Below are 140,576 nucleotides of genomic sequence, written 5' to 3'. Positions count from 1 at the left end.
TCGCCAAGCGTCCGGTCAGTCCGTCGACCCGCTTGGACTTCATGCCAAATGTCCGGTCAGCCCGTCGACCCATTTGGACTTCGTGCCAGACATCCGGTCAGCCCGTCGACCTGTCTGGACTTCGCCTGCACACTCGGTCAGAGTATTAGATAACGACAAACCTAACTTAACTTAATTTGTCATTCATTAAAACTTGAGTTAGACCGTTAGTGCTAACCGCACCAACAATCTCCCCCTTTTTATGGAATGACAACCCGCTTAAGTTAGGAAAAATATATGCAAAAACCAAGTATGATTTTTGAGGTTAAGTTAGTTTTTGAGTTTGACATTTTGTTAAAATATATGCAAAAACCAAGCATGATTTTTGAGGTTTAAGTTAGTTTTTGAGTTTGACATTTTGTTGTTCTAACTTAACCACCTATCCCTCCCCCTTTGGCATTCATCAAATAAGGACATAGGTCAGGTAATCAATACAGAATTCAGACAAAGTAGAAATTGTAAGAAATGATGTCAAGTTAACTTGGGGGAGTTTAAATTTTAACACATAGTAATTTAGCTTTTCTTAACTTTGTGTAAAATAACTAAGTTTTGTAACATAGCTAATTTAGCAACACAATTTAGTATTTGTTACTTAGTAGAGAGGACATTATTTTTAAAGCAGAGAAAATAATTTTGGTGCTAAGTGTGAAAAATAAGTTGATTTAATCCTCCCCCTAAACCTGACATTTAAAATAAATTGAGGTAGAATTTTCTAAAGAGATTTTAAAGAGAAATAACACTTAAGGAGATTAAAAAAAAATAAACCTCCCCCTGAATTTGATACTCCTTTAATTTATTACTCTCCCTTAATTTATTAATCTTCCTTATTTTATTATCCCCCTTAATATAATACTAACGTTTGGGTGTGTTAAATTTTAAAGCCCTAACACATTTTTCTACCTAAGTATTCTAGGGGATTTAGTAACACATAATTATCTCTGTATCCTTGGTATAATTGTTTATTTGAGTTTGATTAATTAATAATTAATTTTAGATTCAAGTGCTTAACTTTAGTTTAAGGTTAAATAAGATAAGACTTTATTAATTCAATAACAGTTAACCATTATCAATAATTTATTGATTAGTTCTTTACTTGATTTAACAATTTAATACTTAGTGAAATAATTTAAATTTCGTATTAATTGATTGGGTTGGTCAATGAAAGTGTTAATTATAATTATTATTATTTTTTATTTACTTCCTTTTAAGCAGGATTAATTTAGTTTGAAGTTAGTATGAAGTTAAAGTTATTAAACACAGTTAAGTAAAGTTTAATTCAAGTCAATTTTAGTTCTCAACTAAAGTTAGACTTAAACAATTAAGTTATACATAATTAGGTTTAAAGTTTAAGTTAATGGAATTTAAGTTTTTAAGATAGGTGTCTAAGTTTTAAATAAATTTAAAAGAATTTATTACTATTATTATTATTATATATATATATGAAGGGATTTCTAACGAGATTTGTAAAACAGTGTTTAAAAAAAATTTAAAATAATCTTTATAATATGTTTCATGGCAATTAATATACGTTTGATTCAGTTTTCATTTTACATATAAATTAATATTAGTGTTTAATTTAAGTTTAAGTTTAAGTAAAAATTTTTTAAATTTCAATTTAAGTATAAATTTTCAGTTAAGTTAAATTAAGTTTAAAAAAAAATTTACGGTTAAAATAAAGTTTCAGATTAAAAATAAGTTTAAAGTCTAAATAATAATTTTTAAAGTGATAATAATCTAAAAAAATAATTTATAATGATTATATTTTTTTGGTTAACAAAATTTTATTAAAGTGAAAAATAATATTTACAAGAATTTTTAAAAATGATTTAAAGTTTTTTTTACATAATTTTTAAAATAGTTTTTAAAAGGATTTTTAAAATAGTTTTTAAAAGGATTTTTAAAATAGTTTTTTAAAAGGATTTTTAAAATAATTTTTAAAATGATTTTTTAAAATAATTTAAAAAGAATTTTGAAAGAATTTTTAAAATAATTTTAAAAGAGTTTTTAAAATAATTTTTGAAAGAAATTTTAAAATGATTTTTAAAATAATTTTTTTAAAAAATTTTAAAAGAGTTTTTAAAATAATTTTTAAAGAATTTTTTAAAGAATTTTTAAAATAATTTTTAAGTTAAAATAATTTTTAAAATGATTTTTAAAGGAGTTTTTAAATAATTTTTATAAGAATTTTTAAAATGAGTTTTAAAAATAATTTTTAAAAGACTTTTTAAAATAATTTTTCAAAGAGTTTTTAAAATAATTTTTGAAATAATTTTTAAAAGAATTTTTAAAAGAATTTTTAAAATGATTTTTAAAGGAGTTTTTAAATAATTTTTAAAAGAATTTTTAAATGATTTTAAAAGAATTTTAAAAATGATTTTTAAAAGAATTTTTAAAATGATTTTTAAGTTAAAATAATTTTGAAAAGAATTTTTAAAATGACTTTTAAAGGAGTTTTTAAATAATGTTTAAAAGAATTTTTAAAATGAGTTTTAAAAGTTTTAAAAATAATTTTTTAAAAATAATTTTTAGAAGAATTTTTTAAATGATTTTTAAGTTAAAAAAAAATAAAAATTTTAAGTTTAAAAGATTTAAGTTTAATAAATTTTTAAGTTTAAAAACATTTAGGTTTAATTTTTAAAATAAATTTTTGAGTTAAAAGAAATTAAGTTTAAAATAAATTTTTAAGTTAAAAAAAAGTTGAGTTAAAAGATTTAAGTTTATTTTTAAAATAAAATTTTAAGTTAAAAACATTTAAGTTTAATTTTTAAAATAAAATTTTAAGTTAAAAACATTTAAGTTTAATTTTTAAAATAAATTTTTAAGTTAAACGATTTAAGTTTACTTTTAAAATAAATTTTTAAGTTAAAAAAAAATTAAATTTATTTTTAAAATAAATTTTTAGTCAAAAAAATTTAAGTTTAATTTTTAAAATAAATTTTTAAGTTAAAAAAATTAAGTTTTAATTTTTAAAATAAATTTTTAAGTCAAGCAAATTTAAGTTTATTTTTAAAATAAATTTTTGAGTAAAAAAATTTAAGTTTAATAAATTTTTAAGTTAAAAGAAATTATGTTTAAAATAAATTTTTAAGTTAAACAAAATTTAAGTTTAATTTTTAAAATAAAAAAATTTTAGTTTAATTTTTAAAATAAAAAAAGTTAATGCGCAAGCGGAATAATACCACTTGTTGGGACCACTTGTTGGGACGGATGTGCCCGCTAGAGGGGGGGCGAATAGCGTCTCACCTCAAATCGATGGCTTCCTACGTATTCGTTAGTGCGCAAGCGGAATAATACAATACAAATTACGAATACGAAAGCTAAAGATAAAGAAAAGAACAAGCAAACCAATGCACGTCGATGTAACGTGGTTCGGAGATGATGCTCCTACTCCACGGCTGTCCGTAAGGTGGACGATCCCTCAATCTGTCGGTGGATTAGTCCCCGGAAACTCCAGCTAGCTCAAACCACTCCTTGTGGGTGGAGAAACCTCACCACAACTTCAACCAAGAACACTTGGACACAAGAGATCCTTGAGCACTTTGGTGACTACTAATTAGGCTTTAACCAAGTCTAATTTCGTCACCTTGGCCGGCCATCCCAAGCTCCTTCTTATAGAGCTTGGAACAAATCAGTAAGCTGATTTGCCCGTTACCAGCCGACTGGTCCTTGCACCAGTCGACTGGTGTCATCGCAACAGCTCTCTACAGTGCACCAATCGACTGCTACAGTCATCAGTCGACTGCTACAGTGTTGCTACAGTACTGCTACAAATACCCTAATTTTAGGATTTTACCTCGAGTACATTCACTCAGCACTCGTTTTCGCCCGACCAACCTAGACCTAGCCTTCTAGCCTCCTCCATCAGCCTTGCGTCCCTCGGATGTCTCCCCATCCTTCACGTCTTGCCTTCTGGAGCTTCCATCGGCCTTGTCATTGTTGTCGGGTCTTCCTTTGCCAAGAGGTTGCGCCTCCGGGACTTCATCAATTGTCAAGTCACACTTGGACTTACGTTGCCAAGACTACATGCTTGGACTTACACCGCCAAGACTCATCCTTGGACTTTCCTCCTTTGCCAAGATCACACTTGGACTTACGTTGCAAAGACTACATGCTTGGACTTACACCGCCAAGACTCACCCTTGGGCTTTCCTTGTTGTACATGTATCCTGCACACTCACAATGCATATCAAATACAACAATAAACCTAACTTAAACCTTTGCCCAAACATCAAAACCTAGGGCATCTAAATTGCTTCAACAATCTCCCCCTTTTTGATGTTTGGCAACCTGTTTAAGTTAGGGAAACATAAATGTAATACATATGCAAATCAACTCATGCATAAATAATGGAACCTAAATCCCTAGGCTCCCCCTTCACCTAAGCTCTCCCTTGAGCTAGGATTTCCCGCAAAGGTAAACTTCTCCCCCTTTGCCTAAACAATCGCTCCCCCTTCACCTATGTTCCCCCTCGAGCTAGGATTTCTTGCAAAGGTGTATAGGTTTTCCACTTAAACCTAAAATTCTCCCCCTTTGCCATACATCAAAAAGAGCTCCAACAATATCCCAATTGTTGAAAACATGTCATCCAAATTGACCCTAAACTCGTGTATTTATCTCTCATGGATCTCATACATTTAAACGAGTTGACACGGTCAAGAACAACGTTGAAAAACACGTTTAGGCTGGTATCAGTCGACTGCCCTAAGTGTCAGTCGACTGCCCCCTTCGACAGAACCTTACAGAAACATTCTGTAGTCGAAATCTACTGTTACCAGTCAACTGGTCTTGGCACCAGTCGACTGACCTCATAAAAATGAGCTTACAGAGACATTACCAGTCGACTGGTATCTGCACCAGTCGACTGGCACCCTATTTCTGAAAAAATCAACTTTTTCTGACCAACTTCAGAAATACACCAGAAATTCTACAGACCTCCAAAAAATCTCAAATTTTGTGGAGAGGTCTATTTTAACCTTATCTACTTGGGAAAAATATATATAAAAATATATTTATCACAGATCCTAAGATTGACACAAAATTCAAAACTAGCTAAATTGTTCAATTGAACCTTGACCTAAAGTCCTAGTTTTGGCTTCCTCTTGATGTATCTGTCCATACTAAACCACAATACTTTCCTAGCATGGGTTTATATGGCATCTATACATCAAAAACTAATTTTCATGCAATATGAACTCAATTCATATTTCCATGCATAAAACTTAACCCAATTGTGCCAACCAAGTATAGTAGAGACTCAAATCTATCTCTAATCCCTTTGGCACATCTTGGTTCACTTAAGATCATTTACCATATGTCCCAAAGACTCTTTGAGCTCCCCCTTGAGCTCTTAATCTTATCCACCTCCCTAGGTGACTCATTTACTATGACTAGGCCATTTTGGTGCACCTCAGGTGACACTTGGCCTATAAGACTCACCTTCTTAACCTTAGACGCCTTGTCTTTGATTAATTTCTTCTTGTCCTTAATCTTGGACACCTCATCCTTGCTATAGTTATATGCTACCTTAGCATATTCCTTCTTATTGGCCTTGGATGACTCTCCCTTGTCCTTGGTAACACCTCTCATACCAATGTCATGTGCTACCTTAACACTTGACCTCCTTTTGGTCTTGGAAAAATTTTTTATGTTTCCAAAGCGTAACTCCCCCTAAAAATATGGTCAAACTTCCATCATTGCACCAACAATGACTTGGAGTTCCTAAATAATTAGAAAAACCAGAACACGAAGTTTTGAGGTTCAAAATTCAATAATGAAACTAAACCTCAACCGAAACTTCACTTTGGTTTTTCTTAACCAATCCATACTTGTTTTCATCATGAAAACTTATGGAAACATTATTTAGGGTATTCTTTATCATGGAAAAATAGTTTTCTATGAAACTACTTCCTATTTTCAAAGATTGACACAAATTTGAAAACTCTTGAAAACTTCAATGTTTTCTCCTAATTTGTATCTAACTTTTCAATGATGATTACTATCAAAAGATAGTCTTCACCAAGGTTTTTCAAAAGTATTTTGAAATCATTTTCAAAACCAATATCCAACCACGTTCTTTGGGCTCAATGCACATGACTTGTACATTAGCTTTCCCAATGATTGAAAGACACATAACTATGTGTTTTGATGAACCTAAAACTCAACAAGATGCACTAGATCAACATCTTGAGTTTTGTTCACCATCTTAACATCTCACTTGTATCTAACGTGTATTAAAACACATACAAGTCACCTTATAGTTCTTTGTGAGATGTATATTTGGTCTTGCCCTAAACTAAGGGATCATGCATCTCTATCTAGGCATTGTAAAAATCATGATCATCCATCTAGGATGTCACTTGATATTATCCCTCTTGTTGGAACATTCACATACATAATAAATGTCTTTTGTCCTTAATTACAAGGAAATTGACATACTGCATGATGATTAATGACATACATCAAAATAAGCAATTTTCAAAAGCAAAGCATGTTATAGCTACATGATGTATGTATGACATGACATGGTATTTTTGTATTTTTCATAATAAAATGTGAATGTTAAATATGATGTCATGACATATGATGGGCAAACAATCATGGCAAGTTAGCATAAATAAAATTTACCTAGATTACCTATCTAAGTATTCTTAACCCTAGCTAACTCAAAATTTAACCCTAGATTGCCTAATTTTATCAAGAAAATGTCAACCCCCTACTTGACATTTCTTTAATTTCTTTCTAAATTTGTGTCATTTTAAGTTAAACAAATTCCTCAAAGTATGGCACATTTTACTCTTTCCAAGAGTAAATGAAATCAAATTAAAACTTAGATTCGCCTTTAACCTTCTAAGAAAATGTCAAAACTCCAACTTGACATTTCTTATCCTTTTCTAAATGTGTCAATTTAAATTAAGTTCAAAACCTCAAAGTTTGACACATTTTACTCTTCTAAAGAGTAAACATCTTACTTTAGGACCTAGATTTTCCTTTAATTACCCTAAGAAGATACCAAAACCCCAATTTGGTATTTCTTATGTTTTTCCACATTGTGCCAATTTAATTCAAACATAATTCCTTAAGATTTGGCACATGTTACTCTTTCCAAGAGTGACAATTTGGATTAAGGTTTGCATTTCCCTTAATTCCATAAGAAAATATCGAATTCCAAATTTGGCATTACTTTTGCTTCTCTCTAGTGTGTCAATTTAAATTATATTTAACTCCTCAAATTTTGACACATATATTACTCTTTCAAAGAGTAACCCTACAATCCTTTTCATTTTCAAAGGTTAACAATAATCTTGAAAATGCTCTCAAGTGTCAACTTTAACAAGTTTGGGTTAAATACCCTTCCAATTGGAGTTGACACTCTCTAAACCTATCTAGGGTGTAGAGAATATGCTCCTAGGAACCCACAACCTATTGGTGCTCTTTGGATGTTCTAGGTACTCACTAGGGATGACTTCCCTAGATACCTTCCTAAGGACCTTTCTAGGCTTTTTAGAAGCCTTGGTCACCTCTACTAGATCACTTCTAGGAATAACTTCCCTTGTAACCTTCTTTGTGACTTTATTAGGTGTTTTTGGAGCCTTAGTCACCTTTACTAGATCAACTTTAGGGATGACCTCCCTTGCTACCTTCTTTGTGACTTTGTTAGACTTCTTAGAAGTCTTAGTCATATTTGTCTTATCAAAAGTACTCTTAGGGATTCCTTCCCTAGTATCTTTGACTTGACCTCTACACCTAGGGTTGACCCCATAGTTATATGGAACCCTATGAAAAGAAGTCACATCCTCCTTGTCTTTAGGTTTGTATCCCAAACCCCTATCGTCATTGGATGACTCTTGTCTAACTTTTCCTAGGTTATGCTCATTTTGACCCCTAAGCATGTTTTCCATTCTTGCCAAGGTCCTTCCTAAATTATCAAGTCTTGTCCTCAAGACTTGATTTCACTCCATAAATCCCTAGATTTTGGGTTTTCATTTAATCTTTGAGCATTTCTATTTTTAGGCTTATATCTAAAATCCTTGGTGTTATTACCTAAGTTGTTATTTACCTTCCTAACCTTAGGTGTGGTAAATCTAGCATAAGGAGGAATATATTTATCCTTAAGGTTATCATGCCTCCTATTCTCATGATAAATAGCATTAAGATGATAAGAGTTATTTCTAGCATGCTTTTTATCATGTGTCAATGGAATGGATTCATTAAATGATACCTTGGTTTTTACCTTGGAAGCTCCCTTCTTCTCCCACTTCTTCAAGTGCGCCAATTTATTGAGCTCTCCTCTCCTTGGGCACTTTGTGTGGTAGTGACCCCACTCACCACATGTAAAGCACCTAATGTGCTTCTTCTCCTTCTTCTTCTTCCTACAACTCACATTAGTTTCTAAATTAACTTTAGTGAGTTTAGGGTTTACCTTCTTTACCTTCTTGAGCGAAGGACACCTACTTTTGTAGTGCCCCATCTTACCACACTCAAAACATTTGATGTGGTCCTTTATGCTCTTCTTGGTAGTTGAAGTAGAGGGTTGAGCTTCCAAGATCTCCTCTTCCTCGGATTTCTCTTCTTCCTCTTCACTTGAAGATGTGGACTCTTCCACTTCTTCATCTCTTGAGGATGTGGAAGATCTCTCCTCTTCCACCTCTTCCTTCTCTTTCTCTTCCTCCTCTTCCTTTTCCTCCTCGAATGTTGACCGCTTGTCAACATCGGATTGCTCCTTCTCTTCTTGGACCAATGAGCCATTTTCCTTGGGCTCTTCCACTCCTTGGATTTTTATAGGGTCTTCATGATAGGCAATGATCTTTTTCCAAAGATCACTTGCATTTGTGGTTTCACCTACACTCAACAAAATATTAGAAGGTAGTAAATTATGCAAAATTCTCGTTACCTCTTTGTCCGCCTCCGATTGCTCTCGTTGCTCTTCGGTCCAATGCCGAGGTCGGAGGCGTTTACCCTTCTTGTCCGTAGGAGCTTCAAATGGGTCACTCAAGACAACCCATTGGTTCCAATCCATTTGGAACCATGTCTCCAACCGCTTCCTCCAATAATTAAAGTCTTCTTTGTCGTACGGAGGTGGAATTCGGATATCCCATCCGAGCAGTCCTTTGGACTCCATCTTCTTCTTCCTCTAGCTTCTTGCTCTCTTGGCGGTTAGTCCGTAGAAGAGCGCCCTCGCTCTGATACCACTTGTTGGGACCGATGTGCCCGCTAGAGGGGGGGTGAATAGCGTCTCACCTCAAATCGATGGCTTCCTATGTATTCGTTAGTGCGCAAGCGGAATAATACAATACAAATTACGAATACGAAAGCTAAAGATAAAGAAAAGAACAAGTAAACCAATGCACGTCGATGTAACGTGGTTCGGAGATGATGCTCCTACTCCACGGCTGTCCGTAAGGTGGACGATCCCTCAATCCGTCGGTGGATTAGTCCCCGGAAACTCCGGCTAGCTCAAACCGCTCCTTGTGGGTGGAGAAACCTCATCACAACTTCAACCAAGAACACTTGGACACAAGAGATCCTTGAGCACTTTGGTGACTACTAATTAAGCTTTAACCAAGTCTAATTTCGTCACCTTGGTCGGCCATCCCAAGCTCCTTCTTATAGAGCTTGGAACAAATCAGTAAGCTGATTTGCCCGTTACCAGTCGACTGGTCCTTGCACCAGTCGACTGGTCCTTGCACCAGTCGACTGGTCCTTGCACTAGTCGACTGGTGCCATCGCAACGGCTCTCTACAGTGCACCAGTCGACTGCTACAGTCATCAGTCGACTGCTACAGTGCTGCTACAGAAACGCTACAGTACTACTACAGTAACACTACAGTACTGCTACAGTACCCTAATTTTAGGATTTTACCTCGAGTACATTCACTCAGCACTCGTTCTCGCCCGACCAACCTAGACCTAGCCTTCTAGCCTCCTCCATCAGCCTTGCGTCCCTCGGATGCCTCCCCATCCTTCACGTCTTGCCTTCTGGAGCTTCCATCGGCCTTGTCATTGTTGTCGGGTCTTCCTTTGCCAAGAGGTCGCGCCTCCGGGACTTCATCCATTGCCAAGTCACACTTGGACTTACGTTACCAAGACTACATGCTTGGACTTACACCGCCAAGACTCATCCTTGGACTTTCCTCCTTTGCCAAGATCACACTTGGACTTACGTTGCCAAGACTACATGCTTGGACTTACACCGCCAAGACTCACCCTTGGGCTTTCCTTGTTGTACATGTATCCTGCACACTCACAATGCATATCAAATACAACAATAAACTTAACTTAAACCTTTGCCCAAACATCAAAACCTAGGGCATCTAAATTGCTTCAACAAATTCCACTTAGCCAAATGCACCAGGTCGAAGTCATATCTTCCTAGACATACATATAATAAGCTTCCCTAACGTACTATTATCCAAAACTTCACCAGTACCATTTTTCAAGTTAAACTTAAACCCTTTTTAACTAGTCCTAATTACCTTGTCGGGTAGGTTGGTTAGGGTTACCCTACTGGGTAGGTTAATTTTGGAGTGCCAGCTATTCTGGAGCCTCCCCTGAATTAATGGCCGTTAATTTAATTTTTAGTTCTAGGTTTATATCTATTTCTTTTATAGTTATAGTTTACTTGGTGATAGTTTAAGTTTTGGTGAGTTCTAATACATTTAGATTTTAGATTTTTTTGTTTAGGTTTGTATTCTGGTTTTTGATTTGGTTTATTTGTCTTAACGTAATATATTTTTATCTTTAGGGATATAATATTGGTTAGGTCCTACTTGCGTGGTCAAACACGCTTTCGGAACCCAGGCTTTACTCGTAGGTTTGTATTGGGTTATCAATGATTTAAAAGTTTTATTTGAGTTTGACTTATATCCGAGTCCGGTTTTATTATAACATACTTTTTGATTATTTAGGATTAAGTCTAAATTTTTTGATCTGGTAGTAAATTTTTCTAACATATTTTTAAAATTATTAATTTCTAATTTTAATGATGAATTCTCCTCCTCAAGTGTTTGATCTTGAGTTGGTTTATTATTTACAATTTGTTCCTTGAGGATTTGATTTTCCTCAAGGAGCAATTTGTTTTCATTTTCTAATTTAACTAACTTATTATTTAAGCAAGAAATAATTTTAAAAAACTTTCGGTTTAAGGTTAGGAATACCTCTTCGGAACCTTCAGAAACGAGTACGAACTCGTGGCTCGATTCAGGTTCGGCCCCGTCTTCCGATTTGTCTTCCGACTCTGCTTCGCGGGCCATCAGCGCGAGGTGGCTCTGGTGCTTCTGATTCGTCCGACGAGGAGTCGTCCCACGTCGTTTTAAGAGTCTTCTTTTTGATCGGCTTCGGTTTGTCGATCTTCAGTCTTGGACACTCGTTCTTGTAGTGTCCCTTTTTGTTGCATCCGAAGCATGTTACGTTCCTCGAATCGGTTGGAGAACTGTTCTTTTGTAGATCCTTCTTGCTGAAGCTTCTCTTCCTCCCGGTGAACATCTTTCTTATCAGGTTCACCATGTGTTCTTCATCTTCAGAGCTCTGGTCAGAGTCTTCTTTCGGTTCGGGCTTGTTCTTTTTGGAGGAACCTGCATATAAAGCCACACCTTTCTCGGCTCCAGCATTAGTCTGCTCATGTAACTCCAATTCACAAAACAATTCATCTAATTTAAGTTTAGTTAAATTCTTGGAAATTTTGTAGGTATCCACGATGGATGCCTATAAACTATTGCGTGGAAACGCGTTTAGTGCATACCTGATTAGGTCTCTGTTGTCCATCTGGTGGCCTATCGCATGGAGTCCGTTGAGGATATCCTTGATCCTTATATGCAGTTGGCTCGCTGTTTCTCCTTCCTGTATTTTTATATTAAATATTTTATTTAATAATAAATCTCTTTTTGTTACCTTAGCGTCACTGGTTCCTTTGTGCAGTTCGATTAGCTTGTCCCACAGCTCTTTAGCGTTCTGGTGCGGTCCTACCCGGTTCAGTTCTTCCCTTGTTAGTCCGCATTGCAAAGTGTTGATTGCTTTGTTCTCCGTCGATGCCTTTTTCTTCATGTCCGGAGTCCACTGTTCCGGATCTAGTGGATTCCCGGAGTTGTCGACTGGAGATCTGTAGGTTTTTGTGACGGTTAGCCATTGGTCGAAGTACGTCTTGAGATACACCTCCATTCGCTTCTTCCAGTACGGGAAATCATCCCCGTTGAAAAGGGGAGGTCACACTGTGCTGAAGCCCTCGATCTGCGACATTTTAATCTGCACAAAAGAAAGCAAATAGAGAGGTTCCAAGACTTGGTCTTGGATTAGTAGTGCGGGAAGAATTAAATAAAAATAACTAAATTGGTGTTGCACCAATTTAGATTTAATTACGACAGAAGGAGATTTCCAAAAAGGTAATAGTACCAGTTTGGAATTATACGAAAAACTGAAAATCCGAAAGCAAGAAAGAAAATCTAAAAACAGATCACCCCCTTGTCTGATTTGTGATTGCACCAAATCAGAGCGGTACCTGCTCTGATACCACTTGTTGGATCGTGATCGTTCGATAGAGGGGGGTGAATATCGATTATAAAAATTTTGAAAAGAGTAAGCGCAGCGGAAAAGACAAAGTCAGAACAATGCTAACACAAGAACCAATTTTACTTTGTTTGAAGCCTTTGGCGACTCCTACTCCAAGGTCCGCACACAAGGGTGCTTTCGTTGGACAATCCACTAGCAATTCGAATATTCGATTACAAACAGTTAAGTACAGGAATGCTAGAAAAATAAATATCGACAATAAAAAGAAATCGAGCAGAGAAAGAAAACTTGTCGGAGATCACGGCGTTGCAGGAGCACAAGAGAGCAGTTCTTCAGTTCTGAGTTGTTGTTCTGAGCTCCGCCTTTGACCCTCCTTATATAGGAGGCTCGGGGTGCCCGGGATCCCTTCCGGGCGCCCTAGTGTGACGTAGCAGTCCCAACCAGCGATCTCCACATGTCGACACCGCGTCTTGGATAAAGTTTGCCTCCGGGCGCCCGGACCTCCTTTCTCCAGAAAGTCCTTCTCCTGCAAGACAAGGTTAGTCCGAAGCAAATATATAATGTGTATCCTGCAAAACAAAGTGGTAGCACAGTTTATAAGTTCAACATAAAGAGTATGACTTAGATTCTGTCTTTCCGAGACCGGAATCTAGTCACGATCTCGACTTAGATATCCGAAATGGATCTAAGCCGGATCGACGTCTAATGTTCCCTTCCCGGGAACGCGTCCTCAGAGTCACTCCCTTCTAGTGACTTACCTTTACTCACCTGTCAGACGTCCGATCAGCCCTTCGACCCGTCTGGACTTCTCGCCAGCTATCCGGTTAGCCCATCGACCTAGTTGGACTTCTCGCTAAGCGTCCGGTTAACCCGTCGACCCGCTTGGACTTTGTGCCAAATGTCCGGTCAGCCCGTCGACCCATTTGGACTTCGTGCCAAACATCCGGTCAGCCCGTCGACTTGTCTGGACTTCGCCTGCACACTCAGTCAGAGTGTTAGATAACAACAAACCTAACTTAACCTAATTTGTCATTCATCAAAACTTGAATTAGACTATTAGTGTTAACCGCATCAACATCATTTACCTATTCATCGGAAAAAAATAAATATTTTCTAATATTTTTCATTAATTCTTATAAATCTACTTCTCATCTGAATTAAATTAATACAATTCTTTTAGGTAAATGTCAAACAATTGCCACCAAATTAAACTACCAAATCGCATAGATTTATCTCTGTCTCGATTGTTTGTATCAAATCTTTTCAGCCCTTTGATAACAAATTGAATCAACACAAAATACCACACAGTAAACATCACACAACGCAACACAACAAAAGCAAAACAAAGACAGAGAAGAGGCACAAACAACAACTGAAGGAGAAGTAGATCAAACAAGATGCCAAGCTCAAATCCCCATGTCAAAAGCAAGCCTCCAAAACGCAGCAGCAACAGAGAACCGCCAAGCTGCCATGTCGAAAGCGTTAAGAACAGACAATACGTTTGATTTCGAAGAAGAAGAATAATTGTTTTTGGCAGAATTATTATTCTTTCTTAATTCTTATTAGTTTTATCCAACCAAAATTACTTGCTTCAAAACGTCTCTATATAATTAACTTTTAAAAAGGTATTTTAATTTCCGTCTCACCATCCCTCGACGAAGGAAGGGCTACTGCTTTGCTGCTTCTGCTGCTGGGGCGGTGGCTCGGTGGCGTAGGCTGCCGGCGGGTAGCCCTGTGGAGGAGGGTAGCCGGCCGGCGGATACCCTTGCTGAGGAGGAGGGTAGGCGTAGCCGCCGTACCCAGGCGGCGGATAGGCGTCATTGGCGGCGTGCCCTTCTGCCGGATATCCTATCACCAATTTTCATTCAGTCAAAACAACGAACACCGTTAGGACAGGTTCTCGAACCACCAAACAACTCATTGCCATCGTCACCTTGTGGCGGCGGGACGCCGACGGATGGTGGCTGCTGGTTGTAGTAGCTCATCCTCCTCTTCCTCGTCGTCGTCGCCGAGATAAGAAGAGAGCAACGACACTTGCTGTTTCTAGAGGGAAGATTCGCGCCTTTTTAATTAATGTCGCGGGAGAAGACGCCGCCGGCAGTGCGTCGAATCCAACGATGAAAACTGATTGAATCGGACGGTCAAGATGCATTGATGGGACTCGGACGGGAGAATCTGGACCCTCCGCGAGTGCTGACGCTTGAAAGGGGGTCGAGTTTGTTAATGTCGAAGGCCGCTTTGGATTCTTCAATAAAATCAACGGCTTTTATGGAATTATTGCCACTCATTGTGGAACCATGCCCGCGACAAGGCCGAAAAGGACGTTGGAACAAGGGCGTTAGGCGTCAATTGGTGAATTAAGAATACATTTTATATCTAAATTATGAAGATGTTGATAATTATTTCATAAAATAATAAATATTTCATTCGGGGCGAATACCTTTCTAAGAATGCTAAAAATGTTTATAGAAAAAGACAGATTTCTTCGGATTAGATAAGGATTCATTAAAAGCGATTAGTTTAAGATATATTTAGCAATAAATTAATGGTACAACGACAATTTTCCTAACAGTGTCGGTGATTTGACGTCTGGCTTCCTACTTGGGACACGGTTCACGGCTCCGTCCACTTCCAATGCGACTGGAGCCAACGGGTTGCCAGTATTTGCTCTCCTGTCCTGAGTTGGCACAGCAAATCCCGTGCTATTACTTTCTTAAAATGATGCCAAAAATTCCAATTGTCACCCAGTAATAAAGCGAGTCGCACTGAACGACTCCCAAGTCCCCATATCACATCATCCCGTCGTGACTCGTATCGTGAACAAAGTTGCGATCGAGAATTCGAGATGGTTTAATCCCTGACTTCGCCGGTTGCTCGTCACAGTGCTTGTTCTCTCCATCGCTCTTCCTCTTCCTCATCTCCGTTGAGGAGTAGCAATGGATGCGGGGAAGAAGAAGCCCATGGTGTCGGATGCGGGGGCTTGGGCGATGAACGTGGTCAGCGCCGTCGGCCTTATCATGGCCAACAAGCAGCTCATGTCTGACAATGGCTATGCTTTCTCCTTCGGTACTCGTTTTCCATTCCCCTACCAGATTGTTTTTCCTTGTTTCCCTTCGTCGTGATTTAATACTTCTTTTGAATGTTAAAATTTAATTTCTTAATCGAGAGAGGAAGAATGCTGATGTCTCGACGGAGTTCTTGGAACAATGATGAGAAATTTGAGTATAAGTGTTGTGTTTATAAGCTTCTTTTGTGTTAGAATCGGAATTTGATTTTGTCATTTCGATTCGTGTCTTTTAAATTAAAGGTGACGTCAAGTGTTCTGCTAATGATCTAGATTCTAGAGCTTTGTGTCGAATTCGAAACACATGGAAGTTTTTTGTGAAATTTTCCAAGTTGAATATGCGATATCAGATCTATGATACTCTTGAGGTTGTTTGATAAATTCAGAAAAATTAAATATATTTTTTTGAGGATTTGAGTTATTACGGCTTGAAAGGCGAGCCACATGCTAGTAAGATCAAGATTTTGATAGTTCCTTTGGTGAGTTGAACTTGCTTCGGATCTAGAGGTCTGTGACATCGCCAACTTTGCTAGTCTTTTGTTTCTCGATAGTGGGAAAACAGTTAGCAGGACTTGAGAATTTTTGCATATTGGATTTTTAGTTTTGACAACACCATAGATTGAAGTGAATAGTGGTGAATTTGGAGTTTCAAAAATCAATAAAATGGTTTCTAATGTCAGTTCTAGTTTAATTATATTGGTTGTTTTGGGAATTAAAAACTGACTCTAGATCCGAAGACTATGCAACAATGATAAGTGAGGAATCACACATAGTTTGTGATTTATTCATTAGGAGATTCAATGTGGAGTTCTGGTAAGTCATACAAATGGACCATACACTTACAACAGTCGTTGATGTGTAAAACAGTGTTCAATTCTCTAAAGCATATATTCTTAGTGTGCTTTATGTAGAAACAACATGCTAATTCATCTTTGTGTTGTACTAATTATGGTAAATATTTAACATTCTTATAAAAATTACAAAAGGCCTAACATTATCTACATGCTGCAAATAGAAGTGCATCATTTGTACAATCGGATATTAGGTTAAGACTTCCAACTCTAGTTGAATTTACTGATGTTACTCTGGAATTTTGCAGCAACCACTCTAACGGGGTTCCACTTTATTGTGACGGCCCTTGTTGGTTGGATTTCAAATGTAACAGGGTTATCGACCTCCAAGCATGTCCCTTTATGGGAGCTCTTGTGGTTCTCCATTGTTGCTAATATGTCAATTACTGGGATGAATCTTAGCCTCATGTTGAATTCCGTTGGATTTTATCAGGTAAATTTGTTTGCACCTTTAAAAGGGATTATCTATAGCTTGTTATACAAATCTGTCTCAGCTTGGACTCCAAAATGTGCAGATATCTAAGTTGAGCATAATACCAGTGGTATGCTTCATGGAATTTTTCTTGCATAGTACGCACTACTCGTCTAGGGTGATAGTGGCTGTTACAGTTGTGGCATTGGGTGTTGGTATCTGTACAGTCACTGATGTAGAGATCAAAGTGAAGGGCTTGGTTTGTGCCTGTGTAGCAGTATTCTGCACATCATTGCAGCAGATTGTGAGCATCTATATACTTATTTTTAAAATAAGTTACTCATCGATGCTATGCATTTTTAAAATTTATTTTTCTATTAAAATATCTTCTGATGGATGGAAATTTGTACAGATATCCGCAATGCTCAGCATTTAGTTTTTGAATCTCGGTCTTGTTTTTTGAAAGTTTTACTTCACATTATCCAGTTTCTTATGTACAAAGGGTAATGATAAGTAAGTTATTACTCTTGATGAACAGAGAAACTCCATCATTAGTTGCAAAAAAGATCATCTAGTTATGTTATGCTACATTTGGGATGTAAAGGTACCATGAGGGTGCCATTGAATTTTCTGTTCAATAATATGGTTTCATATTGAATAATTCAAGGGCATTTTCAAGAACATCCCCGTTTGCTATCAAGTTAAATAGCAACATGATAATTTAAAATTCTGATAATAGTTTTTAGAATGTAACTTGATAGCAACATGATAATCTAAAATTCTGATAATAGTTTTTAGAATGTGATTGACCGATTGTAGGGAGCAATGGATTATGTTGAGATATTACTACAATAACAACAACCAAGCCTTATCCCACTAGGTGGGGTTGACTATACGAAAATGGATTAGTTTGAGTTATAATTGCAAATTTGCTAATTTTGTTACTACTAACCGTCTGATTAGAGATTTTTTTTTTCAGACAATTGGGTCATTTCAGAAAAAATATGACATTGGTTCTTTTGAGCTTCTAAGTAAAACTGCACCAATTCAGGCTCTCTCTCTTCTCCTCTCTGGTCCATTTGCAGATTACTATCTAAATGGTCACTCGATCTTCAAGTACCATTATTCTGTTGGAGCATTAGTAAGTTCAAAAAATACAAAATGTCTTTTTTTTTTTAACTGAAAAATGCTCAATTACAATTATTTTCCTTAGCTTCAAGTTCTGTGTTGAAATTGCTCAAACTGAGGTATGAAAAATTTGCATTGAAACAACAAAAGATCAATGAAGTCTAAACCGACATATGATTCAGTATCTAGGACATGTTGAATAAAGGTAGCACATACTGTTAAATAAATGTATGCTCACGTTATAATTATAACTGATTATTCAGGAACTTTTTTATTTTCCTAGCACATTATGGCGACTTTGCTAATTTAGCAGAAATAGTAATTTTAATGATAACAATAATAAACAAATAATTATATGATACTGTATACTTCACCAGTTTTAGTGCCTTGAATTTCATGTACCTGAAACTTATCTATTAATGAGATTAGATCGAAGAGTGGCTTGTGGTCAACAAACAAAGTGTACCTTTAAAGAGAAGCAAATCATGAAGGTCAGAAAATAAATTAAGAACGATTGGAGAACTAGGAATTATTATGTTATAGATTGTTAGATGATGGCCTGTCTAGCCAAGTCCAATCTAATTTGGCTATAGATTCATTCCCCATTTGACACTAAATATTTTACACCTTATACAACTCAAATAGGAAGGACGGACTAAAAACATTATGCTCATTTTTTTTTTTAAATGTAAGAGTGTTTTTGCTGAGTTCATCTATGCTTGACAGAGATTTGTTAACACGGTAATCAACATTTATTGGCACTATAAGTAGTTTGAGATTATACACCATGAGAATGAACATCAATAGGAAGTGGGAACTTGTTAGTGAGTGGTGGTTGCTATGTTATGAACCACTAATACCAATACCATGCCTTAAGTCCTTAATATATGCAACTTTGGATATCAATGATATCATTTACCAAACTTTGTTGAACCAACAAAATGACTTGCCTTTTCAACAGAACTTATAAAAGTGGATTAACTATTACAGACATTAACCTAGATAAGACATTGCATATGAACAATTTCCATGAATCCCTCGCAGAGTTAACCTTTTTAAGTTTACTGTTCTACAGCTTTTCATACTTGTTTCATGTATCCTGGCTGTCTTCTGCAATACCAGTCAATACCTCTGCATTGGTCGATTCTCTGCAACGTCATTCCAGGTCTTAGGGCACATGAAAACTGTGTGCGTGTTGATTCTCGGATGGCTGCTCTTTGACTCAGCTCTGACCCTGAAGAACATTCTGGGGATGTTACTTGCGGTGCTCGGCATGCTGTTTTACAGTTGGGCAGTGGAACATGAGAAAAAAGTTAAGCTGGCGTCAGATATCGGGATCGAGAACACATCGGAAGAGGAAGACACGATACTTTTGGGCAAGAAAAGTGGTATTGATAAGGATGATATCGAGCTTCCTCGTTCAGAGAGCTAAGTCAGTTAACTGTTTTTTCTTCGCTTATCAATTCTACACTTGTTTTTCTCCATTAGGGTTTTCATTTATTTTTAATTTTGTCATTTGTTCCGAAATTGTATCGAATTATGTTGACCATTATTTTTTCTTTCGACGTTAACTTCTGTCACATCGTAGATTGTAGTTTTATGTAGGATATTAGTTTTAAAGAAAATGGTATAAAGAACATATTATATACAACAATCAGGGTGAAAAAACTAAATTAAAGAGACAACATTTTTTTTTAAGAGAAAATAATAAATCATCAGCTAAAGCTTGTAGCATAAGATACAGTAGGCTAGATATGCAATATAAACCTCAAAGCCAAAAAAAACACACACACAAAAAAAAAACATAAATCTGAGGTCGATAGCAGGGTTTCTTACGGAATATTGCTACCTAAATAAGCTTCACCAGTTTAATTTTTCCTTTATTTTTATTTTTTTTGTTAACATATGTTTCTAGTCCTTTGGGCAAATTAATTTTGAGAATGTCATCCGATCCCATAGAAATTTTCTATTCACCGTCAAAATAAATTCAATAGTTTTAATTTTCCCGACATATCACAAGACATAAAAATCAGAAAACATGTGACCAACCTCACTGGTTTCATTTTTCATTTTTTTTGTCCCTTGAAACTCTGGTCTCTAAAAAGTTTATATTTGTTTGTTAATCGTTACATGAATTTAGCCTCCGGGAGGTGTCTTTGTATTTTGCCCAATTCATATTGACCGTCGTCAAAGGGCGGGCAGACGAAAAGTTAAACCAACGTGAGATTTGGGTGGAGTTGATTTTTCAAGTTCTATAAACAAAAAACTACAGTGTACACACCTCATATTGACCGTCATCGAAGGGCGGGCAGACGAAAAAGTAAACCAACGTGAGATTTGGGTGGAGTTGATTTTTCAAGTTCTATAGACAAAAAACTACGGCGTACACATCTCCAACCAACGAAAGGTTCACCCAAAAAACAAAGCGTCTAATTAGCCCGCAGTATGTTTAATCCCACTCTGAATTTGATCCGTCTAATAGAGTCAAAATTTTATAAGACGTGTTTATAAATGGATTATAGAGTAATAGACTGATTATGTGACACAATTTATTTAAAAATTTAAATAAAGTCTACAAGTAAATTATAAATTAATTTTTATAAATATTTATGATTTTATACGAATGATTTAAAACTCAACCGGCTGAAACTCAAATTCGCAAAACTGCACATGATATCGTGTTGTCTCTTGCTCATGCTAATGTTGGCGTGTGTTATGTCCAATTAATGCCGCGCATGCTGGGAGCAAATCAAATTCGCGGACGATAGAAGCTAGAGCAAGAACATTTGCTAGCTTACAGTCTCTTTTGCATTCAACAAGAGTTAGCATCGAGTAACAAAAGCTTAACAGTTCACGATACACACGAGGGTACATTTTCAAACCAAAATTTTGTGACTGATTGGATTGAAGCTCCATGCGAGAAGTTGATTCTGGTAGCTAAATTTAAAGTTCTGAAGAAGCAAAATAATTTATTTTGCCTTGTGTTCTGAGAAGACACCAGTTTATTTTCCCGAATATGGCATTTACAGAAACACTCAAAAATAGCAGGCAGAATCCTCTAGTCCACAATTTACATATCAGAGAATGGTCCACTACTTTTGATTGGTGAATTATGATAAATCTCATCTGTTTAACAAGGTTCATCAAAATGGACCAGTTCATACAATGGACCCTCCTCTAATCCACAAAATTACAAACCAAAGGATCCATCCTCAGGCAAGGATCTTCTGGACCGTCTATCCTAGTCCACTCCTAGACCATAGTAGGCGGATTGGTGGGAGGCCATGGCCTCCATAAACAGGTGGAGGTCATCGCCTCCCACCAATACAAAAGCTGGTCCAGCATTTGTGAACTAGAGGATCCCACCTCCCAAAAATATTTTTGACCAGTCAGTTCGATAGTCATTTTAGAACTCACAAAATAATTACTAATGGCTTGTGTATAATAGCTAATCATGATAACCTAAACATAACAGGCGAGAAAGAATCACAAGCCAACCAACCTTAAGAACGACACAGGTAACATCTATTGATTAAAGTTTCACTAATTAGGTGTCTGATAGGCTAGAATATTGCATCGTATCTCCTCTCTGGGCTTATTACCACAATGAATCTAAGCTATTATATTTGGAGCGTCTAGAACTCATATATATATTACAGCATTACACAATGGTACTGGGGATGTAACTGCTTTGCGGACCACAGTCAATGATACTTAGTCATCATAGTTACCTTCGGCAAACTTGTTCTCGGAATAAAAGACTGCGGCAACTTGATTTTCCCCAAATTTTCTTCCATGCAATCCTTGCCTGGCTTTGGCAGACCCATCAACATCCTCATACTCCAAAAATACCTGATCAAAAAAGACGACATATTGCTTAACTGGTACAAGGGAATGTAATAGCTGCACTAAATGAATTCAAATATTGCAACATTTTAGTTCATTAACAAACATTGTAAATTCTAAAAAAGTTAAGTATATATAAAAAAGGTAGATCCGCTACCTTAGCGGCCCCCCTAGTGCCGGCCCCACGGATATGAAGGGAGGTTCATGCAGGTACACAGGCCATAGACGATTCTATGGAGCGTTGTAAAGTATCATACATATATTTTTTAGAAATATCAAAACGAATAAAAATCATTTTGCATTTGTAGACATCTGCAACATTGTGTAGTGTGCAATAGCCGTATGCGACAGATGCCAGCATATAAATCACTAGGTAGGCCTAGATATAAAGATATTGGTAAATGATTTCTACATGGGACTTAAAATCTAGTTCTAACAAATATTGTGACAGGTATAGAGGTATATGGTCATACTTGACATTTGCCCATGTTGCTTGATAGGAGTGATAAAGAAATTCACAATAAACAGTCTGACCTTTCCAACGCCAGGGGTTGGTTCTCCATTTTGTCCAGGACGTGGGATTACAACGTTGACCAACTTACCTGCAAGTAAAAAAAATGGAATGGTTATTAAGGCGAAAAAGAAAATTCAAGAAAGCACTAAAATGCATCTTCAACAAAGAACAAAGATGGACTGGTTCTCATGTAAATTAGCAATAAATCAGTCCCAAGTCCTACCAGGGATTTTGTGTTGAGAATTTTCAATTATGATGTCTATCAAATTTCTTATGCCGCATGTAATACTATATGCCAAGTTTTATGCCAGAAGTCCTATCATTTGACAGCTTTCATTGGCGTGCCAACAAATTCTGATGATCATTTTTAATCCCGAGCTGTCCTCATCCCACTGATACCACATAAATCCAAGCCGTTGGTTGTTCTCCAACTTTCCATGTCAATAAAGTCAATGATTCCTCTTACCTCACTAAGCAACTCCTACAGACCTCTAATTCATCTGTTGCTCCCATACTTGTCATATGGATAGAGACAATGATTACTCTCCAGCTTTATTGCTTTACTTTATTTAGTTATAAGACCAAAATTAAACAACACGCTGAGACTAGATGACCTTGGCAAGGAGCCCAACTACGGAATACATCTACTTAAGGATACACCTGAGCCCTTGATTTGGAAATCCATCTCTAAGAAGCAATTTCCAGAGCATTGTTGATATTGAGGATGCAAAAGGGATGTGAAGAACATGAACATTTTGGTCTTTTGCTGTATATAAAAAGCAGATTTTTGTTATCGCCCTTTTTCACAAGAGGTTTGATTTTTCTCTAATATTCTGTTTGTTATGGCCTTTAAGGATATAAGTTTTATTTTTTCCTCTGGTTAGCAACCTGGCATTTCTTCTGCCTATTATTTTAATATAATTCATAATAGATATATAAACATAAATTATATTGATAAATAGTTAATGCATCCAAACAACCAGTGACTTTTTCTTTTATTACCTTTGATTATTTTAATAAGAGTATCAACTACTAGTAAAAAGAAAAGGTAACAGGGACTTGGTGAGGCAGAAAATGCCATCAATTATAAAGAACATTTATTTAATTATTACCGTATTTTCCACCTTCTACCCTCATGTCTTCCATTATGTATTCATATTCATCGTCGTTTCCAAGTTCATCTGGAGCAAGCACATGAGTTAAGCATATCACCTTTGTAGGAAGAGATCCAACCTGGTAAACAAGTTTCTGCATTTGGAAAGATGATATTAACTCTACTTTCAAAACGGGAACTCAGAAATTAAACACTGTCAACACATACTCAAATGTTTCAGTTGAAAACTCCATGATGTTGTTGAACTACTTTGTCAAAATGTACAAAATAAGAGAGGCATGCATGATAAATTGCTTAACTGTCATCTACAAATATCATCTCATAGTAGACCATGACAAAACGAAACTAATAGCAAATATTTAACCAATGCAAACAAATAAATAAACAAACACTAAATTTTAAGATAATTTATTTGATCCTTCAAGTTTCCTCTAAAAATAGTAGAATATAGACCAATATAAACACTAGATTGAACCAGCATAGCAAACTATCACTTAATAGCATTCTGTCAAAAAGGTGTATGGAAAATCTAAATTAGAATTTTTTCCATGACACATTGATAATTTAGAATTTTTTTTTTCTTGTTTTTGCAAACTCAACTAAGTTTTAGTGAAAACGTATTTAAGTAACAAAACATATTATATAACTCTTGGAAATCATGTCAATATCCTAAATAACTATAAGATATGTCACATTTTCTTTAGATTTTTCCTTCCTTTATGCCCATTCACTCTTTTCTAACCATTCAGGACTGTTGCTTGGCAGATTGATGCTTCAACAAGGCATTTGAGACTAATGGCAACCTCACACAACCAAATTTTTTAGATTTAATTTTTTTTCTCTTATTTCTAGAGGGTTATTGATATTTTCAGAATGAGAGGCCTCCGTGGAATGTTAAATGAAAAAAGGGTTTGAACGGGGCAATAATTAATATAATAATATTAGGGATATTAGGGGCATTTTTAGGGCAATCGTCCAAATCTCTATACTATGAACCAAATGATAAGACTGATAAATTATACACCATCAAATGTTTAATCATTTTGCACCAACCTGCAATGCCACTTGTTGTTGTGCTTGTAGCAGTACACTTTCGTGTTCTGGTCTTGGCTGCACAGTACCTTGGTTAGCACGCCTTACAGTAAGGGTTTTATCACCCATTTTGATACCATTAAGAGCTGCACATGCAATATCAGTGACAGATAAGTCTTGGTAGACACAGAATGCATATCCTTTTGAATTGCCAGTTTCCCTGTCCTTCACAAGATCAAAACCACGGAGAGGCCCAAAGGACTCAAGCAATTCTCTAACTTGCACTTCCGTGAAATAGTATGGAAGTCCTCCTACAAAAATGCGATCAGGTCCCTCAAGTCCACCAGCAGAGCCAGGTGTCAGTCCTACTGCAGCAAGATTAAGATTAGGATTAGGTTGGCTTGGACCAAGTGCAGCTGCAAGGGAAGGGTTATAATCACTTGGCCTTCTGACCTTCACTGGGGCACCCTGAAAGACATAGGCCTCATTTTAAAGTCATAGGTATAATACAAAAGTTGCAACACAAAATCTTAAAGTTAAAAAAACTCAAACCTCAAAAATAATGCCATCCAATGCCATTGCATTGCTCGCTTCTTCAACAGACCTCATTTCTACAAATGCAAATTTCTTCTCGTGGTTGATATACACATTGACAACGGCATCACCTAAAAACCAGAGAAAAATCAGATCCAATCTCATAAATCAAGAGTTCCTTAAGTTACAAAAATTAGTTACAAACACTAACCTGGACCAGCTGTGTTCCCTCCAATAGCAAACATAACCTGGCTAAAGAAAATTGCAACTGACTGCAAAAAAAAGATAAGCGAGAACAAGAACCATCAGCATCTAATCATATTATAGATCACATAGAACTACAAACATCTTAATCATATGACACACGAAGGGAGAGAGTTATCCAGCATAATTTTCTATAACAATAGTTACCATTTGCATATTTTTTTTTAAAGAGTTGTAATAGATTGAGATGATTTTATAATTACCAGCCGTGAAATCCAACATAAAGATAGATGTTGTTCACTTGTTTGGTAAAGGTGACAAATACAATGGCGATCTCTGAAGGTTGTAGTAATTTTCCATCAAAGATCATGGATAATTTGGTACCCTTTCCATGGCATGTCATAAAGGACTAAAAGTGATTGCAAGAAATGAGGATATTTTATCCAAAAATTTTATAATAAATAACTCAAAGGAAGATTTACGATCACCAGCCTTCAACAGTGACTCAAACACCTCAATTGAGTGATTCCAAACACATTAAATCACTGCAAGATAAATCAAGGCTGATTTATCATACAAGGTCAATCAAAATAATAGGTAACTTATAAATTATAAAGCCAAACTTGGGAAATGCTTAACTAATAAACACTGACTAATAATGTTAAGAGTGTTAGATATAGAGTTTAGAAATTATAAAAAAATGTAGCTTTCAAAGAATTAACACAGGTAAACCTTTTACACCTATTGGATGATACATGCCTTTGTCTCCGACCAGATAAAGTGATACAAACTCTCACAACATCCAGAAAAGATTGCTGAGCTACCAGTTATGCTTTCTCCTTTTATTTGCATCGCATAGTAATTCAGGCACACTATATTATATTTGAAATGCTAATTTAGATTCAAAATAGCCACTGGAATGGAAAATATGTAGTTGAAGTATTGCTCATAAGATGTTATGTTGTGTTCTAGATGTCTACTCATACAACTCTATTTAAAAGGAGAACAGATTAGAATTGGAAATTATAATTAGGCCAATCTCATTTTCCTTTCAATTCAATTACTTATTAGTTTAACAAAATGCGATTCATTACCCTATACATGACATATTAGTTATTTTGCACAATATGTTTAAAACTTGGCAGTTTAAAGAAAGAGAGCACCCATGAATTTGCATGAAGATGCTTCAAGGAAAAAAAATAAGATTCCAAATAGAAAATGAAATCAAAAGGATCTTTCCATGAAACATGAGGATAAGATAAGGACAATAACCTGCTCATTAGCAGATGGAGGAAGGCCTCCAACATATACACGGCGAGCATGACGAGTAGCCTACAAAAGAAAAAAGTGATATTCGAAGTATATGAGACAAACAAATCAAATGATGATACAACACAGTGGATAGTGGATATCCATGCCTGCTGAGTCATGGCTTGCACTGGCATCATAGGGAAAGTTGGAATCTAACAGGACATTATCAACAAATTAAAAACTCAAAACCTAGAGAAAACCTAAAAGCTCAAAACATTCAAACCAAGCAAGAACTAAGCTGAGCACCTGTCCAGCTGCCAAAGGAAACATGTTTGGGAAGATTCCAGGAATGACTGGAGTGGCTCCAGAGAGTTGACCTGTGTAGAGAAACTGAGTTTCTACCATGTAATGATAAGTGCATTAGAATAAGTACAAGAGAATATATATGCAGCATCAATCTTTTATGCCCTCGCACGTACAAGATTTGATCTGGATTCTGTAACAGAATCATCACAAAAAAAAATTATATCATTTTAATATGTTGGAGATAACATACATAAAACTAGCAAAAAGTAGATAATTGCCAGTTGAAGATGAGCAAGATCCACCAAACCAGTGCATTGTTCCTCCTTGACTATAAAAGCTATAGAGTCCGCTCACACCCTTGGCAGCTTAGGGGGACTAGTGGCCCAAATTTGCCTTCTTATACAACATACATATACAAAACAAAACAAAACACAAAGACAAGAGACAACCAAAAGCATTCTCAGTTTGAGAACTAAGTTAAATAAGAAAAGAAAATGCAAAAAAATGTGAAAAATATATGGACCTTAGTTCCAAAGAAACACTTTCTACTGATTAAAGATTAAAATGGCATCATCTTAAGTAATAAATTTTTCTGCTAAATATGGAATAAGCAATGCGGCAGAAATAACATGCATAAATTCATGCAATACATATACCTGCAGCAGTTGCATCAGGTAGAAGAGAAGCAGCTGGTGGGGTAATGTCAAAACCACTGATGCGTTTGCTGTTATTTGGGAGATCAATTAATCAAGATATTAAATAAAATAAAGAATAACATCGATAGAGCTTCACAGTTTTTAATTGTTAGCATGATGAGTTAATCAAACTACTAATTCTTATTAAAAGTTACAAATAATTTTACACAGAAGTCAGAAAATTTTGATCAGTGCATTATGTATCAACATCAGACAAAGATGCATATTATAGCATGCATCCTGGCATGTTCACCTAACAATAAACAAAAAAATAATAATAAAATAAACAGTGCAAATTTGATGCACTACTTACCTCGTTGATAGTGAACGAGATCTTGATCTCCTAGTAGATCTGCTTTTTGACAGAGATCGCAATCGATATCTACGATGCCCATCTCTGTCTCTCTCATAATCTTTATGCCTGAAATGGTCATGAAGATATAAAATGCAAAACCCAAAGTTAATCCCACAAAGTCACTCAAAAACAACTTTTAGTAATCTTATAGTATTATGCAGCTTAACCTCAATAATGAACAAACTGAAATCAGACAGACCCATAAATATGAAGCTCCAACTAATGCAAGGATTTTAATGGAATTACATCAATCTTACCATTGCACAACTTCCAAGTGGTAGAACTAATATGTAATGAAATCATAGTATAGACAGCAAGGTATTCAAAAGGAGTGAAAAATCAATTAGGACAAACAACAGGTTTTATGGTATCAGGTTAAATCTATATGCTATCAAAACTTGAACTTTCTTCTATTGGATCCCAACGCAGGCCATAAAAGCATGACCTAATCCTGCTAAACATAACATAACACAAACAAGTTCAGTAGAATTATTTATAATTTTTACCCAATCTTCACCTGTCATATTTAATAGGTTCAAGTGTTTGACTAATATTTTTTTCTGAAAAATCAAATAATATGAACCTAATCCATTAAAAAATCAACTCAACCTGAGTAGTTTTGGTCTACATCAAGGAGAGTCACTCCAGTAAAAATGGTTGAATTGAAAATTTGAATAGGATACCATTGGTTTAAGGTGAAGCCTATAACCTAATAGAAAACCCCTATTGAGTGTATGCCTAAGCAAACAGATCAGTTGATACCACTAACAAATTTCATGAACAGAGAAGACATAAATATAGGAGCTGATTACCTATCATAGTCTCGGCTATGGAGACGATCACGGTCATCAGATCTATCTCGACCACGTTCCCTTTTTTCACTTCTGTCCTTGTGCTCTCTGTGGTAACGATCCAGATCCCTGTCTCGAACAAGCTCCCTGTTTTTTTCTCTTTCTCTTGGTCTTTCTCTATCCTTGCTACGCTCCCTAGTTTTCTCCCTGACTCTCTCGATATCGCTGTCTTTTCTTCTTGACGATGTTCTTTCATGTTCGTGAAAATCATACTGCAGCAAGGAACAAGTTATATGCCATTAGAAACTTCCAGAGATACCAAATGATGTCACACAAGTAGCTCTTACTATTGGGAGGAGTAATGCTAATCAAGTATACATTCAAAGCCTTGATAAGTGAATTAAAATACATAAATCAACAGCAAGACTGATTGATTAAACAATAGGAAAAACATAGGAGATCGAAAGAACGTTTAAGAAATTCATACACAATAAAGACAGAAAATTTAAAACAGGATGATGTAACACTTGAAATGCAAATATTAAAAATACAGATATGTAGAGTTACCTGATATCAAGCAATTTAAGATTTTGGGCTAAGCATTAACCATATTAATCTAATTTTTTTTGCAAGATTAAGATAATTTATTAAACACTGCAAAAATCGGCAATTGAAAATTGTGTGCTCGCATGCATGATATTCATACAATTAACTTAGTTTCAGTCTACATCTTTGATCTAGACAAATCTATTAAAAATTGTGTAAACGCGCATAAGGGTTAAGTGTCAAAAAGATAAAATTATAAACTGAATCCTTTCCTAACTTAAACTTTTGGGATACATGGTCACTTGACCAGATTCAGCAACTAAGATCCATCAAGAAATGCACTCTTTATCACAAACAGCAAAACAACCATGATAAAGTTCTCATCGTGTAATTCATCAACCACTAAAGCAAAACATAAGAATATCATTGTTGTAAAGGCAGTTTAGGTGGTTGTCTTGGCAGTTGCACCAAGTGGCCGCTTCGTCTAGTGGTATATTAGTTATTTTAAAGAGTGATATATTAGTTAGTTTACTTATTGTTTTTCTTTCAATTTAAATTTATAAGGGGAGCCTTGGCGCAAAGATAAAGTAAAGTAAAGTTTCAATTTAAATCTATGACTATGAACTGTTGAAATTAATATTTTGTTGCGATTTTTGTTTTCTTGGCTGCAATGTGAAATATGAAATGCTTTGTTATTTTTATATGTTTAGTATGTACTTATCAATTATGACTCCTTTATTTGTGATCATAAGCTTGTTTTAATTTGATTTGTTTCTCTTCACTATTCTAATATTATTTTAACGATGGAATCAAGAAACGTAGAAGCGAGAATCCGACAGCAGGATCAGGGAATCCGAAAACAGGATCTCAGAGACTTTGGCAGTAAAAGGGAGTGTAGGAGAGAAAATCACCTTAGATCTGGGATCCACTGAGTTCTCGAAACTGTTTCCCTTCGCCTGAGGGGAATCGGCGGCGTATCCATTGTACCCATCGCAGTTGCCTTCGTATCTCTCTCCGTACTGCGCCATATTCACCACTCCTTTAGGCTGGATCTCTCCGTTTCTCCTCCTCCTCCTTCTCCACGGCGTCTCTCCCCCGGCCGCTTCCCAATGTAAGCTTCTAGGGCAGGGAAGAGGAGGGCTCGCAGCAGTGGTCGAGAGGTGGCGGTTTGTTATGGGGGCTCCCTCCATCTTAGTAGCAAAGTGAATTGGATCCGGATTTGAAATAACGATTCTTACCCGCTTTGTTTCAGCGTAATGATCCGGATCTAAGCTATCATTTTGTCCATAGAAAATTCTGATGCTTATTGATATATGATTATGATTTAAATGCTCTAAAATAACGTGGCGACCAAAGAAAATTCTAAAAGAAATATAATGATATTTATTCGTATAGCAACTTCTGGAGACATATAAATGAATATTTGTGTAATGATGACATATAAATGGCCTGACAGCTAATTCAAGTCAACTCGACGAATTCAAGTGAGACCCGGTTCAATTAGTCAAGCCGCCTCCCTGAACCGAAAAATCCAAGGAGGCTAAGGACAACACGTTATCCCCACTAAAACGGTGGCCATAAGGCACGCCGTCGGAGAACGTCGTCGACGCCTGCCACACCGTGTTCTGCTGCGTGTCATTCCCCGGCAGCTCCAATGAGGCGTAGATGGTGTAGTACCCGCCGGCGCTCGAGTACTCCGCCTCCCGGCCGTACACAGCGAAGGTCAAGTTCCCGTCCGCGACGTCGCTGGGGATGAGACCGGTGCTGGAGATTGGAGTGGTGAACACGGTGGTGGCGCCGGTGGTGGGGTTGGGGAAAGCTAAGAAGGCGTTGGCGCCGGCCATGCCGCTGCTGGTGGGGTTGATGGCCCACGCCACCCAGCCGGAGGAGGACTGGAGCGCGCGGTAGGCGACGTCGAGACTGGCATTGGAAGGGTGGTAGGTCCAGTGGAGGGAGGCGTTGAGGTAGGGGAGGGAGCTGCAGGAGCTGTAACTCCTGTTGCCGGAGAACGCCTCGTCGACGCAGCTCTGGGCCGTGGATCGCCCATGCAACGAGCACAAGAACAGGATTAATACGAATCCTAAAGCGAGTTTCATGGTTAACTAACTAATAAAATATTTAATTAATTAATTAACCAACGATCGGTGATCACAATCATGTATTACGCCGGGTATTTATAAAGTCTGAGAAGGAAAGTAGTGAAAATGATTTAAAATCTGAGGGCCAGAATTATATTGAAAATTGCTCAGGAAATTAAGAAGACGTACGTAGGGATTCTTTGTTAAGAAGTTGATTTTTCTTTTTCAATGTATACTTGTGGAAGACTCAATCTAATATATATAGTTTGCCAGGAAAAAAATATGAGAAATAGTTGGTCAAAAGAAGCTTCCTAATTCAGTTTGCGATATCAAAGAAACTTCACCTGGAATCAATCACTCTTGAAAATTCCATCCGCGTAATTAATCATGCATTCAGATCTTTCGACTAATTGACTAATGATTGATTAATTGAACATGGATTGCGAAATTTTTCGTGGCTAGTTACGAAACGTTTTAGTTTTAGGACACGTTTCATAGTGACTTACTCGTGTGCTTACCGATAAGAAATAACAACCTACTTTTAATTGATAGTTAAAACTAATAAAATTTAAGCATCGAATGTGTGTTTAATATTATGCAAAGGTTAAATTGGTCATCGTATTATTGGGAGGGTAATCGAATGCATGTATAATAGTGAAGATCTTTTGAGGTTTTAACTCCAATGTAAGAGAATTTGATACTTCAGTCTTTTTTTAAAACTGATATCATTTATTCAGCTACGCTGATTAATTTTGGGAGGATTTTATCGGCCATTAATATGTATTCAAAAGTACTTATAGCAGGGACGTCCCATCAGCGTAGAACGATATTTCAATTTAATTATATGAAACATTATTATTGATTACACAAACGATGCATATATATATATATATATATATATATTAAAGTTGCAATATAAATTCTAAAGTATTTTTTTGATAAATTAAATATAGTTTTCATTAGTATTATTGTATATATCTTTATTTATTTACACCAAACGTGACTGAGTTAGTAAGCCAAGCCTGGTATTAGGCCCATCAAACTCATTCATTTTTGGGCCCCTATCTGCTATGCCCAGTCTGGTTAATAAGGCTAAGCCTAGCTCCAGCTTAAGTCATGATAGGTAAAGTTAATATTTAGTTAATTCAGTTAATTTAGTATTAATTTATATAATTTTTTTATTTTTTTAAAAAAATCGATTAATTCAATATTAATTGAAAGAACTGATTTTTAATTTGATTCGGTTAATATGATTTTAACAAAACTTTAATTCGATTGAGTTAGTTAATATTAAATTAATTTTTTTATTAATTTATGTACCGAATTAACTTAATATTCATCCCTAATGGTAGATCAATCGACTTTATGAATTATTTTATGTCATTAGACTTTTTACTCCCTATATCATCATATATATATATATATATATTATTATTATTATTACTAACCAATTTTTTTAGTCTTTTGATATCATCATCTCCTTGTGTTTTTTTCCTTTTTATTTTTTGTATCGTATCTTATTATTTTTTTAATATTTTGGGTAGTCATTCATGTTTAAAAGTATGAAAATCAAAAAGTTAAAATTTAAACTAAATAAAAATCCTTATAATTGAACGTTTTTTGTTGACAAAAAATCTTGTTAATTAATATTATAAAAATTTATTTATTTTTAATGTTTTTTACAAGTTCAAAGGAAATCAAATTTAGAAAAATTCAATTGATTAGTTTGAGTTATGAATGTCGAACTCTTGTAAACATTCATATTATTATCATTATTATAATTCTTAGTTTCTGAATAAATTGATTTTATACGATCAAAATTTTACATTAAAAAGAAAGAATAGGTACAATAAAAGTTTAATGACAAAGCAACACAAAAAAACAGCCAATTTGACAAGGTCATTGTTTTAGGAACTATTTTTAATTAATAATAAATAAACAATAATTAATTATTATCTTGAAGTTTATCTTTTTATGCTAAAACATTTTGTACAATTTTTAAAGAAATTAAATTCGCAATCAACAATTATTTTTTTAAAAAAAAAAATCTTACCTTTCACTTTCATAAGGTATTTCAACTTTTGAGAATTAGTCTTCAAAAAAAAAATATTTAAGGAAAATACAAAAAACCTTGGATCTTTACCCTTTCCGCCTTTCGTAGTTAGTGAGCGCCTGAGCGAGCGTGATGGAGAGGGGGGGAGAGAACGAGAGGGAGTACTAGCTGAGTAGTTGCTCCTCAGGTTTCTCCCTTCTCCTGCTCATCCGTTTTCCTTCCCCTTGATTATTCATTTGGATTTGGTCGATCTTTACAAGAATTTCACCTTCCAATTCACGAATGTGAGTAGTATCCAGTCAGCGTTGTCTAATTTTTGTCCAAATTATATCCTTGAAAGTGCATTTATTTCTTAATTATGAGGATTTGGGTGCTATTTGAGTTTATCTATTCATTTATTTAGGGGCAAGCTGCGACTTTTATATGATTGATCATTGCTGTTCTGTTTTCTCAACGCCTTGTGTTATCTGATACTTTGTTTTCTGGCCTTTTGCGTTAAAAAGTACTTGTTTTATTTACTTATGTTATTTTGTTTCTTAAAATTTAGTAGCTGCTTTAGGGACTCCAGTTTCCGGCGCTGTTACTTCTAGGTTCTTTTAAAGCCAGAAAGCATTCATATTTAACATAATATTCTTACTTTCTACTTCTATGTTTTTAGTTGTTGGAATAGCCCGCTTTGATTCACCCTGAAATTCAATCTTGGACTTGTTAAATATAACTATTGATATATTCGGTTTCCTATTTCTTTTCCTGCAGGAGCATCGCCTTCCTTTGCTTGTGTCTCTCCCGAATCCCTGCTGCAAAGAATAAGATTTATCCATGAACCACTTAGCTATACTTAATGAAGAAGTTAAACTACCTCTTTGAACCACTCCTGGACGTAGAGTCCTTAGCATAAGAGAAATCAACTGTCTTCGTTCCCTCACTCGTATGGGGGGTGGGGGCTTCTTTAGACTCAAATCATCCAAGGATGAGTTTTGGTTAACTTATGTTTAGTATTGATTGCTTTAGCTAAAAAGGGAAAATTCTTAATTGTTTTACTTAACGACGGTCGTCAAAGGTAATTGGAACTTTGCTAACTGAGTCTGCATCAATTCCCTTTATTTTTTTCCTTGCACATCAAAGTAGATTCTTTTGAGTCCTTGAACACATTACAAGTCAAACCTAATTTACACCAATGATTATATTCATTCATTGGGTAAGATTTTTTGCTTCAGCTTTCTATACGCTCCTTACACGGTTTTAGGAGACAGTGACTTTGATTTAGTACTCTTCTCCTTTTTTTGTCCTTGACCTTTCATTTCACTTTATTTACTTTTATGTTCTTGACTCTTTCATTTCTTATAAACATTCTGAGCAACTTTTGTGTTTAGGTTAGAAGAAATGAATCAGTTGCAAAATGGGAGCGAGAAAACAATGATTCTTGACAACTGGATCAATTCACCATCTATCGAAGAAGGCAGCAGTCTGGGTTCACAATGTGGTGGAAACCAGATTCTGAAAAGGGGACCTTGGACTTCTGTAGAGGATACAATTTTGGTTGATTATGTTAAAAGACATGGTGAAGGAAATTGGAATGCTGTTCAGAAGAACACAGGTCTTTTTCGATGTGGCAAAAGCTGTCGTCTACGATGGGCTAATCATCTCAGGCCAAATCTAAAGAAAGGTGCTTTCACACCACAGGAAGAACAGTTGATAATTGAACTCCATTATAAGATTGGAAACAGATGGGCTCGTATGGCTGCCCTTGTAAGTTGTGCCAGGTTTCTTTTCTTTGTGTCATATTTATCAATTAGTTAATTTTCTTCATAGCTTATATGCTTTTACTATGAAAATCCTTTTAACTGAATATTCTAAAGTTGCTCATATTGATAGGTGCATTGTTTGGTTGTTAGAGTAGAGTTGCTCACTAATAAATAATAGTTGATTCTTTCTTCTTTTTAAGTGTAAATGCTTTCGTTGTCTGGTATGTTCACAATTCATACAAATAGGCTGCCTCAAACTACCTTTGCCATTTGATCTGATAATGTTCAGTTTTATAATAAAGAAATTTGATAAATACTGATAACTCAGATAAAGCATTAGGATTGAAAGATCCATCTATGGATCTATTTGATAAAGCATTAGATAGCATACTCTTGCTTCTAGTAATCTACGGCGATGAATCCATGTTTCATAGTACTTGCCTATTTCTGATGAACCAATGGACAAGAAGCTCTTTTCTCTTTATTTGATTTCTAATTGCCTTTGTGAAATGGATCATTCCAACCGAATCTTAATATAAGGCCCAGTGTGCTATTTAGGATAGTGGTGAACAAATTTAGACCAAGAATTATGAATATATAACCAGTAAATTCTAATAATACAGAAAAATAAAGAAACCACATAAGAAAAAGAAAAAAAACATACAAACTATTTAATTATGGCCTAAATTTATACCACTTTTCTATACCTTACTTTAACTTGAGCCACTGTTTAAATCCAATTTTCTAGGTAGGAGACATGAGTCAATGAGGCTATGCACTCATAATTCACACTGAAAAGATTCATACAAAATACACAAGTTAGATATTTCTGCTGCTACTCAATTCTATTAAATCGTTGCATTTATAGGATCTCCATGTATCCATAATTAGCTGTTTCTATCATAAATTTTTTATCCAATTATGCATTGTGGATAAATTAAATAGAAGGAACTTGGGAGTTGCAGTTGTTTGATTTTTGTTGCGTTATTCTCATAGCAGATACACTATGCTCTTTGAATGGGTATATATTCACTGCTAACAGTTTGTATGTGATTGACATTGTCATTAAATTGTATAGCGCCCACATACTGTTCATTAATGAAAGATATTTGCTTTATTTTTCTTGAAATTTTGTATTTTCTAATACAAGCATTTACTTATAAGCTTCTTATATTCTATTTAAACACAATTTTGTAAATAGTAAATAAAATACAAGTACTATCCTGTTGTGCATACTAGATAGGGCTTGCCTTTGTAGATGTTTTTTACTAGCATGGCCTTGGTGGTGATTCTTCCAGTAGCTCTTGTTGGATTGTTAGATTATATCACTTGAAATGTCATCCAGTCCTTTTAGAGTTCTTTTCAATAAGGAGATATGATATTGCACTATGGTTCAACTAATATTTACTTGCCTGCTGCTACTTCAGGTGAAATTTCAAACTATATTGTTGTTTTCCATGTTGACACATTATTTTCTGGATTCCTATTCTTTGTACATTTTGATTTTGTTCAGAAGGTTCTCTTTGACATTGCTCTTTTAAGATTCCCTAGTTCATTTGAATTATTTCAGATGCCTGGGCGAACGGATAATGAGATAAAGAACTATTGGAACACCAGAATAAAAAGATGCCAACGTGCTGGTTTGCCTCTGTATCCTCCTAATATATGCTGTCAAACCTCTGAGGAAAATCAGCAATACAAGAATGTCAGTGAGTATAATATGTTCAGTGATAAACCTCCCAATGATGGCCTTCAAGGGAACATTTTTGACATTCCTGATATCGATGATTTTGTAAGTGACAATTTCTTTGCCAAGCACGGGGCTTTATATAGCTCACTGTCCTACTCAGATATAGCAGTTAGTAGCATGCTCCATCACCGGTTTGGATCCCGAAACAATATTTCACAAAGTCCAGGCGTGTGTTGCATGAAGCAACTTAGAGACACTGAGAAGCAATGTGCTGGCTTCTCTGGTAGCATCTCCGATGAATATTCTAAGTTTGAACAAATTATGGTCGAACCTTTTGCAAAAAAACAGAGGACTTTCATGGTAGGTTATCCCTGTGATCCTGATCTCAGGAACAAGGGCCTACAAACTTTTGAAGGTGCAGATCCTGGTGGTCACGCCCTTCTAACTGGCACATTGTCTGCTCCTAGTCCTATCCTTGGGACTTTGGAGTCGGAGCTCCCTTCATTCCAATACACAGAAACTGATGCTAGTTGCTGTCTTCCATGTCCATCGACTCTCAAAGCAATTGATGGATATGCTGTATCTCCTCCAGCAGCAGTCTCATTGCAAGCTGACTGTTTTTCCCTAAGGAAAAGTGGTCTACTGGAAGCATTGGTACATGAAGCACACACAATTAGCAATACAAAGATAGAACCATCTACCATGAAGATCAATGCAGATGTAGCGCAAAGAAGTGTCAGTGAAACAAACTTGGTAGAACTCAGTAATCCACCTATTTCTGTTTTGGGCCACACTGTTGTTTCTGTCTTAGATGCAAGCACCCCTCTGAACAGTGGGGGCTCATTATGTGGGTTGGCACATCTTAATCTTCCTTCAGGTATATAATTCATGTTCATATCATTTCACATTCACGTCCTTCTTTCCTTTCTCGTGCATGTCCATCTGATAAATAACTTATTCCATAGTTTCTGCAGGATCAAAAAGCATAGAGACTCAACTTTTTTCTCGTCCAAATGTTAGAGAAAATGGTCCTTCGGTTCCTATAGATTTCTCAAGACCTGATGCTTTACTTGGATCTATTTGGACTGAACATGGTTCGCACAGCGCCAAAGAGTATTGTGTTCCGAATGATTCCTTATCGACATTCTTAGGATCCAACAGTGACCAATATGTACCTGCTGTCACATCATCTGCCCTCAGGCAGGGAGATCGACTGGACTCGTTCGTACCCAGGGACTTGTGTGCCTTTTGCATGTCAAATGCCTTGATTTGAGCAATGTCTTGGTTACGTTACTTCCCGAGAGACGATACATATTTCTTTTCTGTTTTTATCTTTACTATTTGGGGTTAATTTCACTAGTAGAGCTGTTGTTCTGAATTAAATGATCTATAGTTTGCCTAGACTAAATGACTATAAACCATCAGTTATGTATATAATCTCGTTCCAGTTTAAAAAGAGATCGAAAATGGAGGCTGCATATTTGGATCTTTTTTGTAAGCATTTGCTGATTTTTTATTTTTAATTTTTTTTTGGAATATTTCATGTACCAGCTGAGCTCGATTATATTTAACACATTTACATCGTTACAGAATTTTAAAACGTGACTGATTAATCATTAGGATGAAGGTCAATTATGAGTAGTAATTGTCCCTCAAGCTGTGTAATGGTAAGATATTTAGGTTGTCATATAGGTATGTATAATTTGATCCTTCATTAGAATTTGTAGAATTTTTTTTTTAATAGGACTCGTAACTAAAAGATATTAGACTTTTGAACTGTCCGTTGTGAATATTGTTCGATTTACTTTTATATCCTATTGAAAATTTCTATAGGATCGAATCGATCATTCTAAAATTAATTGGGCTTATCAATTTTTTTAATTAGTAGTAACAATCGTTTCATTTAGAGCAGCTGCCTATCGTTAAAGTCAACTATCAAGGGTTTGTTACCTTCGAATTTCTTTGATACTATACTATCTGCAAAAAGTGCTAACTTGCATAACTAGAGTTGACAATTCTGGTTCTGTGCATCATAGCCTAGGCTAGTTGACCTTTGAATTTCTCCAAGCTATCAAATTTTGGGTTGGATTATATGTTTGCCTCGGGACTGAGCTTGAATCCATGACTATGACTACTAGATGCTGAAGTTTTGGCGATATTTGTTTGTTTAGTCATCATACTATCATTTGTCTTCTAATTTTGCTAGTCTTCAATACTTCTCTCTTTCCTATTCTAAAATCAAATTAAAGAGCTTGAGTGGTTGTTTTATAAGGAAATGATGTTGCAACAATTGATAAATTTTTGTGGTCTTTTTTGTTCTTTTTGTAGCATTCATGATCCTTTTGTGAACCTGATCTGTTATTATACCTCATCTATAGTCTATACCCTCCTTTGTTCTTTCTTTCTCTTAATGTTTGATTGAATTCACTTTCTTTCTTTACTTCCTCTGCACTGATACTCTTTTGTCTTGTATGTGTTCACTCAGCCAAATATCAAAAAATTGAATCTAGCTTGAGTGTCCTCTGCAATTCCAGGTTTCATTGCTGGTGCACACCAGAAAGGAGTATTCAAAGAGTGGTATCTTTCTCTTAAATTCCAACGTCTTCTTTCCATTTAGTGAGCAATATAAAAGATGCTTACGGACTCTCTTAGAACATGATCCATTTGACATTCAAATAAAAACAAATTTAGGATAATAAAGTAGAAAGAAGCAGAATATACTGACATTTTTATATCTCCACTTTTCATTAAAATGATTATGTAGGTAAAGTGCATCAAGAAAGAGATGAATTGAATACATTTTTAGAAGATCATCATAGCAAGAGCACCCTCAATGAGTTCAAGGAACCATCAAGAAACAAATCATCAAAGGAACCATCAAGAAATAAATCATCTTCAACTTGAATTTATTAATAATTCACTAATCCTATCAATTCTCATTATTTAGGAAAAACAAGTTTCTTTGATGTTTGATATTTTATGAGAAACAACCATGCTTATAACATAATTACTGAAGAAAATCAAATGTGCATTTTTATGACATTGGTGATGTAGGAGAACCTCTAGAGCATATTGGCATATCCAGGTAGGTACCTAGTAGAATTGATAGGATTTAGTGATGTAGAAATTTTGCTGTGTGCATCTGAGCTTGTTATAGCTTTTACATTAGTGATTGTGAGTGGCTTTTGTTTGAGGATTATTTGCGATGTCTTTACTTTCCTCCAAGTCCTCCAAACTGAAAATAATCACTAACTGAACATGTCTAGAGAACTTAGTTTATTCATTCATTGTTTACAATGTCAAATCATGATCATCAAGCTTGTCGTATTGGTCCCTACTATTTGGAGTTGGCTACATAGATCTTTTCCCTTCATTTAACTCTATGCAAAGTTATATCACTAATAATATTATATATCTTAAAATAATTGTAATTACATTGATTAAGTATAATCTTAAATCAAACTGAAAATATAACTTAGTTTATTCGTTCGTTGTTAAAGAAATCTGAATATTTCTAGCTGATCTGTGTCTTGTTAAAGAAGAGCCAAAAGGAATGTAGACAATCAATTTGTGGTTTAGAATGTACTCCACATGATTTCATAGTTCATTTCTATTAAGAATTTAGAGAATTTAATTACTAAAACATACTGACAGTTTCCACTTGTTCTCACTTCCAATTTTTTTTGTTTAGATCCTCTGTAGTGATATTTTTTTGAAAACAAAATCACACTGACAGTTCTTAGGCAGAAAATAGAAAAATTCATGTAGCTGGCGTAAATTATGTAATTCATGTCCTCAAACAACTATATATGATACGGCGAGTATTAAAAGTTGTCATGTGTGCAAAACGGGGTCAAAACGGCATGCTGAATTGGGTCAGAGTCAAAGTGAGGTGGTGACTAAAACGTCGCTATCATCAGGTCTTAGCTCCTCCCTCAACGCCAAGGCCTTCGGTGTAAGGACGGTCAACCTAAGAGCAGGTCGGACTTGAAGGATCTAGTGCTCCTCTTGTAAACAACGGCAGACACAAAGATCTGTCGAAATTATGATCTATGTTATATAGTCGACCAGCTCAAAGGCCGATTGGGCATATCTAAGCTTAGCAGTCGCTCTCTCAATATATGGTCGAATGGCCCTGGAGCCGGGTGAGCTTAATGGACCTATCTCTCCGTTCAATGCCAAGACATATAAATTAAACCCGAACGACCTTTGAGTCGGTCAGGCTTAATGGATCTATATCTCCGTTTAGTGCTAAGACATACAGATTAAACCCGATCGACCCCAGAGTTGATCGAGCATATGAGATATAACTCCCCATTGTTGCAGCATATTCCCTTAGTATATAGCTGGACGAACCTATGGGCTTTAGTGTACTCCTCATATGTCAGTCCTCCTTCATACGACCGATCAGTCATCAAGTTGGTTGGGTTTACAGGGCTCAATGTCCCTATCTCCTACACAAGCCGGTCGGTTACAATACCGATCAGAATAAACTCGTTCGGTCTTAATGTACCAGTTAAACATATGGGGTCCAACTCCCCACTTCTACAATATTACTTCCAGCTTACAGGTTCAGTTTTATCAGTCTTATAATACAACTCTCAGTATAAAGATGGCTGACCCCATGGATGGTTAGACTTATAATACAGCGCTCCCCATTCTGTAAGGGTACAAATCCCTTATCATACAGCTGGCCAGAAGCAGGGTCAGTCGGGGTTCAGCAATGTCAGAGAATAACGATTATTTGTCAGAAAATATTCTTCTATTACAATATACTCATTTAGTGGAACCATCCTCGAAGGTGACTCTACACCCGCCATCAGCTAACACGTTATGATAGCATATTCTCTCTGTTGGTGCAACCTTAGGTCAAGGTTGACCTGGTTGACCCGACTCGAGGTGACTTGACTCGAGTTGTATTTTGATGTTTGACTTGGGAAGATTGTCGGTGCAACCTTAGGTCAAGGTTGACCTAGTTAAGTTGCATGTTGATGTTTGACACTCGTGAGAGAATTCTATTCTTGATATGGGACAAGAATAGATGTTTGGGAGATTATTGGTGCAACCGTAGGTCAAGGTTGACCTGGTTGACCTGATTCGGGAAAAAGTCCAAGTATGGAGACTTGGCAACGGAAAAGTCCAAGCAGGGAGCTTGGCACTGGAAAAGTCCAAGTATGGAGACTTATCCAAGCAGGGAGCTTGGCACGCGAAAAGTCCAAGTATGGAGACTTGGCACGGGAAAAGTCCAAGTATGGAGACTTGGCACTGGAAAAGTCCAAGTATGGAGACTTGGCACGGAGAAGTCCAAGCAGGGAGCTTGGCACGAGGAAAAGTCCTAACTGGGATGTTAGGCAGTCGGAAAGTCCTGGTGAGTAAAGCCAGGCAGTGGAAAAGTCCTAACTGGGATGTTAGGCAATGAGAAAGTCCTAACTGGGATGTTAGGCAGTGTGGAAAGTCCTGGTGAGTAAAGCCAGGCAGTGGAAAAGTCCTAACTGGGATGTTAGGCAATGAGAAAGTCCTAACTGGGATGTTAGGCAGTGTGGAAAGTCCTGGTGAGTGAAGCCAGGCAGTGGGAAAGTCCTAACTGGGATGTTAGGCAGTTGGAAAGTCCTGGTGAGTGAAACCAGGCAAGGGAAAATCCAGATGGATCAGGGATGATCGGACTTCTGGTGTTGGAAAATCCAGATGGATCAGGGATGATCGGACTTCTGGTGTTGGAAAATCCAGATGGATCAGGGATGATCGGACTTCTGGTGTTGGAAAGTCCAAGTAGGTCAAAGGGATTGACCGGACACTTGGTGGGGAGTCTTAGCAGGTCAAGGGAGTGACCAGATGCTAAGCATGATGAACCAATAGGTCAAGGTTGACCGGATATTGGTTTGGAAGTCTTGGGACTTGGTTTGGGCAAAAACCAAGCTCTGGATCGGTCACCAGACCGATCCGATACCTTGTTTGCTCGATCGGTGCGGTGACCGATCGGATACAAGCTCTTTGTTCATCGATCGGTGACCGATCAGCAGAGGCGAAAAGGCGGTGATCGGTCCGATCGGATCGGGGACCGATCGAGACGGCGTCGCGGAAGCACGGCCGAGTTGGGATCGATGCGTGGACCGATCGGTATCTGATCGGTCCACACCGATCGTAGTAAGAGGCTCGATCGGCGGGACCGATCGGCCAAGAATCTGATCGGTCCGTAGACCGATCGGAGTTCTAGCTTCGCGGCTAGTTTCCATTGCTCCTTCGCGGTATAAAGGGGTGAGGGCTTCTAAGAATTCTTCTTCTTTCTTCTTGAGCTGCTCTTGAGCTGCTGGTGTGCTCTTGAGCTTTCTTGAGCTCTCATCTAAGCTCTGCTGAGTTGCTGTTGTTCTTGGATCCGAGAAGCTTCTGCTTCATCAAGGTTCCAGTCGACAACAAGAGGCAAGCAAGTGTTTTACAATTTCTATTGTTCTTGTTTGTTGTCTCTATTGTTGTACTCCTTTGTTTGTTGTTGCAAAAGATTGTGGTGAGGTTTCTCCACCCACAAGGAGTATATTATTAGCCGGTTCTCCGGGGACTCATCCACCGACGGATTGAGAGGCTTCGTCCACCTTACGGACACGCCGAGGAGTAGGAGTATCATCTCCGAACCTCGTTACATCGACGCGTTGAGGTTTGATCTTCTTGTTTTCGTTTCCTTGTTTGTTTTTCCGCTGCGCTAACGAATTGTAGGAAGAAACGCGATCGATTTGGGGTCGGCGATTCACACCCCTCTCTAGCCGTCCGAAGGATCCTAACAAGTGGTATCAGAGCGAGGACGCTCTTCGTCGGATCAACACCCGTGGGAGCAAAGCTAGAGATGGATCAATTCGGAGAAGACATCACGATTCCACCCTTCTACAACGACAACTTCACATATTGGAAGGTAAGGATGATGTATTTTCTTAGGACTAATATGTTGAACTGGTTTTGTGTACAAGAAGGTTTTTCTCCTCCAATGGATAAAGAAGGAGAGCCTCTAGAGAAGAACAAGTGGACGAAGGAACAAGTCCACCAATCCACGATCAACAATGAGGTAACTAAAACAATTGAATTTTCATTACCTACTAATATTTTGTGTAAGATAGGTAAATACAACAATGCCAAGGAATTGTGGGATAACTTGGCCAAGTACCATGAGGAGAGCTCCACTTCAAGCCATGAAGAGGAGCCTAGTGAGCCAAGTAGCTCACATCATGGAGGGAGCAAATTGGGAGTTGAGGGCTACTCAACATCCAAGGAAGAAGAGGAGGAGAGTTCCTCTTGCTCAAGTTCGGAGCAAGAAGAAGAAGTTTCCACCTCCGGAAGGGTTGAAGAAGAAAGCTCATCTCCATCCACAACCCTAGGTAACTCAAACACTGTGATTTCAAGCAAATTACACATAATGTGTTTTGAGTGTAGGAAACATGGGCACTACAAGAGTAAGTGTCCAAGGAGGGTTAGGAAGACTCCACCGGCACCAAAAGTCAAGGGAGCCGGAGTCCCGACACGCAAAGGCAAGGAGCACGTGGTATGCTTCCAATGCAAGCGAAGGGGACATTATCGGAGTCAATGTCCAAGGGGGAGGCAACCTCACAAGGACAAGGGATGCACATCGATAGGGGGAGCTAAGGCAAACCCTAAGGTACCTTTTAAGGCACACTATTGCAATTCAAATAAGAAACATGCTAGTAGTTTTATTGCTATTGCAAATAATGATGAGCATGTTAACACTAGAAATCAACACATGTGCTTAGGTGCTAAACATGTTAGCCTAGGTAAGGATAACACTAGAAATACCAACCCTAGGTTTAACGCTTCTAAAATTAAGGAAGACCTAGGTAGAAATCCCAAGAAGACTAGACACATGCCTAGGAATATCTCAAGAGAAAATGACAAATTAAAACTTGAGGTATTAGAGAGGGAAAATCAAGTCTTGAGGTCAAGACTTGATAATTTAGAAAAGGCTCTTAAAAACATGGAGAAGTCATCTCTAGGGTTTAAGGGTCAAAAACCAATGTCCAAGGACAAAAAGAGTTTGGGTCACAAACCTAAGTCCCAAATGGTCAAGCCCACTTATCACAATGTTCCATTCGATTATGGAACAAAACCTAGGGCTAGGAAGACCATTACCAAGGTTACAAGGGGAGTCACCCCTATAGTTGACCTTGATGAGACCCAAATGACCAAGGCTTCAAAGCCCAAGAGGGTCATTAGGAGGGTTGCTAGGGAAGTCATCCCTAGTGAATATTTAGTGAACCCAATGAGCTCTAATAGGTATTGGGTTCCTAGGAGCATTTTCTCTACCCCATAGATGGGTTAGAGAGTGTCAACTCCAATAAGAAGGGTAGTTAACTCAACTTTGAGGAAATTGACACTCAAGGAACATTTTCAAGGTTTTTGGAACCTTTGAAAATGAAATGGAATAATCTTTATCATTCACTCCTTGGAAGAGTAAAGTGTGCCAAAGTGAGAATATTTTAATCTTATTTGGCACAATTTAAGAAAACCTAGAGAAATACCATAATTGGGATTTTGGTTTTTCTCTTAGGGATATATGGGCAATCTAGGGTTAAATTTTAGGTTAGCAAAGTGGTTAAGGATACTTAGATAGGTAATCTAGGTATATTTATTTATGCTAAATCTTGCCATGATTGTTTGCCTTCACATGTCATGACATCATATTTAGTTTTATTATCATTTGAAATGTTATGATAATACTTAGGCTAGTTTATATGTCATGTGTTAGTTTAGTTTCAAACTTTATGCCATGACATCATGACATTGGCACATGTTCTCATTTATGATACCATTTTATGTCATGTCATCATCTCTTGCATTAATAATCAATTGAATTGATTTAAGGATGAAAAACACATTTTGATATTGAGATCAAATTTGTGTTTAGAAAATGCATGAGACCTTAGCCTAAGATACCTAAACCCATATCTCACATCAAAATTGACATGGATGTGCTTGATACACTCTAGATGTGTGTGAGATATTAGGATCATGAATTAGGATCAAGGTGCATAGCTCTTGTACCTAGATGAGCCTAATTCAAGATATGGGGGATCATAGGGAAAGCTTGTGTACAAGTCATGTACATATAGCCCTAAGATTGTGGTCCCAAATTAAAGGGTTTGAATTCATTTCAAAATTGTTTTGAAAAACCTTGATGAAGCTTTCCTAGTGATAGCATTCATCATTGAACATTGTGATACAAAGTTGAGTTAAAACTTGAACTATTTTAAAGTTTTTGAACTTTGTATCAAGATTCAAAAATGGAAGTTATTTTCATAGAAAATTATTTTTCCGTGATAGTATATGGTATGAGGAGTGTATCCTCAAAATTTTACGATTTTTGGAATTTTCTGGAATTTATTAGGAGTTTCTGAATCTCCGGAAATCGAAATCTGATTGAGTATGGATCGGTCACCGACCGATCCAGGGACCGATCAGGACGATCGGTGAGGATCGATGCGATCGGTGAAGGGTGGATCGGTGGGACCGATCGAGGATTCGATCGGTCGGGGACCGATCGATGCATGTTCGATTTTCACTGTTGGTGCGAAATTTCATTGGAAGTTGGGTTTGTGGATTTCTAAAGGTTTGAAACTCGCCAAGACATTGTTGGTGCAATGGTCAAGGGGAGTTGACCTTTAGGGAAGTTTTACCTAATTGTCAAGGGGAGTTGACTTTTAGGGGGAGTTTTTACTCCTAAAGACTTGAGTGATATGGAATTATCACTAAGTTGGTTGTTGAGTTTAGTATCAAGGGGGAAATTAAGAGTTTCAATGAAAGGTATGGGACTTTCATTAGGAAGAAACTCTTGACCTTGATACTCTCCTTTTTCTTTTTGATGTGTGTCAAAAAGGGGAGAGTGTTCATTGGAGAATTATTGGAGAACCCAAGTTAGGTTATCGGGTTAACCTAAGCTAAGGGAAGAATGACAAGGAATGTTCAAGGTAGAACATTGGAATTCTTTTTGATGTGTGTCAAAAAGGGGGAGAATTATTGGAGAACCCAAGTTAGGTTATCGGGTTAACCTAAGGGGAGAATGTCCAGAGAATGTTCAAGGAAAGAACATGGACATTGGAAGATGGTTGGGAAACCTAAGTTAGGTTATCGGGTTAACCTAACTTGATTATGAGTTTTGTCAAACATCAAAAAGAGGGAGATTGTTGGTGCAACCTTAGGTCAAGGTTGACCTGGTTGACCCGACTCGAGGTGACTTGACTCGAGTTGTATTTTGATGTTTGACTTGGGAAGATTGTCGGTGCAACCTTAGGTCAAGGTTGACCTAGTTAAGTTGCATGTTGATGTTTGACACTCGTGAGAGAATTCTATTCTTGATATGGGACAAGAATAGATGTTTGGGAGATTATTGGTGCAACCGTAGGTCAAGGTTGACTGGTTGACTGATTCGGGAAAAAGTCCAAGTATGGAGACTTAGCCGGAAAAGTCCAAGCTTGGCTTTGGAAAAGTCCAAGTATGGAGACTTGGCACTGGAAAACCTGAGTTGCGAAAAGTCCAAGTATGGAGACTTGCAGGAAAAGTCCAAGTATGGAGACTTGTACGGAGAAGTGGCAGCGGGAAAGTCCGAGAAAGTCTAACTGGGATGTTAGGCGGTGTGGAAAGTCCCGGTGAGTAAAGCCAGGCGGTGGAAAAGTCCTAAGGGATGTTAGGCAATGAGAAAGTCCTAACTGGATGTTAGGCGGTGTGGAAAGTCCTGGGAGTAAAGCCAGGCGGTGGAAAAGTCCTAACGGGATGTTAGGCAATGAGAAAGTCCTAACGGGATGTTAGGCAGTGTGGAAAGTCCCGTGAGTGAAGCCGGGAAAGTCCTAACTGGGATGTTAGGCGGTTGGAAAGTCTGGTGAGTGAAACCGGGCAAGGAAAATCCAGATGGATCGTGATCGGACTTACGGTGTTGGAAAATCCGGATGGATCGGGGATGATCGGACTTCGGGTGTTGGAAAATCCAGATGGATCGGGGATGATCGGACTTCTGTTGGAAAGTCAAGTAGGTCAAAGATTGACCGGACACTTGGTGGGGAGTCTTAGCGGGTCAAGGGTGACCGGATGCTAAGCATGATGAACCAATAGGTCAAGGTTGACGGATATTGGTTTGGAAGTCTTGGGACTTGGTTTGGGCAAAACCAAGCTCGGATCGGTCACCGACCGATCCGGTGATCTGTTTGCTCGATCGGTGTGACCGATCGAGCTCGCGAAGAGGCGATCGGTCCACGATCGATCTGATCGATCCGGGACCGATCGGAGACGATGTCGCGGAAGCACAGTTGGGATCGGTCCGTGGACATCTGATCGGTCCAGGCTCGATCGGTCCTGGGACCGATCAGTCTGATCGGTCAGAGACCGATCGAGTTCGACGCAGCGGCTAGTTTCATTGTTCTCCTTCGCGGTATAAAGGGTGAGGGCTTCTACGAATTCTTCTTCTTTTCTTCTTGAGCTTACGCTCTTGACTCTCGGTGTGCTCTTGAGCTTTGAGCTCTCATCAAGCTCTGCGTGAGTTTCCGGTGTTCTAGCTTTGGATCGAGAAGTCTTTCAAGGTTCCAGTCGACAACAAGAGGCAAGCAAGTGTTTTACAATTTCTATTGTTCTTGTTTGTTGTCTCTATTGTTGTACTCCTTTGTTTGCTGTTGCAAAAGATTGTGGTGAGGTTTCTCCACCCACAAGGAGTATATTATTAGCCGGTTCTCCGGGGACTCATCCACCGACGGATTGAGAGGCTTCGTCCACCTTACGGACACGCCGAGGAGTAGGAGTATCATCTCCGAACCTCGTTACATCGACGCGTTGAGGTTTGATCTTCTTGTTTTCGTTTCCTTGTTTGTTTTTCCGCTGCGCTAACGAATTGTAGGAAGAAACGCGATCGATTTGGGGTCGGCTATTCACACCCCCCCTCTCTAGCCGTACGAAGGATCCCAACACTCTCGACCACCTCATTAATGACGTAAGTTATAAAAGACAGTTCAGACATTGTTAATAGAAGATTCCTCGGAGGATGACGACACATCTTCCAGACTGTATATCTTCCATTATCCAACATCACCTCATTGTTACAGAGGTTATGAGAGGTGATACAAAAAGGGAGATCCTCTCTTGGCCAGGTACGCTCTCAGAGGCACACATACACACTTGCTATAGAATTATTGTTCATCTTCTTCACTTTGGCTGACTTGAGCATCGGAGGGCCTGCGCCAGGCACCGCTCCCTTGGCTCTCGCTCTAAACTTATGGGGGATCTCTTCCGTGTGTGCAGAGAGGAAGAAGGCACTCGGAGCCCCTTTTCGCTCTAGTTCGCAACTTTTTCTCTAGTTCGAGGTCTTCTCCAAGTCAATAGTAGTGTCACCTGTCCAACGCGCCATCTCCACCGCTTTATATAGGACATATTTGACATAAAGAAATTATTTTCTTTCAAATAGCAACGCCTGTATGGTCTGGCCTTAAACATAGACATGGGGAAAAATGGTTTATGTAGTCAAACTACATAGTCAGGGCTTAAGCATTTTTTAATATAATTCATTTTGTCCCTCCTTAAACAACTAGAAGACAGATTTGATTTAGATCTATATATTTTTTTCCATTCAAATAGAATCTCGTGTATATTTTGTAATATCTGCTTACCTTTTACTTAGTTCAGTTGGAGCTGTAATATCTCAGTTTGATGGCAGTCTTATGAATCTTGTTTTAAATTTCATTCAATTCGATTTTTTTTTTTGTTTTTTTTTTTTGCTTATCCTAATGCTGGTGTGTGGAAGTTCTTAATGTCATATTCTCATATGATGGCACTATGACTGCGGTGTATTGAGTCACGGTACATGGATTGGATGGCGAGGTACTTGCCTATATAACAATTTTATTTCACAATTTCTTTTTCCATTTCTATCTCAGTTTTGAATGTTTGAATATCAAATATTAGCTTCTTATTTGCTTTTGTCGTATTGAATTACCGGATCAAGTGTCAAACCACTACCTGTTTTATAAAGTATTATCTCCTTGGTAAAATGCTTGTTTTAACAGAATCAAAATATGCGATGGCATGTTGCTCTGGACCTTTTTGTAGGCAAAATGCCGTCAGATTTCTCGCATGTATTAAGCTAAATATAGATGATTGTTGCAGGCACACCGTGACTCTACTGCGCCTGTGTCTTTGAATGATGAGCGATTTAAAGACCCAGTTGCTGCAGCAGAAGAACTAGCCTTCTGCGAAGCCTGTGCTCGGTTTGGCTTGTATCTGCACCATGAAGACGAGACTCTGTAGGATATTTTATCGGGAATGGTATGCTTCTACTGGATATGCAATCTTGGCAGTGGTTTATGTAAGTTGAGGTGCCCATCCTTGGATCCTGCATCTACTTCTAAATATCAAAGGCAACTGGTGCTTAACGTGCCAATTACATGTTACAGTTTCATATTCGTTGCTCCATCTGCACCACTATGCATGCAGAAGTCAACTTTGACAAGTTTTTACCGTCTAGGTGTGTTTAAGTTTCTGAATTTGATAATGAATTATTGGTGCTTAGCATTCTATGTTTCAGGGTAAATTTCAATTCCTCTCTTGATTAAATACCTGATTTATCCTTCTCAATTTTTTTCTTTGCTTTAATTTTAATCTATAGATTCAGGTGAATGACCTTTAATTATTTGTTTTAGGGGAAATGAATTGTTGGCGCTTGGCATATTCATCTCATTTAATATAAGGTGACTGATTATCTTAAACTGAAAAGCATCTGATCTCAAGTAGCACATTTTATTAGACAAGCAATGATAATGACTCAAATCTCAAACTCTTTGAATCAATCATATTCCTTAAATACCTGATAATTAGTGATTCATAATGAAGAGGGTTGAAAATTGTCTTCCCCTAGTAGAGCTTCGAAAAACTGGTGGTGTTCATTGGGGAACGTCTGAGACTGAAAATTGTCTTCCTGACGTATTTCGGGGGACTCTTGCTCCTCCTTTGAATGCTTATTGAGCTCATGCAATAGAACAATGTTGAGAATTTCAACTTCCTTAGCAGTGATCTTATTCTCTAGGCACTTGCTATGGTTGATGATGTACTGGATCCTGTTGAGATCGGGCATCAAGTGCTTGAGGATCGCAATGAGCACGCTAATCTTCCATGCCTTGTTGAGATCGTGTGGCTTCTTGTAGGGGGGTCGAGTGGGGTTCTTGGGCAGCCCTACCTCGCGCCACCAGCCCTCCTCCATAGTCGGCCACCAAGGCGGCGGTTGACCCTTTTCGACCGGGAACTTGCGCTGCGGCGGCTCGCAGACGGGCATCAAGGCAGAGAGGAGCGAGCTCAAAGTAACGTCGCGCAGCTCTGTCAGCGCGACGGGGATGGAGAAGCCGACGGCGATCTTACTCCTCACAAAGTCGCCGGGGCAAGTCTCCATATAGTGCTTGGTCATTGCCATGGGGCCGTTGCGGTCGAAGCGGACGATATCCTTCCACCAAGCGCGAAGGTTGGTGGAGCATCCGGTGACGGGCTTGCTGTGGCAGGGAACGAGGCCGAAGACGAACCCCTTGGCGTTGCCCTCTTCCATCAGCTCCAGCGCCTCGTTTAAGATCTTCCCATGGACGCGCGCCAACTTCTTGCGTTGCGATTGGGAGCGATCCATCCTGGCGACGCCGACGACGCGGTTTTGCTGAAGCTCCTTGTACCGATGAAACTCTTTGAGGCGTCTGAGGCGGGCGATATCGTTCCAAATGCGCAATCTAAGCCCTCTAATTGCCCTCTCATCGATCGATTCTACGTCGCCTTGCGGTAAAGGGACGTCGAAGATGCTTGGCGGTGGAGCACCGAGAAGGCTTTCCACTTCCGTCCATGAATCATCTTTGCAGCTCGGAATAGCAATTCTAACTTGATTACTACTTCTCATTTTGCAACAGACGATATCACTCAAATGTATCTATTGAGTAGAAATGGAGATCGGAGATGTTTATATACACATACACATACATGATAGAACATAGAAGAAGGCTTATTTTTTATTTGGCAGGGAATTCACAGTATATTTGCTCATTATATCAACTGATATGATAAATTTTTTCTATGTAAGGAATGTAAGAATTCTAACTGACCTTATCGCCCCCAGTTTTCAAACTATTTTTAAGTATTTTTATTCACTGTATTTCTTCTTCTCCCAATATTGCCAAGTAATTAATTATCATTACTATTTTTTTCCCAATCTGATAATATATGGAAGGAGACTATTTTTCTCCATCCAATCTTGTCATTATGGAACTTTCCATTTATAATCTCTGTATATTTGTTTATTAAAAGAGCATATCTTATCAAATGCACATGATTCTGTATGAAATATAGTATACAAAATTAAGAGGATCAATTCAGATGAATTAAATCCGGTTGGGTCATTAAGTTTTCTTTAAATCTAATTTGAATCCTATCCGAATCCAAGTTCAACATAAAATTTTTAAATTCGAATTTGAACCCGACTAATCCGATTAACCCAAACCCGATCCGAGTAATCCAAAAATTTGATTCAAAACGACTTTTTTTGATTATTTTTTTATAATTTTTCACTTTTATCTCAATATTTCATCATTATCATACAAACATAATATTAATATATATAAAAATATTTTTATTTTCAAAATAAAAATCGATTTAATCCAAAAAATCCACTAAACCTTATATTTTGGTCAATCCGGATCAACCTGAACCCGATCCGATCGAATTCAAAAAATTTTAACCCTCTAATCCGAACTTGACCCGAATTTGAAAATGTCCAATCTGAACATAATTTTTTTCAGATCGACTCAGATTAAATCATCTGGTTGAATTTATTTTTGATACCCCTACACAAAATCATATGCTCGAGGAGATTCGAAATATATTATTTTCTTGTGCTTCAATTATACTCGTCCAAAAAAACAGTGTGTATTTCAAAATATTTTACCACCTAATTAATTGAAATAGTAAATGCATATTATGTATCCTTTTATGTATAAAGGAAGATTCGACTCACATTTTTGCACGCTCTAGAGGAAATCAAATTATCAGTCCCCAAATTTTTCGGTCCCCGTGTCTCACACATCGTCCCAGTCCATCGTCGGCGGTCTCCGGCCGTCGCCCCGATCAATACTATAACTCTTAGGGAAGGTGAACCCAAGGGGATCGTCATCAGCACGATCGGCGTCGAAATCCAGCCGGATCAGAGAAGGGGCTTAGATCGACAGTAGAGAAAAGTTTATTCAGATCCGGCCAGATTCCGACGTCGATCATGCCGATGACGACCTCCTTGGGTTCACCTTCCTCAAGGATTATAATATTGATCGGGGCAACGACCGGAGGCCGTCAGCAATGAGTTGGGGCGATGAGTGGGACACGGAGATAGGTGATATTGGGGATAGAGGATTTGAACTCGCTCTAGAGAAGCATGAGTTGAGTTCAATACAAATTTTAGCAAATCCCTTATTTTCTGTTATGATACATTGAATTTAGGCTATGTTTAATTGGGTGTAATGTAATGGAATTGATAACATAATCAAATTTGTAATCTTTGAGTTTGTAATGAATATGCCAACATATGCGCTGGAAGCTATTCGGCCCATTAGCCAGGCGAACCCATTTCCACTATGATGCCATATCTAGGTCCACCTGATACAATGTGGGAATGACTCACACATTTATATTATTGCCACATAAAAAAAATATTAGTACGCTTTGCAACTTTAAAACATTTATTAATTTACAAATTGGAAAAATAAAGACATTAAAAACTACACGAAGACAAAACGGTCTCTTGTATTTTAATCGCAAATCAGAAAGAAGATGGCTTGGCATTTCCGTTAAATTACATTTTTAACTTGGCAAGACTCCGTTACGATGTTGGATTCGGCCGTCAACGTGTCGACGGTGACGTGGCAACGGGCGTTAACGGTCATAGTCCAGCTCGTAACGGCCCCAAACTTCAGACGGAGCGGAACTTTAATGCCGATCAGCAACGCGACTTCACGCCGTCGCTGCGCCGCTTCCAACTGCTGACGCATCGCCGACGACAAGCGTATGCCCGCCCCCGTCATCGGCACCTGGAACAACGTCAAGTTGCGCCGCCCCTGGAAGAAGGCCGGCCAATCGCCGCGGCAGAGGCTGACTCCCGCGAAGGACACCGAGACGTCGCCGCCGTTGAGGTAGCTGAGGCCGATCTTTTGGTTGGGGTTCTCGGCGTGAACGGTGGCGAGGAAGGTAGGGGAGAGGGAGGAGGAGGAAGCGTTGAAGCCGGCGATGGAAAGGGCGGTGATCGAGTAGACGGGTTTTTGGGGGAGGAAGAGGAGGTAGAGGACGGCGAGGGCGGCGGCGAGGAGGAGGATGGGGGCGGCGGTCCAGGCTAGGCAGCGGAGGCAGGTGCGGCGACGGCGGGAGGAGGCGCGGCGGGTGTAGATGGCCATGCGCCGGGAGTTTTGCGGCGGGGGGACGCGGAAGATGCGGTCTTTCTGGACTTGGACGAAGTAATCGCCGGGAGAGGGTGGGAGCTTGGGGATGAAGTTCTGGATGGAGGATTCTGAGGAGCAGGGGGAGCCAGGGGGTTCCGGCGAGGACGAGAAGTGGTGTTCATGGAGCATGTCGGTCGGCGATGAAGCGACTGAACTGGATCAGAGAGCTAGTTTGTGAAGGAAGAGGAGAAGAATAGATAAAATGTGTTAATTCATGATCGTGGCGGCTTAGTCGGGCTCACGTATTGTATGATCCAAACGTGGCTGAGCTCTCTCTCTCTCTCTCGCTCTGTCTCTCTCTCAATATTTTATGCGGAAAATTCGATTCGATTAAATATTTTTTGGAACCAATTTGGAATGAAGGGAGATATTAAAATAGTGTGGTCCGCTTGGTACCAAGGATTTGCTCTCGTATCAAAGTCTTTTATCTATGATCTGTATCTAGAGTATGTCTCTGTATGCCGGGTCCATCATGCTTGTTTACTTGCGATGTTTTAGGGGGAATCTGTGGCGAGGAAGAGGGAGAGAATAGAATGTTTTTTTTCTTCCCATCGTTCTAACTTTTAAATTTATCCAAAATACATCAATGTAATTAAGCAATGGAGATGGAGGGAGTGCATTCTCTGCTCCACTATGTAGTTCAATTAGACAGATCAAATGTGAGTCAGTGCCGATATAGGAAATGAGTCTCCGATGTTGATCCTCTAACGTTCAAGTCAGTCACTAGTAACAATGAAGAGCAAAGAAAACTGTAGTGACAAGTGTGTAATCACAAATAATGCATACCTCCTAAGGTGCATGGACCCCCTTTATATAGTGACCCTGTAGCGTATGTGCACGCTTCTCAAGGCATGTGCATATTTCCCAATTATCTAAAGGACAAGTTAGGAAGTGTCTCTGACACCTTTTCTTAATAGGGCGTACAAATATCTGACATTACAGTGGAAGTTTCTGCCATACGATTTGTCTGTTGACTATGTTTTGCTGTCAGTGGTACCAATTCCCAGAAGGATACGATGAGTTAAACAAGAGGTCCCACTGTTGGGCCGAGCGGGGGAGCCGCTCGGTCGGGATCCCCTCCCGGTCATAGTTGCGAACATCTGTTCTTCTCTCTTTAGTTGTCCGACAATCGAGTCACTGCTTATCGCCTGACTGGACGAACGATCTGGTCAGACAAGCCTTTGGGCGGCACCATGATACTAGGCCCTCCTTTCGCTGAGTGGGCGACTATGCTCGATTGGACCCTTCAGGCCTGATCGGCCGGTTGCCACCCGTTCAACCAACTTTGGTGACCCGACGATTCCATGTCTTTGATCACCTTGACTTTGATCTCCACGTTGACTGCTTTTCCTACCTTTGACTCATTCTTAGTGGGCTCCTTTTATTACTATATCACAAGTCTTCCCCTCAAGTCTAGTCGAAGGAGGTTGTAAGTCTGATTGATTAGATGAGCAATGTTTTTAGCGACCTTTCCGCACGATCGGACATTCTTGGTTTAGACCTCCGCTTGACTCACCTTCGTTGATCAAGAGTTTATAGTCGCTGCTCGACTTTACTCGGATTTACATCCACTGCTCGGCTATAGTAAATACTGTAGATGCTTTCTGCCATGAGTTTAGAGCCACCACTCGGCTATGAGACGGAATGGTTAATCTTCAGTAAACCACTCTATAATTATGTCTTTCCTCGACCACTTCTCAATTCGCACAGTCGGCTCGGGATGCTCGTGGGCAACACATAGCGATTTTTCAACTTCCCAGAACTTCCCTTGGTGGGTGAGTGCCTTGTAATGGTCACTGAGGTCACTCCTATTTCTTGAAGACTATGCAAATATTTGATCATTAATGCCGAACACGTCATCCATACACTTTAATTAAACCTCATTAATGCTTCCCATTACAAAGCGCCAAAAGTTCCACTTTCTGCCACCGCATGCTTGATGTGATAGGCGTATATTTATGATTGATGTGATGGCCGCCTTTTCAATTCAACGACTAGATTGAGACTTCATTTTCCGAACCCTCGATCGAACGGCCCAGAGCGGCTGCCACCAGGATTTTTAAACCCTTACTCTTCGTTTTCGATACTCCACAGCATCTTCGTCCTCGTGCTTGTCTCTGGCCGATTTCCGTCTCCTCTGCTCCTCGCCAACAATCCTCTTCCTTAGTAAGATTTTCTTCCTCTTCTTGTCTCCGTCTATGCTTTTCATTGATTTTCCATGGCATGTTCTTCTCCTCCTCCTCCGTCCATCGCCAGACTATGATATACTTCCAAGGAATCTGACTTCAATGGCGACGAAGTCCTTTAGATGCAGATGACTTATGGTATTCCCGATGACTACTAAATAGTCATCCCTACTGCATATGCATGGGCCCACACATCGTCAGACAACTTCCTTACCTTTTTTAAAGACCAATTCTTGGCTAGCTTGCACTTCCCAATCCACCCATTTTTCTCCGCAGTTTGTAGATACTTTCACATCCCTTTGCACCAACTAGTGTTGAACTCCTTTAGGTTTTTGTATGGGGTAGTTATCCTCTTCTGCATATAAGGCATCTTGCTCGTCCCCTGCATATTTCATTACTTTTATTATCCCAAGCTCTCTGAGGTGGGTACTTTTCTTTTACAAGCCCGATCGGGCTCTATATTTTTTTTTTGAGAAAATGCCTTCTTTCAACAAGAATTAGAAGGATAATTATTTTTTTTGTTTACCTTCCTAAGCGGCCATCATTCCCGACCGGCTGGCTAATGGAGCTGATGAAGCCTCCTGCTTTGCGCAAGTGTCGTTGGGAGCCGACCTACCTCGAGACGACCGCTCATCTGGCTGGTCAGAAGTACCATATACATAAGTTGCTACACGAAGGCATTTTATATGTTTTTGGACTAAGTCCCCTATGCTCACGGCTGCCCACCTCTTTAGGTAAACTTTTTCTTCCTATATCACCTTAGAATCTAACTGATTTCACTTTCATTTTAGCAACCAAAGTCATGTTGAAGTCCTTGCTGAGCAGCAAGAGCAAGCTCACTGATGCCGAGATCAATGCTCGAAGAGTGGCCGAGCTGGAAGGCCGCAAACTTCAACTGGTCGGTAGCTCGACTGATCAAACCGGCGAGGCGAGCTGAGTGGCAGGGAGCAGTATCGCTGCTACTACTGGGGAGATACCTCCCATGCGTCCCACCATGGTCACGGTGACTATACCGTCTGAGTCGGTGCCAACTGAGTCAGTAGGCTCTGGTGAGTCGCTGCTTTAGTGCCAGTGGAGAAAGAGACTCCGCTCGAAGGGTACCTCCCGCTTAGGAACCTCAACACCGATGTCTATGTAAGTGTCTACTTCCCAAGCCCTGCCCGATCAGGGTGAGAGTCTGTCTTCTGTTGTCCTTGAGAGGACGGTTGTTTTGCCGACGTCGCCTTTGTCCGACCGAATTTCATCAGTGCTCGAATTGTCGGCTGACCAGATTCTAGCGTAGCCAATTTTGTTCCTCTCACCACTAGCCGATCCAGCGACCTTAATTTCCACAATCCGCTCCTCGAAGTCCAAATCCAAGGGCTAGACGACTTCGGAGCCCTCTGATCAGATCGACCGTAGATACATATCGACTTTAATCCACCTATCCACCGATCGCCCAAGCACACCATCCGTATCTAGGGTCCTCTGGCCCTGACCTGGGCAGATGCCAAGGGCAGGGCGATGACTATTTTGCCTGGGGAGCTAGCTGACAATTTCCCTCATAAATCCACTATGGTAAGTTACAATCCTAAAAAGTTCTTATTTGCTTTTATTACATATTTCTGATTCTCCCTTCTTACAATACTGGGTGGAGAGTATGATGATGTGTTAGAAGTTGACCTTCCTCGAGCACGAAAATAAGCAACTGCGGGGCCCGATTGAATCGACAAGTGAGTCCCCAGCTGCTGTTGAAGCACACTTATTGCTAAGGTTGATCAGTTGAAGGATGATTTAGAAAAGTCTTCCGAACAGCTAATGGGCTCCAAGTAGGCGCTATTGGTAGAAACGAATAAGAGTCAGGAGCAAGCCCAGCAGCTCGAGCGGCTCAACAAGCAGGCCCAGGATTTTGACTCCAAGATCAAATTGGCGAACACTAGGAAACTTGACATAATAGAGGACTTGGAGAAGAAAAACCCAGAGGCTCAGGCCTTGGACAAAAAGCTTAAGGAGGTTGAGACAGATTTGGCCCAAGAACAATCAAGTTGTTCGGTAGAGCAACAGAAAATCACCAATCAAGACGTCAAGCTGAAGTCTCTGAAGGCCAAGCTGCAGGCATCTAAGGCCCAGCTGGCGAAGTTTCAAGAGGACAAGCTCGCTCAGCTAAAGGACTTTCAAGTTAAATATCTCTGCTCGGAAGGTTTTAATTGGATCTTCTCCGATCGGATCCTATGCCTCTTTGATCTCAGCATAGACGACACCATCCAATAGCTGAAGGATGGCGACCACCTGTCTGTTGATGTGTCTCCATTACATCCGTTTGGAAGGATGAGCTTGTGGCCTCTCTCTCTGAGGACGCTATTGCTGATCTAGCATAGTTCTTTTCTACCAACATTTTGTAACGGGGAACAGTCTTTGTAAAATCTTCTAAGTACTAATCCATGTGTCATCGTTCGGCGCTTTAAAATTTACCTATTTCATATCCTCTTTATTCTTTCAATATAACTTAGGCACTCTGTATAATAGTTTAAATCTCCCATGAACTGTAGCCGAGCGACACCCAATTGTAAGAAATAAGAACGGGCGCTTGGTTCAACCGAGTCTAGTATCTTCCCCACTCATCGTTTTCATGTGAAGATTCCTCTCTGTTTAGTTACAATTCGCCCGGTTGGGTGGGGAGTTTTGATACTTGCATTTTTGTTCGTAAGTCTCAATGATGACCACTAGGTTTGATAGTCGCCGCTCGGCTTTCGATACCTTCTTCGAACTTAGAATTTATGTTTTATAGCCGTTGCTTGGCTGTTGAATCGGGTTTTATAGTAGTCACTTGACTATTGATTCCCCCCTCGTGGTCGGGTTTATAGTCGTCACTCGATTGTTGTTGGCGAAACCACTAGATTTTTTTTATCCGTTGTTCAACTGTTTATAGTTTACAATCCAAGGGGTTATAGTCGCTGCTCGACTGTCGACTTCCATTGTTCTTAGGTTTAAAGCTGTCGCTCGGCTGTAATTCTCGCATGCTAGGTGATCCTGTCCGAAAGCTGAATCATCGGACGCTGGGCACGTGGCGCTCTCCGAGTCGCTACGTAGATCTCCGATTGGTCGTACGAACCTCCGGCGAACCTGCACAGAAGTCGAGCTGGGAAGGGGTTCCCGGCGACGACCCTCCGACGCTCAAGTCAGGTAAGCGAACAACGAAGTGGCTCCAAATCTCCGAGAATGCGTACCTCTGGCGAAGGGTGAGGACCCTTTATATAGAGCTGTGAAGAGGCTCGGGCACACATACCGAGGTGCATACGTGTCCTCTGTCCATACCTCGGTATGGGCTTATCAGAAGAGCTTACCTGACACCATACTGCTACAGTCCGAGCACATCTATAATGGGACAGCGGGATCCTCTGTTGTAAGATCTTGTGTATGGCCTGGTCGTTGAACATACCCGTTGTCAGGAGATGTTCCCCGATGTTTCCTTTGTCCTTGTCTCTTCTGTTCCCGCGCCGAGCGGCCAGCCGCTCGGCAGGCATAGGTCCGACCGGGCGTAGGTATCGGTCCGACCGGGTGCTCGGCTGAGAGTGTTCCACAGCAACGATGCTTTATGCTTCGGCCGAGCGGGCTATCCGCTCGGCCAGGTGACCCTTTTCACTATGAGCGTCGGAAACCCGCCCATGGTCGGGTTGTCTTCTGTCCGGCCTGGGAAGCTCCTGGCAGAATGTTAGGTCGGCTCGACATCCTTCCGTTCGGCCCGGCATCCTTCCGTTCGGCCCTGCATCCTTCCGTTCGGCCCGGGATGCTTCCGTTCGGCCCGGCACCCTTCCGTTCGGCCCGGCACCCTTCCGTTCGGCCCTGCATGCTTCCGTTCGGCGCGAACTTGGGGTTGACCTCCATGTGTCTTTGACCCTCCGCCCATGAGGGTCCGCTCGGCCATATGCCTCTGTTCAACGAGCGTCGGAACCCCTAGTCCCGTCGGGTCGTCTTTGGTTCAGCTGTGACCCCGTTCGGCCGACCGGTCTCCGCTTCTCTGGTCGGACGTCGGATACTTTGACCTCCCCGTGGCGTTGACTTCCCCAAAAAGGGGGTCCCCCGTTCTTACCACCGGATCACTTGCCTCCCCTTCAAGTCTAGTCGAAGGAGGCGATTAGTCCGACTGACTGGACCATCAGTTCGGCCGAGCAGCGCCATGAAAATACCATCCGCTCGGACGAATATATTCTGCTTCGACAGAAGAGGTTATTCACTGGATGTTGGTGAAGTATCTTTGGGTATTGGGCCGAGCGGAACACGTAGGTGGTCGAACGATATTGACGGCGAGTACGAGTCCCCTTGATCGCCTTTTTCCGCTCGGAGGGTTTATAGACGCCGGCTCGTCTCTCGATTTTTAACGTCGAAGCTCGACGATCTTCCGCTCGGAGGGTTTATAGACGCCGGCTCGTCTCTCGATTTTTAACGTCGGAGCTTGACGGTCTTCCGCTCGGAGGGTTTATAGACTCCGGCTCGTCTCTCGATTTATAACGTCGGAGCTCGACGGTCTTCCGCTCGGAAGGTTTATAGACGCCGGCTCGTCTCTCGATTTTTAACGTCAGAGCTCGACGGTCTAGCTATTTGCCATCCTTTAATTATTTCTGCTTCCTGCATTACAAGGACATAGGCGACCAAAACATATATAAAATTACATCAGCGCACCTCTCACCCAGCTCGGTACGACTGGAGATGATTTGCGCTTCATGGTTGATCCAAGTCCCAATCCATTTTCATCCGCTCGGCGGTGCTCCCCCTTGAATGTCGGTTGGATCATTGTCTTGGGGGAGGCGTCCGCTCGGGGATCATTGCCTCCGCTCGGGGATAATTGCCTCCACTCGGCCACCTGATGCTGACGTTGCTCGGCTTGCGCATTCTCTCTGTTGCTCCACGAGCTTGCTCTTGCCTTGATTAGAGCATCGAGTTCCTTCGTGGAGAGCATCACCGGGGTCGTCTAGCCGTCCATTGCTTCCGACGGATGCGGTGCGTTCCAGACGGTGCCAAATTGATCCAGTCCGACGCCGGGCACGTGGCGCTCTCCGAGTTGCTGACGTCGACGAACCTGCAAAGAAGTCGGGCCGGAAGGGGTTCCGGCGACGACCCTCCGACGCCAAGTCAGGCAACGAAGTGGCTCCAAATCTCCGAGAATGCGTACCTCCGGTGAGGACCCTTTATGAAGAGGCTCGGGCACACATACCGAGGTGCATCGTGTCCTGTCCATACCTCGGTATGGGCTTATCAGAAGAGCTTACCTGACACCATACTGCTACAGTCCGAGCACATCTATAATGGGACAGTGGGATCCTCTGTTGTAAGATCTTGTGTATGGCCTGGTCGTTGAACATACCCGTTGTCAGGAGATGTTCCCCGATGCCTTTGTCCGACCGGGCGTAGGTATCGGTCCGACCGGGCGTAGGTATCGGTCCGACCGGGTGCTCGGCTGAGAGTGTTCCACAGCAACGATGCTTTATGCTTTGGCCGAGCGGGCTATCCGCTCGGCCAGGTGACCCTTTTCACTATGAGCGTCAGAAACCCGCCCATGGTCGGGTTATCTTCTGTCCGACCCGGGAAGCTCCTGGCCGAATGTCAGGTCGGCTCGACATCCTTCCATTCGGCCCGCATGCTTCCGTTCGACCCGACATGCTTCCGTTCGGCGCGGCATCCTTCCGTTCGGCCCGGCACCCTTCCGTTCGGCCCGACACCCTTCCGTTCGGCCCGGCATCCTTCCGTTCGGCCCTGCATGCTTCCGTATCAAATGGCAAACGGCGATGTCAGCACAGCCGGAGCTCGGCAAGTTTAGGGGCGATCTGGCCTACCTTCATGCAGTCGACCGACTGATCGGCCAGCGCTACCATATCGACAAGCTGCTCCTTCCGGGAGTAATGTACATATTCGGCTTGTCTTCTATTCCCGCCGATCTGCCTTGTCATGTGGCGCGCCAAGGCTACCGAGCGGCTGAAACTGCGAGCCGCTGAGATCGAGGCGGCCAAGAGTAGAGAGGTCGCCGAGCGGAGCTTGGCCTCAGCTGGTCCGGCCAGCGAAGAGGGTGAGGGGACTCAAAGTGTCCCCGAAGCCTTAGACACTTCTGCCTCTCTCGGCGAGGCTGCGGGCGATATAGAGCCCTCTACTCAAGTCGGGGTAGAGGGCCGCTCGGCTCACGTAGCCTCCCTGGCAACTCGGAAGCGCAGACGGCCAAAGCCAGCCTCTCAACCAACACCATCTGATGAACCGCAATCCGAGCGGGGCGATGAAGCTCCAGTGCTATCCGGGACGGTATCTATAGAGAGTACCCCCACGCCGCGTGGCTCTCCAAGGGCTACGTCTGAGGTGCCGCCTTCCAATCCTCCCCGAACAATGCGGCGTCTTAGGCGATTGGGCGACCATCCCTCTTCCTCCACCGATGAGCCGTCCGGTAAGGCCGCTGCGCCCCAGGGTGATCCGAGCGGCCCAATGTTGATAAAAATTGTCCTGCGCCTTCCTTCGGAGGAATATTTAGAAGCATGCCGGGCCGAACGGAAGGATGTCGAGCCGACCTGACATTCGGCCAGGAGCTTCCCGGGCCGGACAGAAGACAACCCGACCATGGGCGGGTTTCCGACGCTCATAGTGAAAAGGGTCACCTGGCCGAGCGGATAGCCCACTCGGCCGAAGCATAAAGCATCGTTGCTGTGGAACACTCTCAGCCGAGCACTCGGTCGGACCTATGCCTGCCGAGCGGCTGGCCGCTCGGCGCGGGAACAAAAGAGACAAGGACAAAGGAAACATCGGGGGAACATCTCCTGACAGCGGGTATGTTCAAGGACCAGGTCATACACAAGATCTTACAACAGAGGATCCCGCTGTCCCATTATAGATGTGCTCGGACTGTAGCAGTATGGTGTCAGGTAAGCTCTTCTGATTAGCCCATACCGAGGTATGGACAGAGGACACGTATGCACCTCGGTATGTGTGCCCGAGCCTCTTCACAGCTCTATATAAAGGGTCCTCACCCTTCGCCGGAGGTATGCATTCTACGATTCTTGGAGCCACTTTCTGGTTGAGCTTTGCCTGACTTGAGCGTCGGAGGGTCGTCGCCGGGAACCCCTTCCCGGCCCGACTTCTGTGCAGGTTCACCGGAGGTCTGGGCGGATAGTCAGCAGATCTACGTTAGCCGCTTGGAGAGCGCCACGTGTCCAGCGTCCGTTGATTCAGCTTTCGGACAGGATCACTAGGGTTTATAGGAGCCGCTCGGCTTTAGAATCCTTAATAGGGGGTTATAGTCACCGCTTGACTTTAAGGTCATAAACTAGGATTTATAGTGACCGCTCGACTTATGTTTTGAGTAGCAGGAGTTTATAGCCACCGCCCGACTTATGCTTTTCGTCGCCTCTCGGTTTTATAGCCGCCGCTTGACTATTGATTTCTTGTTGGACGAGGATTTATAATTATCACTCGACTGTTGATTTTTACAAGGCTAGAGTTCATAGCCACATCTCGGCTATTAATTTCACGTTGGTTTTGGGTTTATAGTCACTGTTCGACTTCTAGTAATTTCGTAATGAGAGTTTATAACCGTCACTCAGTGTTAATCATTATGCTTAAGAGTTTATAGTCGTTGCTCGACTTTTAACTTAGCTAATCGGCGCAAGAGTCTGGGACACTTTATTGATTTTTCATTCATTATTCCTTGCATTACTGAAACATATACTTTGTCAGTTTACATGAATATGCTCACTAAGCCTTTTACCCCCGCGCGGTAAGGTTGAAGACAGTTAACGCTCCAAGGCCGCTCTAGATTTCGCCTATTCTCATCTTGTAAATAGTAAGATCCTGAGCTAAGCATCCGAATGACTTTGTATAGGCCTCCCCATTGTGTCTCTAATTTGGTGATATCGCCGACCAACTTCACTTCTTCCAGACTAGGTCTTTGACCTAGAACGATATGGGGATCACTCTCCGGTTGTAGCTTTGCTTCATCCTTTGACGGTAGGCCATTAGCCGGACAGCGGCCTTATCTCTAACTTTGTGTATCAAGTTGAGCTCCATAAGATATCGATCGGTGTTTCCCTTGTCGTAGAGCTGCACCCGGTCAGACTCTACCCCTACTTCGACCGACACCACTACCTCACCTCCATACACCAAGTGAAATAGGGTTATGTCGGTTGCTTCTCTGGCGTTGTGCGGTAGGCCCACAACACTCTCGGGAGTTCATCGACCTAGTTGCCTTCGGCGTGGTCGAACCAAGCTTGGAGACCTCTGAGGATCTCTCTATTGGTAACTTCCGTCTGACCGTTACTCTGTGGGTCGACCACTGACATGAAGCTTGCAAGATGCCATAGCTAGTACACCATTCTCGGAGTCTCTGCCCTGTAAACTGCCTATCGTTATTCAAGACGAGCTTGTGAGGGATGTAGAACCGACACAAGATATTTTGTCATATAAATTTGATAACCATATGCTTGGTTATCTTGACGAGCAGCTCGACCTCCACCCAAAAATCTTCTTTGCCTGGTCGCCTTGGGAAATTGTCCAACGATATTCATGCCCCACTGGTCGAACAGACAGGACATGGTGGACGCCTCCAGTTCTTCCGTAGGTAGGTGCGGTATATTCTAATATTTCTAGCAGGATATGCATGTGGCCACTGTCTGAGCGGTGTCGGCCTGCAACGTTGGCCAGAAATACCCAGCTAGCAGGATCTTGCACGCCAATGACCAGCCGCCCGGATGACTACCACAGGAGCCTTGGTGCACTTCTTATAATATGTATTGAACATTATCCGATTTGATGCACTTGAGCAACGACCTTGAGAAAGCCCTCTTGTATAAGTAATCTCCAATTAGGGTGAACCGGTTGTCCCTCCTTTTTAATGACCAAGCTTCCTCCTGGTTGTCTTGTGTAGCACCTGATCGGAGGAACTCGACCAGTGGCGTCCTCTAGTCACTCGGTATGCCCATTCCAACCGTCTTGTCGATAGGTGCCACCAGCAAAACATGCTCGACTGGCTTATCCACGATAACTAGACATAAAGAACTCGCTAACTTAGCCAACTCGTCCGCATACTAGTTGTCTGACGGGGGTACTTTCTGTATAATCACTTCTTGGAAACCTGCTTTCAGTTTCTCGAAAGCTTCAGCATACAACTTAAGATGGACGTTATTTATTTCAAACACTCATGATAATTACTGAGTCGTCGGTTGAGAATCTGAATGGATGAGAACTCATGTGGCTCATACATGTTGGGTTACCTATAAGTCGGCTATCAAGGCCTCATATTCGGGCTTGATACTGTATGTCAAACTCACTTAGCTTAGTAGTCCATTTGATTAGCCATCTAGATATTTCTGGGTTAAGGAGGACTTTTCCTAGTGCGCTGTTAGTCAGCATCACTATGGGATGTGAGAGGAAGTATGGATGAAGCCTCCGAGCGATGAGGACTAGTCCGTATGCTAATTTTTAGAGATAGGTGTAGTGGGATTCTGTATTTTTCAATATATGACTTAAGAAATACACTATATGTTGTTCAGCGCCATTTTGCCGCATCAACACTGAGCCAATCGCTCGCTATATGGATGATAAGTATATCCAGAGTAACTCGCTGGTGATGGGCTTAGCTAGTATAGGTAAGGAGGTTAGATATTTATTAAGTTCTTCTAGCGCCTTATCGCATTCCGCGTCCCACTGGAACTTTGTCGCTCATCGCAAAATCTTGGAGAATGGGTGGCTCTGATCCGACGACTTGGATATAAATTTTGATAGTGCAGTGATCCATCCAGTCAATTGTTGGGCCTCTTTCAAGTTATGGGGCGGGGGCATGTCCTGCGGCCTTCACCTTGCTTGGATTTGCTTCTATTCCCCGTTTGTTCATAATGTAACCGAGGAAGTGCCCGCTCTTCACCCTGAATAGACACTTATTTAGGTTAACCTTGATCCTGTACGTCATCAAGGTCCGGCAGGTCTCTTCGACATCTGCACAAAGGTCAGCTACTCAGAGCGATTTTATTAATATATCGTCAATGTATACCTCCATATTACGGCCAATCTGCCACCAGAACACCTTGTTCATCAGCCTTTGGTAAGTGGCGCTGACATTCTTCAATCCGAACGGCATATGGTGTAGCAGTAGGTCCCATCGACCGTAATGAAGCTGACATTCTCTTGATCCTCCTTGGCGAGTGAAACTTGATGGTAGCTCTGGTATGCATTAAGCATACAAATCAGCTCGCAGCCTGCCATAGATTCTACTATTTGATCGATGCACGATAGGGTTAGAAATTATTTGGGCAGACTTTGTTAAAGTCTCGAAAGTCGATGCAGATCCGTCACTTGTTGCTTGGCTTAGAGACCAACATCACATTGACCAACCAACTCGATAATTAGACTTCACGAATGTGGCCAGCTTCTAGTAATTTTTCTATTTTTGCTTAGATGATTTGGTTATGTTCCGAGCTGAAGGCCCTCTTCCTCTACTTCATTGGCCAGACATCCAGTCTGACATGCAATGTAAGTATTCCGTGATAGTTTTGATATGATCAACCAAGTCAAGTTAGGTCCTGTTATATTTTGATGCCCTATGTCTAAGTGTTCAGGAACTCAGGAGTACAGGAAATCGAGCGAAAGACGTAGCTAGCGAGAAGGATGACATGGGAGAAAGTCGACGGGCTCGGTGCGTTCGAGAGACGAGGTGTTGCGGAAGAGTATGCTAGCGGATGAGAAGGAAGCGTGCGGTGTTTCCAAGGGACAATAAGTCGGAGTAGAAGGTTGCTTGAGAAGGTCGGAAAATTAGTTTGGGTGAGCCATATTTCATATGACCGAAATTCCTCAAGCAAGCGGGGTACGCTGGAAGATGAGAATGAAACGCGTGATGGTTCCGAGGGACGAGAAGCCGGAGCAAAAGGTTGCTCGAGAAGGTCAGAAAATGGGTTCAGGTGAGTCATATTCTAGATAGCCGAAATCACCTAATCGGGCAAAACTAGAGTAAGAGCCCGGACAGAAAAGTCAACAAGGAGGTTGACTTTAGTCCGGGCGCCTGGACCAAGTCCGGGCACTCGGACGGTCCGAGCGCCTGAACCAAATCCGGGCTCCCGGACGGTTCAAGCGCCAGATCACTTAGGCACCCCAAGGCGCCTCGCCCAGCGGGGGCTGTATTGACACCATCCGGGCGCTCGAAACCCTTCCAAGTGCCCAGAACAGAAAGTTTATCGAAACTTAAAGTGTCGCAATCTGTTGTGACCTAGTTAAAATGTTATCCACGTTAAGGCGCCTGGAACCCTTCCAGACGCCCTAATTAGGGCTATAAATATAGCCTTGATTCCAAAAGTTAAACACAACACTTGTAAATGATTTCATTTGAGTTTAGCTTTGTAATTGTGAGCTTTGACTGTTGTAAAAGGCTTCTCTGCCTGAAGGAGACTTTAGTGGGCTTTTCAACATCTTGGATTAGCAATCCCCTGATTGCTAACTAAGTAAAATCTCTGTGCCTCTTTCTCTTTTTTAATTAGTTTCTTAATTCATTTTATGCAAGTGTTTATTTTAATCAAGCTGTAAAGTTCGAGAAAGGTTTTATTTGTTTTATTTTGTGCAGGGCAATATATCCCTTCTTGTCGGCCTCCAAGGGATCAACAATTGGTATCAGAGCCAGGATGCTTCAAGAGGACTAACTGCCGATCGAAGCACAAGAGATGGTCGGACCGAGCATCTATCCACCAAAGTTTGAGTGGGAATTCGCGAACTGGAAGAAAAAGATAGAGGTATTCTTTAAGATAGATTTTGATTTATTACTAAATATGAAATTTGATTTTGTAGCATCAGAGGGCAAAGAAGAATACATATGGATGAAAAAGGAGAAAGCTGACTTCAAGGTAAACGGTAAAACAGAGTTTCATCTACTTAGCGTTTTACTACCTCAAGAAGTCAACCAGATCGGAGCCTACGAGTCAACCAAGGAGCCTTGGGAGAAATTCATGGAACTACACGAAGGGATCTCGGAGGCAAAACTAGCGAGACGGGATTTGCTCCGGAACTAGATCAGTAACCTTTGATTAGAAGAATGCGAAATCGTTGCACACCTTCACTCAAGGATCAAGGAACTCATCATCGGACTCACGAATCTCAGAGAAAAGGTAATCAATTGAGATTCTATAAGGTATGCACTTAACACCTTTCCTAGGACTTCTGAATGTGTATCCTTAGTAGATGCATATTACATCTCTAAGAATCCAAAAGTAAGTATTTTAGAAGAGTTATTTTCTACATTTGAAATTCATGAAATTAGATGTGCAGATCTAAAGAAGAAGCCCAAGCACAACATTACCTTAAAGGCAAAAATGGATGAACCAAAATCTGAAACGTCTCTCGACGATGACGAAACGACATTCATGGTAAGAAAAATTCAAAAAGTTATTTAAAACTAATAAGTTTAGTCAAGCGCAAGATAAAAGAAGAAGAGGAAAGGTAAGATGTTACCACTGCGATGAAGAAGGGGACGTCAAAGACAACTGCCTCAAATTGAAGAATAAGGAGAAAAACAAGAGGCTGATCTAGTCAAAACATAAAAATCTAAAAGCGATGTGGAACGAAATGTCGTCAGAGTAGAGATTGAAGCTCAAGTCAGACTTGCATTGATGGTAAGTCACCAAGAAGACGACGAAGCAACAGCTCTTCCGCAATGAGCATCGATAAAGAGGGAGCAACATCAAAAGAAAGCAGCTCTAAGGGGGAGTATCAGAAATCGACAAGGTAAGTTAGGTATGGTTTCTACCTCCTGACCAGTTATTTAAATTCATAAAAATGTTGTCAAAAAGTGGTTGTAAATTAGAAATTAAAAATAAAAAAATAAAAAGAAAAATGATGAATTAAAACTAATCTTAGCAACATCCTGTCGATTAGGAGATTTCGATAAGATACAAATTGAAAATGAAAAGATAAAAAATAAAAATAGAAAATTTTAAAAATTTTGTATACTCACATATTCAACCAGCTCGAAATTATTTAGGGCTTAATTAGTATTATAGATATCATAAGAACCAAATCAGAAAACTATCATCAAAATATATTCTAAAAGAATTTCTTATTAATCTGGTATAAAGGAATTTATTTTAGATTCCAAAATCATATTTGGATTGAATTTTTATGCATGACTTACATTTGAATTTATGTAATATTTTATTGCTTAGAATTGACTAAATAATTTTTTTCGTATAATTTCTATTTGAAATAAATTTGATCATAATTTTTTCGAGAAAGAGGAATTCAATACTCATCTATTAGAAAAAATTTCAAACTTTTTGACCATTATATTATTTTTGACCAAGTATTCAAACATTTTCAATACTTCCTTTATTACATTATCAGAAAATTTCTCACAATTTTTTTACTTCAAAAACTATTTTAAAGAAAATTTTAGTGAAAATGAATCTTTATATAGAAAAAAAATTTATTACTGCTTAAATTTAATTCAATTTTTTTTGAAATTTTATTTTAGCTTTGGATATTTAAGCTTAACCGTTAAAAAAATTCTCAGAATTTTTGAATAATTAAAAATATTTTTTTAATTATTATTTTTAAATGATTTATAAATTGTAAAAATCTAAATTTTTGAAATTTAAAAGTTCATGATTTTTCTAGATAATAATCACTTTATTCCTATTCCTTAGACTCTAATTTAAATTTATTTTAAAGTTATTTTCATGGAATACCCTATTTTTAATGTAATCAAGGGGGGAAAATTAAATATTATGTCTAGTGGGAGGGTACATGTTTTTAAAAAAATCTTGTACTTGTAATTTTTTTACTGTTACTTATTTGTGGTTTACCCTAACTTAATTTGAGATTGCTCACATAAAAAAGGGAGAGATTGTAAGTATCCTGTGATAGTTTTGATATGATCAACCAAATCAAGTTAGGTCCTATTATGTTTGATGCATATGTCTAAGTATGCAGAAACTTAGGAGCATATGAAGTTGAGCGAAGGATGCAGCTAGCAAGAAGGATGACACGAGAGAGAGATAGTCGACGGGCTCGGTGCATTTGAGGGACGAGGTGCTGCGGAAGAGTACGCTGGCGGACAAGAAGAAAGCGAGTGGTGTTTCCGAGAGACGAGAAGTCAGAGCGGAAGGTTGCTTGAGAAGGCTAAAAAATGGGTTCGGACGAGCCCTATTCCTGACGATCGAAATCACCCAAGCGAGAGGAGTACGCTGGCGCACGAGAATAATGCGTGTGGTGGTTCCAAGGGATAAGAAACCGGAACGGAAGCTTACTCGAGAAGGACGAAAAATGGGTTCGGGTAAGCCCTATTCCGGATGGCCGAAATCATCCAAGAAAGTAGAACCGGAACAAGAGCCCAGATCAAAAAGTCAACAGTGAGGTTGACTTTGGTCCAGGAGCCTGGACCAAGTTCGGACACTCGGACGGTCCGGACGCCCAAACGTTGGGACGGTTAGGGCGCTCGGATCACCTTGGCACCCTCGGGGCATCTCTCCCAACGAGGGTTGTATCGACACCGTCCAGGCGCCCATAACCTTTTCAAGCACTCCGAACAGAAAGTTTATCAAAACTCAACTTGTCACGATCCGTTGCGACCTGGATAAAATTTTATCTATGTCTAGGCACCTGGAACCCTTCCAAGCGCTCTGATCAGGGCTATAAATACAATCATGATTCTAGAAGCTAAACACAACACTTGTAAACGATTTCATTTGAGTTTAGCTTTGTAATTGTGAGTTTTGGCTGCTGTAAGAGGCTTCTCCGCTTGAAAGAGATTTTAGTGGGCTTTTCAACGTCTTGGATTAGCAATCCCCTGATTGCAAACCAAGTAAAATCTCTGTGTCTCTTTCTCTTTTTTAATTAGTTTCTTAATTCATTTTATGTAAGTATTTATTTTAATCAAGCTGTAAAGTTTGAAAAAGGTTTTGTTTGTTTTAATTTGTGCAGGGCAATTCTAGCGGGCCTCCAAGGGACCAACATGCAGCTCATGCTGCGCCACCTCTGTAAGATGCCCGGGAGCTCGTGAGTCGACCAAGAAAGTACATTGATCCGGTCCGAATCGTTGAACCAACGGATGCTGGGCACGTGGCGCTCTCCTAGTCGATGGCGTAGGCCTCCGTCTGGTCGCACGAATCTCCGACGAGCCTGCACAAAAGTCGGGCCGGGAAGGGGTTCCCGGCGACGACCCTCCGACGCTCAAGTCAGGCAAGCAAGCAGTGAAAAAGTGGCTCTCCAAATATTAGAACGCGTACCTCCGGCGAAGGATGAGGGCCTTTATATAGGGCAGCGGAGAAGCGAGTGTACACATATCGAGGTGTACACGTGTCCGCGGCCCATACCCCAGTAAGGGTTTGTCAGTGAGCTTACCTGACCCATACTGCTACAGTCCAAGCATGTCCTCGATGGGACAGCGGAACCCCATGTCATAAGTTAGGAGTATGGCCTACATGTGGAACATACCTGCTGTCAGAAAAAGATGTGTCACTTGTCCTTTTGCCCTTACTCCCTTGCCTAACATCCGGCCGGACAGCCTTCGACCTACGTCCGGCCGACCGGATATGTATAGTGGTTGGGAGATCCTCAGTCATGCTTGGTGGATACTGCTAGCAGCATGCTACCTCCTGTCTTCGGCCGAGCGTGCCCTCCGCTCAGCCCCGCGATCTTTGTCCAATGAGCGCCAGAATCTTGCTTTTCGCCAGGGGGCCTTTGACCGTCAACTAGAAACCGGCCGGCCGGCCGGTCGCCGCCCTCTCCAGCCAGCCACCTGCCCTTTGACTTCCCCGTGGCGTTGACTCCACAGAACGGAGGTCCCCTGTTCTTACCGCCGGATCATACATCATGGTTTTTCCTAAGATAGGCGACCATCTCACCCTTCCTTACATCGGTCAGATCGATCGCAACAAAAGTTGTGGATTCTGGCCAGCTGGGGTGGATCTGGACCTCCTTTTTTTCATCGTAGACCAGCGCAAGAAGCTCTTCCAGAATCGCGTTTACCTTCGATCGTTGTGTCTTTCGAGCAACCTTTGCCTCGGACTTGGCCATCTCAACATGCCACCGCCGAGCAACTAGTTGGTCGTCTTTGACTTCACCCACCGAATTGTCCACCGGGAACTTGATTTTTTGGCAGAAGGTGGACACTACTGCTCGAAACTCGTTCAAGGTCGGTCAACTCATTATAATGTTGTAGGCAGATGACACATCCTCTATAATGAAGTTTGTAGTCCTTGTTCACTTGAGTAACTCCTCTCTGAGTGATATGGTTAGCTGAGACTGGCCAATTGACAATACTTCATTTCCTGTGAACCTATACAGAGGAGTCATCATGGGCTGCAAGTCGCTCCCGTCGATTTACATCTAGTCAAACACCTTCTTGAAGATGATATTTACGGAGCTACCTGTATCTATAAAAGTTTGGTGAATATTATAATTAGCTATTACCACTCAGATGATCAAAGCATCGTCATGAGGGGCCTTGACCTCTCTCTAAGTCCTAAGGATCAAAACTAATCTCCGGTCCCTCAGCCTTCTCCCTGTTGCACCCGACGGCGTGTATTTCTAAATGTCGAGAGTGTGATTTCCTCGCTCTGTTGGAATCACCGCCGGTCGGCCCTTCGGTGATCATTTCGATGTCGCCCTGAGCAACGTTGCTCCTATTATCCTCCTATCGAGCTGAAGATTGAGCTTGCTCAGCCGAAGCCCGGGCGGGACTCGCATTACCTCTTCGTTGAGGTCGGCGTTGTTGATGCTCGACCGTTGGGCTTTCGTTTTCTCGTCATCTACCTGATCGACATTGATGATGTCGATCGAGAGAGGGTGACCAACGATGATATCCTGGAGGAGCTGGTCATCTTGAAACTAGCCTCAAGTCGTAGCAACCCCGGGTATTATGTATCGCTGAGCGATTGTAGGAGCAGAACAACGGTGCCCACGACCTGCCTTTCACAGCCTTTGGCCGCTCTGCTTCCACATGCTGCACAGTGTGGGCTCAGGGCTCCTGGTGCGGTTGAGTTGCTCCTGCTCGGGGGTGTTGGTTTCTACTCGGAAAACCTAGAGGTTCCACTGTACAAAAATTTTGTACAAAGGTCTGAACCTTTTCCTAGCTACCATGTGTTCTTTTAAATTAAATTTTGGACCGCCTACGGAGCTTAACACGTTTGATCCAAAACTTAATCTATTTGTTCTTTTAGGTTTTGACTTGGATCTCCTGCGGAACTTTACACGTTTGATCCAAATCACCTAAGTTATTAATTCCATTAAATATTAATTTCCATAATTGGTTCCCAGTACTGACGTGGCGAGGCACATGGCCTTCTTGGATATGGGAGCAACCACCACCGACTAGACAAAACCTTTTATAGAAAGCTAATATTTAATTTCCTAAAATAACTTTAGGTTAACCGAAAGGAACAATCAAATCACAAGGAAAAGAAAAACAAAAGAACACTATATCGAAAACAAATTCGAAAAACTAAAATCGTATGCCTCTTGTATTTGGTATTATTTCCAAAAATAACTAGTATGATGCGGAAAGGAAAAATACTAATTATACCTTTTAGAAAGACCTCTTGATCTTCTACCGTATTCCTCTTCTAACCTCAGACGTTGTGTGGGCAACGATCTTCCGAGATGAGAACCACCAAGCACCTTCTTCTTCCTTACAAGTTTCGGCCATCAAAACTTCTCCTAGGATGAAGAGGTTCGACCACCACCACCATGCTCCAAGGGATGCTAGAAACAAAGCTTTCTTTCTCTCCTTCTTCTTCTTCTTCTCTAGACTTGATCTGGCCACCATATAAATCTCCACAAGAGGATGAGGTTCGGCCATCAAAGAGAAGAGAGGAGGAGAGGATGGCCGGCCATACCAAGGAAGAAAAAGAGAGAGGAAAAATAATAGAGTTCTAATCATGAATGCACCTCTACCCCCTCTTTTATAATCCTTGGTCTTGGCAAATAAGGAAATTTTAATAAAAACTTCCTTAATTCCTTTGCCATGAAAAATAAATTTAATTGATATAAAATCAATTTCTCTTTTATTAACCAACATGACCGGCCACAATAATCTAAGCAAAGGAAATTTAATTCAATCAAGAATTAAAACCTTCCTAATTTGTTTCTGGAAATTTTAAAAATAAAATTTCTCTAACAATTTATCCCTTCATGGTGATTTGTAAAAAAGGAAACTTATAAATTAAAATCTCTCTTTAAACATATGGATATTTATAAACAAGGAAAACTTAAAATCTTTCCTTTAAAAATAAATCTCCATGACAAGAAAGATTTTAATTAAAACTTATTCTCCTCTTAATTCCATGTTGACACATCATCAAACTTCTCATGTTGATTTAAATTTGCAAGCAAAACCAAACGTGAACAGAACTTATCACGTTTGACTTAATTGCCAAGCAAAACCGTGAACAAAGCTTTCTCACGTTTTAAGTAATTCATGTTGACTTAATTGCCAAGCATAAAAACGTGAATTGCTTCTCATGTTGATAAGCAACACCAACATAAGTTGATGTTCTGTTCACGTTGATTTCAACAATGTGAAGCTTACTTAGATAGTAACATCAACTACATGAATTAGAAGATGGGCTTAGATGGATACAAGATTTTATATAGAGGCTACGATAGGGACCAAGAGGAGGAATTGGTTTTGGTCTCCCGATAAAATTAAGCATCCCGTGTTCGCCCCGAACACACAACTTAATTTTATCAATGATAATTCATTCCACTAGAGAACTATCATTGAACTACCGCACCAATCCCAAATTACATTTTTGGACTCCTTCTTATTATGAGTGTGTTAGTCTCCCTGTGTTTAAGATATCGAATGTCCACTAATTAAGCGAGTTACTGACAACTCATTTAATTAATATCTTAGTCCAAGAGTAGTACCACTCAACCTTATCGTCATGTCGGACTAAGTCCACCTGCAGGGTTTAACATGACAATCCTTATGAGCTCCTCTTGGGGACATTATCAACCTAGTATCTCTAGGACACAGTTTCCTTCTATAATCAACAACACACACTATAAGTGATATCATTTCCCAACTTATCGGGCTTATTGATTCATCGAACTAAATCTCACCCATTGATAAATTAAAGAAATAAATATCAATTATATGTGTTTGTTATTATATTAGGATTAAGAGCACATACTTCCATAATAACTGAGGTTTTTGTTCCTTTATAAAGTCAGTATAAAAGGAACAACATCAAATGGTCCTACTCAATACACTCTAAGTGTACTAGTGTAATTATATAGTTAAGATAAACTAATACCTAATTATACTACGACCTTCCAATGGTTTGTTCCTTTCCATCTTGGTCGTGAGCTACTGTTTATAATTTATAAGGAACCGATAACATGATCTTCTGTGTGTGACACCACACACCATGTTATCTACAATATAAATTAATTGAGCAACTACATTTATCATAAATGTAGCTAGACATTTGACCAAAGTGATTCTTATTTCTAGATAAATGTTTATACCAGAAGCTAGACTTTTAGTATACATCCTAACAGGGGGTCCTTTGGTGGTTGATGGGTCTAAGCCAATCGGTTCCTCAGGGGCGCCTTCTAGCTCGGGAATGACTTCCTTCTTTCAAGTTGCTTGGGTCTCCTCCACGTTAATGTATTCGCTAGCCCTTCGGAGTAACGGTCGAAGTCCTTTGGTGGTTTTTGGATGAATGAGAAAAAGCACTCGCCCTCTGTATGTCCCTGCGAAAAGGCACTTATCATGATCTCTGGGGTGATTGATGGGACACCCATGGCCACCTGATCGAACCTCTTGATGTAGACCCTCAATGCTTCCTTGAGCCCTTGCTTCATAGCAAACAAGTTAACGTTCGTTTTCTGGTAACAACAACTGCTAGCAAAATGGTGCAGAAACGTCGTTCGAAAGTCCTTGAAGCTGTGGATTGATCCGATCGGCAGACATCTGAACCATCTCTGCGCTGATCCAGAAAGAGTGGTGAGGAAGACTCAACACTTCACTCCATCAGTGTATTGATAGAGTGTGGTTGTGTTGTCGAACTTAATCAGGTGGTCCTCTGGGTCGATTGTCCCATTGTACTCCCCGATCATCAATGACGTGTAATGTCGTGGTATTGGGTCGTCCAAGATCCCCTGCGAGAACCGTCTATTTATCCATTCGGGGGAGTCATCGAGCCTAGGTGCTTTACCCTTTCGTCCGTCTCGGATAGGCGAGTCGTCCGAGAAGGATCCTTGTTCTCTATCCGCTCAGCGTTATTCCTCTGAAGGGGTGTGGAACAACGCTCGGTGAAAGGGGATCGACGCATTTGGTGCATCTCCAAATGTGTCAATCGGCTTGTTGTTTGGCCTGTGAGCAGCGGTGTTATCCGCTTGGTTTTGATGGCCAGCCTGTCGGCCGGTTGCTGACGCCGCGGGTTCATTTACTTGGCGATCGGCTATTACCCGCTGCTGCTGCTCCAACATCTTGGCCACTCGTGCTTGTATCAGCATGTCCAATTCTTCTTACATCAACGCCATGGTCGTAAGTCCTCCAACGTCCTCCATCTTCACGTCTCGGATATAAGTTAAGTTCCCACAGACGGTGTCAATATGATCCTGTCCGAAAATGATGAAGACAGTTGGCTGGGGATGTGACTTTGCGATTGAACGTGTGAAGACTCTGCTCCGCCCTGCAAAACCAAGAACGTCAATACCGGGCCAGGGAAGGGGTCCCCGACATTGGCCCTCCGATACTCAAGTCAGTCACCAGCAACAGTGAAGAGCAAAGAAACTGTAGCAACAAGAGCGCAATCACAAATAATGCATATCTTCTCAGATGCATGGATCCCTCCTTTGTATAGTGACCCTATAGCGTACGTGCACGCTTCTCAAAGTATGTGCATGTTTCCCAATTGTCCTATTAAAGGACTAGTCAAGAAAGTATCCCTGACACTTTTCCTTAATAGGGCGTGCAAATCCCTGACATGACAGTGGAAGCTTTCGCCATACTATTTGCTTGTTGACCATGCTCTGTTGTCAGCGGCACCAATTCCTAAAAGGATACGATGGGTTAAGCAAGGGGTCCCACTGTTGGGCCGAACGGAGGAGTCGCTCGACCGGGATCCTTTGCTCGGTCGCTCTAGGTTGTTCTTCTCCATGATCGCTTGACTAGTAGGTTGTTCCTCGTATGGCTAGACAAGCGATCCGGTCAGACTAGCCCTTATAGGGTCGTCACAGTTGGGAACATATGTTCTTCTCTTTTTAGTCATCTGACAATCGGGTCGCTGCCTATCGCCCGGTTGGACGAACGATCTGGTCGGATGAGCCTCTGGGCAATACCATGATACTAGGCCCTCCTTTCGCTGAGTGGGTGGCCATGCCCGATTGGACCCTTCAGGCCTGATTGGCCAGTCATCTGTTCGGCTAACTTTGATGATCCGATGATTCCATACTTTTAATCATCTTAACTTTAACCTCTACGTCAACTACTTTTCTTAATTTTGACTCATCCATAGTGAACTCTTTTACCATCGCATCAGCGAGTAAACACACCTAAAGTATGTGCCTCTTTATTCTAGGTCCTACACCATTAGATATGCCTCTTGTCATCATGTCATAATCTGAACTTGAGATGTCATACTGTCTACCAAGCAATCCAGCTAGATAGTTTGTAATACTTCATCATGTTCATAAAGGGATTTGCTTTCCAACCAAATTGAAGTCTAAGAAGATTAAACCCAAGCCAAACTTAAATATATTAAACCACATGTTATGAGGTTGATGAAAGATTAAGGGTGATCCAATTCAAATATATTAAAGATAATGGTAATCTAATTTCCACATGTTATGACTTATGAGCAGGCTGAAATCCCAAGAGAATGTTCTAAATTGGATCCAGCTGTCTGTCCCTTGGGTAGTTGGGTTATAAGGATTCATAACACTGAATGTAGATACAGAGAATGAGGTGAACAAAAAAGGATAACTATTTCCGTTATAACTCCGTAAATCACAACGCTTATTCACACATACAATCAAACTAGCATTTGTTTTTCACCTAAAAGGTCGATCGAAAGCAAAGTTAAGACAAGCTACTTCTGCTCCTTGTTCCACATCCCTTTGATTCTTCTAAGCACATAACTCTTTTTCTTCCTGTAAGATTCGTCGTCCAAGTCATCAGCTGAAGGCAAGTTCTTGAGCTTTCCGGCTCCCGGCTTGTGTTCGGAGTCTGTAAGCATCAGGATTGCAGTTTCAGCTGCTTTCTTCCACTGCTCCGCTTGCAATTTCAGCTTCCTCAATTCCATTTCCATTTCAGATTTCTCCACTTTAGTTGCCTCAAACTCGCCCGCCACCCTCGCCGCCATCTCTTTGCTCTTTTCAACTTCATGGGCTACAAATCCGAGCTCCGTCAGTGCCGCCTTCTCCGCTGTCCTCGCTGAATTCATCTCCGAAATAGCTTCTTCATAAGCTTTCTGCTTCTCCGAATCGTTCCTCCGCAGCTCAAGTTTCAGCTGCTCATTCTCCTCGCACGCTCTCCCGAGTGCTGCTTCATTATCTGCAAGTTTGATCTTTAAAACTGCAACATCAGCACTTGACTGCGTTAGTTTCATGTCTTCTCGTTCTTTCTCCACTTTTTGAAGAAATTTTTTGTTCAAATCTGAGATTTTTCGAAGCTCCGCTTCCCTGTCAAGTAGATTGGCCTTTAGCAGAGCGGACTCTAATTTTGCATCGCCTAGTTTCAATTCTAATTCTTGTTCTCTGAGTTTGGAATCAGCAAGCTCTTTCTCCATCATTTCATAAGCGCACTGGATCCTCACAGTGCTCTCAATCTGCTCTGCTTGATGCGTCACCCAATAATCTTCTAATGCTGTCATCAACTGGTTTTCTTCACAATCCGAAGAACCAAAACAGAGTGCCTTTGCATTGGCGAGATCAACGAAAGCATGGACATGAGCTGCATACTGCTCTTCCTGCAACTTCCTCACGCTCTCTTCGAGTACTCTGACTCGAAATCTGGACTCCTTGAGCTCAGTGGCGACGATACTGAAGGACTCCATGAGTTTGGATCCGTCGGTGAGGAGGGACTCGATGGTGTTCTGAGCAAGCTCCAGTTGCTTCCTCGTGTCGGTGAGCATGGACTTGGCCTCGGCCTCCGCTCTCTCGCTGCCGACGAGCCTAAGATTGAGGTTCTCGACGGCGAACGACAACTCCGCGAGGCTTTTATCCGAGGCTTGGAGCTGTAACCGATCGAGCTGAGTCTTCTCCGCCAATGCGGCCTCGGAACGGAGCACCATCTCGAGCTGCAGCTTGAGTCTGCGGATCTCGCTCGTGGCGGCGGCTAACGCAGCGTTGTCGACGCTGTGCTGGTTCTCGACGGCCTCCAGCTCGGACTGCCATGCGCGGTCGCGTTCTTGGGAGATCTTTCTGAGCTCTTGGATCCGGGCGTCCTCGGCCGCAGAGAGCTCCTCCATCTGGGCATGCGAATCATGAAGCTTCGCCGACATCGCCACGAGCTGCTTCTTAGCCTCCTCTACTTCCTGCTGAGCTCGGCGCCTGCTGGACTCGGCGGAGCTGAGTTGATCGCTCTTCTTCTTCAGCTCTTTCTGGAGCTGCGTGATTTGGCATTCCAGTTCCGTGACCTTGCTTGGCCGCCTCTTCTGCAATCACGAGAAGAGAATTTAATCCTCGATGCCCAAAAATCATTACTTTATACAAATCTCTGCATTAAAAAACTACCTCGGTGTCCATGGTTTTAGCCGACCGGCATTCAATCTTGGGACTGGTATCCATTGAAGGTTTTGAAAACGAGGTGGTTGATTCAGATACAACCAACTTGGACACCCGTTTTGATTGCAGTATCATTGTCGAAGTCTTACTTGAAATTTCTGAGGACCCATTTCTGATTAAGATTTCCAAACAAAGCACATTTGAAGGTAAAATTCATACACACACACAAAAAAAAGAAAGAAATAAAAAGGAGAAAGCAGATCTGAAGTAGGAGAAGACTGATAAGAAATAAAAAGGATAAGAAACTGCAGAGCAAATGAAGGAGATTAGGATAATCACAAACTGAGGGAGAAAATTGGACAAGCAGTCTAAATCGCCTTTGTATATAACATGTGCCATGACACTGACAGAAGAGAGTGCCGCAAGAAGAGTACAGAGAGAGATTCAAACATCACATGGTGAGGACACAAATCCGGTGTCCTTAGTGCGCCAAGATAAGGAAGAAACAAAGTGACCATTCTGTTGCATTCCAATTCAATATACTTCCCTTGGATCCCAAAAGGTAATAATTAATCAACTGGAACTGAGGCCAAGTGGTCATCACAAAGAGCAATGCGAATTGGAATGGCATACATTAATTGCACACATACCTTGTCTTGGACATCTGCATTCTGATGAGGTGAGAAGCTGACCCTGCAGGCAAAGTACACGAGACATCAGAGGGAAACAAATGGCGAATGATTCATACATCATATGAGGAACATATAGATGTTGCCAACTTGTGATTGCCTTGATATTATATCTCTCACCTCACTTTCTTGTTAAGATACAGCAACAGTGGACGTATAAAATTAAACCTGATATGTTCCTTTATCTTCACTTTAAACCTGGTCTGGTACTCACATTATCATCCCTACCGAACGGAACACTACAACTACCAAAGCAAACGTAGAAGCCGAGGAAAGAATTAATATTTTGGAACTCTTTATAATTTGCCTCAATAAATACATCTGGTCATGAAAGTGACGCAGAAGAAGAAGAAGAAGAAACTATAGCAAGGGGATGGGGAAGGGGTGGAGGAATGGACTCACCGAGAGAAGGAAAAGATGACTACTGTTTTTCTTCCTACACTGCTTCCTTCTGCTGCTGCAGGCTCCCACGGGTTGTTGTAAACTGGCGTGGCTCTGTAAATAATGAACACGGGAGGCCTAGAAGGCCTAGAATTTGTGTTTGTTAGTTCACCTCTCTTGAACTTTGAAACATAAAGTAGGCAAAAAGTTAGAGGGGGAAAAAAACGAAACATTCAGATCAATCCACATGTTACGTGTGTACATAAAATTTTTGGACTGGGGTATTCAACTTGAGGTTGGCATTGTTATATATATATATATATATATAATACTTGTTATTAGTAATTATTACGAATACAAATGAAGAGATGAACAGATTTACTATATAATTAAGCTAATCAAGTTAGGTATAGGAGTAAGCGAAATAGATTATTTATTCAAATATTAAAATAAAATAACTAAATAATTTAAGCCAAAATTTGATTTGTTGTTCTCCACAATTCTTGTCCATTAATCATAAGAATCTTTTCCTCTTCTCCCTTCATTAGTTGCTTCACGTCAAAGTTTGAATTAATTAACACAACATTTGAATCTTACTTGCATTAATTAGAATACTGATGATTTAATTAGAACTTAGAAGTACAAGACACTAGATAATAGATGATTTTATCATATTTTAAAAGGAATTTGTTAGTGTATGAAGCACAAGCTAAAAACAAGAGAGGAGAAAATGTCATTAGTTTTTATTTTTCAATTGGAAGAAATAGAAAGTAGAGGAGTTTAATTGCGATCGTTTTCACTGATGGGAATGAATTATTTATGTGAATAATGAATGTACTGTCCTCCTACATCCTCTCCGATCCAAAGAAAATGTTTGAAGGATTATTGATACGTGTTATGAAACAAATCCTCAAATAAGTAAGAAGCACAATTAAGGCCGAGGTAAACATTTTAGGGTTTAAGTAATTTTTGTCCTGCGGTAAAAAAATGTCAAATATTTCGAGTGCTCTTATGCAATTTCAAAACTTTCCAATTCAAGTCAATTCTTTATTTTTTCGCTCTCGTCTTGCGATACGATGCTTATATATATAGATAGTTGGCGATTTGATCCATCGGCTGGTCAGATCTCCACTAGTCTTCTCGTCGTTCCACTACGTGGAATCGCCGGAAGGGTTCCGCACCTTCAGATCTGAAGAGGGGCCTTCGGTTCCCTTCTCGTCTTTCTCTGACTGCAGGAGCCCTAGCAGAGGCCAGATCCAGGCCCAATGGCTGCGGCCAACGCCCCGATCGTTATGCGGGAAGCTTTGACGGTTTTCACTTGTTCTCACTTCCCTTGTATTGTGATCCAACTTGGAAGCACTGAAATTAAGGATTCTGGCTCAGTTTTAGGAACATTTCTTTGATTTGTTTCTGATCCGCTCAAGTAGTTCTTGATATATGGAAAATGACCCGGGGGGACTATTGTTATGTTCTCCAATGCGGGAAAATATCATCTAAGTGGATTCTGATGGTTCTCGATGTGATTTGCAGCTTCCGAGCATCGGGATCAATCCTCAGTTCATCACGTTTACACATGTTACTATGGAATCGGACAAGTACATATGTGTTAGGGAGACCTCTCCGCAGAACAGTGTGGTCATTGTCGACATGAATATGCCGATGCAGCCGCTGAGGAGGCCAATTACTGCAGACTCTGCTTTGATGAATCCCAACAGCAGGATTCTTGCTCTTAAAGGTCACTATATTGCTCAAAACATGGATAAGTAATCAAATTGTAATTTCCGGCTGTTATTTAATTAATTGATTAATTTTTTATTTTCAATGCAACATAGTACTTCCAACATACTTTTAAGCCAATCAAGATGATCCCTTTGCTTTCTAATGGAAGCTATATACTATCTCCCACAATTTAGCCAGGTTTTTAATTTGCCTCTTGCATTAAACAGTTTGCCTTTTTTATGTGCACCAGGTAATTAACAAATATGAACTAAAATTGCATACAACTTCTATGTACATTCTGTAAAGTTTCAATGTTGTGTAATTATATTAGATTATAGAAGTCTACCAGCTATAATTCTTTAGCTAGAACCTTGGTTAGGAAATACATCCCACTCTCTGGATGGATCAATTCTACTCCTTTGATTATTTATTGTTTGAACCTATTGTACTCTTCCTCGCACATATGTGGCCATCCAACAGTGACAAGTGGGAGTTTCCACCCACATTAAGTGTCCAGTTGCTTTGTCTAGTGGATACTTTTTTCCTGTTTATATGAATGAGATGATGCTATTTAAAGAAACGTGGTAAGTTGTACTTTGCCGACTTAAGGCCAACTTAAGACCATCTAGAAATAGGAGTTGGTTATTGATCAGGAGATGCAGCTGGAAGCTGTTGGTCTTGATGTCACTAGGATAACTTGTAGTAGTCAACTAATACAGTGCAACAAAACCTGTATGCTCTTTGCTCTTATGCCATTGAATTTTATTTTTCATGGAAGTAAACATATAAGTCATCATCAAATTCTTTTACTTTTCTACTTTGTTTTAGCATTATGATGACAATATATCTGAGTTTGCAGGGAGTAACAGAATAACAAAGCATGTTTATTAAAAAAAAGTAATGAGGAAAAGATTTGCATATATCTTCATTTTGGATTCTCCATTTCCCTGACAATTAAGATTGAATTCCTTTTCTGTACATTTAACTCCATTCTGTTTTGGTGTTGATGGAACTCGTAATCCAAATTTTGCAGCCCAAATACCAGGAACTACTCAAGATCATTTGCAGGTATTCAATATTGAAGCAAAGACTAAAATCAAATCTCATCAGATGCCTGAACAGTTAATGATGTTAATTCAGTAAGTATTAGTCTTTTCAGTGCAGCTTTTATTCAAAATATAGTCTTGTTATTTCTTCTTATTTCTTAGTTATGTTGCATGACTTGACAGGTTGTCTTTTGGAAATGGATCACCCCAAAGATATTGGGTATAGTTACACAAACTTCAGTTTATCATTGGCCAATAGAAGGTAATACATGGTTGAAGAATGACTTGTAATTGTATTTGTATCTATTGAAGAACATGCTAGTAGTGAATGTATAGTTGGAAAATGTATACTTCATCCCCATTCTAATGCAGGTGAAGCAGAGCCTATCAAGATGTTTGATTGAACTTCTAATTTGACAAATAACCAGATCATCAACTATAGATGTGACCCCTCTGAGACATGGCTTGTGCTTATTGGAATTGCACCAGGTACTCCAGAGGTAAAACCATATCTGTTATGTTGTGAATATCAAAATTTGAGGAGCTTGGTGGTAGTCAACTAGGAACATCAAGTGTATGCTTGTGTATATTTGGCTTAGAAAGTACACACAGTTGATTGGACACTCTCAAACCATTTCATATTACCAAGAAATGGCAACCAATGCTAAATATAAGCAACCTTTGTAGTTAATCATTCTTGCTTCATAGTCAAATCCTTTTGCCATCTAGACAGTGACCAGGATGGCAATTAGATAGAAATCCTATTCTAGATATACTGCCAACTATGGAAGTTTAAACTCATTCACTAGTAAAAATGGTAAGAGCCCAAACTTGGAAATTGTTGATAGTTATGTGCAATCCTGAATAGCAGAGTATCAACTAATATTAGAAGGATTGCTGTTCGATTGTAGTATAACGAAGAAACAATATATGATTGCATTTATTTTGATGTTTGTTTGCAGAAAGTATTAGAATTTTGTTATAACTCATATTCAGGCTCCTAAACCTATCTTTCAGGTTTTTCTCTCTAGAAAAAAAGACTACAGCTTGTGCAGGGTGTTTCTTTAAAAGAATGGTATATGCAAGTCTTGTGAGGTGGTCCTGGAAACTTGTGTTACTTGTTATTAGTTGTCCAGGATTTGAATAAGCAAAGTAGTTCTATGTCATTGCTGGGTTGTTGATATATATTAAAGTAAATTATGCTCTTGTGATGTGGTTATGGATAACTTTTGTTCCTTGTTATTATTTGTCCAAGATTGGAATAACCATAGTAGTTCTGTCATCTGTGTCATTGCTGGGTTGTTGATCATATATTTCTGTTCTCAATGCTATCTCTTCCATCTTCTACCTTTTTCTTTATGGGCCACAGCTTCTTGTTGAATGATGATATTCTTGATTGTCTACTGCTTGTTGTGTAACTGAATTCTCCTTGCAGAGGCCACAACTGGTCAAGGGAAATATGCAGCTCTTTTCTGTTGACCAGCAGCGGAGCCAGGCACTTGAAGCTCATGCGGCATCGTTTGCATCATTTAAGGTAAGATATTTGTGCTTTATTTCTTTATACTAAATTACTAACCCATGCAGGAGTTCCATCTTTCCCCTCCCATTATTTACTTCGACCATATATTTCACAGCTGGCTGGGAATGATAAACCTTCAATTCTTGTTTGTTTTGCATCAAAGACAGTGAATGTTGGACAGATCACTTCAAAATTGCATGTCATTGAATTAGGTGCTCAACCAGGTACTCTATTCTCTCTCTATTGGCACTATATTCACTAGAAATAGAAAAAGTTAATTCGAGAAATCTGTCTTATCTTATCATGACGTCAAGTGTGGGTACAAGAGTCCCATTTTGACAGGATCTTATATATTAAGTTCTCCAACATTTGGCAATTGGAACAATTATATTTATTGAAAATATGCATGAATAAAATTGCAAGAATAATATTTTTCTCCCTTTTTAGTGTGCATGAGAGATCATAGCATTTTGGTCAATCTCCTATTAATCTGCTTTTCTCATTCTGAAATAAAAAGATATCTTTTATCAGGAAAGCCAGGATTCACAAAGAAGCAAACAGATCTGTTCTTTCCTCCAGATTTTGCAGATGATTTTCCAGTGGCAATGCAGGTATTCAAGAAGATTTATCACTTAATATTCATAGCCATATACAAGTGCTACTTACATTCTGACCCAATTAGGTGTTTCCTTTGGGCAGATATCCCAAAAGTACAGTTTGATATATGCTATCACAAAGCTCGGCCTGCTATTTGTATACGATCTGGAAACAGCAACAGCAGTTTACAGAAATCGCATCAGTCCAGATCCTATATTCCTTGCAGCAGAGGCCTCAAATGTTGGAGGTTTTTATGCAGTAAATCGAAGGGGACAATTTCTACTGGCTACTGTCAATGAAGCAACTATTGTGCCATTTGTCAGTAACCAAGAATGCTATTGCACTGGCATTTTCTTTTTGAATATTTATGCTACCTTGGTTTCAAATTTAAAATTTCTTTTTCATAGCTAAACAATTTGGAGCTCGCTGTTAACCTTGCAAAACATGGAAACCTTCCAGGAGCAGAGAATTTGGTAAATACTTTATTTACTTCCCCTAATACCCTTTAATGTGGAGCTGTAGTGTTCATGCAGTCTCAGCTAAATGCCAATATTTTTGTTCTTCATCATCGTTCTGTTAAGGTGTATGACGATAAAATGACCGATGACAACTACCTTTGAATAGAGTGTGATACTTGCTGAACCGATTAATACTTACTTTTGGACAGGCCACCACATAAATGAACAGCAATATAACATCCTTCAAGCAGCTTCTGCTTTCAAGGATAATTTACTATACAAGTTTTGTTATATAGGAAGAACATTTCCATCCTTACTCTAGTGTCTGTCATGGATAGACACCAATAGCAAAAAAAATTTAGGTTCTTCTTCTTTGCGTATTCACTTAGTGAAATATTGTGACAAACTAATTCATCCTTTGTGTTTACAGAGTACAAGGCATGAGATTTTATGTTACTGCATCTATAATCCTACCAAATGCTCAAACCATTAACTCCTATTGCTTGCTTTAAGTCAACTGTACTGCTGGTTAACCTGAAGAAAAGTGGTTACAGTAATGTTAACAAATATTCTCTCCTGTCTTCAGGTTGTACAAAGGTTCCAAGAACTATTCTCCCAGACAAAATACAAGGAGGCTGCTGAACTTGCTGTAGAATCTCCACAAGCCCTTCTTCCGACTCCAGAGATTGTAGCAAAGTTTCAGGTAATATTTTCAATTTTTGTCCTTTTGTATAAATTTCTATTTTTTCAAAGCTTGTATTCTGTAGAAATAAGTTGGAAGTCTATTTGTTTTTATTGCAATTTACTTATTTATTATTGTTTGTAAACATTCAGCATTATTAAGTTCTGTTTGTTTCTATTTATTCTCTTTAGAGTGTTCCTGTCCAATCTGGCCAAACACCACCACTGTTGCAATACTTTGGAACACTATTAACAAGAGGGAGACTAAATGCTTTTGAGTCTTTTGAGTTATCCCGGCTTGTTGTGAACCAGAAAATTTATTGGAAAATTGGTTGGCTGAAGACAAACTTGATTGAAGTGAAGAACTTGGGGATCTTGTAAAGGTTAGTGAGCTAAAATCTCAAAGTAGCAAACACAGAGGCCTCCTAATGTTGCTGTATTTCATTATGTGCCATTGCCATGTAGAATTTACTAGTCATCACACACAAGAGATTGAGTTGACCATCTATGAGTGATATTTCTTTAGACAGTGGACAATGATCTTGCACTGAAGATCTACATTAAAGCAAGGGCGACTCCTAAAGTTGTTGCCGCTTTTGCTGAGCAGAGGGAGTTTGACAAGATACTTATTTACTCAAAGCAGGTACTTTTTTTTAGGAGTTACACGCTTGTTTGGCATGTACAAGATCCATTACTCTAGGCCATTTGTATATGCAGATTTACTTTGAAGAATGATTATATCTATAGAAAGATTTTTATCAAAAATGCTAGTCAACTAATCATTGGCCTGTTCTTGATTGCAGGTGGGCTATACACCTGATTATCTTTTCCTTCTCCAGACAATTCTAAGGACTGATCCTCAGGTATTTTTTTTTCATTATTGGGCTTATGGTGAATCTAATGTAGTATGTTATAAAAATACTTTGAATTATTCACCATGATGTGTTTTTAAGCTTCTCACTGCTTGCACTATGATTCGTTCTTTCATTGTCTTTTTGTTTTTTTTGCATTCAATTTGTTCGACAAATTTCTATTGCAAAATTTGTCCATTCAAATTCATATGCATATAAATTTGCAGGGAGCAGTCAATTTTGCTCTTATGATGTCACAAATGGAGGGAGGCTGCCCAGTCGATTATAATACAATAACTGATCTCTTTCTCCAGGTTCATATACTTCCCTGTAAGCTTAGTGTTCACCGGAGATGATGATAAATGCACAAGCTTATTATAGCAAAAGTGCACAATCTGCAATTTTATAGTTTAGCTTCCTTGATTTTTCATCTTTTTGTGAAGTTGTATTCTAATTGCTATGATCTCTATAATTTTTTTTTTTTTTTTGCTTTTCAGAGAAATTTGATTCGAGAGGCAACAGCATTCCTGCTAGATGTGTTGAAGCCAAATCTACCGGAGCATGCATTTCTTCAAACAAAGGTATGATTTATCATTTTATCCTTCTAGTATAAAGTTTGTTATCATTCTTTATCTGCTGTGATTTTCTGTCCTTCTCTGGCCTCATTGTATTCTGATGCAGGTTTTGGAGATCAATTTGGTGACATATCCAAATGTTGCAGATGCTATATTAGCCAATGGAATGTTCAACCATTATGATAGGCCTCGAATTGCTCAGCTTTGTGAACAAGCTGGCTTGTATGTGCGAGCCCTTCAGGTATAATACTCTGCCGAAGTTATTCCTATGCAATTTCTTTGCATTGCAATTATTAAACAATTAATGTTTATTCTGCAGCATTACTCAGAATTGCCTGATATAAAACGTGTTATTGTGAATACCCATGCCATTGAGCCACAGGTAAATTTGATTTCTCTGCCAACTATAGATTTTGGTAATATGTTAGATATTAATCCATAATCAAGTACTTCAATTCAGGCACTTGTTGAGTTTTTTGGTACACTCTCCAGAGAGTGGGCTCTGGAGTGCATGAAAGACCTTTTATTAGTCAATCTGAGAGGAAACCTTCAGATAATTGTGCAGGTCTTGGTTTTTCTTCTCTTATCCTAATTTTGTCAATGTTTCTTTTCTCAGTTCATAAAAGGTTGCTCTTATGCAGACTGCCAAAGAATATTCTGAGCAATTAGGTGTAGACGCCTGCATAAAACTATTTGAGGAATTTAAATCTTATGAAGGTCTTTACTTCTTCTTGGGATCTTACTTGAGCTCCAGGTGCATGTTCAAACTAATTTTAGCGTGTGTGTTCTTTGCTAACATTAGAAGGTGCTCATCTTATTATTTTTATACTGGAATAAAACAGTGAAGATCCTGATATACACTTCAAGTATATTAAGGCTGCAGCAAAGACTGGACAGTTGAAGGAAGTCGAACGAGTAACAAGGGAATCCAACTTTTATGATCCTGAGAAAACAAAAAATTTCCTGATGGAAGTTAAACTTCCAGATGCAAGACCCTTGATTAATGTCTGTGACCGTTTTGGCTTTGTTCCTGATTTGACTCACTATCTATACACCAACAATATGCTTCGATATATAGAAGGCTATGTCCAAAAAGTGAGTAGTGTTTGGTTATGTATGTGGTTCTGCCGTTATATCCTGGTAAATAGATGATTCAAGAGAACCATCGAAACATAGACGAAGGTAGGACAAACCTGTTTCAAGAAAATTACATTGAATACAGACCTCAACATTTCTCTCGGCAAATTCTTTTCTCGACTCGATGACTCAGGCTCCCAACTCCTGACTCCCAACTTAGCGACTCTGTTTTCGGACTCAGTGATATGAAACGGTAATCTTCCGGATAATCTAACAACTAGGCCTAATTTTCAAAATTAATAATCTAAGATTGTCGGTTTAAATTATCTTATCGCCTTAATTTAATTTATAAATTTAATATTTTTTCAAAATATCCAGTAACAAATTACCCAACATAATCTAAAGTTTACGGGATACCAGTTATATTTTACGCATCAATTTGCACTCTGTAGATAATGTGCATGTTAGAATTACTGGTATTCTAAAAATAAATCAAAATTAAGAGGGTAAAATGATGAGGCAGAAACTCTGGAGCATTTTTTATACCGAGAGAAAATTATAGGGGCAAATTGAAATATTCCTCTATTATAAGTCAACATTTCAGTTTTGCTATATTGGGAAGCGAACAATTCACAAGGACGTATGTTCTAAAAACAATTCTTTCTATCTTCTCATAGACTATAAATTAATTTTATAATTTACCTCTATAATTAGAGGATAGATTTAAAATATTTATACTAATTTTTTTATTTAAAATATATAATTTAAAATAAAAAAATTATTTTATTAAATTTAAATATTCACTTTATAATACAATTGATCTATTTCTTCTCATTCCTTTATAATATTTAGGGAATGATTCATTTTTCTAAATTTAAAAAAAATACTATTCATAAATAAATAATTTAGAAAATGAATAGAATAGTTGATGTAAAAAATTTTAAATAGAATATCTGATATAAATACTATGAGATATCAGTGGTGGATCTAGGGAGAACAGAGGTGTGCTTGAGCACCCAAGCACCCCCTTGCTCCTAAAAAATTTCATCATTATGTTATAGTCTGAGGGAAAAAAGAAGGAAGATAAATTCCAGCTCTCTTTTTTTAACATCATCTTTTTTTTATCTGGATTCGCCATTAAAAAATACATATGTAAGCATAATCAATTTTAATCATAGGAGACATATTTAAGAATTGAATTTTAATTTTGATGAATTAATAAATAATTTTTTTTATTAATTTATAATTGATCTAAAAATACTAGACTAATGAATTATTTGTCACTAGCGTTTTCGAAATTATAGGATCGTCGATAGAAATTTCTGTAAACTGAATATATAATAACTAAAAATAATAATAATAATAATCATAAAACAAGGAGAGTGCTATTATTGTTCATAAGCTTGATCAACCAAAACTTGGATCAGAAGCTTCAGTACAAGTCTCCCTTGTGCCAGAGCATTTCAGCAGTCGGCTCCAACTCGTCGTCTTCATCCCCCGTTCTAAGCATTCCAATACATTTCTTCTTCGATCCATCTTCGACCATTAGAGATCATTTTTATCTGTATTCTTCTGATTCTTCGTTTGGATACTGAATCTTTTAGTTTCGATGTGCGAGATTCCAACGCATGTTAAACAGTGAGTTGCTTCTCATCCTCAAGATTGCATCTTTCCGCTCCTTTAAGATTTTTTGATAGGAAGCCATGGAGAATTTTCTATCTTTGGCATCGATTCTTTCACTTTCCTTTCTGTTGTTGTCATTCGGGGCTTCATCTCCTGTTCTAAGAAACGATTCGAAGGTAAAAACTATTTTCCCTTTTCTCTATTCCTGTCCTTTGTTCTTAAATTTTACGACATGTCTGATGAGTTCCTGATCAGGTTTCACCACCTCCGGTTCCTTCTCGATCGCGCGGCATACCTCCTCCAAACCCTAACAGTTCGACGCGTCCAGCTGCTTCTAGCTCTGCGTCTTTGTCCAGCCACCTCAGCCATAATGCTAATAGAAATTCCACTTCCGGAGAGAAAGAAAAGAAAGGTGATGGTTCAACAGGGAATCCAACTGACGCCCAAAGCAAAGGAGGCGATAAAGATAGGAGTACCAGGCCTTCGAAGCCCATAAATGATAATGTTGTCAAGGAAGTGAACGAGACTTGTAATTCTTCGTATGTTAACTGTCACTGTGGAAATTTAATTGCTTGTCTTCTCCATTCTGAAAAAGGTAACATCGTTTTGTCATTTTTTTAGTTCTGCGTCCCATTTTATTCATTGTCAATTTATGTTAGAATGTTCATTGATGCTCTTAACTCGGAATTCATACCTCTAATAACAGTTATCAATTATCATCCATAATTCCTTCAACGATCATTGCTTCCAATATATGCACTTGATACACGATTGTGTCCTAGCTCCCATGTGTATTATTCTGCAGGAGGAAAAAAAGGTTTCTCCATGTCTCTCATTTTGCCTTTTCCAGAGTTAACTACTTGAATCAATAGTGAATTCCCTACAAAATGTTAGTTCTAAATGTTCCAGTAATTCGTATGAAAATACATACAAAATTCCCAAAGCACACACATTTTGATATATCAAAACCATTCCCCAAAGGTTCGAACATGGTTCAAATCTTGAGCTGTTCCGGTTGGCACCGGTGAAAGTTTTCATTCTGCCCAGCATGCTGGAAGCTCTAACACCTGGATACATGTGGGGGCACGTCCTTTTCCACTTCTTTCTTTGTCACCAACTCCTCATAAGCATTCTGCCTTTGTCACGAGTCTTCTTTAAGGACTCTGCTTTATCGTGAGTGTCTTTCGCTGTCATCATGGGCTCTGCCTAAGTGACTCCCTCTGCAGCCTTCAACCTGAGCTTGAGTGTCTTCGCTACTTGCTTTCAAGTCACCACCTTCATCGCGAGCTCTTCTTGAGCCACAAGTTTCTTTCATGATTTGAAACCTTTGAGAGAACTTCCTCTTACTCCTATTCTTCTTATTCCCCTACTCCTCTACTTTATCCTGCTTCTCCTCCTTGGGGCAAACAACACCAGCAAAATGGAAGAGAAGTTAAACCTTGGTTGGAAACACTAAATTTCAGCTCATCCTGCACGTCCACTGTCTTATCATTCTATCACTACTTGTGCTCTTATGTGTCTATTAAAATTGGTCAAACCATCTGCATTCTCATCATGAACTGTGGTGTGAGGGGGATCATTTCTCCTTTGATTTTTTTTTTATTAGATGCAAAAGGTAAACTAGAGCTTTACCCATTTTATTCTCCTGATATTGAGGCTGCTAATACTTGGACAAATCTGATAATATCTAAGCTAGGTCTGGGACATGGACACTGCTATTAGTTGTACGAACATGTAGATCATGTTATTTTTCCTATGTTACTCCATCTTCCTAAGTTACTGTAATTTCATGATCTATTGAGATACAACAAAAAAGGTACTTGAGGATCTCATTGTCAATCAGTTTGATCATCTCGTTTGATTGTCCTACCATTCTATCATTCACGTTCAATGTAAGGGCATTGATCAACTTCTGCTTCCTTGATGGTTGGTGTTTCTTTTTGTGGTGTCATTCTCAGTGTGTGAGAGTTATGAACATTGTTGTGCACAGTTATGCACAACGCAAATCTATCAGATATTGAAAGAATTTTAAACAGAGGAGTAGCAGCAAGAGAATTGCAGCAATCAGATCTTCATTGTCCATCAATCAAATAATTGATAGAGGAAGGAGCACAGGAATGGCAGTTGTATATATGTTCAGAATTTGTATAGTGCATGATCGGAAGTCATACAGAAGTTGAAAAGATCAGCAGTAGCACTCAGAAAACAAACACGTTCAAAAGTTGGCAGTTGAAACAGGTGTCAATTTGTCATATCTGCTTCAATTTAAAACCCAGAAGGCCAGAATACCAAGTTTTATAAGCTAGACTGAAACATGTAAAGAAAAAAAAAACGCAAAAGAGACAAATCATGGCTGATACATGTTCAGAATGTTGCTGAATAACTTATATATACATCTTCTAGGTACCAAACTTTAGTTTCAGTAGCTGAACTTTCTGATGGCATATGCACTAGCAAGTTATAATTACCAGGCAGTAAAGTTCAGAATGACCAATCTCAGACTTTCCTAGCTTCTGAACATATGGAAGTCATTTTGAAATTTGAATCAGACAAAATTTGTATCAGTCTCTTTGTTCCGAATATAAAAGAGAGAATTCTTTCTTCTCTCAGTACACGTGAGAAAAATATTCAGAACTGCAATCTCCTTGAGGAATGCTTTGCTCCTTCCTCCAAAAGTCTAATAATTGTACAAGGTAATTGAGCTTCTGGTTGGTGCAATTTTTGATGGAGTATCAAATCGACTAGCCTGCTAAACTTATAATTGCAGCATTAATGGATGACATCAATTTGACATTCTCCTTTTTAGCTTAAGAGACCAGCCTTGTAGGGCAACCTTCAAAATTTTTGGCTTCTGCACAAGGACAAAAATAGGAGTCAAGCTAAGCCTTTTGAGAACATAACTGTCTATCTGATGGAGTACTTTCCACATAACACTAAATTTTCTTTGCATTTACTAGCAATTAATGTTAAAATTTGAGGAAGCTGTGAAATTTTAATAGGTTAAATTATTTTTTCTCCAATTTTTTGATACTTAATTGATATCTGGTTCCTCATTGCAGATTCAAAAAAATTATCCCTTGTGATTCAGAATATTGGAGATGACACTTCTAATGTGAATATTACAGGAAGATCTGATTTTCCTATTTCTGTTATACACATAGCTATATCGAAACATATTTCCAAAAAGGTTCATTCTCTTTATCACTATCATTTAGCTTGCAGCAAGTGGATTGTCCTATTTGGTTTGATGAAAGATGTCCTTCATTAGCATTATAAGATGGTAAAATGTTTTCTATTGCTAGATTATTTTACAAATTGCTTGTATGAAGTGAAGATGTTAGTTTTCTCCATAAAGCATTTATTTATAAGTAACTAACAAATAAAGGCTATTAGCAGCTTGAATAATTTGAATGCATACTGGTATGGTCTTTAAATGTTGATAAATAATGATTGTTTCAGCCAAAATGAGTTGCAGAAGAAAATAAAATCAAAATAATGTTTGTACTAGCTAGAGCTACACTACTTGTGAACCAAAGTGTTAGCCAAATTTACAAAAAGTTGTATAGTTTAAAATCATTTATGGTGCCAGAAATAACGAGAACAAGCTTGTGTCAAATAAAATTTATGGTGTCCGAAGATCAATTTTATAGTTTGATGGTTTTTGGGATATTGATGTCAATTATAATCTAAAGCTCATGTAGTAAATTAAGAACTTTCCAAAATTTTAAGCAACCATCTGTTAATGTGATGATGACCCAGTTAATGCATCAATGGAGCCGTGCTCTTATTTCTATAAATTTTCTTTCCTTTGGTCATCACAATTTGATTGTGGGAAAGCTACAGGCTCTTATCTGCTACTTATTCATGCAGATAGATCTTCCAAGTGATTGGAATGTTACAGAAATTTTAGTAGATTCAGGAAGCAATAAGTGTAGTATTCAAATTGAAGCTCCTGTTTCTGACCGGAATTTCTTGCAACTCACAACTTCTGAGATACTCCTGTCTCCAATCTATGGTGTTTATCTTTTGGGTTTCACTGTGGTTCTTTTGGGAGCCATATGGGCCTGTTGCCAATTTAGGAAGAGATGGGATGTTGATGGTTCTGGAATCCCATATCAGCAGATTGAGCTGAGTGATCAGCCCCAATCGAGTGTCACAATTATCTCTAATGCTGTCGATGGCTGGGATGAGTGGGACGACGATTGGGATGATGAAGCAGTCACAAAGTCTGCAGAGAAACACCCAACTACGAGTGTTTTGTCAAATGATCTCACTTCAAGGACCCCGAAGAAAGACGGATGGGATTCTGCTTGGGAGGACTGACTTCCAGAAAGTTAAAATGAAGAAGGAAAAAATCAATCTTGATAAAGGTAAAGTTTTGCCTTTCAATTTTCAAAGAACAGCGATATCACACGTGAAATTTGCTTGAGCGTTTGTGCTAAAGCTTCTGTTATAGTTGAGGTAATTTTACCCTTCACAAAGAAGATGAAATTGACTCTTGGTATATTTTTGTTTACTCGATTCAGTTTGCATTTCATATATTCATTCCTTTATTTTGGTCTTTGATTGAGTTCAGTGCATCAATTAACATAACTTGCTGCGTCTGTGCCAATTTAGGCTGTTAAACACAAATGTAAAGTTTTCTAAAGCTGTCTTTTTCAAGTTGTCATTTGTTTTACAAGAACATTTTCACTGCATTTTGGACCAAATATTACATGTCTTTATGGAATGAGGAATCAGTAGTTTGTGACGATTGATAATCTGTTGTGCATTCTACAAGAACATATCTGAGCATTACGCCTTCTCTTCGAGCTCACACTCCGTGGTACGCCCATCAGATTGCCCTACCAACATGATGTGTGTCTTCTAGATACCAACACCATTCTTTCAAGAGCAATTGTAACCCACATTATACCTAATTGCATCCCCCTTAGTGCAACTAATTGCAACCCTTTAATGGTTTTGTGGTAACTTGCTAATTAATAGATCCTCATTGCCTTACTGAATCAACCTGCAGGTTGTCTATATCTGATCAGCCAATGGCTCATTACACTGTGGTGCAGTTACTATGTTTAGCCGCCTATCCATCTATGAGACTGACAAATCACCAAACACATGGCCAAGACAACTAATTGATCAACCATAAAGCCAGTAATATCTCAACTAGAACTAATTCAACAGAATCAAACACAATGCAAAAAGAAGAAACATAAAAAACCTTCTCGAGCATGTTAATGTTAATAAGATCATGCCATGTCTCGTAAAGTTTTAGCCACAAGTGTTTGCCTACATGTGAGTCCTATCTAGACAAATAACAATGAAACAATGTTGGGGACAGATCGGTATCAGTGTCTCCCATAAATGAGAAGGTAAGCCTCAAAGTCCATGCACATAGTGTCTTTTACCTTTTGGATTGAAGCTGATTTTTCTGGATGATCCTGACCTTTACGCCACTTCAATTTCTTTCAGCTATTATCTTGATCCTGTTTATCATCGAACCTCTTGTGCATGGATTTTCTTATTATCAATCTATATCATCGTGATAAATAATAGTACACTCCAAATAATGTAACTAGTTGTGATATATTCAAAGTATCAATATATTACAGTTGTGAATATTTATATTAGGAGTGTTTATAATTGATATATTTCAAGATGAAAAGAACCTCCCAGTCGCTGTCTATTCTTGTAGCCATATATATATGTATGCCATTGTAGGTGGGGCGCATGCAAAAGGTAGAGCTCCATATATTCATGAAACTAGTGTCTCTCGTCAGCTCCAATAGGCAGAGGCAATACCTAGCTGATACATTGGAAATCTTCTTCCACGAAAGTGATACGCATGCAAGGAAGGAGAGCAAAGACAAGAGAGAGGCTTGGCAGTTTGATGCAGTCACAGTTGTATTAAGTCAACTCGGTGACCAGATCATCATCTTTAATTTTGCTAGATTCCACCGCCACTGCTTGTCCTAAGATTCTTTCCTTCCACTACACCGCCATGAGCTCACAAGATAGCGACCTCTCTGGTCACTTCCTGCATATTTCAATGGGTATGTTATTCATCTTTCTGTACTCTGATAGAGTCTCGTTACCTAATGATCTCTTTGCCATCCACCATATGCTTTTTTTTTTTTTTAATATTGTTGTTTTCATGAATTATTGGGATAGATGCAAGCCACTCACAACCTTCAACATGATTAAGTTAGCTTCCTTTCTTATTGTAATATTTGCCCCAGGTGTGCAAGGCTTAAGTCTTCTAATAGATAATTAAGGGATTATTTTTTTCATTATTGAAAAATGGATCTCAAAATATTATAAGTGCTTTCTGATTTATCCTAATAATCAATAGAAACATGGATAAGACTGATCATTCTAAAATTAGTAAGTTCAAAGTGTTAAATACCTAGGGCTAAATAATAATAATAATAATAATAATAATAATAATAATAATAATAAGAGTAAAGTAGAGAAAAATCTCCAATCACAATTTGAATTTTACATGTAATCCCCACTCATAAAAAACTTTATTTCCACTCCCTGCATGCAAAGTTTTATTTGCTTCAACTCCCTCATGCAAATATTGTGACCTAATTACCCCTCAGATTTTTTAAGTACAAAAGGTCTAAAAATGAGTATAATTTAAAGAAAATTTAGTATATTTTTTATCCAATTGAGTATCATTTAAAGAAAACCTAGTATATTCGAGTATATTTTTAATTAAAATTGTCCTTCATATATTTTAGGGATAAATAATCTAAAAATGAGTATAATTCCTATTAAATTCAGCATTTTAAACTAGAATCGAGTATATTTTCTATTAAATTGAGTACGATTTTTTTCCTATTTAATATAATTCCTCCTAAATTCAGTACCATTTGAAAAAAAATCTAGTATATTTTTCATCCAATTGAGTATCATTTAAAGAAAATCTAGTATATTTTACATCTAATTGAGAATCATTTAAAGAAAATCTAGTATATTTTCCATCCAATTGAGGTGGAAAAAGAATCGTACTCAATTTGATAGAAAACATACTAGATTCTAGTTTAATATACTGAATTTAAGAGGATTTATACTCATTTTTATATTTTTATACTTAAAATATCAGGGGCAATTAGATAAATATATTAGACTAAGGAGTGAAAAGAAAGATTTTTTCCATTGGGGTATGCATGTAAAGTTGTGTTTGCCAATGAAGACTACATCCAAATTTTCCCTAATAATAATAATAAGTTACCTTGCTTTCCAAATATTAATGCTTCTTTTATGAATAAAAATTATATGGTTTGTAATTCACATTTCACATTACACTGAAGTTTTAAATATCTTTATTCCACCTACTGACCTTGCGAGTCTTTGCAATATATATACGCATACATGATTGATTTTGTAATTGATATATATGTATAATTAAGAACAAAAACGGGAAGCATAAAAAAGTGAAGAGAACAGGAGAGCTAGGAATAGAAACGGAAGCATCAAAAAGTGACGAGAACAGTTGAGCTAGGAATAAAAACATAAAGGGGACAGAATTAATATAGCTCCAAAACTACGTTTGTACTTGGTCCTCCTATCTAGCTCTTTCTCCCAGTACTCTCTTGTTCTCTTCTTGCAATCCAACTCCTTTGTCTCCATCTAGCTCCTTTTCTCTCTACACTAATACTACAATCCCCACGGAATTATATGTTTAATTGTTTAAGATTCAGAGAAATATTAAGAGTAATAGATCGACATTGTTAATTTATTTTTTGCAAACTCACTGATCGATGGATCGGCAAAACATGAGTTTTCACGTCAGTTTCTCATGGCCGGTTTCCACGCGCTCGCCCACACCGACGGCTTGTCCCTCCAGGCCAGAAATGTCCCGGCGGCACCGCCGACGACGCCACCTGCTCGCATCGACCATCCCTCTCCGTACCTCCTTAAAAGCGCCCTCAGGTCGTCGGTCGTGTCGTCGCAGTATTCTACCGGCTCGAATCCCGCCGTCCGCATCCTCCTCGACCACCTTGCCCCCGTGTCCCGCCGCTCAGCTGATTCCGCCTCCGGACACGCCACCAGGTCCATCACCGCCCGTCCCGCCTCGCGTTCCAGCGCCAGCCGCTCCTCGCTCGCCCGCGGGAAGCTCTCCTCCAGCGATTCCAAGTAGGTCGAGAAGAACTCCAAACTCTCGCGGAAGACCTTCAAGAATGTGTCCCCCTCCTTCTCCTCCTCCCCTTTTGGTGTTGATAGCTCTGCTTCCTCCTCCACCACCGTCACGATCAGCGGATTGAGCCGGCGGAAGGCCGCGAGAAGCGCGTCGCGATGGCTTCCGACGGCCGGCACCCCGCGGAGCGAATTGACACAGTTGACTGCGAGCGCGGCACTGCCACCGCCCTCACTGACGAGCCGGTCGAGGTCGAGGTCGGAGAGGTCTCGGCCGGCCGGGCGATGAACAGCTTCGAACCGGAATGGCACGCCCATCAATCTGGCGAAACGTTCCATCCGCCGCCCGATCTCCCCCATCACCTCTTCTTGCACGGAGGAAGCAGAGACGACGACGGTGGTGATGGAGACGCGGGGTGTGTCGGCGTCGGAAGCCCGCATGGCGAGTGCCTCGAGCAGAGTCGGCCACTGCGTGCAGAAGGTGTTGCTGAGGTCGAGAATATGGAGGCTCGACGTCGACGAAGAGGAGGAAGAGAAGAAAGCGTCGAGGATGGCTGCGTTGGCGGCGACGTGGCCGAAGGAGGACCAGGGGCTGAGCTCCTGAAAGCGTAGAGCTGTGCGGCGGGTGGCATCGAAGGAGCGGTTGCGGCGGGCGGCGTCGGCGAGGGCGCGGAGGGTGAGGGGGCCGGAGGAGCTGGCGCGCGCCAACAGGGCCTGGAGGAAGAAGGCGGCAAGCTTCTGGTCGACGTCGCCGTAAGGCGAGGCGAGCTCGTTGAGAGTCCACATGAGTCGGCGGGCGCGGCGAGCGTGGCAGGAGGTCATGGCGCGGGCGCACTGGAGCAGAAGCGGCGGCGCCCACGAGGAGGATGAGAGATCGACGTCTACGTCGAGGTGGCGATTGGAGGAGGAAGCAGGGAGGTGGGATGAGGTCGAGCAGTGGAAGTCGTCTTCTTCTTCTTCTTCCTCTGCTGATCCATCCATGTTATAAAAATGGCATCGATATCGGTCGTCGTCCAGGCTGACGCATTTCTTCAGGCTAACCAATTAATCTTGTCTTTTGCCCTAGTCCATATTCTAATACTACACAGCAAATTATATTGGACGTTATATATAACATTGCGTTCCGTGTAATTCCAGGACGATCCTTAATACCCGGATGTCCTCTAGGTGTATTAATTTACAAAAGTGAATCGGAACTATGTGTTGGTGCAACCTTAGGTCAAAGTTGACTTGGTTGACCAGATTCGAGTTGACTTGACTCGAGTTATGTTTTGATGTTTGACGAGTTATGTTTGACGATGTTTGACGTGAACAGAAAAGTTGTATCTTGATGTTTGACAAGGATACAAGCTTGGGAGATTGTGGGTGCAACTCGTGGTCAAGGTTGACCTGGTTGACCCGAGGTGAGTTGACCTGACTCGGAAAAGTCCAAGCAGGGAGCTTGGCACGGGAGAAAGTCCAAGTATGGAGACTTGGCACGGAGAAGTCCAAGTATGGAAGTTTGGCACATGGAAAGACGGAGAGGGCTCGGTAGCTCGTTCTCCGGACTGTGGTCAGAGAGGGCTCGGTAGCTCGTTCTCTGGACTGGATGTGGAAAGTCCTGGTGAGTGAAGCCAAGTGAAAATCCTAGCGAGTGAAGCTAGGTGAAAGTGAAAGTCCTGGTGAGTGAAGCCAAGCAGTTAGGAAGTCCTGGTGAGTGAAGTCATGCAGTTGGAAAAGTCCTGGTGAGTGAAGCCAGGCAGTTGGGAAGTCCTGGTGAGTGAAGCCAGGCAGATTGGAAATCCTGGTGAGTGAAGCCAGGTGAAAACCCTAGTGAGTGAAGCTAGGTGAAAGTCCTGGTGAGTGAAGCCGGGCAAGGGAAAATCCAGATGGATCAAGGGTGATCGGACATCTGGTGATGGGAAGTCCAAGTAGGTCATAAGAGTGACCGGATACTTGGTACGGAGAGAAAAGTCTAAGTGGGTCAAAGGGATTGACCGGACACTTAGCGGGGAGTCCTAGCAGGTCAAGGGAGTGACTAGATGCTAGGCGCAATGTACCAACAGGTCAAGATTGACCGGATGTTGGTTTGGACTTGGTTTGGGCGAAAACCATGAGCTGGATCGATCTGGTGATCGATCCAATGATACCGCGAATATTCTGATCGATCTGGTGACCGATCAGTAACACATCAGTAGCATACTGTGTGATAACTGATCGGTCTGGTGACCGATCAGGAGTCGATCAGAAGCCGAACAGGAGCGAGGCGCAAGAGAGGCTGATCGGTCTGGGGACCGATCAGCACAAAGTCTGATCGGTCTGGGGACCGATCAGCACAAAGCCTGATCGGTCCCCAGACCGATCAGGAAGTTCCCTGATCGGTCTGTGGACCGATCAGTAGGTTCCCTGATCGGTCCACAGACCGATCAGGGCACTAGCCGTTGCGACGTAACGGCTAGATTTCTTCTGTGCTTCTTTCTCCGCAGGTATAAAAGGAGGCTGAGAGCTTCTACATTTCTACTTCTTCTTCCTTGGATTGAAGCTTCTGCTTCTGTGCTCTGAGGTTCTGAGCTTTGTTGAGCTCGCTTCCGAAGCTTCGCGTGAACTTCCAATCGTCGATCAGCTGCTGCAGTTGGGTTGTGAAGTTGTTGCTTCATCGCCTCCGGTCGACAGAGAAGGCAAGCGAGTGTTGCATTTATATTGTTGTTTGTATTTGCTTCTTGCTTTCCTTGTACTCCTTTCTTGTTGTTACAAGTATTGTGGCGAGGTTTCTCCACCCACAAGGAGCATTTATTAGCCGGTTCTCCGGAGACTCATCCACCGACGGATTGATAGGCTTCGTCCACCTTACGGACACGCCGAGGAGTAGGAGTTTATCTCCGAACCTCATTACATCGGTTTGTTTGAGGTTCGTCTTCTTTCCCTTTCGTTTCTGTGTTTATTTTCCGCTGCGCTAACACGTTTTGTAGAAAGAAACGATGATTTGGGGTCGGCTATTCACACCCCTCTCTCTAGCCTCCGTACGAAGGATCCTAACACTCTGGGCACCTAGACATATGAAGGTCGTTTAGAGTATACATAATATTAAAATTTATTGATAATATTAATTAAATATTATTTTTTTAAAAGATTTTTGTCCAATAATTTATTCACGCATAATCCATATACCATGTAGACTTTGAAGTTGCGAGAATTCTTAAAGGATGTTTGATTTAGGGGAATAAAAGTGGGGAATGAGAATAGTAATTATTAATTGTCATTGTTGATGTTTAGATTATAGGAATGAAAATATAAATAAAGTAATGAATCCTTATAATTAGGTAATGACTCATTCTCATGTCTCCCCCCCTTCAATTCTCTTATTCCAAAAATACCCTTGATCCAAAATTAAAATTTTTCCCCTCAATATCAAATATCAAAATATATTTATTTAATTTTTCTTTCATATCATTTTCTCTCTCCTTATTCTCTCTCAGCATATTTTCTCTCTTATCATTTTATCACCCACTTTCTCTCTCCTTAATCTCTCTCATCACACTTTCTTTATCTTTTTTTCTCATTATACTTTCTCTCTTATCATATTCTCTCTCTCCTTAATATCTTCCATGACACTCTCTTCTTTTTTTTTCATCATATTTTCTCTCTTAACATACTTTCTCTCTCTTCAATCTCTCTTTTCTCTTTCTTCTCATCACACTTTTTCTTTCATCATGCTTTCTATCTCATCACACTTTCTCTCTCATCACACTCTCTCACTTTTTTCTCAATACACTTTCTCTCTCATCATGCTTTCTTTCTCCTCAATCTCTTCCATCACATTCACTTTTCTATTTTTTTCTCATCATACTTTCTCTCTCTTCAATCTCTCCTATCACACTCTCTCTCCTTATTTTTTCTCATTACACTTTCTCTCTTTTCATCCTTTCTCATCATATTTTTTTCTCTCATCTACTATCATCATGCTCTCTCCCATCATACTCTCTCCCTTTTTTTCTCAATACACTTTCTCTGTCATCATGCTTTCTCTCTCCTCAATCTCTTCCATCACAGTCACTTTTCTATTTTTTTCTCATCATACTTTATCTCTCATCATACTTTCTCTCTCTTCAATCTCTCCCATCACACTCTCTCTCCTAATTTTTTCTCATTACACTTTCTCTCTCTTCATCTTCTCTCATCATATTTTTTCTCATCTACTATCATCATGCTCACTCCCATCATACTCTCTTACTCTGACATTTGACCTCCACCATGGCAATGACCCTCCACTAGGTGGGCCCCTCATCACCACATTACATGCCTCCCCCTCAAGTCTAGTCGAAGGAGGCTACAAGTCCGACTGACTGGACAGAAGAAGTCTTGAGACCAATTGGTCGATCGACCGTGATGCTGGGTGGACTCTAGTCGGTCTGCCGAAGAAGATCGGTCGACCCTAGGACTGATTCTTGAAGTCGATCGGCGATTCGAGGGTGTGCGCTTGAGCTTTCTCCTTTAGTGTCTTCAAAAGCGTGTAGTCAATGTTGACGTCACCAGAATCTCTTGGGAATTCATGCAAATCACCCCCGTTAAGGTCGAGCACTTGCCCACGTCGATTAACGGCATTTATTAAATGTGGGCCAATGGGGAAATGCCACGTGTTGTCGTCGTAGGCTCGAAGCGACAGGCCCTGATGCGACGTCTGGCGGTTCGCATTCCACGACCATATCTGTATCTTGTGCTCCACGCCCTAGATTCGACGGCTCCACTCAACCGAGCCAGGGGTTTATAAGCTTGCGCAACCACCGTCGTCTTCACCTTCGAGTTGTGTTCGAGTGCTGCCGGTGACTTCCTGTGCGGTCAGTGCTCCGACGGTCTATTCTTCTGCGACAACCTTTTCCCTTCTTCCGTAAGCTCTCCTGAACCTTTTCGCTTTCAACTTTTCGTAGTTTCTTTAGCTCTCCGCAGCTTTCAATGTCTGTTTTGGGTTTTCAGTCCCTGTTTCTTTCCGTCGAACCCCTTGTTTCCTCATTTTTCGGCAATGGCAAGCTCTTCACAGCCATCACACCCCGCTCCCGAGCTCTGGTACACTACCATGGAGACCCAGTTCGACGCGAGCGATGCTGAGAGCCTCAAAAATGCCTTCGAGCTCCCCTCTGACCACGAAATCATCCTGGCTTCTTCGTCCGATCGACCCAATGACCCCGCCACATACCGATCACAGAGAAGTGTGTTGGTGAGGCACACATCGAGCGGGCAGCCCCGCTCGGAGTTACATCAAACCTCGGAACCAACCCCGCAAAGCCACAACCGAGCAGATTACAAGCAAAGCGGAGTTTGGGCAGTAGGTGGTTGGCCGAGTGGCCATCCCGCTTGACCCGCGAACGATAGCGTCCGGACGACTGATGGTTGGCCGAACGGCTCACCCGCTCGGCCCAGTAACGGACAAAAGGAGGATCTGTGATATCCTTCTGGAAGCCCATGCCACTGACAGGCGGCATGATCGGTGACATGGTCAGGCAGTGGATCGTACGACAGAAGCTTCCACTGTCACGTTAGAGATATGCTCGGGTCGTTAAGGTATAGTGTCAGGGGCAGTTTCCTAACATGTCTTTTCAGGGGAAGCTTTGAGAAACGTGCACGCCTCGAGGAGCATGCACGCGCGTCCCCGGAGTCCTATACAAAGGGGCCCAAGCTTCAACGGAGGTATACTAATTTTTACTGTAGCCACACTGTTACTTTGTTACTCCGCTTCCTTGCTTCCACATCGCCGTGACTGACTTGAACGTCGAAGGGCCACCGCCGGGGAACCCCTCCCTGGCTCGACACTGACGCTATTGTGGTTGCAGGTCCCTTTAGCTCGGAGTTCACGCACAGTCAACAAGAGCACCATGTTCCCTAATATCCATCGTCTCGACTCTCAGACAGGATCAATATATATATATATATATATATATATATATATATATATATATATATATATATATATATATATATATATATATATTGTGTAAGGGAATAGGTTGCTAAATACGCAAACGCGTAGCGGAAAAACCTATTTCCTCCAGAAGATCCATGCGAAGGGAAACAAAACTTATACTAAGTTAGATCTAAAGAGCATGAGATTATATCTTTGTAGCGTGCACTCGATCTCCCGACTGCTCGGATCTCAGCACGATCAAAGCGTTTGTGCCTCTTTCGGTATCCACATGATCAAGTACTCCTCCGATTGTTTTACAAACTCTCAAATATGGAGAAGAAAAATCACATATGGTTGTGCTAGCAACCAAGAGTGATTTCGGCCAAGGGAGGAAGAAGAAGAGAAAAGAGAATGAAAAAGTGAGGAAAAATGAGAGAAAAATGGTTTAAGTATTTTCATCTAATGAAAAACACTTAATGCTCATTAATCCCATTAATGAACCTTAATTAGTATTCACTCTTCATTAAGGACCATTTTGAAAACTCCTCCTTTCATATTCAATCACAATTGAATATTGTGATTCATTGAATTTCGAAAATTCAATGAATACTCTCTCATTTCATATTCACTCGAGTCTAACTCAAGTCTAATTCACTCGAGTCTAACTCAAGTCTAATTCAATCGAGTCTTACTCAATTAATTCTCATGCAATTCAAATTCAATGAATCACTATTTCATTAATTTGAATTGACTTCCTCGAGTCTAGTTTGAATTGGACTTGATCCAATAATTAGATCCAATTGAGTCTAACTCAATAAGTCCAATTCAGATTAGACTTAATCCAATTATTCATCATATGAATGCATCTCCATATCTACTTGTTCTTTATATGTGACCCAATAGGTTCTCGTAACGTTAGCAATGTACCCAAATCAACATTTAGATACATAAGCAATAAGTGGCATCTAGCAAGACATCATTGCTACCTAAGTGACGAGAAAGTCGAGATCCGACCTAACCTTTCTGTGGCTATTATCTTGTATGATTTGGCCTCTCTATCTTTGATATCTAGATTGATCAATGAGGCATAGACTGTGTCATCCTCTTATTAAGCTTTGTGTTTCTTGATCTCTAAGTAGACACACTCAATCAAATAAGCTCAATATCTCATATTGACTCATTTGAGCATAGTCATGCTTTCTTTGTGTCCTACTAATCAAGGGGCCCATAGATATCGCTTCCATCATATGGAAGGGATAGATCCCATCTACATCACTCACATCCCTCCGCATAATTCATTGCATACCCAGTGATTGACTTTATTGTTCACTTTGTTACAGGTGGCGTTTGCCGATACCAAAGTACACAACTCCTTATGTAGGGAACCGTAGTGACTTCAGGTCTAAGGACTATTCATACCAATAGTCACATGAGAATGTTTATGACATTCAGATAACGATCCATGAAACATTCTCATGGCGGGTCATTCAATATATATTCTCTAATATATACTCATGTGTCAACCTGATATCTTATATCCATGACTTGTGAGATCAAGTCATCCGTTGACCTACATGCTAGTCTCAATGCATTAATATTGTCCTTGTATATTAATGCTCGACTAGGAATAGTTAAGAGTAGTGTTCTCTACAATATCTCACTATCAATTCAACCAATTGATATACTATATATAAGAACCTACTACCCAAGGACATTATTATATTTATTCAATCGACACTAAACTGAAATAAATATAATAACCAATTTTACTTTTTTTATTTATAATGAAATATGATATAATAATGTGTCATTTACAATCATCTCATAATTAGTACTAGGATTAATACTAACATATATATATATATTATATTATATTACATTTCACGGATAGTCTATAAATAGATGTGCATGTGCAAGTAACAAATATATAACTTAGTTATTGGATGCAAGATCGAATGTTTGATTGACCTACACTACACATGTATATATATTTTAGTGGGCACTAGGTTTTTAGTTTACACTACCTTATTTTGAGGATGATTGACTCGATCTAGTCCTATAAAAATTTTCTATCGGTTATTAAAATAAATTGAAAAGCAAGTATAATGAATGATCCATTAACCTAATATTTTTAAATCAATCATCATTAATTTACTGAAGTTGGACTCTATCTAAAAAAATTTTAAAAACGTTATGTAGCTACGCAAATACCCCAGGACTACACTACGCTTATAAATAAGAATAAGGTCTAAAGGAGAGAGGTAGTTATAGAAATTTTTCCTTAATAAAAAATAGACCTACAAATATTAATTATTTAGATAACTTTTATTAACACTTCTTGAATAATTCCTTCTGAATAATTATATAATTCTTTTTTGAAAAATCCTAATGAACAGTAAAAAAATTTTAATAGACCGATCTTTTTCAAATTAATAGGTTTGAAAACGTAGATTACTGGATTTAAAAAACAAAAAAAAAATAGAGAGATATATAATCGAAGAAAGAGAAATGAGAGCTGACTTCCCTTCTTTTCCATCATTCCACACACAATTATTTGATCTGTTTAGTCAATTGTCCATTCTGTCAGAGTATTCCTTTCTGATAATTAATGCACCAGTTAATGATAGTTAAGCATAATATTAGAAAGAGCCACTGGCTGCTACAAGAGAAAAGAATGATACTATATGAAATTATATAGCTTCTCATAACATTAATGGAATAATCTTACATTTTTTTTAATTATCTTTGACAGCGATATATATATTCTCACACATGTCCTTGCTCAAGATTCAAACAAACAAATTAAATTACCTTCGAAACTGTTGCACTTTCGGTTATTATTATACCAAATCAACTTTTGGTGAATATCTCATTTATTATTATCACCTATAGTTTATCTTTGAAGGCGTGTGAAATATATATATGTCCGCCAAGTTGAAGAAACTATCTCCCTTCCTTTTCTTCTCCTCTCCTCGAAGGTAAACACAGTGTAAGGGAGGGATATACGAGGGAGAAAGAGGCATCCACAGAAGATGAGAAGATCGAGGATGTGTAGTAGATCTTGGAGTTTAGCATAGAGTGTAAGTTTTAGCTTAATTTTGTGGGGTGGATGGGGTGGGTGGGACTTGGGAGAGAGAGTGGAGGAATCTATATATTGTGGGTGGCGCTGTTACTTGAGAACTGCACAATAGATTGCTTCCCCTTCTCAATGGGTCCTATTTGAGATTTGCCTTTATTTGATGCTTCTGTTCAGTAAACGAGAGAAGGGAAAGTCTTGCTTAATTGTATCTTTTAACTTCTCTCTGGGTGTGGACATCAAACGTACTCCAAATCAGGGGGAAAACAGAGGTGAAAAGTGAAGAAAAATTAAGACAGGAAAAGAATATGATCGAGTAGGAATTGCAGTTTCATCTTTTGGATCTCTGAGGAACAAGTGGAGCAGTACCTTTTGCTTGTGCTTTAGGCACTCAAGGTTTTATCTGACACATAAATATGTGGTCGAATAGGAGTTGGCGGGTTAATTGTGATCACCAATTATTATACATATTCAGTATATAAGAGACTAAGGGCGTTTAGTTAGATGGAAAATATGAGAAAAAGAAGAAGAAATTTTTTTGATAAAAACATAGTATATGTAATTTTTTTTTATTTTTTTTCTTTTTATTTTCAGCTCGAGTGAACGTATTCTAAGCACACAGTCTAAGAAAATGCGCGCATCATTTCATAGTCATTGTTATCTATTTATGTATTGAAGAAAGGAAATCATTTTTAGAATTCTAAAAAAAATAAAATATATATTTTGAAATTTTGATTAAGTATGTTTTATTTTATCAAAAAAAAATTATATGGTGATATTTGGATATCTAATTGATTTAGTCAAATATTATCCTTTTAAAACATCTAAAAACTAATGTTATTTCTTTCGGAAAAAATGCTCTTAAAGAATGATTTATTTTTTAAAAAAAATGTCATTCTATATATTTTTTTTTAAATTATCCATTTTACTTGACTGATCCTGATTTTAATCAAAATTCATACATCAATTTTTAAAAAGAATCAAAAGGCAAAGTTACCTTTTTTTTAATTTTCTTTTATCGGAAATAGGAAAATAGGACATTTTATGAATAAAAAAATTGAGAATAATAAACGGATTAATATATCCAAAGTTTTATTTTTCTACTCACAATTTGATTTTTTTTAAGAAACAATTTAGTGATAGGAAAATCAAAAGTAATTCATCTATTTCCTGTATACAATGATCATCAAAAGTCAAAACATACAAATCGGAATCCACTGTTTGATCAAGCTATAAACATCTATTCAACTCAATTCAACAAGAAAAAAAATCGTTGATTTGGTCTAGTCACCTCGAGCTGGTGTGCCATGGTCAGGTTTCATGGTCCCTCTTGTCAACTGATCCTCTAATCTCCTTAGAAGTCGCAGTAGGTACATTAGCATTCCAGGCAGTGGCAAGCTCATTTGTATCTGATTGTGCAGATGCATCTATTCCTTCTTCGATAGGGAGTGTGCGCTTTGATCCTTCAAGAGCCACCCCAAGGACAATGTTATCTTCAAACACTGGCTTGGGAGCTTGCTGTTTCTTGATTGACATCTTTTCTACTTCATTTTTTGCATCAAACCGCTCGGCAACCTCAGATGCAGAGGGTTTTTGGCTAAGTACTCTTGGAGTTGGTTCTTCTGTATCCTGGTCTTGATGCTGTGTCGTGGATGGAGAATTGGATGAGAGTGTAGCTGCAGTGCCCGTTTTGTTGTTGTTAGGCAAAGCATCTCCAGTATCAGCCTTCTTTTGGTGCCTGGATGAGATTCCACCGCCCGGAGATGGAGACGACTTGATCTCTGTTGTAGCAGCAGTCTTATTGACCTGATCTTGGTTTGTGCGAAGTTTGGCCTTGTCTTCACTGTTGAATCTTGATTGAGAATCAATCAAAAAGAATGGGTGACGGGATGTAGCAGAATGTCTGAAAGCACTGTCTGAAAAGGGAGTGTCTTCCACATCTGCTTCACGATATATTTTTTGGACCGTACGAATAGGAGTTGCAAGCCTAGCTCTGTGATGGCTGATAACTCTGAGGAGATCTAACATAACAGCTTCCTGTTCATTTTAATTTCCAAAACTTAGCATTATATCTTAGTAGCCACAGACTAAACAATCAGAAAGCATGCAACAAATATCTCTTTGACACTAAAACCAATATGATAGTCCAATAATAAGAACCTGAATACCAAGATATGTCAAAAGGTAAAAGAAAGGATGAACAAGTGGTGTGGAAGATGAAATAGTTACAAACGTCCAAAATTATTGCACGTACAAACAAACACAAGTGGGTTTGATGAAGCAAAATTTTACCAGAACTTTGGTTGAAAATTTGTTTTTATAATTTGGGCAAGGCTAGCTGCAAGCATTAAGGCACATAAATCAGGGTCTTCCAAATCTCAAGCATTCGTTGGCTACAGCAAACAATTGATTGATTCTTCCCAACAGAATCCCTATAACATCTCTCCTGCGTGCTTTACTCCTACAGGCAGCCCCTCATACAATCACATTTTAATAACTGCTGACCCAAACAACTTCTGGTCCCAGATTCCACTCTCTTGGTCATAACAATAGTTTAATCTAAAACCTTAACTACATTGCTCCAAAAGTCAAATCCATTATTATTTGACCCTCATCTTCAGTCATGGTCAAGTGTGAAGTCTATTAATTAAACTATTGCTAGCAGGGCAGGTCATTGCCAAATTCAGCCCTCATTATGCACCTGCTCAAACCTTTTTACCAGCAATCAAGTTCTTTTAGCCGTGTGAAGTGTCAGGGAAATGTTAAGTTTCATACTAAAGGGGGGAAAAAATCATAGGTTCGGTTTAGTCATCAGCTTTCCAACTTATCCAAATAGTCATCAGTGAAAATTCAGTTGCCATCTCCCAACTTCTCCAAATAGTCATCTGTGAAAATTCAGTTGCCATCTCTTAAATGTACACTCAAGCCATAATTGCTATTTGCTCATGGGGCTCCTAAGTCCTAACATATGTCATTCCTGTAAGAAAAGTAGATGCGTGGCTATTTTCAACAGCAGTCCCAATTCAAATGCATGGTATAGTGCCAACAGCATCACTTTAAAGTCATATCAGAGCAATATGATAATTAGGCAGTGTCCAGGGACCAAATATCGCATTATTTTGGAAACTGTTCTAGGAAGAAGGCAAGGTGCATTTCTTGTCTCCTAAAAACAATGCTAGGCTTTCTTGTTTGCCGGCACTCAGTCGTTGTAGATTATTAACTAAACAACCTTTTTCCTAGAAAATTTCAAAAGAAATTGCATGTAAAATAAGTTCTAAATGCCTAGTGTTCAAGAACAACAAAAGCTGGTTTATAATTATGCATCAAATGCTTGCTTAAAACATATATCCAAGATTTGGACAAAGATGCCTACAAAAATAGGAAACAAAATCAAATGGGAAATTACTTGATATACATATATAAACCATTCGACAAGGAGAAACAACAAATACAAATGCACAACAGTGTATAATATCGCACCTTTACACAGAGGTACTGCTCAATATGTGACGTCTTGACAAAGCATGATATAAGAATCTGTATAGAAAGAAATGTAATAGATTTATAAAACAATATAAATCACCAGGGAATAAATACGACAGTAAGGCTCCGTTTGGTTTGTGGGATAGGATTAATGGTGTTAGGGATTAATGATGTGATAGTGAGTGTTTGGTAGATGGGATATGATTAATGGTGTAGGGATTAATGGTGTGATAAATAATCGTTGACTCCCCCAAGGGATTATTTATCACATCATTAATCCCTATCCCACCTACACCATTAATCCCTATCCCACAAACCAAACGGAGCCTAATAGAAGTTCAAATAACTGAAACTTTGAAAACATTAATATGGAACAGAATCAACTGTAGCTCACTAAAACCTAATTCCAATTACTGGTATGCATGCATAAATGAATTATAAGTATAAAGATATAAGGTTACTTTGTGATTGGTAAATACACAGACAAACACCATGCATGTGAGAGACTGTGCAGTTGAAATAAACATATTTGAAACTATATGTCATGCCATAAAATTTCCATGACCAAAGGATGCATTCTCAATCTACATAAACCCAGAATAACTTTGATAGGTTCAGTGCCACTGCAACAAAAAAATCCTATTTAAACATGTCTTTGTTCCCTATGCATTATAATCTCCTTCCTATTTTTTTTCAATTTTATTACTGCCCTAAAATCATGGACATACATTTTGCATCCTGGTCAGTAACTCCTAACAAGTAATTGAGTGAAAAGTGAAAACTCATATGACAAGGATGCTTTTAGTAAAATGAAAACAGAAACAATCAAAAAGTGAAGCTGTCTCCATCAACCAGAAAATGCATATGATAGATGTTTATAACTGAAAAAGTAATTTAACATGGTAGGAAGTTACGAGATTGGAGTATTAAGAATGACAGAATTTTGCATATTGTGCAACCAGGAGCATCATGGCCTATGTTGGCCATTTCAAGATTATCTCTGAACCCAATTTCTACAAGAACATAATAAAGGTCTTAAATCTCTTAATCCAGCCACCCTGTAAACACTAGAATCTATCTACAAGCAGGCAAGCACCCATAGATGAGAATTCAAATGATGTTCAGCTCTTTTTTAAATTATGACCAAGGTTTAATACTAAAACTATTCAAAATTAAAAATAATTTTGAGTCAAGTAAATCAAGCAATCGTGTAAACTTATATTTTCCAACTATGAATTGAAAGTCTCTCCAAGATGACTGAAAACCCTAAGCAATCATATATTTTCCGACATGTCCATTTCAATAGAAATTAGATTCATAAATTCATTAGAACAAGCGCAAGGATATTGTATGCTTTAAATACCCAAATCAAACTCAATTTCAGGTTTGTCCTAGACTTGTCTAAGAATCTTGGTTCTTTGTTCCTCAGATAATAATAAACAAAAATTTTAAAAACATAAATTATATATATTATATACACATAAAGAGGAATTTTTGGGTCCTTAAATTTGAGGGAAATCCTGAAGTGTTAAACTGTGGATATGCTTCAGTTCTAAGTATGTACATTGAAGAAATAAAAAAAATTGCTGTTGGAAGAGATTTTTACCAAAAGAGCTTGATTTTCTGGGTCAACACTATCCAGAAAAACTCTTCTGTGCAACCTCTGTTGTTCTATTTGAGGATTTTTTGCTAAAACTTTTCGCATATCTGCTATAATGTTCTGCAATAACAAATGAGTAAATAATAAAAAGAATAAGGTGGATGATCAAATAACTAACAAATCATACATTTTTACTTACACTAATTTTATTAACATCCAAATGACTGATCCCAATATGGGTCTTAATCCGCCAATGTGTCTTCTGACTGAGGTTTCTCACAATATTAACAGTGAATTTATGATTAGGAATATGAACTGCTTCACGATCTTCACCTCTTATGATAGTCGGAGACCACCAGCCAACTTGCTGCATCATTATTCTTCCCAATATTAGATAACATGTAACAGATACAAGCTTACCAATATTGATTTTCAATGTTATGTAAGAATAGTTAGAACAACAATCTGACAGTTAGCTGGGATTTTAAAGTTATAACCAACCTCTACAACACCAGAAACATCATAGCCCTCAATCTTAGTCTGAATCCATTGATTGACAACAAATGGTCGAGTTGCATGTATCATCACACTTGAGAGAAAATTTGTAAATATCTGGGAAATTATTAGCAAGAATATACAGTCAGTTACGCTATAACAATGCTAATTCACAAATTATCAGACAGATGGGATTGTAAAAGCCTTGCTAAAACCAATAAATTTAGCATTACTTCACGACCAGCCAGAGTCAGCAGAACTGTTCCAAGCCCACCAGCAGTGACCCATTTGTGGGTAGAAAATCCCAGCAGCTCCATGAATAATGAAATAGCAGCAATCCATACTGCTGTATATACAGCTCTTCCAGCAAACTGGAAACCAATCTGCAGAATTATTTTTTAAAAAAAATAGAGCAATCAGTGAAAAAAATTAAAGCAATACGTAATGTCTCTAAAAGAACTAAAAAATTCAGCACAAACTGTAGGATCAATTCTGATCATTCTTGTGAAGCTTAAGGGCTAGCTAGGTTCTAGGAAAATTTCACAGGAAACCTTTTTATTCTGTTGCTCACGAGATTTTACTCAGTTGCTTATAAGATTAACACCATGTCAATTGCTTCTCATTTGGAAATGATTATTACTTATTACACTAATCTTAAGACACAATAGGCCAGGGCCGCCACCAATGATAAGGATCTTAGGAGAAGATATTTTGAAAAATTGTGTAATTCTATTAAAAAGATAGTAAGATATTCAACTGATCCACAGTAAGGAATAAACAAGTGAATAAACAAAAAAAGTTCATCATTGGTTAAACTGAATACTTCAAACAGATGCATAAGTTCTTAATATAAAATTTCCTAATGGATTGGATGACTTTGTACACAGGTACTGGAGAATTTACCTTTTCAGAGTTAAGGCCCAGATAAATAATTTTGGTATATATAAAGAAAATCTAGCGTGAAGGGTTTTCCTAGACATATCTCTACAAAAATATGTGCTTCAAATCCAATGTCCTAAAGACTATAGGGTGCTGATCAAGGTATAAAATTTTAATTTCACCATAAGTTCAGACCAAGACCTGCGGTGTCAAGCCATGCCAACACTCGGCAACATTTGGCACATTGAACCGTGCTGATATAATTTTTGGATCTGAGTGGAATTTAGGATTAAATTTGTATATATTAGATTATGACAAAGGCTATTTAAATGCTTAGCAGGTGAAAGTGTGTTACTTTAAACTTGATGGGGTTGATGTAGATTGAAACTTTTTATATTAGTATATATAAGTTGACCCAGGTTATTTATGATATAAGCATACCTAGTAATTAATTGGTTCGTATTTAGGATTTGTCATTGTTCACATGCACTCTTATATGTGTTATCACCATTTGTTAACTTTAATTGCTTACCACCTCCACTACTGATCTTTGTAGCAAGGTTGAAATCTTGAGCTGTGTCAGTATTTCAGTGTTTGGCTGGAATGATATGGTATCATGCCGATATTCTGATGTATAGTGCCAGTAGTAAATTGAAGGTGGAAGGAGGAAAGAGATAAAGAAAATAAATAAATAAATACTTAGTTAAGTTCAATATTTGCTTTTCATATGTAATGCTATGATTTGGCATTATCTTGCATGATCACCGAGATAATATTTTTGTTTCCTACTTCAAATGGAGACAAAAAGGAGGGGGTGGAAATGTCATCCATGGAATCACCTAGGGAGTCATTTTTGGCCCCTCAAATCTCATCAAGCCTAAAATCTATCATCCATGGAAGCACCTGTGGAGTCATATTTAGCCCCCGAATCTCACCAAGCCTAACATCTAGCAGACCTAAAGTTTGATTTGCCATCGTCAAGCAAGAAAGGCAAGCAAGAGGCAGACATGAAAGAGAGAGGCAGACAATCAACCACAGACAAGTCTGAGTGACTAAGTCGCTCTCCACCTTGGCACACATCGAACCTTCAAATCTTCTAACATGATCCAAACAATCGCCAAATTTGCTAAAGCCGACTTCAAGACACTGAAGATACTCTAGGAGGGTACTATATCGGACGAAGGAGGGTGGTTTGCATAATTAAATCTTCTTCCTCTTTTCTTTATCCAAGTAAATGGATTTTGTGGATTCAACTTCGATCTCTTTCTCCCTCCCTCTCCTCTCCTTTCCTCCCTCTTCATGTAAACAAAGCATTAAAGATTGCATTAACTGAGGTAAGTATAATAGCCATAAGCAAGTTCAATAGCAAAGTCTTCAAACTAACCTCAAATTTGGAAAAATAAATAAGCATAATAATGATGGCATATAGGATATTAATGACTTAATTGAAAATATGAAATAGCATACCTTTCTTGTATCATCAGTACTACTAGTCTCGGTGAAGAATTTTTGTGACTGCTGAATGAAGCTGCACAAGTACATAGAAAAATTACAAAAAAAAACTCTGTTGAATAAAGAAGAATCAGACCTAAACATCCTAATAAATAAATTTTTGAACTGTAACAGAGAGCCAATAATGACTGAACATTGTTACAGTAACAAGCTAAATGCTAAGGCAGTAATTTGTTTTGGGAAATATGGTCTAGTTTTCCATTTTTCTTTTCAAAGAAACAGAATATTGTTAACTAAATTATGTTTGATAATAATAAGAGCAATTTACCAATTCACATTCCCAATAATTAAAAATGACCAAATTGAGCCCTATTAATAGTTTTTCACCAAAAAACATTGCAGGTCTTTTTTTCCCCCATAAACACCTTGGATTTGTTATTGCCTGGCCACAAGCTGAACTATAACTCAGCTTGTGGCAGGATTTGGGGAGGGAAAAAATAATTCTTTGGAAACATGGAGGTCTGGTACAACTTGGCGATCTTAAAGCTCATAATGGTGGAATTCCTACCGCAAGCAGATTCAGCTTAAAGCTATTTTGTGTCAATTTTCAAAGCACTAATTGATTTCCAAATCAGCTTGATTTGTTTGTGCTTTCAGAGAATCCAAGTCGAACAAATCAGACTTCCATATAATCATTAAAATTTCTTTGGTACCCTAGATGGTATCACAAGCTGATTTATAAATCAGTTTACAACAAATTTTTTGCAGATTTACACCATGTTGAACTTTGATACACCTCAAGTCAAACATATCAAATTTTGCTGCAGGTGGCCCTAGATTTTTTTTTGTCCTTAAATTTTGCTGCAGGTTGATTTGTAATTCAGCTTGCTACCATGAAATAACAAATCCAGGGTATCATGGGGAAAAAAACATTTTTGGTTAAGAAAAAACATAAAAAAAATAGCACAATTTGGTTATAAGGATGTGTTTTGGTAAAATGCTCATAATAATATTTGCTTTTTTTTTTTTTTTGGAAAATTGAGCATCTTCGTACAAAAAGGAAAAATATATAAATTGTATAATATTTCATAAAGAACAAGGAAAGTTTTTCAAAATTTTTTATCATTTTCTATTTTTTCCCTTAAAAGGAAACAAAAACACCCTAGAATTCTATTTCCTTGATCAATCTAAAGGTAGGTCCTATTAATTTGCTACTCATAGCTTAGAAAAAATTGCTGGAAATTGTGAATGATGAAGAAATGCATTAAAGGCACCATGGTTGATATCTATCATAGAATTCATTTCCCAGTCTATAAGTACATTAAAGCAGCCAGATGATATAAACGTTTAATCTAAATCTGAGAACAGAAAGACGGATCACTTAAGGACTTGTTTATTTGATTAACGCCATCAATAGGTGCACAGCAAGAAAGGACCATGTCAACCATTTCTGATTTGGAAATGATTATTATACTTACCTTGAGAAACAATAGGCAATGGCCAATACTGATGATAAGGATCTTACAAAGTTCAGAAAACGTTTCTTAATTATTTGGCTTGCTTCCGAGGGTAGAACTACAGGGTCCAAAAATCTGAAAGCAGATTTAATTTTGTTAATGTAAAAGAAGGATTTGACATACACTCGGCAAATGGAAGGAAACATGGATTCAAACAGACCTGCAGATAAGCATGGTTCCAGTCCAAATGAGCAGTGGTTTAACATACGAGGTTGAAATATAGTATGTTTTGCTCTTTTTCCAATTACTATCATTCTGTTAGAGAAATTTAAAAGCAATATGCTATATTAAACTCCGTGATATGTAAAAGCATCAAGTAGCCATGCATAATTACTTACATCAAATAGGCTTCTAAGGTACCGCATCATTGGCCCAAGACCCCAAATAGAAAAAGTAATAAGTCCGACAGCAGGGATTAATTGAAAAGAATTACTTCCAAGCAAAGCATTGCAAGATCTACAACATAATCAAATTAGATTTTATTCATCTAACCGTTTTCACCAAGTAAGATGAAATCAAAATAAAAGGACATCAAATGTTAAAACATATATATAGGCTAGTAAAATTTCTCCATAAGTAAAAAATAAATGAAGACTCATATTTCAAAACGGTTGCTTTTTCTTGAGGCAAAGTTTGACATGTTTGAAATCAGGATAATCCACAAAAATATCATTTGAAAAAGGATTTTAGCTACAATTTAATTGTTTATAACTAAATCTATCACTAGATAGTGATTTCAGGACTCCACGACTGAAATGGCGAATATATTAAAAAAACACTATTTCAATTCCTTAAAAGGTAATTTATAATAAAAGCCGGAAATATCAAACAATACAAACTACATTCCTTGAAAACCATATACATCACATCAACAAATAGACACTATCGTTATAGAATTCCAGTTCAGTTAAGTTAACAAACCAGAAAATCCTCTATGGATTCAAATAAGTTACTAAATTATGCTCTTCAATAAAATATTATCTATAATGCTAATCAATTACCAAATTCTTCGAACCATTAAGTCATAGACTCCATGCACCACATTTAAATATCATTTTGCAGCACTAACTAGCAAATTACAGTATACAGCGGCCATTAGAGCATGTGAGTGCTAATTGAAGTTAATTTGCAGCACAAACTAGCAAATTAAGGTGTATAATTGCAATTATAACACTGTTTAACTGCCTATTGGGATATCATTTTGCAGCACTAGCTAGAAAATTATGGTGTGTGATTATCATAATGGTGCATGATTGCCATTATAACATGTGTCAGTTGAAGTTGTTCACATAACAATGGCGAAGTGGTGGAATTCTCATTCAAGATCCTTTGTCAGCTGAAGTAGTACAAAAATTCCAAATCAAGTACATAATTCTTATTTAAAGAGAACTAAATTATACTAGCTTAAATATAAAATCAAACTTTACTACCATGGAGGCTTAAATAGTTCATTGATGAAACAAAAACCTAGTTCTCGATTCCATGAAAGTGGGGACTAAAATGAAAGAGAAGGAGCATATGAGAAGTAATTAGGTGGCAGGTCACTGCTAAAGCAAAATTTATTCTGCCACACAACACCAGAGCCACAGTATTACAAAAAAGATGAGGTAATGGTGGAGAAATTCAGAAAACAAAGGTATGAAAGAGGAAACATATGAGAAGTAATTAGGTGGTAGGTCACTGTTAAAGTGAAATTTATTCTTCCAATCAACACCAGAACCACAGTATCACAAAAAGGATGACATAATGGTGGAGCAATGCAGAGAGAAAACAGGACTAATTCACTTCAGACTAAAAAAACAGGAGGATGTTACTTCATGTGAATTTCAATTTATATATTCATGTTTAGAATGGGAAATCTTTGAGTATATGTTAGGCCATCTCACAAATTTGCAGATATTCACTGACAGACAAGAAAAATGAAATGAAAGTATCATCACTTATTTTACTTAAAAATGGTCAGACTAACGAAATACCTAGCCAAAGCCAGAGTGGTATATTTTAAATGAGGGATTACATCTCCAGTGCTTGGCAGATTAAAAGACTGGCATCTGAAAACATTGTGTTTGTATGGAATGCAAAACCTTGACTTGTATGTCCTGTTTGAAACATAAGCAGTCCAAGCACCTTTTCTCTGCAAGGGGAGTGTTAAAAATGCATGAGAAGACATTATAAATAATTCAAATCCAGTAAGTTTACATGAAGAATAAAAACTATGAGTTTGATTTTCTTGTTATGAAAAGAATACACTGCTTACAAAGAAATCCTAACTTCACAAGTTGAAAAGAAGCATAAAACTATTTTAGATGTAACTAGATAGTGAATTAGGGTCTCAAAACTGAAGCAATTGAAATAAAAAGGGCGAAACAATATAATAAGAACAATTATGTGAAATGGAGATCATGAGTAGATGCAAGAAAATGAGGACCTTCACAAGGTCAAATGTTCATACTTTTGTTTCAGATGATGTTGCTTAACATATTAGGATCCCTAATGCATTTGAATGACCAAACCTAAGAATTCCATAACATAAAACTACTATTACTGGTAAAAAAAAAATTCCAGCATCTCCTCTTAAATTCTTGTTTTTCCAAGTCGAGCCCTAGCTCTGAGTTCTCACTGCGAACTCGATGAAAAACAAAATATAAGGAACAAATCAAGAACAATAGAAATAAAAGACAAATATGATACCAATACTAATCATGGACAAACTGCAAACTGATTCACAAACTAAATTAACATTAACATTAACATCAACCTAGGAGTAGATCAAAACTTATACAGAAAAATTGTGCAAGAGCAACCATGATAAAAGATATAACTTATAAAAACAGTTTATATTTCTAACTAAATCTAGAAAACATGTTTCACTGAATACTACAGATGAAACAACAACCGTCATATTTATAAGTAACTTAATTCCTTTGCAAAGAAAAAAGTGAGAAGATATTGTATAAAATACTGTGGAATTTCCTTTGCAAAGATTTATCGTACCAAAACATTAGAAGAAAGGAGAGAGACCTTCACTCGGTTCCATTTCTTTGATCTTAAGTTCTGAAAATTGTACATTAATCTTACCAAATTACAAATGCACAAGGTTCAAACTGTAATAAATATTCCCATGGACTTCCACATACCTTAGGTTGACAATTATGAGGAAAGCTTTGGGCAACACATAGTTCTTGGAGCAAAGGGAAGGAGGATCCAACAGTCATTTTCAGAAAGGCATATAACTTGGAAAAAATGGATTTGGCACTGACGTTCCTTCCTCCTTCCTCTGCATTAAAAAAAAAAAATCCGATTTACAAGGAAATCCCAGAGCCTAAAACCTGCCAAATGATTGAGAACGAACAGAAAACGAAGGGAAAAAGCAAGCATTGGGGAAGCAACCGCTGCAACAACTCCCGTAAAAGTAATTAGGCATACAAAAAACAAAATCAAGATTATGCTTCTCACGTAAGGTGAACATAAAACAAAATCAATCGAGAAAGGGCACGAGATCTACCTCCTAGAATCGCGATCAAACAGCTGGATTAGATCAGGAAGAAATATCGGAGGATTGTAGAAAGGGGAGAGCGGTACGAAGCGGTGGCGACTTTTTAATTTTTCACGGAGGCAATCGACTTGAACGGGCCAAACCTGGAGGGCTGGCCGAAATGCCGACGGCGTCGACTATATGAGGATAGGTGGCGTCCGTGTTTTCCACGAAATTTGGGTAATTTTATTGATGCAAATCCGTACTTTTGTTCGATTCTGAGGCCACGTGGCATGTAAATATAACGACATGATCGAACGGTTAATGTCTAAACCTATCGTTAATTTTAAACTGATTTCCAAATTTCGCAAATATTTTAAAATTATTAGACTTAGTCTAATGTCCCAACTGTTTTTTTTTTCAAAAATTTCAATTTTAAAATATAATGATCTCAGCCTACATGCCCTATTTGATTTTATTTTTTTAACAAATAAACTAATATAAAATATCATCCGCTTAAAAATTATTGGTGCAGGTTTAAATTAAACTATAACAACATCCACACCAATTTCTTTATCCAAACTACATAATTTAAAATAAAAAATTACTTTATTAAATTTAAAAATACCTATGTCACCTTTTTTTTTATTTTTTCTCTCTCCTCTATAATATTTAAATAATAGCATCTATTTACTAAATTTAGAGAAGTACTATTGAAAAATACAGGGACGGATCCAGGAATTAAAGTGGGGGGTTGAACTTAATGTAATAAATTATATATTATTATTAAAAAATATATAATAAATTATATAGATATATAACAAAAAAAGTTATTACATTATATTGTTCAACAAAGTTGTGCCCTACGAGATTTTGAAACATAAAATTCATCTATAATAGAATTTATATATATATCTTTAGCTAAATCTCGTTCAATATAGAGTGTCAAACAATCTTCAAGAAAATTATCCTCCATTTTATTGCGAAGTGTCGTCTTCACATGCTTCATTGCTGAAAAGGCTCACTCAGTAGTGACGGTAGAAACAGGTAATGTCAAAACGAGATGAATCAATCTAGTTAACATAATGTAAACATTTGACCGCTCACTCTCAGTTAATTGCTGACACAACTCAACAAGTGTAGAAATCTTCAAATTTTACATTACATCAAGTTTATAATGTACCAATTCATATTCCAAAGCAACGATGTCTTGATTTGAGAAATCTTCAGGATAAAACTTCTTTGCAAGTTTACAAATATCATCACTATTAATTGAATCAAATGAATTTTTCGGATCTAAAGTTGTACTAAGAGAAAGAAGTTCCATTGATAACTCATTGAACCGAGTATTTAACTCCATCAAGATGAAATCTATTGCTACATTAAAAACATCAAAGTGATAATGATGCTCAATTGTAGTTTACTAACGAGAACGACCAATCTTATATAGGCAATCAAGGTCAGGCACATTAATATCATTTCTCGAACAAAAAAATTTCACTTCATGAAGAAATTCTTCCCACCCACATTCTCTAAGTTCTTGAAGGATGGTTTTGGTGGTCCCCTCGAATGGGTCTAGTGGCTAGCGCATGAGGTGTTGCCATCATGAGGTCTGGGGTTCGAATCATATCTCCCTTATGTGCTAGTCACTATTCCAAAGGCTAGTAGCCGCACGTGATTTACCTCCTCCGTGTTGCCCCTGGGACGGGTTGCTGGGGGTGAGCGTATTCGCCTTTTTTGCCACCTTGAATGATGGTTTTGGTAGTAGAGACAAATGTAATAGCAGTTAAAATGTCTTGAGATTTTCTTTGAAGAATTTGACAAAAAGTATCTGTTGTTCTCATAATTTTATGCATTAAGTGCAAAATAAACACAAATTCAAAGTTTGCCATGTTTTTGTAAATTCCCCGAACTTCAGCCTTAGCTCTTCCATTTAGAGAATACTTACTAAGAACTTCAAAAACTTTGCAAGTTGCAGCATACATACTTATCAAGTTTTTTACTGAGTCATAGTGAGAACTCCAACGAGTAGCTCCTACCCGCTACAAATTACCAATATGATTGGCCCCACTTTTAGAATCACGTTCTCCAATTGCCAACATATGTTCAATTTCATTTCTTTGTGTAGTATGTAACTCAGCAATGCGCTTAGTAGAAGAAGTAACAATATTATCTAAATGAGAAAAGAATTCCCAAATAACACTGACATCCTTAGCGGCAGAAACCAATGTTAATTGTAGTCGATGAGCAAAACAATGTGCATAGTATGCATAAGGACAATCTCTGAGAAATAATGCCTGCAGTCTATTCCACGCGCCATGCATATTGCTAGTACCATCATATCCTTGGCCTCTGATTTTCTTAACTTGTAGATCATGATGAACAAGAACATTTGATATTTCTTTTTTCAAATTCAATGAGGTAGTGTCACTAACACTTTTGATGGAAAAAAATCTTTCTGTCAAAATCCCATGATTGTTCACAAACCTCAAGATAATGGTCATTTACTCCCGTTTAGATATATCTCGTGCTTCATTAACAAGAATACAGAAGAATTTATCTCCAACTTCTTCACGAACCATCTGTCGTACTCTATTGGCCATAATATGTAAAATATCTTTCTGAATTTCTGGAGCAATATATTGGGCATTTTTTGGAGCATTCTCAAGTACAACTTCATCAATTTCCGTACTCATTTTTGCAAAAGCCTTCACCAATTCAAGAAAATTCCCACGATTAGATGAAGATAGAGATTCATTGTTACCTCTAAAGGCACAACCTTGAAGTGCTAGCCATCGAACAATGACAATTGAGGTCTTCAAACGCAAACGATTTTTCTCCTTTTCTTCTTTAGCTTGAACATACATCACATTATCAATATGTTGAGAGGGTCTCATCAAATTTTCAACCCTTCTATCAGACATAGCATGAGGCGAAGAAGCCACAGAACCAATATGGGCAAGAAATACGCATGTTTTTCCTTGGTTTACCCTTTTCCAATTGTCTGTTGGTGCAACATCTCTCAGGTCAAGGTTGACCTGGTTGACCAAGCTTGAGTCTTGGTTTGGGTTTCGATGTTTGACAATACAAGGTTGATTGAAGAAGAGTCAAGTAGGTCAAGGATTGACCGGATACTTGACTGGGAAGTCCTAACTGGGATGTTAGGCGAAAAGAGAAGTCCTGGTGAGTGAAGCCAGGCAGAAGAGAAGTCCTAATGAGTGAAGCTAGGCAGATTGGAAGTCCTGGTGAGTGAAGCCAGGCATGATGAAGAAAAGTCCAAGTAGGTCAAAGGGATTGACCGGATACTTGGCACAAAGAAAAGTCCAAGTAGGTCAAAAGGATTGACCGGATACGTGTCACAAAGAAAAGTCCAAGTAGGTCAAAGGGATTGACCGGATACTTGGCACAAAGAAAAGTCCAAGTGGGTCAAAGGGATTGACTGGACACTTGGTGAGGGAGTCCTAGCAGGTCAAGCAAGTGACTAGATGCTAGGCATGACGTATCAACAGGTTAAGGTTGACCGAATGTTGGTTTGGGAGGCTTGGGACTTAGTTTTGGATAAAAACCAAGAGCTGGATCAATCAGTGGATCGATCAGTGGATCGATTAGTGGATCGATCCAGAGGTCCCAATCGATCAGTGGATCGATTGGGACGCTGCTGCTTCGCGCGATAAGCGCTGGATTGATCCGTGGATCGATCCAGGCATTTTTCCAGAGCACAGAGGCGCTCTGGATCGATCCGTGGATCGATCCAAAGGCTCCCCGATCGATTGGAAGCATTCCAATCATCAGGATTCGACCGTTAGCGTCGATTTAAGCCGCAGACGTTCATTTCCTTCGGTATCGCTTCCACGACTGACCTCAGATCTTCACCAGCGACTCCACAGAGCTCTCCATGCCAGTTCTTGAAGTTCTTGGAGGTTCTTCCAAGTCAAGAGGCGGATCTATTGCAAGAGAAAGAAAGCTAGGGTTAGGGTTTTCTTGTACTCATTGTAAGCTTTATGCTTGTATTTTGTATCCTTTCCCCTTCTTCTTGTAGTGTGAACTTGTAGGGCTTCTCCGCCTTCGGTAGTTACCGAAAAGGATGGTTTTATTTAGTGGAGGGTGCATGAGTAGGTGTGGATCCTTGGACTAGTCACCTCTTGTGAGGTGGATACCAAGTAAACCAACCTTGTTAGCGTTGTGTGGTTTGTTTCTTGTATTTTCGCTGCGCATCTTTGAAGAAACAAGCAACGATGAGCACCTAGCACGCAACGAGCTATTCACCCCCCCTCTAGCTACTTTTTGGTCCCAACAAGTGGTATCAGAGCGAGGCCGCTCTTCACCGGAATCATCGCCGGAAGGGGCAAACATAACAAGAAGAGCTAGAGGGTGAAGAAGTTGGAGCAAATTCATCAAAGTCAAAGAATTCAAGAAGCTCAACTTCAAGATACAATTCCAAAATGGACTTGGATTTGACACAAGGGTGGCTCCACCGTACACATCTACTAGCTTCGATCTTTGGAGATCAAGGATCGAGAATTTCTTGATGGTGGAGATAGAGCAATGGTTTGCTCTCATGGAAGGTTTTGAGGTTCCAACAAACTCCAAGGGAAAAATTCTCAAGAAAAACAAATGGAGCCAAGAACAAGTCCAAAGATGTGAGACCAATGACAAAGTGACCAAGCTTTTGGTCAATCTATTGCCAAGCAACATCTTGGAACAAGTTGGAGAATTCAAGGATGCCAAGGAGCTTTGGAGCAAATTGGAAACAATTCATGAGATCCCCTCCACTATACCGAATCAAGAGAAATCCAAAGAGGGCGACTCATTGGAGCAAGACCAAGAGGAGGACTCCGAAGTTGAGAGATGCTCAACTTCCAAAAAAGAAGTCTAAGAAGCTTCATCTTCAGAGGAATGCAATGAAAAGGGTAAGGAGGGAGCATACTCCTTGTTTCATATACAAGATGAAGATGAAGAAGCCTCCACCTCTAGAATTGAGGGGGAGCAACTTTTGGTGACACCAGATCAAGAAGAAGGAGAAGCCTCCACGTCCGGGTCAAAAGAAGAAGAGGATGAAGAAGTTTCCACCTCCACAAGTAAAGCAAAACCAAATGGAGGAGTATCATCTTCGGATCAAGAGGAAGCTTCTACCTCCGGATCCAAAGGAGAAAGTGTCATCCCTACACAAAAAGGTATAAACATTTCACTTAATAATAAAAATCATATTATATGCTTTGAATGTAGGGAACATGGGCATTACAAGAGCAAATGCCCTAAATTGGCCAAGAAAAAGGGACAAGTGGCATTAAAGGGCAAGGAGAAGCCCAAGGAGACCATCCCTGGAACAAAGAAGAGCAAGGAGTACATTATGTGCTTCTCTTGCAATCAGAAGGGGCATTACCGAAGTCAATGCCCTAAGGGGAAGAAGGTGGTCAAGGCTCAAGGAGGAAGTTCAACTCAAGGGGGAGCCTCCAAGGTAAAAAGAAAGGTAACCTTTATTGAGCCTATCCCTTTGAATAATGGTAAAAAGCATGATAGTTCAAGTTTATATCATTTAAATGTTATTTACCATGAAAATAGGAGGCATGATAAAATTAAAGAAAATCATGTAGCTTATCATGCTAAAACCTCTCAACCTAGGTTTAGAAAGGTAGATAGGAACTTAGGCAAGAACCCTAAGGATTCTAGGTATGTGCCTAAGAAGAAGAAAAATCAAGGTTTTAGTGAAAAACCTAAGGTTGAAGAATTATTGAAGGAAAATCAAGTCTTAAGGTCAAGACTTGATAAATTAGAGAAGACCCTTAGAAAAATCATAAATATGACACAAGGGTCATCCAAGGGCCATAGAGGTTTGGGATACAAACCTAAAATCAAAAGGGATACACCTACTTACCATAGGGTTCCATATAGATATGGAACCAACCCTAAGCATAGTGGGCAAGCAAAAAATACTAGGGAGGTCATCCCTAAGAGTATATTAGCAATAAATGTGACTAAGACTTCTAAGAAGTCTAAGAAAGTCACAAACAAGGTCACAAGGGAAGCAATCCCTAGAATTGACCTAGAAAAAGTGATCAAGGCTTCTAAGAAGCCAAACAAGGTCACTAGGAAGGTATCTAGGGAAGTTATCCCTAGTGAATACCTAAAGTATCCAAGGAGCACCAATAGGTTTTGGGTTCCTAGGAGCATCTTCTCTACCCCATAGATGGGTTAGAGAGTGTCAATTCTAAGAAAAAGGGTAGTTAACCCAACTTTGAAGAAATTGACACTCAAGGAGCATTTTCAAGGTTATTATTAACCTTTGAAAATGAAATGGATTTATGTTTACACTTGAGAAGAGTAAAATGTGTCACAATTTAATAAATTGGATGATATTTTAAGTGACACAAATTGGAAAAATCATAAGAACTATCAAGTTGGGATTTTGGTATGTTCTTAGGAAATTTAAGGTCAATTTAATCCTTAATTTCAAAGTGCTACTCTTGTGGAAGAACGAAATATGCCAACATTTGAAGAATAAACTTAATTTCAATTGGCATAAGTTAATCAAGAGAATTAGAAATGCCAAGTTAGGTTTTGGCATTTTCTTGGAGCATTTAGAGGGCAATCTAGGTTTAAGTTTTAACTTAGCTAAGGTTTAAGGATACCTAGATAGGTAATCTAGGTATTTTATTTATGCTAAACCTTGCCATGATTGTTTGCTCACTATATGCCATGACATCATATTTAGTTTCGTATTGTGTATTCATGACTTACTATGAAAAATACAAAAATACCATGTCATGTCATACATACATCATGTAGTTATAGGAATCTTTCTTTTGAAAGCTAATCCATTTTGATGTATGCCATAACATTATCATGCATTATATTTATTTCCTTAAAATTAAGGACAAAAGACATTTATAAACAAGTGAAATCAACAAGTAACATCCTTGGTGGATGTTTACCACTCAAAATGCCTAGAAAGATATGCATTATCCCTAGATTAGGGCAAAACTAAAATTTACATCTCACAAAGACCTATAAGATGACTTGTATGTGGTTTAGTGCACATTAGATACAAGTGAGGTGTTAGGATGATGAACAAAACTCAAGATGTTGATTTAGTACATTCGTTTGAGTTTTAAGTTCATCAAAACACATAGTTATGTGTTTTTCCCATCATTGGGAAAGCTAATGTACAAGTCATGTACATTAAGCCCAAGGAACATGATGGGATATTGGTTTTGAAAATGGTTTTAAAATGATTTTGGAAAACCTTGATGAAAGCTATCTTTTGATAGTAATCACCATTGAATAGTTAGACACAAACTTGAAGAAAACACTAAAGTTTTTGTAAGTTTTCAAGTTTGTGTCAATCTTTGAAAATATGAAGTATTTTCATAGAAAACTATTTTTCCATGATAATATATGCCCTAAACAATATCTACACAAATTTTCACGATTTTTGAAATTTTGTAGAATTTTCTAGGGGTTTCTGAAGTTGACTGAAATTGAATTTCAGCAACTTTCAGACCTCAATCGATCACCCGATCGATTGAAGGGTCTCAATCGATCGGGCGATCGATTGAAGGGTCTCAATCGATCGGGCGGTCGATTGAGAGCAGGCTTTCTGCGAACAGAAGCCGTCTGGATCGATCCACCGATCGATCCAGCCCTCCTGAATCGATCAGTGGATCGATTCAACAAGGTTCAATCGATTGGAACCCAACTCCAATCGATCCAAGTTGCTGATTTTGGCTGGGAAGGCTTGATTTCAGCATTTTGAACCTATGTTAGTCTAGGTAACCATTCCAAACCCCTCAAAATACATTTGTATACATAAAAAGGGAGTTTTCATGTTGAAAACAAGGATGAATTGATTAAGGAAGACTATATTGAAGTTTAGGTTGAGGTTTGTTTCAAAGTTTTGAATATTTGAACCTCACAACTTCAAAATTTGGGTTTCCTAAAGGTTTAGGGATTCCAAGTCATTGTTGGTGGAATGACAGAAGTTATCACCATGTCTTTAGGGGGAGGGACTCTTTAAAGACATGAAAATTATTTTCATGAACCTTGGAAGGTGGTTAACTTTCCTTTAAGAACATGCTCAAAGTTGAGCGTTTGAACTTTAATGGGGAGTGGATATCCTCATTGTTCAAGCTGTTCAAGTGGATAATGCTCAAGGATGGGCATTTAACTACATTGAAGGAGAATGTAGGATTAAGGACAAATGAAGGGTATGAGACCTTCATTTGGGTCATTAGACCTTGTTAATGCTCCAGGGCGAGCATTGGTTGAAAATGAAGGGAATGAGACCTTCATTATCGTGTTGATCATAACGAGTGAAGTTGTGATCAACGATGAGCAACTCTTCAGGGGGAGAGTTTTCAACAATGGATTTGTTGATGTGTGCCCAAAAATGGGGCATGGTTTGATGTGTGCCAATAGGGGGAGAATGAAAGGACTTATGAAAGGGGGTAAGTTAGGCTTTCATTATCTAAGAGGGAGTTTGCCTTCTTAGGGGGAGAATGAAGAGCTTAACTTATGCTTCCATTACCTAGTGGCATAAAGAAGGTTTAGGCTATGGGATTATCCTAACTTACATATGGTATTGTAAGTGTTATTGTGGTATTGTCAAACATCAAAAAGGGGGAGATTGTTGTTGCAACATCTCTCAGGTCAAGGTTGACCTGGTTGACCAAGCTTGAGTCTTGGTTTGGGTTTCGATGTTTGACAATACAAGGTTGATTGAAGAAGAGTCAAGTAGGTCAAGGATTGACCGGATACTTGACTGGGAAGTCCTAACTGGGATGTTAGGCGAAAAGAGAAGTCCTGGTGAGTGAAGTCAGGCAGAAGAGAAGTCCTAATGAGTGAAGCTAGGCAGATTGGAAGTCCTGGTGAGTGAAGCCAGGCATGATGAAGAAAAGTCCAAGTAGGTCAAAGGGATTGACCGGATACTTGGCACAAAGAAAAGTCCAAGTAGGACAAAAGGATTGACCGGATACGTGGCACAAAGAAAAGTCCAAGTAGGTCAAAGGAATTGACCGGATACTTGGCACAAAGAAAAGTCCAAGTGGGTCAAAGGGATTGACCAGACACTTGGTGAGAGAGTCCTAGCAGGTCAAGGAAGTGACTAGATGCTAGGCATGACGTACCAACAGGTTAAGGTTGACCGAATGTTGGTTTGGGAGGCTTGGGACTTGGTTTTGGGTAAAAACCAAGAGCTGGATCAATCAGTGGATCGATCAGTGGATCGATCCAGGCAGTTTACCAGCGCACAGAAAGCCTCTGGATCGATCAGTGGATCGATCCAGAGGTCCCAATCGATCAGTGGATCGATTGGGACGCTGCTGCTTCGCCCGATAAGCGCTGGATCGATCCGTGGATCGATCCAGACATTTTTCCAGATCACAGAGGCGCTCTGGATCGATCGTGGATCGATCCAAAGCCTCCCCGATCGATTGGGAGCATTCCAATCGATCGGGATTCGACCGTTAGCGTCGATTTAAGCCGCAGGCGTTCATTTCCTTCGGTATCGCTTCCACGACAGACCTCAGATCTTCACCAGCGACTCCACAGAGCTCTTCACGCCAGTTCTTGAAGTTCTTGGAGGTTCTTCCAAGTCAAGAGGCGGATCTATTGCAAGAGGAAGAAAGCTATGGTTAGGGTTTTCTTGTACTCATTGTAAGCTTTGTGCTTGTATTTTGTATCCTTTCCCCTTCTTCTTGTAGTGTGAACTTGTAGGGTTTCTCCGCCTTCGGTAGTTACCGAAAAGGAGGGTTTTATTTAGTGGAGGGTGCGTTGTTAGGATCGATGGATTGCGGCTAGAGAGGGGGGGGTGTGAATAGCCGCCCCCAAATTCGCGTTTCTTTCTACAAATCAAGGTTAGCGCAGCGGAAATAAAAATAATAGAAACGAAAATGGAGAAATCAAACCTCAACACGCGTCGATGTAACGAGGTTCGGAGATATACTCCTACTCCTCGGCGTGTCCGTAAGGTGGACGAAGCCTATCAATCCGTCGGTGGATGAGACCCCGGAAACCCGGCTAATAATCACTCCTTCTGGGTGGAGAAACCTCGCCACAATGTCTTGCAACAGCAAGATAAACAGGAGTACAAGAATACAGCAGGAAACTAAGTACAATACAAAAATGTAATAACCCTAGCTTGCCTTCTTGTCGACTAGATGAAGCAGCAACTTCACGGGAATCCAACCACAGTACCAACTGTCCAGTTGAAGTCCCAGCCGAGGGAAGCTCACGCGAAGCTTCAGCGAAGAAGAGCTCAACAAAGCTCAAGCAGAAAATACTTCAGCAGTCAGTAGGAAGAAGTGGAAGAAGTAGTAGCCGTTCTGTAGTGCCTCTCGATCCTTTTATAACCTCTGATATCCTGAGCCAACCTGCAAGGCAAAAAGGCCAGAATACAGAAGCCCGAAATAGCCTAGTCGTTGAGTCACAACGGCTAGGGCCAGACCGATCAGGCATCACCCTGATCGGTCTGGGGCTGATCTGATCGGTCGTGGGGACCGATCAGGCTCTATGCTGATCGGTCCCCAGACCGATCAGAATGCTTTCACAGAGAGTTGCCCAACTCTCTGTGCGTACCCTGATCGGTCCCGGGGACCGATCAGGCTTCCTGCTGATCGGTCCCCAGACCGATCAGTAAGCTCACAGAGGCACACTGATCGCTTTCTGATCGGTCTCCAGACCGATCCAGGTCTTGGTTTTTGCCCAAACCAAGTCCAAACCAATATCCGGTCAACCTTGACCTCTTGGTACATCATGCTTAGCATCCGGTCACTCCCTTGACCTGCTAAGACTCCCCACCAAGTGTCCGGTCAATCCCTTTAACCCATTTGGACTTTTCTCTTCGTGTCAAGTATCCGGTCACTCCCTTGACCTACTTGACCTTCTCAACACCAGATGTCCGATCACCCTTGATCCATCTGGATTTTCCTTTGCCCGGCTTCACTCACCAGGACCTTCACCTAGCTTCACTCACTAGGGTTTTCACCTGGCTTCACTCACCAGGATTTCCAATCTGCCCGGCTTCACTCACCAGGACTTTCCAACTGTCTGGCTTCACTCACCAGGACTTTCCCACTGCCTGGCTTCATTCACCAGGACTTTCACCTAGCTTCACTCACTAGGGTTTTCACAACTGTCTGGCTTCACTCACAAGGACTTTCAACATCCGGTCCAGAGAATGAGCTACCGAGCCCTCTCTGACCACAGTTCGGAGAACGAGCTACCGAGCCCTCTCCGACTTCCATCCGGTCCAGAGAACGAGCTCCCGAGCCCTCTCTGACCACAGTCCGGAGAACGAGCTACCGAGCCCTCTCCGACTTCCCATGTGCCAAGCTTCCATACTTGGACTTCTCCGTGCCAAGTCTCCATACTTGGACTTTTCCCGTGCCAAGCTCCCTGCTTGGACTTTTCACCATGCCAAACTCTCTGCTTGGACTTTTCCCATGCCAAGCTCCCTGCTTGAACTTTTCCCGTGCCAAGCTCCCTTCTTGGACTTTTCCGAGTCAGGTCAACTCACCTCGGGTCAACCAGGTCAACCTTGACCACGGGTTGCACCCACAATCTCCCAAGCTTGTATCCTTGTCAATCATCAAGATATAACTTTTCTGTTCACGTCAAACATTGTCAAACATAACTCGTTAAACATCAAAACACAACTCGAGTCTGGTCAACCAGGTCAACCTTGACCTAAGGTTGCACCAACATGCGTGAGTAGGTGTGGATCCTTGGACTAGTCACCTCTTGTGAGGTGGATACCAAGTAAGCCAACCTTGTTACCGTTGTGTGGTTTGTTTCTTGTATTTTCGCTGCGCATCTTTGAACAAACAAGCAACGACGAGCACCTAGCACGCAACGAGCTATTCACCCTCCCTCTAGCTACTTTTTGGTCCCAACATTGTCAAATCCTTCATTGACTAGTGTCGAGATATTAGATGAATTAACATCATTCAGAAAAATAAAACAATAAAAACAATATGTCTTATTTGTTGAAGGTGAATACTCTAACCAATGAAATTTCTGAAACCATTTTTTTTGAAACCGACGATTTTGATTTCCAAATTTTATAGCCGGATATTCCAACATATCTGGTTGATAAGGCCCCATCCTTAAATATGAACGTCTTATCTCATCTCATATATTAACATGATATTCACATATTTATTTTCTTTTTCTCGGATCTCGTTCAATATAAGCAGACGATGATCGGTGGTCTTTTCTAGGAGAAGAAATTGAAAGAATTTGGACACTAGGAATGAGAAGACCTTCACTAGATTGATTTTCCATTGTAGTAGGAATTGAAGTGCTTTAATTAGTTTCACGATCTCTCTTTTTAAAGAAAGATGATTTTAATGTCTTTCCTTTCTTTGTAGCATATTGATGTTCCATCTTGAAATAGCTAAAATTAAATCCCTAAATAAACAAGTAATAGGTTATTAATGGCTTAAAGTACAATGAATTAGGTAGGGAAATAGTTATAGCTTGAGATAAAATGTAAATTATTATCTTATTCTAAAATAAAATACTGAAAGCTAAATCCAATTGAAAAATATTGATAAAATCAATTCTAAGTTCAAAAGACGTTTAAATCTCAACACCATATGATAAATCATAATCGAACCATAGAAGTACATACTAATGAAAAATTTTCAAGCTTTGATGCCCTTGTAGTCCGAGATGTTTTTTTAAAAATAATGAGTAATGACAATCCAAAATAAACAAATTTTAAAGCAACACGACAACCAATACTATGATTTGTGAAGATTGAAGCCGGCTTTGGAAAAATACCAAAACCAACATGGCAAGTCGACAACGCGACCAATGCCATTAGAATGTGCAATGCTTTGGCAGTGAAGGCAGCAGCTAGTCACGCCATGCTCTCGCTGCTCAATGGTGGCCACGACAACGAAGTCGGGAGGTGATTACAGACATACAGTAGAAAGGAGAAGAAGAAAATATTAGGGATTTTGTCATTTAGGGTTACCTATCCTGTGTCTAGAGTCTAGATGCAAATATGCTGCGTGCGAGGGTCGGTGCGGCGGTACCGATGCAGTGGAGTCGTTCCGATGTTAGACGATGTCGCTATGCGCCTTCATGGCGTCGTCGGTTCGGATGGGGCACGCCGTGCGTGTGTTGGAGATGGGAGCGAATGAGCAAGTCGAAATCAGATGTCATATTATACCTATTTTTTTGGGGGGCTGGTAGGGTTGGGCTATAGCCCAGTATAGCCCTTGAATAAGAGGCCAGATCCTCTGGTCTAGAAAATTCTAGACCAGAAGAGGCCCTGTCCATTCATTGGTTGGATGAACTAAACAGGTGGGATCCAGTTCATCCAACCAATGAATGAACAGGGGACCACGGGTGGTCCAGAGATCCTGGACCAGAGGATCTCTGTCCCTTGAATAGATCCGTCTCTGGATAAATATCAAATATAGAGAATAAATAGAGTAGTTGATATAAAGTTTTTTTTAGTTATCATATACAAAATTTAGAATAAGATTTTTGAATAGGGTAACTGATGTGGATGCTCTAAGAATATCTAGAGAGCATTCATAACTCACTCCTATTATAACATCTACCACCTCATAAAAAACATAAGATCTACTACCACATACTTATTATAAAAATATATCTCTTTAATTCACATTTCTTTTAACATTAATTTTCATTATTTATGAGTTCACGGTCCATTCAATTATCTTAAAATTATATATTATTAAATAAATATATTTTAAAATATTTAAATTATTATTACTCTAACTTTTAAAAAATAATTTTACTATTTTTAAAAAATAATATTAAAATTTTTTAATCTATTTTTTACTGTTTATAAATAAGAAGAGAGCCTTCATCCCTCCTAACACTCCCTCCGCTCTCCTATAAGTGGACATTAGAGAGGGGATATTAAATGCACATTATAATGTGCATTTAGGATACGTTTGGTAGGGTGTAATCTACCTTATAATGTAATCAGGATTACATTACAAGGTTAATTATTTTGTTTGATTTAATTTTAAACTTGTAATGTAATGTAATCTGGATTAAAAGGTAGTGGAGTTTTGTAATCTGGATTACAAAGTAAATACTATGTAATCCGATTACATTACGAGGTCACTGTTTTACCAAAATTTAAATATCGAATATACTCCTACTCCGCTGTCGTCGTCACCCACGACCGGTTGTAGGCATCAACCTCCGGTTGTCGGCAGGCAGCCGATTGCCGACGACGGCAGCCAGCAGTGACGGCAGACTGGGGGTAAAATTTAGGTAATGGATAGGATAGTTGATGTAAGTTTTTTTAGCTATCATATACAAAATTTAGAGTAAAATTTTTGAATAGGATAACTGATGCGGATGCTATAAGAATATCTATATCAATTTTTCTATAAGAGCATTCATAACTCACTCCTATTATAACATCTACCACCTCATAAAAAAATGAGATCTACTACCACATACTTATTAATTTACATTTCTTTTAACATTCATTCTTGTTATTTATGAGTCTCACGGTCCATTCAATTATCTTAAAATTATATATTATTAAATAAATATATTTTTAAATATTTAAATTATTATTACTCTAACTTTTTAAAAATAATTTTACTATTTTTAAAAAATAATATTAAACTTTGTTAATATATTTTTTACTGTTTATAGAACAGAAGAGAGCCTTCATCCCTCCTAACACTCCCTCCGCTCTCCTATAAGTGAACATTAGAGAGGGGATATTAAATGCACATTATAATGTACATTTAGGATACGTTTGGTAGGGTGTAATCTACTTTGTAATATAATTAGGATTATATTACAAGACTAATTATTTTGTTTGATTTAATTTTAAAATTGTAATGTAATGTAATCTGGATTACAAAAGATAGTGGAGTTTTGTAATCTGGATTACAAAATAAATACTATGTAATCCGATTACATTACGAGGTCATCGTTTTACCAAAATTTAAATACCAAATATACCCCTAGTCCACCGCCGCCGTCGTCGCCCGCTGCCGCCGCCGGTTGCAAGCAACGACCTCTGGTTGCTGGCGGGCAACCGATTGCCGACGACGTTGGGCAGCGGTGATGGCAGACTGGGGGTAAAATTTAGGGAATGAATAGGATAGTTGGTGTAAATTTTTTTAGCTATCATATACAAAATTTAGAGTAAAATTTTTGAATAGGACAACTGATGTGGATGCTCTAAGAATATCTATGTCAGTTTTTGAATAGGGTAACTGGTTGTCGGCGGTGGCATCCGGTTGCCGGCGGCCAGTGGTGATGATGATTGGCGCGCAGTGGCGGTCGCTCGTTGTCGGTGGCTGTCGTAAGCTCCGACAGAGGTGTGACGACCACCGGTAGAGGTCACAGGATATTTTTGTCATGTTATAATAATACGAATTACATTCCTTATAAATAATAATGAACACCAAACAAAAGAATGTAATTACCTTGTAATCAAAGATTACATATATTACATTACCAAACATAGTAATATAATTAAAATTACATTCAAAATTTAATTATAGATTACATTACACTCAATCAAACCATAATCTTAACATTATATTAGAGATATCCTAATATATTTAAAATTTAAAGTAAATTATTTCAGATAATCATTTTTCACTGTAAGTTGTTATACGAGTCTAAAATTTTTATTATCTTTTTTATTATTTTGTTCGTCCTTGTGTTTCTTTCCTATATAATATTTATTTTTTATTATCTAATGTATTTTTTAATTTTTTTTCTTTCCACTTAAATGACATTCAAATGGATTTCATTATATTATTATAAAATATAAATGCAGAGAATTGGTAGGAGCACCTTATGGAAATGCTCTGGCAACCTAACAAGGAAGAAGTTCTTTAAAGATTATTGTCTATTATTAATATAACAGAAAACACTCGTTATTTTCATGATCACTTGCAGCCATCGTGCCGTGATCACTCGAAAGCAGACGCGGGGAAGGTTTTGGACAGCCCCGCGGAGGAGAGGAAGACGACCTTGTCGGGCGCGCTATCGTTGATGCCCACTTCCACAATGCTAACCCATATCAGCATCTCCCTCGCCTTGATACCGTTCACCTTCTTCAGCTTGCGGCCGTCCACGAAGGCGGTCACCTCCGCGGCGTAGGACGTCACCTGTTTAATCTTCTCAAACGTGTGATTCTTCTTCTTCTTTTGAATCGCCCACACGAAACCGCTACTGCGATTGTGTCCGAACTCTTGGATCTCCTCCAGGGGCAGCAGGCCCCTGGGGAGGCCCAGCTCCGCCAGGAGCTGCTTCATCTTTTCTTCGCAGAGGTCATGCCCAGCGTGCACCTCGGCGCCCTTGCGCTGCTCCTCGATCAGCTGAGATGCCATGTAAGTTTTCTGAGCTAGCTTGTGTAATTAGCAGCGCAGGATGCATGGGTTATTTATGTGTGCATCGGGTGCAATGGAAGACAAAGCAAAGAGCTGACTTTGTGTGAGGCAGAAGATTTGATTTTGTTTTGTTTATGTTGCCACATATCTACGATCGATCCTTTAATTTTTTTGTTCAATTTGGGGGCATTTTAATTAAATTCTCATTGGGTGAACGTGATCACGATAAAACCGAGGGAGAGTTGAAGAAGATGAAGATGAATTAATGGAATCAGTCATTTGCCTAGTGTACTTGACGGATTAAATTAACTTAGACACGTTGTTTCGAAAGAATAGTTAAGGCCTGAGCTAGGCGTTACAAACAAGAACAATAATGGAAATGGCATGTTAATTTCTACATCGCGTGCACGTCCAAGATGCTGGTGACTCAGTTGAATCAGTATCATTTTCACTAGATTTTGACCCTGCTTAGTTTGTGATTTTCATTTTTTTTAATGCAAGATTGTATATTTAAAAAAGAAAAAAAGATGAGAACGTAAGAGAAATACTTTATTAAAAGGACATGCTTTTATCTATGCTCATGTCTAAAACTCATTTGGTATATTGGACAAGTGAATTATCTTTTGTCATTATATTTGAAACTCGTTTAGGATGAGTCATCGGTGAGCTAGAGCGGTTGTATGGGTCCCCCAAATTATCACTATCTAGACATCGTCGTACATCTGGAATAAAAGGAAAGGGCGGGAAAAGAGAATTAGAGTGGAGGCTAGGGGAGTGTTCAAAGAGATCCGACTCCTACATTCAAGTGAGTTTTTGACAATAGTAGTTAAAAGCTAGAAAAGAAGAAAATGAAAGCATATTCCCGCCTTTTGTAATTATGTGTGCCCCTTTTTATATTGTGATGAATAGGGAGATTTTCTGTGCACGTGTATAAAGAGAAAGATCATAATTGAAAAACCTTAATAATTGCGATTACTGACGGAATCATTATTCTATCGGTAAAACATTATACTATCAACGGAATAGTTATTTCATTGACATTCCCCAAAAATGATTACCGACTGAATAGTTATTCCTCGGATTCATGTGGCATTAAAAGCGTATTTATATTGTAGCGATGATGTATCATTTCTGCAGTATTAAAGGCATATTTTTGCTGTAGTGGTGTCATATCATTTTTGTAGCATTAAAGGTGTATTTATGTTATGTTAGTGCAAAGATGGCTGGATTGGGCAGACCCATTAAGATCATGGGCCACCAAAAATGATTGCCTAGTGAAGGGAAGAAGGATAAATTAATATAGAGGAGCGAGCTACCCCTACTCAACTAACTTGGCTGGAAGAGACCTGATTAGCAGATATTAGCCGATTGAAGCATAAATAGGAAGTATTCGATCGGACTTTGTTGAAGTAATGAGGTGTTTCCTGATCTGCTAGAGTGTGTAATACCCAAGTGGAAGCCCGGTCGAGGGAAGGTGAGAACTTCTCCAGTTGAACGTGTTATTTATTAGATCGTAAGGCAATGTCCGATCGATTTTACTGACCGGGGAGGGTCATCTGGCCAACCGGCTAATTTATGAAAGTCATTCGGGGATTCAAAGAAAAATCTGGTTGACTCTTCTGACTGAAAGGCCTATGGCTTTAGGTGGTAAATCCAATCAGGGGCAGCTTAAAGTTCCCAATCGAATTTAAGTGAATGAGAGGGTTTAATTGATTTCTGACTAAGCAGGATGCTTGACTCTTAAAGATATATATGAAAATCTTACGTAAATCTTTTTCAAGTCCAGTTGAAAATAATGTGAGCCTAACTGACTAAAGGCAGTGTTCGCATTGGGGCTGCTACGTGTCCTGATCGTAAATCTTGACCGTGATCTGAATAATCTTCTGGCACTAAATTCGAGGCATGCCCATTTAATGCGGCATGATCGCTATTTAATACGTTATGGCACGATCAATCTTTTTTTCTTGGCCGGACATGCAGTAGTTTTGTCCTTTTTTGTGGTCATACCGATTGACGTTACGTAAGCATTAATGTGGAAGATTTATTTATGATTTCAGCACCTTATTAGACGGTGGATGCTTAAGCCCACCTTTATAGGTTGAGATCCGACGGCCACAGCCAATCCGACGATCAATTGACATATCAGTGTAATTTGAGGGTGGTGGAATCAAAGTGGTATGTGGACCATGATAATTACGGAGATTACCTTGATTATCCCTCTAGATCGGCAGTGGGGGATCAATCCTGCTTTTATTAATCCAGATCTGACGGTTGTGGTCGGTCTACTGAGGCTATATTAGTTCCGAGAGGAGAAGGGCGTTATGCTTCATTGCATTTTCTTCGTGTTCTCTGGCTTGCGTTTTACTCCTGCAACCTTTGTCTTCTCCGATCATCTTTGTAGCTTCAACAACCTTTGTCTTCTCCAGTCCTCTCTTATTTTCAATTTTCTTCGCCTCTTTCTTAGATGGTCGGGACTAGTGCCCTCCTACCTTGGTATGAAATGACACCATCGGTTCTTAACAGGGATTTTCAGGAGGATATCCGATACAACTTCAATATTTCGAAGGAATGTCGGATTAGGATTCCCACCCTACGGTAGGTGCCTTATATGCCATCGCTCGGCCATGCGATCTCTTTCCATAGCCAAGTGCAAAGCAGTGTTCGTTTTCCAATCCTGGAGTTTTTTTGAGAGGTCTCCACCTATTTCTAGATACACCTCTCCCAACTTATCCCACATGCTTTTAGAATGTTGTATGGGATAGTTGTAGACTTCAAGTTGTACTAGATTCCTTTGACCCCAGTTACTTCTACCCAAGCGGATGGAGCTCGGGGTGTTTTATTTTATGGTGAGACAAGGCTGCTATCCCACCTCCCATAAAGGTTAGAAAGCTCAGTTCTTTTACATAAAGACTCGAACCCCCTTTGACTTCCAGACCATTTG

The 140,576-nt window shown here is 39.2% G+C and overlaps 14 protein-coding genes across 32 annotated transcripts; 4 read left to right on the top strand and 10 right to left on the bottom strand.

The window, feature by feature from the left end:
* Window positions 1-13,515: 13,515 nt before the first annotated feature.
* Window positions 13,516-14,760, bottom strand: LOC121975300 (cysteine-rich and transmembrane domain-containing protein WIH2-like). The gene is made up of 3 exons (XM_042526874.1): window positions 14,474-14,760; window positions 14,187-14,388; window positions 13,516-14,005 (listed from the first exon to the last, which is right to left on the bottom strand). Exons 1-3 carry the CDS (start codon window positions 14,523-14,525, stop codon window positions 13,960-13,962), a joined length of 300 nt encoding a protein of 99 aa, XP_042382808.1. The 5' UTR covers window positions 14,526-14,760; the 3' UTR covers window positions 13,516-13,959.
* A 568-nt stretch (window positions 14,761-15,328) lies between these two features.
* Window positions 15,329-19,582, top strand: LOC121975290 (UDP-rhamnose/UDP-galactose transporter 2-like). The gene is made up of 5 exons (XM_042526864.1): window positions 15,329-15,606; window positions 16,704-16,888; window positions 16,971-17,171; window positions 17,847-18,008; window positions 19,071-19,582. The coding sequence occupies exons 1-5, from the start codon at window positions 15,477-15,479 to the stop codon at window positions 19,425-19,427; spliced, it is 1,035 nt and encodes a 344-aa protein (XP_042382798.1). The 5' UTR covers window positions 15,329-15,476; the 3' UTR covers window positions 19,428-19,582.
* A 1,916-nt stretch (window positions 19,583-21,498) lies between these two features.
* LOC121975260 (splicing factor U2af large subunit B-like) lies at window positions 21,499-30,392 on the bottom strand. Of its 6 annotated transcripts, none has more exons than XM_042526810.1 (13): window positions 30,095-30,392; window positions 28,659-28,909; window positions 27,805-27,912; window positions 27,453-27,520; window positions 26,797-26,888; window positions 26,658-26,702; window positions 26,512-26,571; window positions 25,247-25,307; window positions 25,054-25,166; window positions 24,523-24,969; window positions 23,468-23,603; window positions 22,376-22,443; window positions 21,499-21,847 (listed from the first exon to the last, which is right to left on the bottom strand). In XM_042526810.1, exons 1-13 carry the CDS (start codon window positions 30,371-30,373, stop codon window positions 21,710-21,712), a joined length of 1,866 nt encoding a protein of 621 aa, XP_042382744.1. In that variant the 5' UTR covers window positions 30,374-30,392; the 3' UTR covers window positions 21,499-21,709. The 6 variants fall into 6 exon arrangements, with proteins under 6 accessions (XP_042382744.1, XP_042382754.1, XP_042382762.1 ...); XM_042526820.1 differs by having other exon boundaries at window positions 26,797-26,867; XM_042526828.1 differs by lacking the exons at window positions 27,453-27,520; window positions 27,805-27,912; window positions 28,659-28,909; window positions 30,095-30,392 and adding an exon at window positions 27,075-27,428 and having other exon boundaries at window positions 26,797-26,986.
* A 287-nt stretch (window positions 30,393-30,679) lies between these two features.
* LOC122041292 (cytochrome b561 and DOMON domain-containing protein At4g12980-like) lies at window positions 30,680-31,279 on the bottom strand. Its single transcript, XM_042600932.1, has one exon. The coding sequence runs from the start codon at window positions 31,277-31,279 to the stop codon at window positions 30,680-30,682; it is 600 nt and encodes a 199-aa protein (XP_042456866.1).
* Window positions 31,280-33,393: 2,114 nt separating this feature from the next.
* Window positions 33,394-38,221, top strand: LOC121975232 (transcription factor GAMYB-like). Of its 6 annotated transcripts, XM_042526784.1 has the most exons (5): window positions 33,398-33,598; window positions 34,071-34,374; window positions 34,688-35,063; window positions 36,630-37,626; window positions 37,715-38,221. In XM_042526784.1, the coding sequence occupies exons 3-5, from the start codon at window positions 34,698-34,700 to the stop codon at window positions 38,020-38,022; spliced, it is 1,671 nt and encodes a 556-aa protein (XP_042382718.1). In that variant the 5' UTR covers window positions 33,398-33,598; window positions 34,071-34,374; window positions 34,688-34,697; the 3' UTR covers window positions 38,023-38,221. The 6 variants fall into 6 exon arrangements, with proteins under 6 accessions (XP_042382733.1, XP_042382728.1, XP_042382718.1 ...); XM_042526799.1 differs by lacking the exon at window positions 34,071-34,374 and having other exon boundaries at window positions 33,394-33,501; XM_042526794.1 differs by having other exon boundaries at window positions 33,396-33,501; window positions 34,071-35,063.
* A 12,290-nt stretch (window positions 38,222-50,511) lies between these two features.
* Window positions 50,512-51,648, bottom strand: LOC122041282 (protein ETHYLENE-INSENSITIVE 3-like 1a). The gene has a single exon (XM_042600924.1). The coding sequence runs from the start codon at window positions 51,646-51,648 to the stop codon at window positions 50,599-50,601; it is 1,050 nt and encodes a 349-aa protein (XP_042456858.1). The 3' UTR covers window positions 50,512-50,598.
* Window positions 51,649-53,437: 1,789 nt separating this feature from the next.
* On the bottom strand, window positions 53,438-54,525 carry LOC121991099 (NDR1/HIN1-like protein 13). The gene has a single exon (XM_042545151.1). The coding sequence runs from the start codon at window positions 54,353-54,355 to the stop codon at window positions 53,582-53,584; it is 774 nt and encodes a 257-aa protein (XP_042401085.1). The 5' UTR covers window positions 54,356-54,525; the 3' UTR covers window positions 53,438-53,581.
* A 23,789-nt stretch (window positions 54,526-78,314) lies between these two features.
* LOC121975218 (interactor of constitutive active ROPs 3-like) lies at window positions 78,315-81,282 on the bottom strand. 3 transcript variants are annotated; one of them, XM_042526739.1, is made up of 5 exons: window positions 81,165-81,273; window positions 80,883-81,007; window positions 80,724-80,766; window positions 80,083-80,245; window positions 78,315-80,003 (listed from the first exon to the last, which is right to left on the bottom strand). In XM_042526739.1, the coding sequence occupies exons 3-5, from the start codon at window positions 80,741-80,743 to the stop codon at window positions 78,438-78,440; spliced, it is 1,749 nt and encodes a 582-aa protein (XP_042382673.1). In that variant the 5' UTR covers window positions 80,744-80,766; window positions 80,883-81,007; window positions 81,165-81,273; the 3' UTR covers window positions 78,315-78,437. The 3 variants fall into 3 exon arrangements, with proteins under 3 accessions (XP_042382673.1, XP_042382681.1, XP_042382662.1); XM_042526747.1 differs by having other exon boundaries at window positions 80,931-81,007; XM_042526728.1 differs by lacking the exon at window positions 80,883-81,007 and having other exon boundaries at window positions 81,165-81,282.
* A 676-nt stretch (window positions 81,283-81,958) lies between these two features.
* Window positions 81,959-89,756, top strand: LOC121975193 (clathrin heavy chain 1-like). Of its 6 annotated transcripts, none has more exons than XM_042526680.1 (16): window positions 82,190-82,453; window positions 82,674-82,878; window positions 83,896-84,001; window positions 84,092-84,170; window positions 84,281-84,408; window positions 85,344-85,442; window positions 85,543-85,651; window positions 85,959-86,038; window positions 86,127-86,342; window positions 86,432-86,497; window positions 87,069-87,185; window positions 87,356-87,546; window positions 87,690-87,806; window positions 87,967-88,026; window positions 88,242-88,328; window positions 88,512-88,595. In XM_042526680.1, exons 6-12 carry the CDS (start codon window positions 85,368-85,370, stop codon window positions 87,542-87,544), a joined length of 852 nt encoding a protein of 283 aa, XP_042382614.1. In that variant the 5' UTR covers window positions 82,190-82,453; window positions 82,674-82,878; window positions 83,896-84,001; window positions 84,092-84,170; window positions 84,281-84,408; window positions 85,344-85,367; the 3' UTR covers window positions 87,545-87,546; window positions 87,690-87,806; window positions 87,967-88,026; window positions 88,242-88,328; window positions 88,512-88,595. The 6 variants fall into 6 exon arrangements, with proteins under 6 accessions (XP_042382632.1, XP_042382614.1, XP_042382622.1 ...); XM_042526688.1 differs by having other exon boundaries at window positions 87,629-87,806; XM_042526707.1 differs by lacking the exons at window positions 88,242-88,328; window positions 88,512-88,595 and having other exon boundaries at window positions 87,694-87,806; window positions 87,967-88,027.
* Window positions 89,757-91,071: 1,315 nt separating this feature from the next.
* LOC121975187 lies at window positions 91,072-95,951 on the top strand. Its single transcript, XM_042526657.1, has 4 exons — window positions 91,072-91,465; window positions 91,545-91,884; window positions 94,349-94,476; window positions 95,160-95,951. The coding sequence occupies exons 1-4, from the start codon at window positions 91,370-91,372 to the stop codon at window positions 95,610-95,612; spliced, it is 1,017 nt and encodes a 338-aa protein (XP_042382591.1). The 5' UTR covers window positions 91,072-91,369; the 3' UTR covers window positions 95,613-95,951.
* A 3,032-nt stretch (window positions 95,952-98,983) lies between these two features.
* On the bottom strand, window positions 98,984-100,493 carry LOC121991008 (protein SHORT-ROOT 2-like). Its single transcript, XM_042545069.1, has one exon. The coding sequence runs from the start codon at window positions 100,410-100,412 to the stop codon at window positions 99,084-99,086; it is 1,329 nt and encodes a 442-aa protein (XP_042401003.1). The 5' UTR covers window positions 100,413-100,493; the 3' UTR covers window positions 98,984-99,083.
* Window positions 100,494-109,519: 9,026 nt separating this feature from the next.
* LOC121975173 (mechanosensitive ion channel protein 2, chloroplastic-like) lies at window positions 109,520-121,499 on the bottom strand. Of its 2 annotated transcripts, XM_042526637.1 has the most exons (14): window positions 121,314-121,499; window positions 120,946-121,085; window positions 120,803-120,862; window positions 119,785-119,942; window positions 118,147-118,264; window positions 117,969-118,063; window positions 117,770-117,883; window positions 116,307-116,367; window positions 114,194-114,343; window positions 113,967-114,077; window positions 113,665-113,832; window positions 113,472-113,585; window positions 111,863-111,919; window positions 109,520-110,419 (listed from the first exon to the last, which is right to left on the bottom strand). In XM_042526637.1, exons 2-14 carry the CDS (start codon window positions 121,021-121,023, stop codon window positions 109,694-109,696), a joined length of 2,010 nt encoding a protein of 669 aa, XP_042382571.1. In that variant the 5' UTR covers window positions 121,024-121,085; window positions 121,314-121,499; the 3' UTR covers window positions 109,520-109,693. The 2 variants fall into 2 exon arrangements, with proteins under 2 accessions (XP_042382571.1, XP_042382579.1); XM_042526645.1 differs by lacking the exon at window positions 120,803-120,862.
* Window positions 121,500-122,304: 805 nt separating this feature from the next.
* Window positions 122,305-123,787, bottom strand: LOC122041273. Its single transcript, XM_042600912.1, has 3 exons — window positions 123,337-123,787; window positions 122,467-122,660; window positions 122,305-122,403 (listed from the first exon to the last, which is right to left on the bottom strand). Exons 1-3 carry the CDS (start codon window positions 123,785-123,787, stop codon window positions 122,305-122,307), a joined length of 744 nt encoding a protein of 247 aa, XP_042456846.1.
* Window positions 123,788-137,205: 13,418 nt separating this feature from the next.
* On the bottom strand, window positions 137,206-137,775 carry LOC121990920. The gene has a single exon (XM_042544990.1). It carries the CDS (start codon window positions 137,633-137,635, stop codon window positions 137,216-137,218), a length of 420 nt encoding a protein of 139 aa, XP_042400924.1. The 5' UTR covers window positions 137,636-137,775; the 3' UTR covers window positions 137,206-137,215.
* Window positions 137,776-140,576: the final 2,801 nt, after the last annotated feature.

The sequence above is a fragment of the Zingiber officinale genome, chromosome 1B (genome assembly GCF_018446385.1).
Source record: "Zingiber officinale cultivar Zhangliang chromosome 1B, Zo_v1.1, whole genome shotgun sequence".
NCBI classification, from domain to species: domain Eukaryota; kingdom Viridiplantae; phylum Streptophyta; class Magnoliopsida; order Zingiberales; family Zingiberaceae; genus Zingiber; species Zingiber officinale.
This window is presented reverse-complemented; position numbering and strand designations above follow the sequence as displayed.

Excerpts from the sequence above, each read along its gene's own strand:
- LOC121975260 (XM_042526810.1), bottom strand. The coding sequence starts at position 30,373 with ATGGAGGGAGCCCCCATAACAAACCGCCACCTCTCGACCACTGCTGCG. Across the intron at positions 24,970-25,053 it reads TGGATGGCATTATTTTTGAG|GGTGCCCCAGTGAAGGTCAG; the intron begins GTTTGAGTTTTT and ends TATGTCTTTCAG. Across the intron at positions 22,444-23,467 it reads GGTAGAAGGTGGAAAATACG|GTAAGTTGGTCAACGTTGTA; the intron begins GTAATAATTAAA and ends TTTTACTTGCAG.
- LOC121991099 (XM_042545151.1), bottom strand. The coding sequence starts at position 54,355 with ATGCTCCATGAACACCACTTCTCGTCCTCGCCGGAACCCCCTGGCTCC.
- LOC121975187 (XM_042526657.1), top strand. The coding sequence starts at position 91,370 with ATGGAGAATTTTCTATCTTTGGCATCGATTCTTTCACTTTCCTTTCTG. Across the intron at positions 91,885-94,348 it reads TCTTCTCCATTCTGAAAAAG|ATTCAAAAAAATTATCCCTT; the intron begins GTAACATCGTTT and ends TCCTCATTGCAG. Across the intron at positions 94,477-95,159 it reads CGAAACATATTTCCAAAAAG|ATAGATCTTCCAAGTGATTG; the intron begins GTTCATTCTCTT and ends TTATTCATGCAG.
- LOC121975290 (XM_042526864.1), top strand. The coding sequence starts at position 15,477 with ATGGATGCGGGGAAGAAGAAGCCCATGGTGTCGGATGCGGGGGCTTGG. Across the intron at positions 17,172-17,846 it reads GCACATCATTGCAGCAGATT|ACAATTGGGTCATTTCAGAA; the intron begins GTGAGCATCTAT and ends TTTTTTTTTCAG. Across the intron at positions 18,009-19,070 it reads ATTATTCTGTTGGAGCATTA|CTTTTCATACTTGTTTCATG; the intron begins GTAAGTTCAAAA and ends ACTGTTCTACAG.
- LOC122041292 (XM_042600932.1), bottom strand. The coding sequence starts at position 31,279 with ATGAAACTCGCTTTAGGATTCGTATTAATCCTGTTCTTGTGCTCGTTG.
- LOC121975300 (XM_042526874.1), bottom strand. The coding sequence starts at position 14,525 with ATGAGCTACTACAACCAGCAGCCACCATCCGTCGGCGTCCCGCCGCCA. Across the intron at positions 14,389-14,473 it reads CGGCGTCCCGCCGCCACAAG|GATATCCGGCAGAAGGGCAC; the intron begins GTGACGATGGCA and ends AATTGGTGATAG. Across the intron at positions 14,006-14,186 it reads CCTTCCTTCGTCGAGGGATG|CTTGGCGGTTCTCTGTTGCT; the intron begins GTGAGACGGAAA and ends TCGACATGGCAG.
- LOC121991008 (XM_042545069.1), bottom strand. The coding sequence starts at position 100,412 with ATGGATGGATCAGCAGAGGAAGAAGAAGAAGAAGACGACTTCCACTGC.
- LOC121975232 (XM_042526759.1), top strand. Across the intron at positions 35,064-36,629 it reads GGGCTCGTATGGCTGCCCTT|ATGCCTGGGCGAACGGATAA; the intron begins GTAAGTTGTGCC and ends GAATTATTTCAG. Across the intron at positions 37,627-37,714 it reads ACATCTTAATCTTCCTTCAG|TTTCTGCAGGATCAAAAAGC; the intron begins GTATATAATTCA and ends CTTATTCCATAG.
- LOC121975173 (XM_042526637.1), bottom strand. The coding sequence starts at position 121,023 with ATGACTGTTGGATCCTCCTTCCCTTTGCTCCAAGAACTATGTGTTGCC. Across the intron at positions 117,884-117,968 it reads GGAACCATGCTTATCTGCAG|ATTTTTGGACCCTGTAGTTC; the intron begins GTCTGTTTGAAT and ends ATCTGCTTTCAG. Across the intron at positions 110,420-111,862 it reads AGCAGTACCTCTGTGTAAAG|GAAGCTGTTATGTTAGATCT; the intron begins GTGCGATATTAT and ends TAAAATGAACAG.
- LOC121975193 (XM_042526672.1), top strand. The coding sequence starts at position 88,263 with ATGATGTCACAAATGGAGGGAGGCTGCCCAGTCGATTATAATACAATA. Across the intron at positions 88,596-88,695 it reads ATGCATTTCTTCAAACAAAG|GTTTTGGAGATCAATTTGGT; the intron begins GTATGATTTATC and ends ATTCTGATGCAG. Across the intron at positions 88,831-88,908 it reads TGTATGTGCGAGCCCTTCAG|CATTACTCAGAATTGCCTGA; the intron begins GTATAATACTCT and ends TTTATTCTGCAG.
- LOC121990920 (XM_042544990.1), bottom strand. The coding sequence starts at position 137,635 with ATGGCATCTCAGCTGATCGAGGAGCAGCGCAAGGGCGCCGAGGTGCAC.
- LOC122041273 (XM_042600912.1), bottom strand. The coding sequence starts at position 123,787 with ATGACCATTATCTTGAGGTTTGTGAACAATCATGGGATTTTGACAGAA. Across the intron at positions 122,661-123,336 it reads AAGTGGGGCCAATCATATTG|CAATAGATTTCATCTTGATG; the intron begins GTAATTTGTAGC and ends TTTTTAATGTAG. Across the intron at positions 122,404-122,466 it reads TTGCTTTGGAATATGAATTG|CAATTAACTGAGAGTGAGCG; the intron begins GTACATTATAAA and ends GAGTTGTGTCAG.
- LOC121975218 (XM_042526728.1), bottom strand. The coding sequence starts at position 80,743 with ATGCAGATGTCCAAGACAAG. Across the intron at positions 80,246-80,723 it reads ATGCAGATGTCCAAGACAAG|AAATGGGTCCTCAGAAATTT; the intron begins GTATGTGTGCAA and ends AATCTTAATCAG. Across the intron at positions 80,004-80,082 it reads CTAAAACCATGGACACCGAG|AAGAGGCGGCCAAGCAAGGT; the intron begins GTAGTTTTTTAA and ends TCGTGATTGCAG.
- LOC122041282 (XM_042600924.1), bottom strand. The coding sequence starts at position 51,648 with ATGAGAAGTAGTAATCAAGTTAGAATTGCTATTCCGAGCTGCAAAGAT.